At 41.8% G+C, this 126455-nt stretch overlaps 2 protein-coding genes across 3 annotated transcripts; one reads left to right on the forward strand and one right to left on the reverse strand.

The window, feature by feature from the left end:
- Positions 1–45754: 45754 nt before the first annotated feature.
- Positions 45755–104694, forward strand: LOC306792869 (glutamate receptor ionotropic, kainate 2-like; the record flags this gene model as incomplete). Of its 2 annotated transcripts, none has more annotated exons than XM_079290229.1 (16): positions 45755–45878; positions 67972–68139; positions 68620–68883; positions 71274–71455; positions 76207–76260; positions 77630–77803; positions 88469–88612; positions 90173–90280; positions 90427–90540; positions 90636–90842; positions 91559–91782; positions 95174–95292; positions 96259–96476; positions 98109–98334; positions 101604–101854; positions 104504–104694. In XM_079290229.1, 16 exons carry the CDS (start codon positions 45755–45757, stop codon positions 104666–104668), a joined length of 2742 nt encoding a protein of 913 aa, XP_079146355.1. In that variant the 3' UTR covers positions 104669–104694. The 2 variants fall into 2 exon arrangements, with proteins under 2 accessions (XP_079146355.1, XP_079146356.1); XM_079290230.1 differs by having other exon boundaries at positions 68620–68877.
- Positions 104695–118404: 13710 nt separating this feature from the next.
- lin28b (lin-28 homolog B (C. elegans)) lies at positions 118405–121407 on the reverse strand (the record flags this gene model as incomplete). The annotated part of the gene is made up of 3 exons (XM_079291169.1): positions 118405–118723; positions 120616–120803; positions 121396–121407. The coding sequence occupies 3 exons, from the start codon at positions 121405–121407 to the stop codon at positions 118405–118407; spliced, it is 519 nt and encodes a 172-aa protein (XP_079147295.1).
- Between the last annotated feature and the right edge of the window lie 5048 nt (positions 121408–126455).

The raw sequence follows: 126455 nt of genomic DNA on the forward strand, positions 1-126455 counted from the left end.
ATGGTCAAAATCAAATTGTCAAAATGCTATACACATTTGGACTACTCTATAATCAGCAATATCCACAGTCACAGTAAACTCTATTTTTCCGAAATTACCTCGAACAGAAATGGAAAAGGAGCCGACTCCTATCAACGTGCGTCATGCGCCCCAAGGTAAGAGATTGTTTTCAGTGGCAATCCTGATATTTAATGTACAGACCAAACCATTCATTGGTTCACCTGGTATAGAAAGGTCATTCATTGTTTTATTTTTGTATGACTCCATTCTCCGTGGCCTTGCTACTATCCCACCAATATTCATAAGGAGATTCCAAATTTTTGTTTTTTAAATTCATTTCATCTGTCTGGGTATCTTTCTTTTACTTTTGACCGATCACAACATGTGCAATTATTGAAAGATGTCAAATGTGTTGTTGGTAATTCGTCTACATTCCAAAACCAGTCGGACCAGTGAGTTCATCTTGCTGGACACAGTGGTTTGACAGAGATGACCCCAGTGGAAGTGGGGACTGGGAAACTCTGGGCAGTCTTCACATAGAGAACCCAGGAAAGATCTGCCCAAACCCACTAGCTATTCAGGTCCAAACTCTAAATGGGCTCACTGTGGCTCAAACAGGAGATGTGATTTATAGGTAAGTTCTGACCGAGTATATATAATGTCAATGTGTTGAATGCAATGATTCATATTGTGTTCTACTGAATGTGATGCATTAATGTTGCTCCATGATGTGTTTGTGAGGACAAATATATTTCCTTATTCTATTCTGTTCTATTGATCAGCCATGTACTTGTTAACCAATGAGCATCAGGAAGTGTCAGCATACGTAGAAAAACAATTTATCTATTTGTGCGGTGGTACAATATAAATATTTCTTATATTAAGAGAGTGACATTTAGTCATTGAGCAGTCACAATAAATGTGTTGAATATGTTTAAATTTAAAAAGATACATTAATAAACACGAATAAAACTAGGTTCCGTGAGACTGTAGGAACAGTGGTGGATTGAACTGAACTCTAACACAATGTCAAAAGTAACATGCTGATTATTAAGCAGGTATAACGTTTACAATGTTTAGTTGTTTACAATGTTTAGTTTAGCATGTTTGTTCACATGCTAACATTGGCTAAATCTCACTGAACATGTCGTACAGATGAGGCTGATAAGCATGTTATTAGTTTTGCCCTTCAAATTAAAAGTTTGACCTGATGATGATGATGATGATGATGATGGGACCACCAAAGTGATTTCACTTAATGAACGTGTTTAACAAATGTAATTGTTATCCATCCAATAGTTATCAAAACATTACACTCAACACCACAAATGTCAACTTTCTGGTTGCGCTGATGGAAGGCGGTCAGGGGATCACCAAAGTTGGGATGATTCATCCTCTGGGGACCAGGAATGTTTTTATTATGTTCCACTGTGTTTCTTTTTTTCAGAAGTGACACAACTACAGGATTCGTCTGCAGAAACAGAGACCAAAGGTGGTGGTGGTGGCACCCCTGTAATGATTACCGCGTTCGTTTCAGATGCCCTTTCCCTTACTGTGGTGGAGGAGGTGAAGCTACTAATGCAAAGAGGAGTTCCCCTTCTCTTTATCGTTTTTGGGCATATGTGTTCATTTTGAATGTTGCTTTTGTCCTGCAGTTTCCCACCAGTCATCATCTCTCTTTTTCTAATCCGTACAGTGTGCTGGACTAATTGGTATAACCGAGATAATCCTGGTGGAACAGGGGACTGGGAGCTTTTGGTTAACCTGAGGAGACAATACCCAGGACAAATTTGTAACAATCCTCTGCACATTCAGGCTGTTACCACTGACACAAATACCCCAGCCACCGCAACAGGGGATGTCATCCATATGTAAGTGGCCTCACAGGGAAATACTTTAAACTACATTCTCAAAGTCCTGATCCATTCAGTAATTGCAGAATTGCGGCAGTGTATGGTTGATTGCGTCTAGCGTAATGTCTCAGGGAGACATCGATTATTGTTTCAATGTATGTTTTAAATCTCCTTTACTTTTGCCTTTATGCTTTTAATGGTTTCATGTGAAGCACTTTGAATTACCTTGTTGTTGAAATGTGCGATACAAATAAACTTGCCTTGCCTTGCCTTGCCTTACCAACCACCAAATAATAAATCGATAATTCTGAAAATTAAAACTTCTTTCCCAAAGTATCCAAATCATCATGATGTATTGCCTGGAGCTGCTGCTTAAACAGTGAATAGAAACGTTGTAGATGCACATTTACATTTGATAAGATGACATTTTAATGAGCTCCACGAGGAAACTGGCTCATAGGCACATAATGTCTAAAGGTCTTAGCTGAGCCTTACTTTATTCTTGTGCTAACAGCTTTGTTTGAGATAAAATTATTTGTGGTCTGGAGAGTAAGAAACACTCATAATCCAATGTATTGGTCTTCCTTATTCATGATTACTTCATTTTAATTTTGTTGGCTATCTAAGATATTTTTTATTTTAAAAGAACCTACACCTGGCATCAGAAAAAAACGAGGAAAGATGATTAAAATATTAACATTTTAACATTTGTGTACAGTACTTTCATAAGCTGCATCATGTTTATATTAAAGATAAACAATAATGTACTGTATGTTTCAATATCGTACACCACTAAAATTAGGTTCTTGTTTAATTTCAATATGGTTTCCTTTCTTTAAATATTATATTGCCTAATCTTTGGAATCATATTTCAGCTCCAGTCCAACCCGTGGATTTGCTTGCCGCAATCGGGACCAGAGAACTCACCGGTGCCGTGACTACAAAGTCCGGCTTGAGTGCCCATGCTAAAAAACAACCCAGACTCCAAACACTGCGATGCATAAGAAGAGACAATGTTAAAATTTTGATCACTTGAATTTTTGTCAGATTTTTCGTTCATGTTATATTTTATCTCTTATTTTTCCAGGTGGAGGAAGTACATGTATAATAGGCCTTTTTTTACAGCAGACATTTGGACTTTTGACTTGTAGGAAAAGTGAAGATGAATCAATGATGGATCTGTTCTATAACAGGACCCTATGGATCCCAGCCATAGTTCATTCTATTATGATTCTGCTTTTACCATTCCAGAACGTTTTGTGGAAAAAGGCCCATTATGTGATTTATCAGTCTATTCTCTTTTCTTTATAGTGATTATGAAATCATTGTCTTGTATTGTAAGAAATCAATCAACAGTAAAAAGCAATAAAACTGCTAATCAACAGCAAATCCATTTTGTCATTAAGTTTTGTTTAACAGCTCTGCCCGTGTTATTAGGAATTTATCAGCAACTTATGATTTGGTGTGTTTAGAACAGATGGTGGGAGCAGTTATGAAATACAGACAGCAGGAGGTGCTGGATAGCAGTTCATCACTGATGTTAGATGTAAGAAAAACATTCAGTATGTCAGTGAATCTGTATTTCTTATCTACACACCCGTGCACTAATAGGCACAGTTATGACTGTAAATACTTTAAATATCATTAAATGAGGGGAGAACACATTTCCACCATCTGCTGTGTTAAAACCCTGTGTACTTTGGGTGTTTCGCTAATACTTGCACTGCATCGATATTTGTGCCGTTTAGTGGAATTCCGCTTAAAGTATGCTTGTCTGTCCTCCAGTAAGACCATGTTTCAGTCGGCAAAAAAAAGACACAGAGGAGGAGGGAAGGAGTAAACTGAATCTGGGGGAATTTCCCTCTTCACTCTTTTTTTTCGGAAAAAAAAGTGGAGAAGTAAAATTAAATCTGAACTGAACAGAAGTACAACCAAAGTGTTGAAGTTATGGTGTTCCATTACTCTCCCAATATTCCATGGCTGTGAAGGCTTATTTATAGACCAGGGGATGATTAAGTGGATTATGTGCCACACAGGGAACCAAGCTCATTTTGTCTAAAAATCCCGACCCAAATGGCAGTAATTGTCCCGGTTTCCCAAATGCCTTTCGGGTTAATATGTGCCATGTCGGGTGGGATTTTTGGCTTAAATCAGAGCCTAATCAAATGGACTCACAATGACACTTTTTGAGTTGTAATGAAACTGTCATTTCACCAAACAAATGTCCACAACCCTTTGGGCTAGGAAGCTGACATTTGGACTGTAATACCCCATCATCCCATAGATTAAATGGTATGAATATCAATGGGAAATTCCATACACTTTTCCCATAGTAATTTATAGCATTTTGACATTATTTGGCCTAAATACCCCAGAAAACAATGGGCTAGGAGGCTGAAATTTGGACTAAACTACATTCTCTAAGTCCTGATCCACTGGTATGAAAGAAGCAAAGGATTGGATAAAGTGCATTGTTTTGAATCATCAGAGTGTAATATGCCAGAAAATTCAAAGTCATCCAATTTGCTTGAAACTTTGCATACTTGGTGGACTGTACCCATGTATGCCCCCTCATAAGTTACAGCCTCCTAGCCCAAAGCAATTGGAGACATGTTTTTGGGAGGGGTGGGTGGCTTTTTTTGAGTTCCCTTATAACTCAAAACCTGCCATTTGCAGGACCTTTTTGTCCTGCAAATGGCAGTTCCGTAAATGCTAAAACTGCCATTTGAAGGACAAAAATGTCAGCGAAATGGCAGTTATAAGGGAATGCCAATTTTGAGTTATAGGGTAACGTGCAAAATAATTCATCAAATTGGTCAAACAGTCTGGGAATGTGTTATAATTGAAACGGGACACTACCCTTGATGACTTGAATGAACACATGGAGCAACAAGTCTGCAGACCCTCTGGAAAATTATCTCCTGTTAGCAGCATGCTAATGACTTGAATCCAATTGCACCTTGAAGAGGGTCCTCTTGTGTCCATCATATGTCAATTTTACAACAACAAGCCATTTACAAGTGTTTTATTGCACCCGAACAGAAATTATTACAACCCAAACAGCACAAATGTCCCCAAATTGCCGTAAGCTATTTTTCCCAGTCTTTTCTCTTGATATTTACACTTTACACTGGCCGGACTGCCAGACTGGGGAGACTGAGGGTCCGGAGGATGGAACTCTAGATACTGGGGGTCAGGGGGACGGAACTCTAGAGACTGGGGGTCAGGAGGACGGAACTCTAGAGCCTGGAGATCAGGGAGGCTGCACTCGATTTTTCCCAGTCTTTTCTCTTGATATTTACACTTTAAATCAAAGTAGAGATTTGAATCCTTGTCACCATTAAATACCTATAATCTGGACGTCGTAGCTGCATGTTAAGATCGCCAAAAGTAGCCCCAACGGGCTTAATTGATGCCGTGTTTGTCACGGGGCATGATGAGGACTCAAGCGCAGACAGTCAGGTGTAGTGAAAAAAGGGTTTTAATGAATAACAAAAAACAAACAGGGAATCCAAGGACAAGACAAGAGACGAGGGGGGAAATCCGGCAGGACAAGGCAGAGCAGGCAGATTGGGAAACCGGGAACAGGATGTGCAAACTCCTCCGAGGCCAAGAGTCAGAGTCCACAACCGGGTGGGTGGAGGGGGTCCGGAGGAGGGACGGCCGGACTGCCAGACTGGGGAGACTGAGGGTCCGGAGGATGGAACTCTAGATCCTGGGGGTCAGGGGGATGGAACTCTAGATCCTGGGGGTCAGGGGGACGGAACTCTAGAGACTGGAGGTCAGGGGGACAGAACTCGAGAGACTGGAGATCAGGGAGGCTGCACTCGAGAGACTGGAGATCAGGGAGGCTGCACTCAAGAGACTGAGGACCAGACGGGGAACAGGGCTCTGGGACCAGACGCGGAACATGGCTCTATAAGCTGGGGACCAGACAGGGAACAGGGCTCTAGAAGCTGGGGACCAGACGGGGAACAAGGCTCTAGAAGCTGGACCCCAGACGGGGAACAGGGCTCTAGAGACTGGCGAACAGACGGGGAACATGGCTCTAGAGACTGGAGATCAGACGGGGAACAGGGCTCTAGAGGCTGGAGATCCGACGGGGAACAGGTCTCTAGAGGCTGGAGATCCGACGGGGAACAGGTCTCTAGAGGCTGGAGATCAGACGGGGAACAGGGCTCTAGAGGCTGGAGATCCGACGGGGAACAGGTCTCTAGAGGCTGGAGATCCGACGGGGAACAGGGCTCTAGAGGCTGGAGATCCGACGGGGAACAGGTCTCTAGAGGCTGGAGATCAGACGGGGAACAGGGCTCTAGAGGCTGGAGATCTGACGGGGAACAAGTCTCTGACTCTCGGAGATGGGGCTCCGGGTAACAGGAAGTAACAGATGAAAGGAAAGAAGTAGAGGAAAGGGAAGCAGGGGCAGAGGAAGGTATATGGGGGAAAGTGTAGCAGGCAACAGTAAAGGGCCGACAGCTGAAGCTGACCCGAGTCAGGCTGCTGGTCCAGAGGTGAGTGGGAGGACTTGTGTTGTGGAGGAGGAGATGGAGTATGACTCTGACTCTGACAGTCTCTCTGTCACAAACTCACAGTCTCACAGTGGAGGTCGGTGCAAGCTGAAGGAAATCAATGAATTCCTGGATGAAACATTTGGAAAAACTGTCGAAGTTTTAGACTATTTTCCAGACGCAGACAAGTTTATTAAAAGTGTTTTGACATTACAGAGAGAGGTTGATGTGGATTCATTCGATGAAAAGAAACGTTTCCGTCTGAAGAATCTCGTGACGAGTCTCAGGAAGCTAAAGAAGAGAGATGAAGGGAAAGGTACCAAAAGGTTTAGCACCTAAGTGAGTCTATGGATGTGATTCACTTAATTTTTCTGTTACTGTTTCTTCTCTCTGTCTACATCACCGCTCTGTTTCTTTTCTCAGTGCACAAGGTGAGGTTTTGTTTTTTTAATGTTGATGAGGTGACAGGAATGTCTATTGGATGGGAATGGCTACCTCAGCTCTCCTACAGGGGGAGGGTCCTAACTGTCAATGACTTGGTTGCCTCGACCCTTTGGCACAGACTGTCCTATCTGTCCTATCTCCACCACAGGGCCCGATTAAAGAAATCCAGAGGGCAGTTGTGGACTTCTTCTGGTTAGGGCCTCACTGGCTGGGATCTGCGGTGCTGTACCTGCCGGTCCAGGAGGGAGGGCAGGGCCTGGTGGACATCACATCACCCATCATAGTCTTCAGACTGCAGACAGCTCGGAGACTGCTGTACAGCTTCGGCCTGCCTTGGACTGATACTGCCTGTGTACTGCTGAGGAGGGCCGGACGCTTAGCTTGTGACAAACACCTGTTACTTCAGCCCCAGCCAGTGGCTCTAACTGGTCTGATACCGTTCTACCAGTCCGTCTTACAGGCGTGGCAGGTTTTCACAGTCCCTCAGAGAGCTGTGACGACACCACTGATCAACATCTGGTCCAGCAGGCTGCTGCTCAGGCTGGTGGGGGAGGTCTGTGCCTCCCTGCCAGAGGGAAGAGACTGTATATTATCTGACCAATGGGACGATGTAGGAGTGAGGGTGTCGAGGTGGACCGAGTTGTTTGGCAGGGGATCCTCCCCAAGGGGCTGTTGGTGGTCCCTAAACCACCTGTGACTGACAAAGAACACTTGGGTTCTGAAAGACTTTTTGGTTTCAGTGAGAGACAAAGCTCTGGTTCTGACCTTATTTCTGTGTCTTTAATATTTAAATTTTGTTTTTTGCATGAATCAATTGTGTTGTAGCGTTTGATCAGCTGTAAACTGAACTCAACAAGAAATAAAGATCATTTTAAAATCTTTCTCTCTCTCTCTCTCTCTCAATTGGATTCAGTTCAGTTCCGTTCCATTCAAATCAATTGAAAGTGACTTTTTTGGCATTAAAGTTTCTGAAAACAATGTGGCCAATGCATCAAAACACAAAAGTACACAATAACATCAATATGAAAATGAACACAACAATAACACAACATTATGACTGTAATACAATAATGATGTATTTCTATAGAGGTCCTTGAGGGGTCGTTCAACTCTTTGAAATCTGGGATTACAGAGTTGAATAAGTCAAAATAAATGTTGCTATATTTCATTACATTTCAGGATCTCTCTCTCACTTTCTTTCTTTCTTTATCCCCCCCCCCCACCCACACACACACACTCGCACAGACACACACACACTCACAGACACACACACACACACACAAATGCAAGCACTTAAAAGCTTTTGTTCACATGTGGGCCTGTACAGCATGTTTAACCAGTTTGTGGATATGATCTCGTGCACCTCCCAACACATAGTCTATGCTCTATTGAGCTTCTCAGCTCTTCATACCGTAACAAAGTTGACATGCTGCAATCAGATCATTTCTAAATAGGATATTCATCGACCCATCAATCCATCTCTCTCTCTCTCTCTCTCTCTCTCTCAATTGAATTCAATTCAATACAAAGTGACTTTATTGGCATTACAGTTTGTAAAAACAATGTAGTCAATGCATCAAAACACAAAAGTACACAATAGTATCAATATAAAAATGACCACAACAATAACACAACATTACGACAGTAATATAATAATGATGTATTTCTATAGAGGTGTGACCAGAGAAGAATGGTGGAGTTGCACACCTTATATTCAAACATTGATTTGTCATTAATTTACTTTCTTCAGTCTCAACAAAAACAATGCAAACTGCCGTGCGCTCTCTCATGCTGCCCGGCTCCTCAAGCAGCCCAGCATCCGCAATACAGTCAGACTCTGACGGGCGGTTGTTACTGTCTCTATGTCCTTCGTTGTGTTTCACCTTGAGCACAGACCATGCCCACTACCACAATCTTGCTCAGTTTTTTTGAATGGGGCATTGTGTAATGCTTTCTGTGGGTGAGGTCTGCAGCACGTAATTCCAGTAAGCGTGAGGGTTTACCAGTCACAGTATTTAAATATCTTCCAAAACCATGTCTGATTGGAGGAACAGGAGAAACAGGAGAAACAGAAGAAATAGAAGAACAGGAGAAACAGGAGAGGCGTGTTAACCCACACTGAGGTTCTATAAAACCAAGCTGTTCAGCTGAGAGGTACTGTGGTGAAGACTCTTGTTTCTGCAGAGAAAGGTAACGTATTGTCTCTTCTGAACTTAAGTTTTAGATTGTGTTGTAATTTCACAGATACTCTGATTTAACAATGTGTCTTTATGAATCGTCTTTCATTTTAAATTGTGACTTCATGTTTAAATGAAAATGTATTTAAAATTGAGATGTTAAATATAAAGAGTAAACGTTTGAAACATTGTAAATGTCAATGAATGGTCATACTATTTCATCCACCTCTTATTTTGATAAAGCACAATTGTATTCATATTTCTAAATGCAAACAACTTTCCTTCCAGCTTTGAAGGTCCAATCATGATCAACTTGGTAATGTATTCTGTTTTTATTTTTTGTCAATGCAGATTTACATGTTCTGTATAGAGTATGCCATATTCTGTGATTGTAACCCTCTTGTTTTCTTCTGTAGTTAAGTGTTGCCATTTTGGCCGGATTCTTCTTCGGTAGGTCATTTTAATAACTTCAATGGTCAAGATTAAATGTACAAATTTTGACGATCTATAATCAGAAATGTACACAGTCACAGTAAACTCTATTGTTCCTCAATTAGCTTCAGCAACAAGCCAACAGCTGCCGACTCTTGGCCCCTTCATTCAAGGGACCGAAGGTAAGAGATTGCAGTATGCCATGTTCTGTGATTGTAACCCTCTTATTTTCTTCTGTAGTTAGTGTTGCCATTTTGGCCGGATTCTTCTTCGGTACAATCATCTCAATAACTGCAATGGTCAAGATCAAATGTACACATTTTGACTACTCTATAATCAGAAAAATACACAGTCACAGTAAACTCTATTTTTCCTAAATTAGCTTTAGCAACAATGGAAGAAGAGCAGACTCCTAACCTCTTGACTCCAGTGACCGAAGGTAAGAGATTGCAGCCATGTTCTGTGTTTGTAACCCTCTTGTTGTCTTTCATAGTTAAGTGTTGCCATTTTGGCTGGATTCTTCTTCGGTAGAATCATCTCAATAACTGCAATGGTCACAATCGAATGTACACATTTTGACTACTCTATAATCAGCAATATACACAGTCACAGTAAACTCTATTTTTCCTAAATTACCTTCAACAGAAATGGAAAAGGAGCCGACTCCTATCAACGTGCCTGAAGCGCACCGAGGTAGGAGATTATTTTCAGTGGCAATCCTGATATTTAAAGTACAGACCAAACCATTCATTGGTTCACCTGGTAGAGAAAGGTCATTCATTGTTGTTGTTTTTATAACTCCATTCTCCGTGGCCTTGCTAATACCACCAATATTCATAAGGAGATTCCACATTTTTGTTTTTTATATTTATTTCATCTGTCTGGGAATCATCTCAATAACTGCAATGGTCAAAATCAAATGGAGAAATTTTGACTACTCTATAATCAGCAATATCCACAGTCACAGTAAACTCTATTTTTCCGAAATTACCTTCAACAGGAATGGAACGGAACCCGTCTTCTGAACTCATGCATCATGCGCCCCAAGGTAAGAGATTGTTTTCAGTGGCAATCCTGATATTTAATGTACAGACCAAACCATTCATTGGTTCACCTGGTATAGAAAGGTCATTCATTGTTGTTGTTTTTTGTATGACTCCATTCTCCGTGGCCTTGCTAATACCACCAATATTCATAAGGAGATTCCACATTTTTGTTTTTGATATTCATTTCATCTATCTGGGAATCATCTCAATAACTGCAATGGTCAAAATCAAATGGAGAAATTTTGACTACTCTATAATCAGCAATATCCACAGTCACAGTAAACTCTATTTTTCCGAAATTACCTTCAACAGGAATGGAACGGAACCCGTCTTCTGAACTCATGCATCATGCGCCCCAAGGTAAGAGATTGTTTTCAGTGGCAATCCTGATATTTAATGTACAGACCAAACCATTCATTGGTTCACCTGGTATAGAAAGGTCATTCATTGTTGTTGTTTTTTGTATGACTCCATTCTCCGTGGCCTTGCTAATACCACCAATATTCATAAGGAGATTCCACATTTTTGTTTTTAATATTCATTTCATCTGTCTGGGTATCTTTCTTTTACTTTTGACCGATCACAGCATGTGCAATATTGAAAGATGTCAAATGTCTTGTTGGTAATTTGTCTAAATTCCAAAACCTTGGTCCAGCATGCTGGACACAGTGGTTTGACAGAGATGACCCCAGTGGAACTGGGGACTGGGAAACTCTGGGCAGTCTTCACATAGAGAACCCAGGAAAGATCTGCCCAAACCCACTAGCTATTCAGGTCCAAACTCTAAATGGGCTCACTGTGGCTCAAACAGGAGATGTGATTTATAGGTAAGTTCTGACCGAGTATATATAATGTCAATGTGTTGAATGCAATGATTCATATTGTGTTCTGCTGAATGTGATGCATTAATGTTGCTACATGATGTGTTTGTGAGACCAAACATATTTACACATTATATTCTGTTCTATTGATCAGTCATGTACTTGTTAACCAATGAGCATCAGGAAATGTCAGCCTACGTAGAAAAACAATTTATCTATTTGTGCGGTGGTACAATATAAATATTTCTTATGTTAAGAGAGTGACATTTAGTCATTGAGCAGTCACAATAAAATAGTACGTTTGACACTGAATATGTTTAAATTTAAAAAGATACATTAATAAACTAATAAAACAGGAAATTAGGTTCTGTGAGGCTGTATGAACAGTGGTGGATTGAACTGAACTCTAACACAATGTCAAAAGTAACATGCTGATTATTAAGCAGGTATAACGTTTACAATGTTTAGTTGTTTACAATGTTTAGTTTAGCATGTTTGTTCACATGCTAACATTGGCTAAATCTCACTGAACATGTCGTACAGATGAGGCTGATAGGAATGCCATTAGTTTTGCCCTTTAAATTAAAATTTTGACCTGATGATGATGATGATGATGATGATGATGATGATGATGATGATGATGATGGGAACACCAAAGTGATTTCACTTAATGAATGTGTTTACCAAATATAATTGTTATCCATCCAATAGTTATCAAAACATTGCACTCAACACCACACATGTCAACTTTCTGGTTGCGCTGATGGAAGGCGGTCAGGGGATCACCAAAGTTGGGAGGATTCATCCTCTGGGGACCAGGAATGTTTTTATTATGTTCCACTGTGTTTCTTTTTTTCAGAAGTGACACAACTACAGGATTCATCTGCAGAAACTTAGACCAAGGGTGGTGGTGGTGGCGCCGCTGTAATGATTATCGCGTTCGTTTCAGATGCCATCCCCCTTACTGTGGTGGAGGAGGTAAAGCTACTAATGCAAAGAGGAGTTCCCCTTCTCTTTATCCTTTTTTGTGCATAAGAGTTCATTTAGAATGTTGCCTTTGACCTGCAATTTCCCACCGGTCATCATCTCTCTTTTTTTGCTCCGTGCAGTGTGCTGGACACGGTGGTATGACCGAGATAATCCCAGTGGAACAGGGGACTGGGAGCTTTTGTATTACCTGAGGATGCAATACCCAGGACAAATTTGTAACAATCCTCTGCACATTCAGGCTGTTACCACTTACGGAAATATCCCAGCCGCCGCCACAGGGGATGTCATCTATATGTAAGTGGCCTCACAGGGAAATACTTTAAAATGTTGCTACCAACCACCAAATAATATATCTATACTTCTCAAAATTAAAACTTCTCTCCCAAAGTATTCAAATCATCATGATGTATTGCCTGGAGCTGCTGCTTAAACAGTGAATAGAAACATTGTAGATGCACATTTAGATTTGATAAGATGACATTTTAATGAGCTCCACGAGGAAACTGGCTCATAGGCACATAATGTCTAAAGGTCTTAGCTGAGCCTTACTTCATTCTTGTGCTAACAGCTTTGTTTGAGATAACATTATTTGTGGGCTGGAGAGTAAGAAACACTCATAACCCAATATATTGGTCTTCCTTATTCATGATTACTTTATTTTAATTTTGTTGGCTATCTAAGATATTTTTAATTGATTAATTAAGAACCTACACCTGGCATTAGAAAAAACGAGGAAAGATGATTAAAATATTAAAATTTTAACATTTGTGTACAGTACTTTCATAAGCTACATCATGTTTGTATTAAAGATAAACAATAACCGTTTCAATATTGTACACCACTAACATTAGGTTCTTGTTCAATTTCAATATGGTTTCCTTGCTATTAAATATTATATTGACTTCATGTTTGGAATCATATTTCAGCAACAATCCAATCCAGGGATTTGCTTGCCGTAATCGGGACCAGAGACATCGCTGGTGCCGTGACTACAAAGTCCGGTATGGGTGCCCATGCTGGAATGTCCTGGCCTGACTCCAAACACTGCGATGGATAAGAAGAGACGACGTTCAAATTTTGATCACTTGAATTTTTGTCAGATTTTTCTTTCATGTTACATTTTATCTCTTATTTTTCCAGGTGGAGGAAGTACATGTATAATAGGCCTTTTTTACAGCAGACATTTTGACTTTTGACTTGTAGGAAAAGTGAAGATGAATCAATGATGGAACTGTTCTATACCAGGATCCTATGGATCCCAGCCATAGTTCATTCTATTATGCTTCTGCTTTTACCATTCCAGAACGTTTTGTGGAAAAAGGCCCATTATGTGCTTTATCAGTCTATTCTCTTTTCTTTCTAGTGATTATGAAATCATTGTATTGTATTTTAAGAAATCAATCAACAGTAAAAAGCAATAAAACTGCTAATCAACAGCAAATCCATTTTGTCATTAAGTTTTGTTTAACAGCTCTGCCCGTGTTATTAGGAATTTATAAGCAACTTATGATTTGGTGTGTTTAGAAGAGATGGTGGGAGCAGTTATGAAATACAGACAGCAGGAGGTGCTGGATAGCAGTTCATCACTGATGTTAGATGTATTTGTTTTATTAATCTACCAATATTCCATGGCTGTGAAGGCCTATTTATAGACTGACAAACTGACATGCGTTCAAAGTCAGTGTTCACACCACCTACTTGATCCCTTGTAATTACTTTGTGTTTCCTTTATAGCTGATAATACAAGCACCCTCTTCACTATTAAATGCATTCGCTTCTATTTGTGAATTGGGATTTAAGAGATGTGGTAACGTATTATGGAGTAGCACTCCAATAAAAGAGCTGTGTAAGTATCCTTTGCCTATCCACACATTTACTTTTAATATCACTATTATGCAGTCTAATACACATAAAACACATCGGCATGTTAACAGCAATTTGATACTTTTAGAATATCTTTGTGACATCTGAAGAAATACATGTACCATACGTCTCAAAATGCATGGGAGCTTGACAGGAAGTTTTGGGGATAACAGAGAAACTACAGCCTGAAGTTCCCCACTTCTCCCGCCCCATTATTTCTCTCTGTCTCTTTCCCTCCAACCATCTCCATCTCCCTCATTTCTTTCTATCTGTATATTCATCTCCCTTCTCTCTCCCTCTCTCGCCCCCTCTCTCTCTCTTGGTGCGCGTTCACAACACTAACCTTGCCTCGGCGTCAGAGCCTGTGCAGCAGTGCAGTATAATGGGAGCGCAAGCAACCCAGAGCGCTTCATAGCAGGCTGTATATCGCTGCTGTATCCTATGCGTGGTGCTCTGTAGCCCCTCTCCAACCCTCTCCAGTACCTTACCTACAGCCCATGCTTGGGCTGCCCACTGGAGCCGTACTCCTCAACATGGATGTCCCGTCGTCCCTCGACCCGAAGGATTGTTGCTTCTTGGCGCAGTGAAGGATGAGAAGGAGAAGGGGAAGGAATCATGCCGGGACTGCTAATGGATTTCGGGAAAGCGCGAGTGACCATGCCTTGATCTTGCTCATCCAGGGCCATCGTCACCCTGCCTTGCCCAACAACCGTAAAATAATCACGGGGGAATCAAACCCGCGCACCGGGGGGATTAAACCACTGTGCATTTTGAAAAAGCAACATGAAGATTACCTCCCATCATCTGATGATAAGCAGTCTCATTTTCAGGTCCAACCTCAGGCTGATCCCGCTTCTGCTGCTGTTTCTTGGTCACTCTCGCGGGATGCCACACGTTTTAAGATTTGGTAAGAATCTGTTTGTTTATAATACGGTTTCATCTGTAACGATGTCTAGCCACACGCTGCCTGGATTGTCGACAGCGAATGCATGGATTCACGGAACACAAAAAGCAGATGTATCGAGACATTTCGTCCCACTCTTGCATTGTTTTATTTGACAAAACAATTTGACCAGCACTCTAAAGATTTACATTCGTTGATGAATAGTTTACAGTTGTTTCATTGTAATCTCATCATGTTTTGTAACGATATTTTGAAGGCATTTTACACCGTCAAGGATGTTACAGTAACTTTTAATGAAAATGATTGTGTAATGTTTTGTGTTCTAAGTGGTAAATGTTGAATTCATATTGATAGTTAGGACAGAGTTTAATGGTTGCAATGATTAAACATGGTTATATTATCAATTCCAACTGTTCCAGAATGTTCCTGCCATTTTCTAATTCAATAAAATATATATTAAATCATTATGGCGTTCATGTTTTTATGTTTTATGTAAAACAGGACATGATAATGTGTAAAGATGTTTTTCTCCAAAAACGAATGTTGTAAAACTTAAAAAAATACACTCTCCCTGCTCTATGAAACATGTATTAAGGATTAATCATACATATTTTCATGAGACATAGGCTATTTATACATTCTATATCTGTAGTTTAAAATTTGGTATAGATACTTACTATGAGGGAATTCTTGGTCTGGGTCAAAATTGACCCGGACCATACTGTGAAGGCATTAAATATGAACAGTAGGGTTAAGAGTCAGGCTGAGTCTGCGTCCGCTATGGTAACGGGATCTGCATGTCTTCCTACTGCATCACGATGAGCGATTTCACCGGGCGTCGATTCAGTCATCCATGGGGGAGGACCAAAGTCCCTGCACGGTAGCATTTTACACAAAACTTTCCATTCCGGCAAACAAGGAGTACATTCCCGGGAGACCGGATGTCGGGAAAAAATGATACGATATGTGTTACACCTCGGGGGGAATTTGGGTATTTGATATCACGGTAATTCGATGAAGTCAAACAGTATCAGATTAAATTCGGAGTCATTAGTTGACTGTACATCGCCCTACAAAATATATTACTGATATCTGAAACCCTTCAAGGCATCCGGCATCAGTGACACAACGGGAAAATAATCATGCAAGGCAAGTTTATTTGTTTAGCACATGCGGGATAAGAGGTGATCCATGTCACCATAAGATCAGAGGTAAATCATGCCTGATTGTGCCTGTGTTCTGGGGGCAGGAGTGGCTGAAACAAGTCTAAAAAGTGGCGGGTCTCTGTCCATGGTCCTGCTAGTGCGACCAAACAAGCCACTGAACCGCCAGATCAGGACCACGGACAGCGAACCTGGCAGCCTGCTGCCTGTTGCTGAACAAAAAAGCACAATTCTTATGCTTTTAAATAGACTATGATGTGTCGCTGGGTTTTTGAACAGCATGTACTCTGTCAGTCAAGTAGCAGCCACGTCTCATCTATCCGTTGTAAGATGGCTTAGTTTCGTGTAGTGTAATTAATTATCTTTAGAAAAGATGATGCGTATCTGTCTGTGTTTTCTCATGAAGGAGCTGAGTATCCAAAAGATAAAGATAAAGATAGACTCGTGTGTGCTTGATTTTTATTCAAAAAAGAAAATGCAAGTTGGTGCAAGTGGGTGTGTTTCAGTGTGTGTGATGTGCGAGAGAGAGGAGAAATACAAAAATGCCTTGAGAGTCAATGGAGCCCATTCATACGTTTTATATGCTTTTCCTGTCCTGCAGGATGTGCTTGCTCAGCAGACAATCCCAGCTGCTTGCAAGAGGCTGACTAAACGAGGGGGTCAGCGCCACTGGGTCTGGCTGTTCCTGCCCCATATTCCATTCTGCCCAGACGCTTCACATCGTACATATCGTCCTGTCAGGCGGAGACCTTTACACATGCACATATACACACACACACACACACACACACAATTTGAATTTGCAGGGTCAGCGAGGAAGACAGGAACTTGGCAGTAATGCCTACTTCCTGGAGGAGACGGCAGCAGCAGGAGGGCTCTGCCAATCATGCGTCAGCACAGATACGTTCTCGGATGCACGCTGTCACACATCAGAGATGAACAATAAAGCGTATAAGGTGAGTGAGAGGGCGCTCACAGGCAGTGGATGATTTCACTTGTTGAGGTGTGAGGCCTTTGATGGACAGATATACAGGTGTTAATATCCTGCAGAAAGGAAAGAGTTGTACGCCTTACTGACCTCCACCAAGCAGGTGGCCTTCCTCAGTTTGGGCACAATATTATTAATGCCTGATTCTCCTTCAGACGACATAGTAACGCTAGACAAACTGCTGGGGCAGTGTTGAATACATTTTCGTGGAACTATAAAATGGTGTGATGCTTTATACGTTTACAGCACAAAGCAGAAAAGCCACTGAAACACATCTTTGTTTATGTTCAACAGCATGGAGACCCTGAAGATCAGCCGAAGAACTATAGCGCCCTCTTGTGTTACATAGTGGACCAACTTTGTTTCCAGCACCTTGCTCAGGCTTTTAGGCAGCCTGAGCATACTGAGGGCTGAGAGACAGATTTAAGGTGACAGATACAGGCAAAAACAGAGGAGAGGAGAGTTTGGGCAATTGTGTCATCTTTTAGACGAGTGGAAAGAAAACCATTACAAAATACACATGGAGGGGTTTCTTTATACAGGTCTCTATTCACGTCTAAGTGAGCAACAAATAATGCCAAAACGAATGCATTGACTTTCAAAGAGCTGATAGCGGAATAATGTTGGTGCCCCATACAGCCAAGTATATCCTCTGATATACATGAATCCCTCTCTCCAACATCTATTTCAGTGATCTTAAACTTGCTTCACAGAATCACATATGATTCTTTTTCAGGTGTATTTGATTCTTTTTTTTTTACCTTTGTTGCTCTCTAAAAAGAGAGTTTCTGTGTGTTTTAAAGTCAGACACTGAATACCTGTCACTGTGATAAAGGTTGGTGGACCAGTGCCAACGATGGAAGTCCTGCCTTTATGACTCCATCCCTGACAAAGTCTGGTATCTGTATAATTATAAATTGCCCCCTAGCCTGGTGTTTAGGGCCAAATGCCTTGCAGCAACTGTTTGTGTTCCTTTCAAATATTTACAAGCAATCCAGTCAGACTCACATCATTAATTTTTTGTAAGTGCTGATATGCCATACTATACTTAATGTTCAAAATATAATAAAGCTAAAATGTTTCAAGCAATGACAAGAACAGTTCATTTACATGCAGTGACCAGAGCTGGATTCCTGTTGCACCAGTGGGGGCAGCATTTGTTCTGGTGAGCTTTGTCCTTCAATCACAGAACCAGGGTTCATTGAACGCTGCTGATTGTCCTTCGACCAGACCAGGGAAGTGTTTCTTTATTTAATCCTGACATCACACCACCCTGGAGGGTTGCAAACAAGATGAAACCTCCTTACTGGGATCAATAAAATACCGACAGATAAAAGAGAGAAGTACTGTACAGCAGCTGGTAACTGTTTTCACCACTAGGTGTCAGCTTAGTGTTACTGTACTGCAGAGGCACCGGCAACAGTTTGAAATGATTGCTTTAGAGTTCACAAAGAATTAATACACAGCTTTACATCAAGTGTGATGATACATTGGCATGAGGTGTTTGCTAATCCTATACAATAACACACCCTACATGACTACTTTTTAAATCTTCCTCTTTCCTCTCATGCACGGCCAATAACCCTCTAACACCAAAATATCCATATATTATAGATTATATTACACGATATTATATTACAAGATGTTATACTATCCATATATTACAGATTATAATTTTACAGTTTTAAATACACATTTTTGTCATTATTTACATATCATGTGTGACTGTCAATGTAAATCATCCATGCTGTACATACAGCACAGTTATCTTTACATGTACTTACTGCACATAATAATCCAGTCCATGTCTGTCCATTCGAATTTATTTCTTCACACTGTAGCTTTGTTGTCCTTGTCCCTAGTTGTTATTTCAATTTATGCACAAGTACTTTGAGAGAGATGCAAAAGGAGTCAAATAAATTCCTTGTATGTGCATGGAAAGGTGATTCTCCTTCTGATATAAATCAACATGTTTGTATTCATATAAATGTATTCATGAGATGCAGTTGCCTATATTTAGAGGCAGCAGGTAGCAATCAGTTGCCAAACAATCTTTCTTTTAATCAGTAACTATTTAGTTAATGGGCATGTAATCAGTACAGACAACACTTATCAAGACGTGATGATAAACACTGTCTATCAACCAGCAGTTTCCCAATCTTCTATAAATATAATTAACATGGGATATGCATGAAAGAATATTACACATAATCAATATTAAGGGGTGTGATATGAGCATGACAGATAGACACGTGATACTTATTTGTGCAGAATAAATGAACAGACTGTGTCTGACTGAGCTCTGTCATATGTTATTTTTGGAATTTGAGGCATGACCAGGGTATTAATATGGAAAATGACACATGATAGGTGATGTGTGTTCTAATTCTGGTTACTCTGCATACTTTTTAAAATACAACATAGCACGTGTTGAACTTCCACAATCACATCCTCATTCATAATTAAAGGAGGAGGACATGTTTCCTGTTGTCGTGTACCAGGCGCCTGTGTGTTCTGACTTCCCTCATCTCCCTCGGAGTCGATGCCCGTCAGACCGTTTTTAGGCAAAGAGGCCGCTAAGGAAGGGCTGTCAGCGGATATGGATGCTTCCAGAGCTCATTAAAAGGGCTGTCTGCGGCATGCCAGGCTCCGGGACACAGAGCCGGAGATAGAAAAGCAACTTCATAAAGGCATTCCATCCATCATGTTCCTCTGACATTAATATCTGTCACACACCTCTGACAAGGCAATACTGCACCCCTGGAGTGAGACATCTTTCTACAGATTTGCAACACAAGCCAAGAGGGATACTCGTGTGTGCGTGTGTGTGTGTGTGTGTGTGTGTGTGTGTGTGTGTGCGTGTGTGTAGAGGGAGGGTTCATGGATGTATTACTTCTCCTGCCTTGTTCCTATTATAAAACATTGACTGATATTGCTGCTGGTGTGTGCTTTTCCCCACCAGAATAGCATCAGTGGTGCTGCACAAAGGCAGAGCTTTCAACACACAAACTACCTCAGGCTGTTGTACCAAATCTGAAATTTGGAGCACCACTGCCTGATGTTTACAATGAAATGATTCATAATGTGAAGCAGCAACACCAGGGTGAAGCAGCAATATGAAGGTGAAAACACTGTACTCCGCACATCGTGGATTTAAATGTGAGTCCTTGCTAGGGGACATCCTGTCTCTTCACTGAGCTCTATGTGATGAAGCAGAAATGTCCTCAAAACAAATGTTGTTAAATCAGTTTTTTCACTGAGACATGCTTGATTCCCAGAGGACAGATTTACTTCCGAGTGACTTTCCAGCTCTGCTGCCTCCCAGGGATTCTGCGTCTTGCTTGAGGACACATCGGCAGCATAAACTTAAACTGGATGATGAGGGACTGTTTCGCTGTTTACTTCACCCTGCTCTCCGGTAGAACAGAAAAATATAGACAATCCAAACATGCATCACACTCTGTAAAATGTACATTTTAGTTGCATTTCAGCCATATTGACAGAAGTATTCTGATCATTTATTAAGATAATAGTTATGTGTAAATACTAAATTACAAGTGAAAATCATGCATTTAAAACATCTCACAACATCTTCTAAGATAATAAACTAAACATTGATGGTCTGTAAGCAAATTAAAGTTGTGCTGCTTCAGTAGAATATTCTGCCTCTGATCCCAGCCTCTTACTCTTCTGGTAATACTTCCCCGATTGAAATCAACCATAGAGGGCTACAGCTCAGATTATCGGATTATTACAGCCTTTTCCTCTCGTGCCAAAAAATGAAGTCTCCTTTTGAACCTTTGCTCATCACTGCACGTTCTGCATCTTTATCTTTGGCTTTTAGTGTGCTGTATGTTGCCCGCTGCATCCAGTCCATGAAATGTATCCATTTTTTTATTAATCTGTTTCAGGTACATCTTGAGTGTCAGCGTCTTGCGTTGACAGAAATTGATTGAATGTCTGTTGCAGGGAATGATCCTATGCAGTTTGTAGTGAACATTTTAGGGCTATAGTTTGTGAACATTCCCCCCCCCCCTCATTATCTCCAAAGATTCATGCAGCAGCACAATGCTGACTGGCTCTGACAGGACTCTCCTCCGGGCTATTTGTCAGCAGGCAAGCCCCGCCCAACAGAGCACAGATTGGCAGTCGGCTGCAACACAGATCGGAGCTGAGTAAACATGATCCTCTGGCGAAATGAATCCGGTCGTAGCACTTGCTTGACAACAGAGGCCTGTCGGGTATGAATAAAAACACTTGAAAAAATACTCTCCATGGTTAATATTTGATCAGTTATACACACCCTGCAGCCGCAAGAAACACAAAATGTGATGAACCAGCATCCATCTGAACGGTGACCATATGTTGTTCCACATTTATTGTGTGAGAGGCACGGCTTGTTTTTACAAGTCTCTTCTCCCAAGGTGATTCATCATAATTTCAGAGATAACACTGAAGTGAACAAACACACCTTACTTCTCCTGAGTGTTGTTTTGTTTGCTGTTCAGCACCCTTGAAACACCAGCAGCAAAAGACAATGTTTCATTTAACAGCCATTCTGCAGCAGGATACTAATCACAGCTGGTGTTAAAGCATGGGTGACGAGTGTTTCTACAGATGAGAATGGAGATGTGTGCTTCTAATTAGACCACTGGCTATCTCAGCGGACCTCCTGTCACTGGCGTTGCCCAAATGCTCGCTTTAAATACTCAAAGAGCAAAGAGGATGTCAAGTGAAAATAATAAGTAGGCTTCATGTAAGACTTGCTGGATGACTTCAGACTACAGCACTGGGAAGGATTCTTTCGACATGCAATCCATCACAAAGAGCTGAATGCAACTTTGAAATTGTAATTATTGTTGAAGCATAAAATGGTTTTACATTTAAATAAAGAATTTAAGCTGTTCGAGTGATTTTAATTTCATTTAATTTCATTTATTTTGATGTACGATGTCGATCAGCCAGTCGGTCTACCACTTTGATCCAGACTGAAATATCTCAACTATTGGATGGATGAAATCTCGTCGTTCTCGTAGATCTGGTTTCACCTGTTGCACCTGTTACCTGGTCCAACCCGGTCATCCAGCCGCCCCACAAATGATAGTGTTAGTGTCTCATTCCAGCTGAGCAAAATAAACCCAACAGCCCTTCTTAGGACCAACCATTTTCCTCTAAAGAGCAGTTTTCTCTCAGCCAATCTGCTTATACTCCAACTCAGCATTTTTTCAGCTTCCCCCTCACATGAGTAACAACTACTCGTTTAAAGTGTGCATTACTGACTTTCAACCACCTCCCACCCATCAGGCTGAGTTAGTAGTGATATCCCAGCACAACCTTTGACCTTTCAACAGACGCCACACAGACGTGCACGTTCCCGCTGACGGAGCACAGCCAGCTACCCATGTATACATGCATGTTAGGGTGAGTTTCAAGAAGCTACACGCTCCAGTTTGCCGGTCTGGCAGAGCTTCTGAGTAAGGAAGCGATCTCCCACGTCCCTCCTGGAGAGGACATCAAGTGGCCTTTTTCCCACGATTTTTTCACACCAAAGAAAACAGGTGGGCAGAGGCCGATTTTGGACCTGAATTTGTTCAACAGGCACATGCTAATAATTGGACATGTGTCGGAATGTTTGCGTTGGCCCAACTGGCTCATTTGCATCAATCTGAGAGACTCCTTTTTCCACATTCCTATTATTTCAAAGCAATGAAAGTTCCTGTATTTCTGGTTCCACAGAATAAAAAACCAGTGCAACCAGCTTCCATTCGGCTATTCTCTCCAAACTTTCTGTTGTTACGAGTTACCTGTTATACTGGAAAAAACCCATCTTTCATCTCTCTGCGGGTGCCATCCCCCCCCCCTCTTACTCCTTAAAATGTTGTTGGACAGGTTCAGGAAGGCAAAGGTGGATCTGTTCACCTGACGACAGAATGCACAATGTGCACTGTGATTCTCCATGAACACACAAGAATACACTCCACAAGGAGTAGATGTCTTCTTTCACAGACCATGGCCCCCCAGCTCCTCTGATTCATCACCTGTTAGCGTACATTCAAGAAGATAATTTAATGATCATTCTAGTGGCACCAGAATGCACAAGCGCATCATGGTTCCCCACCCTGGTGCAGCTGCTGGCGGAGAAACATCAGATTCTATGAGTATAGGAGTAGCCCTCTTAGCTGTGGGCCCCTCTGGCACCATCTATGGCAGCTAAAGGAATGCTGGTTTAAATTAGGAGCAGAACTACGTGAAGTGACCCATGCAGGGCACAAGCCACAAAAAAATCTTAACAACTGCGCGTGCGTGCAGAGATGAACCCAATAGTGAGGCCACACTCATGAAATCAAGAGTTACAGTATGTAACTGTTTTGAAAAACTTCTCTGGAGATTATCCACTCTGGAAAGTGGTGGGCTGGCAGCAGAAACCATGTATTCTGACACACCTGTGGCACATCACAATTACTGACAAGCCCACGAATCGTAAGTGAGAGAAGGAGACACTTATATTTCCCACAAGGGGGACAAACCAGAAAGAAAGAAACAGGGAGAGACAGATTAACAAACACAAAGTTGGTGTTTTTCAGGGTAAAAAAAACACAAGACAACACCGCATTCTTTGGCTTGTTGGTGGGCCGCACACACACACCTCCGTTGTTACCATGGTAACAGATGTCCCTGTGGAGAAGGGTTCCGGCATAATCCCGGAGGCCAGTGTTTGATTGAATGGTTGTCAGGATGCAAGATGAATGACGTATAAGAGCCCTACTGACAGCCACACTTCACACAGAGGCACAGTTAAAAGCAGTAAAAGGTTTGTGTGTGTGTGTGTGTGTGTGTGTGTGTGTGTGTGCACAAGTGCAGGCGAGTGTGTGTAGCCTACATCATGTATTGAAGATATTTTATGGCATTTACTCTCTCGGAATTAATTCATGCATCAATAAGATAAAACACCACCTCATGTACATGTATTAGATATTTACTGCAGTCCGTATTTGCATGTGCAGCATTACCAATAACACATTTTGTGCAAAGGTTCACAGAATACCATACCTGTCAGTTACAGCTTACACTCTGAATGGTTCTCCTGTTCCTTGCCAACTTCATGCTTGCACACACACACACACACACTAATAAAGCAATACCAATAAATAATCAACACGATATCGGGAGAAGAACATTTTGTGCAACCCGTGCATTTGCCAGACAGGGCGATGCATTTAAATGGCACATTATCAAAACCTGTGTCTCATAAGTGCCTTGTCCGTCGCCTTTATTTCATTTCCGGTGATAATTAAAGCCTTTCCAAATTTTCATCTCCTTACCTCTACTTTACATAATTATCCTCAGGCCACATTCTACTTTGAACAGCTGGATACTGAAGACAAAGCTTATTTCAAAGGATATAATGTGAACACAGAGAAAATAGACTTCAGTTCAAGGCTGTCATTACTGGCACGTCTAACCAGTATAGGCACATATGAACATTAATTATGGCACTCTGACCTTTGGCTTCAAATTAATTGATTATTACATGTCTTTATCCCAGTTTTTAGTCATGACGACTCTGGCTAATACCCAAAAAAACACTGTCACCAACCATTACAGGCAAAATGGAAAAACAAAAAGGGTTCAATTCAACAGATAATCCCCCTATCTTATACAGTTGCCAATTGCATGAGTGGTTCACTCATGATATGGTTCATTGTATGATCCCCGAAACAGCCTGTTACGTTACAAATGAGTGTGGAGCATTGGAAGGTCACATACAGTACTGTAGTAGTACTTTGGCAGAGACTTTGTATTTCAGAGTCACCGTGAGTGTAAAATAACACATTCACCACAATTATCCCAGTCATCACCATCAAGATGAAGATCGGTACACTTGTGCAAATCAGTGTAGATTACAAGAGTATACCCTCATCCTTCACTTGATCGACATCAACTTAATGACCATCACACTACTTCCTGTATTAATTGGTTCCATATGACCGCTTTGACGTTATGAGATTAATGCAGTCAATGGCACAGTGGAAAGCTCTCACAAAGATAGATGAACAAGAAAGTGTGTATGTATTCGAGTTGCTCCTAAAACAATTGTGTTTTTACAGAGCTCCATCCATACAAACTGATGGTCAACAGAAAGTCTGCAGTCAGCTCTTTCACCACAGGAGGATGGAGACACCAATGATTTCCATGGAGACGGGGAGAGAGAGAGAGAGAGACTGGGGTGGGGGTAGAGAGAGAGAGAGAGACTGGGGTGGGGGTAGAGAGAGAGAGAGAGACTGGGGTGGGGGTAGAGAGAGAGAGAAGAGTGTGTGTACATTTGGAGAGAGGGTGGAATGATAAATGAGTCCACACCATGCTGTCATTTGTACTTTGGCATCCAGTCCAAAGCACAATTCAGTGTCAAATATTACACTGGCCCCTTCAGATGACAAAGTTTAATGCTGATGTATGAATAGACATGAGACTATCCCCAGCTGCTATTGAACAGAGGGAGGTAGCTATTCTTCTCAAAGGGCAATTAATTAGTGTTCACACAAGCACTGCAGAGGGTGGATACTGAAATAGGACGGCAATGTGTTATGTGTGTAACAATGAAATGCACACAAGTCAATGTAGGGATCTGTGACTTGATGAGAATCACCTGAGAGAAACTAGGAGTCGAAATATGCTCTGCCGATGTGAAAATACTTGAGAACAGATGAAAAATAGCATTTTGACACAATGCATCCTATATTTATGACATGGGTAGAGGTTTTTGGATTTAGATGGTCTCTTCCCGAAAATAATGTTGTGAAATCATAAGAACAGTGTAAGTGCTGCACACTTTTCTCAGAATCACTCATTACTTTCTTTGTTCTTTTCAATTCCCTTCCAAGAGAAAGTTCCCAAGATAATTTCAATTGTTCTAAAGGGTACATACTTCACATTGTAAGAAGCAATCAAATTATTCTGAGAATACAAGTCCTTGTAGAAAAGCATTCATTAAATTTGTGCTAAATATGATTGCATTGATATATGCATATGTTTCATACATATCACTTTCTTAAAACTCAATAGAGAAATAAAAACTGTCAACACACTGTCTTCTTCATTCGCATTCAGAGACGTTTTGGTCCATCGATCTTCATCAGATGAACCAAAACGTTGTCACTAAATATCCCTGAATGCAAGTGAAGAAGACAGTGTGCAGGAGGTTTGTTCTATGTTGTCTACCCTTGGTATCCTCCTGCGCACCTGTGCAAAGGTTTGCTCTTTTAAAACGTATGTTAAATACATGAACATGTCATTGTTTGAAAGTAGAACCCAAGATCTTTACAAAACCAGTTTAGTTTAACCTCTCAAACGGAATGACTTTTGATGTACCCAGGCCTTCAAGACGTACTGTTACAAATGATCCACTTTATATAACCACAACACCTACACTTACTAAAAATAACTAATGCTGTTACTGCGCTATAAGCCCTTATTCCTATCAGCCGCTTGCACCCTTTTATAATTGCAGAGATGGCATGACAGCTGCAAGAGACACATTTCTGTCTGGATTATGGCATTCACTTTGCAATTTCAGCTGTCACCCACCGTTCTGTAAAGCACATCTGTCATCTATTCATCCATCCATCCATCTTCCTCTCTCTCAATTTAATTTAACTTCATTTGATTTGATTTGATTTAATTTAAGACTTTATTGGCAAGAAAGTTTCTAAAAACAACCTGGCCAATGCATCAAAACACAAAAATACACAATATAAATATGAACATTACGATTTTACTGTGATATTTTTGAGAGGTAATTGAAAGGTAATTGAACTCTTGGGTTATCAAAATAAATGTTCCTTAATTATTTAATTGACTGTTTTACATTTTAGGAGCTCTTTCTCCCTCTGTTATACCCCCCCCCCCACCCACCACCCCCCCCCCCCACACACACACACACACACACACACAAACGAACATAATGCAAGCAGTTAACAAAAGCTTTTGTTCGCATGTGGGCCTGTACAGCATGTTTAACCAGTTTGTGGATATGATCTCGTGCACCTCCCAACACATAGTCTATGTTCTATTGAGCTTCTCAGCTCTTTATACCGTAACAAAGTTGACATGCTGCAATCAGATCATTTTGAAAGAGGATATTCATCTACCCATCAATCCATCAATCCATCAATCCATCAATCCATCAATCCATCTCTCTCTCTCTCTCTCAATACAAAGTGACTTTATTGGCATTACAGTTTGTAAAAACAATGTGGTCAATGCATCAAAACACAAAAGTACACAATAACATCAACATGAAAATGACCACAACAATAACACAACATTACGACAGTAATATAACAATGATGTATTTCTATAGAGGTGTGACCAGAGAAGAATGGTGGAGTTGCACACCTTATATCCAAACATTGATTTGTCATTAATTTACTTTATTCAGTCTCAACAAAAACAATGCAAACTGCCGTGCGCTCTCTCATGCTGCCCGGCTCCTCAAGCAGCCCAGCGTCCACAATACAGTCAGACTCTGACGGGCTGTTGTCACTGTCTCTATGTCCTTCGTTGTGTTTCACAGCCACCAGAGCTCGAGCCTTCTACTGATTAACAGGACGAAAGATAATTAGCAACAATTTACAACTGTGCCAACCAATTAAACTCACCCTGGTACTGTTCCCCTGAACCACTCCCATACAGCTCTCCCCTGAGCACAGACCATGCCCACTACCACAATATTGCTCAGTTTTTTTGAATGGGGCATTGTGTAATGCTTTCTGTGGGTGAGGTCTGCAGCACGTAATTCCAGTAAGCGTGAGGGTTTACCAGTCACAGTATTTAAATATCTTCCAAAACCATGTCTGATTGGAGGAACAGGAGAAACAGAACAAACAGGAGAAACAGGAGAAACAGGAGAAGAAACAGAAGAAACAGGAGAAACAGGAGAAACAGAAGAAATAGAAGAACAGGAGAAACAGGAGAGGCTTGTTAACCCAGACTGAGGTTCTATAAAACCAAGCTGTTCAGCTGAGAGGTACTGTGGTGAAGACTCTTGTTTCTACAGAGAATGGTAACGTATTGTCTCTTCTGAACTTAAGTTTTAGATTGTGTTGTAATTTCACAGATACTCTTATTTAACAATGTATGTCTTCATAAAGTGTCTTTTTAAATTGTGACTTTATGTTAAAAGGAAAATGTATTTAAAATTGAGATGTTAAATACAGAGAGTAAACTTTTTAAACATTGTAAATGTCAATGAATATTCATACTATTTCATCCACCTCTTATTTTGATGAAGCACAATTGTATTCATATTTCTAAATGCAAACAACTTTCCTTCCAGGTTTGAAGGTCCAGTAACTATACAATCATGATCAACTTGGTAATGTATTCTGTTTTTCTTTTTTGTCAATGCAGATTTACATGTTCTGTATAGACTCTATACAGAACATGTAAATCTATACTATAGAGTATGCCATATTCTGTGATTGTAACCCTCTTGTTTTCTTATATAGTTAAGTGTTGCCATTTTGGCCGGATTCTTCTTCGGTAGGCTCATTTTAATAACTTCAATGGTCAAGATTAAATGTACACATTTTGACTACTCTATAATCAGAGCTATACACAGTCACAGTAAACTCTATTTTTCCCAAATTAGCTTTAGCAGCAAGCAATCATCACCAGACTCTTGGCCCCTTCACTCCAGGGACCGAAGGTAAGAGATTGCAGTATGCCATATTCTGTGATTGTAACCCTCTTGTTGTCTTTCATAGTTAAGTGTTGCCATTTTGGCCGGATTCTTCTTCGGTACAATCATCTCAATAACTGCAATGGTCAAGATCAAATGTACACATTTTGACTACTCTATAATCAGAAAAATACACAGTCACAGTAAACTCTATTTTTCCTAAATTAGCTTTAGCAACAACGGAAGAAGAGCAGACTCTTGACCTCTTGACTCCAGTGACCGAAGGTAAGAGATTGCAGTATGCCATATTCTGTGTTTGTAACCCTCTTGTTGTCTTTTATAGTTAAGTGTTGACATTTGGCCAGATTGTTCTTTGGTAGAATCATCTCAATAACTGCAATGGTCAAGATCAAATGTAGACATTTTGATGACTCTATAATCAGCAATATACACAGGCACAGTAAACTCTATTTTTCCGAAATTACCTTTAACAGAAATGGAAGGGAACCAGTCTTCTGAACTCATGCATAATGCGCCCCAAGGTAAGAGATTGTTTTCAGTGGCAATCCTGATATTTAAAGTACAGACCAAACCATTCATTGGTTCACCTGGTATAGAAAGGTTTGTTGTTGTTTTTGTATAACTCCATTCTCCGTGGCCTTGCTACTATCCCACCAATATTCATAAGGATATTCCACATTTTGTTTTTTATATTTATTTCATCTGTCTGGGAATCATCTCAATAAACTCCTAAATCACTCCTAAAGAAAGCTAGTTTAGACTCCGCAACGATGAAAAATGATGGGCCAATATCAAACCCCCCATTTTTAAGTAAAATAATTGAAAAAGCGGTTTTCCAACAGCTGACCGACTTCTTGGCCGTAAATAACTGCTTTGATGTTTTCCAGTCAGGCTTTCGACAGCACCACAGCACTGAAACTGCTCTTGTTAAGGTTTTCAACGACATCCACTTAAACATAGACAATGGCAGAAGTTCAGTCTTATGCTGCGTTCACACCGGTCGCGTTGATTTTTTGACGCGCGTCGAGATTACATACAAAGTCTATGCACAGACGCGATGAGACTGGCGCGCCTCGATTTTGCGATCCCGCGGCGCGTTGGACGCGTTATTGCAGTGCGGTGGACGCGGTGGACGCGTTGGACGCCGCAAAATCGCCAACGCGCGAGTTGAAATTTTTCAACTTCAGCGACATAATCGCGTGACGCTGTGGCGCGATAGCCTATCAGCGTTGAGTTGCTCCCCCTGTCATCACTGGCTTCCTGCCGTTGTTGAATCAGGAAATAAATCCTGTCGCCGTCTGTGTTCACCCAGAGCGCTACGATACCTCATATCAACAGAGACCGGACCAAACTATGTGTATGCATGTGTGTGTGTAAACCATACGGTACAAACAATAAATAGACGCTGCCGTATTTACGTCTACGTGACGTTATTGAGTGCTGGTGGAGCTGCTACGATGTTAGCATAGCCTAGCACCGATCCATCAGAGTTCCATTGAGAAGACCAGTAACCTACAAATCGGTATCATTACGTAGTTATTTCGGAGTCCCTTTTTGTCGGAGAAGACAAGTACAAATCGGCATCATTACGTAGTTATTTCGGAGTCCCTTTTTGTCGGTTTATTGCCGTTGAATCACAGCCAAATCAGTTTATTTTGTGTTCCTACAGCTGTAGTAAACAGCGACCGGTGGCTTGCTAGACACAGTGAATACAGCTCGATACAATCCACGGAGCTCCTCTGAACAATATTATGAACCAGACATGACGGCGTTTGGCATTCCGATGTTTGAACTTCCACAACACGTACAAAGCAGCAATTGTCCTTATTCCTGTCATGGTTGACGGCGGAAAACAATGGCGGCCAGATCGAGGCTTCCAGGACGATAAACCACGCCCCCTCTCCGGCGCTACGAGATTTTGCGGCGACCGGTGTGAACACGACCGGCGGCGCGTTGGACGCTTTTTTGCAGTGCGTTGGACGCTTTTTTGCAGTGCGTCAAAAAATCAACGCGACCGGTGTGAACGCAGCATTAGTGTTACTAGATCTCAGTGCTGCATTCGACACGGTCGACCATGCCATACTCCTAGAAAGACTAAAAATCTGGGTGGGACTCTCTGGCACAGCACTTAACTGGTTTGAATCCTACTTGAAGGGCCGAGAATACTTTATGTCTGTAGCTGATTACACATCAGAACTGACTAAAATGACATGTGGTGTTCCCCAAGGTTCAATACTGGGGCCTCCTCTGTTCAACATCTACATGCTTCCACGAGCTCAGATTATGGAAAACAACAAAGTGTGTTATCATAATTATGCAGACGACACACAAATCGACATAACTATGTCACCAGGGGACTATAATCCCATACAAGGGCTGGGTAACTGCATTGAACAAATCATCAACTGGATGTGCCAGAATTTTCTTCAATTAAACAAAGATAAAACAGAAGTAATTGTTTTTGGTACCAAGGACGAACAATTGAAAATCACCGCTCAGCTTCAGTCACTGATGTTAAAACCCACAAACCAAGCCAGAAATCTAGGTGTAGTTATGGATTCAGACCTCAACCTGAACAGCCATATCAAGACAATTACAAAATCAGCCTACTATCACCTGAAGAATATATCAAGGATTAGAGGATTTATGTCTCAACAGGATTTGGAAAAACTTGTCCACGCATTTATCTTCAGCAGACTGGACTACTGTAACGGTGTGTTTACAGGTCTCTGTAAAAAATCCGTCAGAAAGCTGCAGCTGATTCAGAACGCTGCAGCTCGAGTCCTCACTAAGACCAGGAGGGTGTACCACATCACTCCAGTTCTGAGGTCTTTGCACTGGCTTCCTGTCCAACAAAGAATTGACTTTAAAATCCTGCTGTTGGTTTACAAAGCACTGAATGGTTTGGGACCAAAATACATCTCCGATCTGCTGCTACCTTATGAACCATCCGACCCCTCAGGTCGTCTGGGACCGGTCTACAGAACTAAACATGGAGAAGCAGCGTTCAGTTTTTCTGCTCCACATATCTGGAACAAAGTCCCAGAAAGCTGCAGGTCTGCTGAGACCCTCAGCTCATTTAAATCAAGATTGAAGACCTTTCTGTTTGCTGCTGCCTTTAATTGAACCACGTTCAATTAATATATCAATCAATTTCCTGCATTTCTGCATTTTACGACTGCATTTTATTTCTTACACTGTTTTTTAATTGTTTTTGAAATCTCCTTTTCTTTTGCCTTGTGTTTTGATGCTTTTAATGGTTTTATGTGAAGCACTTTCAATTACCTTGTTGTTGAAATGTGCAACACAAATAAACTTGCCTTGCCTTGCCAATAACTGCAATGGTCAAAATCAAATGGAGACATTTTGACTACTCTATAATCAGCAATATCCACAGTCACAGTAAACTCTATTTTTCCGAAATTACCTTCAACAGGAATGGAACTGAACCAGTCTTCTGTACTCATGGATTTTGCGCCCCAAGGTAAGAGATTGTTTTCAGTGGCAATCCTGATATTTAATGTACAGACCAAACCATTCATTGGTTCACCTGGTATAGAAAGGTCATTCATTGTTTCCTTTTTTGTATAACTCCATTCTCCGTGGCCTTGCTACTATCCCACCAATATTCAGCAGGAGATTACACATTTTTGTTTTTAATATTCATTTCATCTGTCTGGGTATCTTTCTTTTACTTTTGACCGATCACAACATGTGCAATTGTTGAAAGATGTCAAATGTCTTGTTGGTAATTCGTCTAAATTCCAAAACCTTGATCCAGCATGTTGGACACAGTGGTTTGACAGAGATAACCCCAGTGGAAGTGGGGACTGGGAAACTCTCCGTAGTCTTCGCAGAGCAAACCCAGGAAAGATCTGCCGAAGACCAATAAGTATTCAAGTGCGAACTGTAGGTGGGCTCACTGTGGCTCAAACAGGAGATGTGATTTATAGGTAAGTTCTGACCGAGTATATATAATGTCAATGTGTTGAATGCAATGATTCATATTGTGTTCTACTGAATGTGATGCATTAATGTTGCTACATGATGTGTTTGTGAGACCAAACATATTTACACATTATATTCTGTTCTATTGATCAGCCATGTACTTGTTAACCAATGAGCATCAGGAAATGTCAGCATACGTAGAAAAACAATTTATCTATTTGTGCGGTTGTACAATATAAATATTTCTTATATGACGAGAGTGACATTTAGTCATTGAGCAGTCACAATAAAATAGTACATTTGACACTGAATATGTTTAAATTTAAAAAGATATATTCATTGTGTGTTATACCACACTAATGAAACAAGAAATTAGGTTATGTGAGGCTGTAGGAACAGTGGTGGATTGAACTGAACTCTAATACAATGTCAAAAGTAACATGCTGATTGTTAAGCAGGTATACCATTTACAAAATGCCTCGTCTTAGTTTAGCATGTTGGTCACATGCTAACATTGGCTAATTATCACTGAACATGTCGTACAGATGAGGCTGATAGGAATGTCATTAGTTTTGCCCTTTAAATTAAAATGTTGACCTGATGATGATGATGATGATGATGATGATGAGAACACCAAAGTGATTTCACTTAATGAATGTGTTTACCAAATGTAATTGTTATCCATCCAATAGTTATCAAAACATTACACTCAACACCACACATGTCAACTTTCTGGTTGCGCTGATGGAAGGCGGTCAGGGGATCACCAAAGTTGGGAGGATTCATCCTCTGGGGACCAGGAATGTTTTTATTCAGTGCCACTGCATTTCTTTTTTCAGAAGTGACACAACTAGAGGATTCATCTGCAGAAACAGAGACCAAAGGGGGAGGCGCCGCCGCTGTAATGATTATCGCGTTCGTTTCAGCTGCCGTCCCTCTTTCTGTGGTGCAGGAGGTACTGTGTGAGCACATTCATGTGCAGTGTAAAGCTACTAATGGAAAGATGATTTACCCTTCTCTTCATCGTTTTTCTGTATAAGCGTTTTTAGAATGTTGATTTTGCTCTGCAGTTTCCCACCAGTCATCATCTCTCTTTTATTGCTTCGTGCAGGGTGCTGGACTGACTGGTTTGACAGAGATAACCCCAGTGGAACTGGGGACTGGGAAACTCTCTTCCATCTTCGCAGAGCGAACCCAAGAAAGATCTGCCGAAGACCAAGTGGTATTCAGGTCCAAACTCTAACTGGGCTCACTGTGGCTCAAACAGGGGATGTGATTTACAGGTAAGTTCTGACCGAGTATAAATAATTTCAATGTGTTGAATGCAATGAATGCAATGATTCATCCTTTGTTCTACTGAATGTGATGCATTAATGTTGCTACATGATGTGTTTGTGAGACCAAACATATTTACACATTATATTCTGTTCTATTGATCAGCCATGTACTTGTTCACCAATGAGCATCAGGAAATATCAGCATCCGCAGAAAAACAATTTATCTATTTGTGCGGTGGTACAATATAAATATTTCTTATATTAAGAGAGTGACATTTAGTCATTGAGCAGTCACAATAAAATAGTAGGTTTGATACTTAATATGTTTAAATTTAAAAAGATATATTTATTGTGTGTTATACCACACTAATAAAACAAGAAATTAGGTTCTGTGAGGCTGTATGAACAGTGGTGGATTGAACTGAACTCTAACACAATGTCAAAAGTAACATGCTGAATATTAAGCAGGTATAACATTTACAATGTTTATCATCTTAGTTTGTTCACATGCTAACATTGGCTAATATTCACTGAACATGTCGTACAGATGAGGTAATATAAAGATACCTTTATATTAAAATGTTGACCTGATGATGATGATGATGGGAACACCAAAGTGATTTCACTTCGTGAATGTGTTTCCCAAATGTAATTGTTATCCATCCAATAGCTATCAAAACATAACACTCAACACCAGAAATGTCAACTTTCTGGTTGCGCTGATGGAAGGTGGTCAGGGGATCACCAAAGTTGGGAGGATTCATCCTCTGGGGACCAGGAATGTTTTTATTACGTTCGACTGTGTTTCTTTTTTTCAGAAGTGACACAACTAGAGGATTCATCTGCAGAAACAGAGACCAAAGGGGGAGGCGCCGCTGTCATGATTATCGCGTTCGTTTCAGATGCCGTCGCCCTTACTGTGGTGGAAGAGGTACTGTGTGAGCAGATTCATGTGCAGTGTAAAGCTACTAATGCAAAGAGGAGTTCTCCTTCTCTTTATCGTTTTTTGTGCATAAGAGTTCATTTAGAATGTTGCCTTTGACCTGCAATTTCCCACCAGTCATCATCTCTCTTTTTTTGCTCCGTGCAGTGTGCTGGACACGGTGGTATGACCGAGATAATCCCAGTGGAACTGGGGACTGGGAGCTTTTGGTTAACCTGAGGAGACAATACCCAGGACAAATTTGTAACAATCCTCGGCGCATGCAGGCTGTTACCACTGACACAAATACCCCATCCACCGCCACAGGGGATGTCATCTTTATGTAAGTGGCCTCGCAGGGAAATACTTTAAAATGTTGCTGCCAACCACCAAATAATAAATCTATACTTCTCAAAATTAAAACTTCTTTCCCAAAGTATCCAAATCATCATGATGTATTGCCTGGAGCTGCTGATTAAACAGTGAATAGAAACATTGTAGATGCACATTTACATTCGATAAGATGACATTTTAATGAGCTCCACGAGGAAACTGGCTCATAGGCACATAATGTCTAAAGGTCTTAGCTGAGCCTTACTTTATTCTTGTGCTAACAGCTTTGTTTGAGATAACATTATTTGTGGTCTGGAGAGTAAGAAACACTCATAACCCAATTTATTGGTCTTCCTTATTCATGATTACTTTATTTAAATTTTGTTGGCTATCTAAGATATTTTTAATTTTAAAAGAACCTACACCTGGCATCAAGAATAAAACCAGGAAATATGATTAAAATATTTTAATTTTAACATTTGTGTACAGTACTTTCATAAGCTGCATCATGTTTATATTAAAGATAAACAATAATGTACTGTATGTTTCAATATTGTACACCACTAAAATTAGGTTCTTGTTTAATTTCAATATGGTTTCCTTTCTTTAAATATTATATTGACCTGATGTTTGGAATCATATTTCAGCTCCAGTCCAACCCGTGGATTTGTTTGCCGCAATCGGGACCAGAGACATCGCTTGTGCCGTGACTACAAAGTCCGGTTTGAGTGCCCATGCTAAAAAACAGCCCAGACTCCAAACACTGCGATGGATAAGAAGAGACAATGTTCAAATTTTGATCACTTGAATTTTTGTCAGATTTTTCTTTCATGTTATATTTTATCTCTTATTTTTCCAGGTGGAGGAAGTACATGTATAATAGGCCTTTTTTACAGCAGACATTTTGACTTTTGACTTGTAGGAAAAGTGAAGATGAATCAATGATGGATCTGTTCTATACCAGGACCCTATGGATCCCAGCCATAGTTCATTCTATTATGCTTCTGCTTTTACCATTCCAGAACGTGTTGTGGAAAAAGGCCCATTATGTGCTTTATCAGTCTATTCTCTTTTCTTTCTAGTGATTATGAAATCATTGTCTTCTAAGTAATCAATCAACAGTAAAAAGCAATAAAAATTGTAATCAACAGCAAATCCATTTTGTCATTAAGTTTTGTTTAACAGCTCTGCCCGTGTTATTAGGAATTTATTAGCAACTTATGATTTGGTGTGTTTAGAACAGATGGTGGGAGCAGTTATGAAATACAGACAGCAGGAGGTGCTGCATAGCAGTTCATCACTGATGTTAGATGTAAGAAAAACATACAGTATGGCAGTGAATCTGTATTTCTTATCAACACACCCGTGCACTAATAGGCACAGTTATGACTGTAAATACTTTAAATATCATTCAATGAGGGGAGAAAACATTTCCACCATCTGCTGTGTTAAAACCCTGTGTACTTTGGGTGTTTCGCTAATACTTGCACTGCATCGATATTTGTGCCCTTTAGTGGAATTCCGCTGAAAGTATGCTTGTCTGTCCTCCAGTAAGACCATGTTTCAGTCGGCAAGAGAAAAGACACAGAGGAGGGAAGGAGTAAACTGAATCTCGGGGAATTTCCCTATTCACTCTTTTTTTTGGCAAAAAAAGTGGAGAAGTAGAATTAAATCTGAACTGAACAGAAGTACAACCAAAGTGTTGAAGTTCAGCACATTATGGTGTTCCATTAATCTATGGCTGTTTCCATATTATATATTCCATGGCTGTGAAGGCCTATTTATAGACCAGGGGATGATTAAGTGGATTATGTGCCACACAGGGAACCAAGCTCATTTTCTCTTCCCATTCTCTCTCTTACTCATTCCTCTTTCTTTCCCTCCCTCTGAGACTTTATCTTCTTTCTCACTGTCTTCTCTCTCTTCCTGTCAGTCCTCCTCTGAGCATATACACTGTTATACACCAACCTCATTTCACATAGTTTAGTTGCTATATGCAGTGAAATTATGTTAGACTCAAGGGGGTACGGATTAGTCCTTCAATTCCATTTTTTTCTGATTTAAGCATTTGACAAAAGGGTTTTGTGTTAATTGTGATCAGGCGACACAATGAAGACTGGCAGCCTTAACAAGAGAGGGTAAAGCCCAACCAGCATATATTCATCGCTAAGTCAAGCTGGATCAAATGGTGTCCATTGGAAATGCAGGAGGAAAATATGTGCAGAGATCCTTCTCATACCTGCTATTGCAAGGTGTCCTAGAGTGGAAGTAGAGCGCTGCACGGGAAGAAGGGTTAAGCTCATTTTCATGTGTACAGTCGTGATTAATAGGGGAGAGGGATGGGTGAGAGGAGAATAGAGGTGAGGAGAAGAGAGGACTGACCTCGCCAAGCTCAAGACCGGCCTCATTGTATCACCTCCAGAACAGTGAGGGCATAAATGAGATCAAACCCTTCTTTGTGTTTCCACACTGACGCTGGTCTCCATCCAGATTTTTCCCTGGGTTTTACAGAGGCTTAGGTGGCAACATTTTACTGCAGGGTGGATTTTGTACAGGGCTTACAGTAGATGCTGAGGACCTTTGTAACAAGTATTTGTCTATTAAAACCACTCCAAGGATTTGTGCATGGCAGAGAAACGACTGAAAGTAATTCAGAAGACTTGAGACTTGAATACGTTAAAATTACCATTTTGTCAGCCAGAAAAAGCAGGTGTCTGCATATAATTGAAAGTGGGATGTTTAGAATTCCATACTGAGTTTATGAAGCCATCCATCTCTTATGCAATGAATGTGTTTGTTTTTTATGAGCAAAAGAAAATTTGGGATTGAAAGTATATAAATATATTGTGACTAAACACATCTCACATGTCCTTAATCGCTTACATTTCTTTACAACCACCAAACAGCCATTGCCTGACAGATTTATCACACAATTAAGTATTTCCGTGTCTGTCCAATACATTTTTGTACCACTGATGTCTTGGCAGCTCATGAAAACACTTGAGCTGTAGAAGGCACAGTCTATGTACCTTGGGTTATTTTGGATAAATCCCTAACCAGGCAGTGTGATAATTCTCAAATCCATCCGTCAAATGCCATTTAATATAAAGACACACATTAATCACATTTATGATGATATAAATTTGATTCATGCTGCTTAATTTGTAAATGAATAGCTCCATAACCTCCATCACTAGTCTGTGGGTAGTGAAACTTTAAACTTTAAATCCCTCTTGCCAAATAAATATGAGCCTGAAAAGCTATTAGAACATGACTCCTGAGAGATGTACAAGACAAAAGCATTATGCCTGTACCTTTCCAGAAGGTGAGAACAATACCAGGCTATTGTCACTCTGACAATACATGTTCGTCGTGCCAGCTTTTGTCTGCCGGCAACTGCTGCGTGATCTCTGTCTGGGACATTTTGTTTCCAGTCACAGGAGCTGATCCCTTGATTGAAAACATTGAATGCTGAGAGGGTGTTATCCCTGTTTGGAGTTTGAGACGACTGCTGCCCTTTCATCCCCCTCCTGCAACAGTTGATCCCTGGATCTTTGTGGAAACAGAGTGGGTTGCATTACTGAGATGGAGGTTGGGGATGTGGCCTGCTGTAACTCATCCCCGACAAGACCTTTGCAGGTGGTTTCATGCATCAATTCACACATGTGTCAACACAGTTTTATAGAACATGTTGATCTGTTATTGTGTACATTTACAGGTTGTTTCCATGTCTCTTTTGTCAGTGGTCTGTGAAATGGTTAGTTTGAGATCAAACCCTAATTAGTTACTAATTGGCACCAAGAGATCCCAGTAACGAAGCCCCAGATGTATGAAAATCAACCGTGCATGTCCGCTCTTTGTTTACACTTCCATGTCTGGCTTGGAAAGGCCCTCTACTGTTCTTCATGGACACAACATATGGACATGTTTTTGCAGAATGAAAACTTCATAGGAGACTTTCCTGTATCAGAATGTTAAGTCTTGTGATCCTCTCTTATTCTCCATTCTGTCTCTGCAGGCAAACCCTTGGCAGCTAAAAGTCCAATGGGAAAAGTCACTTTTTGCAAGCATTGCCAAGATTTCTATTTGATGGCCAAAATATGTAGGCAGACTGATGCATCTGTCCACATTCTGTCTATTCCTCTCTTCCAAACGTTCTCTCTGGGGTATCTATCAGTCTCTCTCTCTCTCGCTCTCTCTCTCTCTCTCTCTCTCTCTCTCTCTCTCATACACACACACACAAACACACACAGTGGGCAGTTTCCTCATCGTTCACACTGAGAAATGCCCTATAAGGACGTCCTTATCCTGCAAACCAGACTCTGCTGGATGCCTTATAATAACAACTCCAGCCGTCCACCATCCAATCAGCCTAGTTTCATTGCTGTGTGTGTGTGTGTTGTTGTTGTTGTGGGTCTGTGTCTGTGAATATGTATGATTTCTTTCCTAAGATCTGAAACCACAAAGAACAGAAAGCATTTATTTTCCTGGCAAGAACAAAGACTGAAACAACATAAAAGGGGGACATTTCTTTATTTGGACTTTTTTATGTTGATATTATGTTTTGGGGGTTATTTTTTTGAAAATCTCAGCATCTTATATTTCTTTTATAAAAAATGCTGTTGACAGTGTCATGACTATAGATCACATGGGCAAAAAAAAAGTGGAGTATGCTGCTGGAGAAGTTTGAGAATTCTGAGATTCTGACTTTTTACACCAAAAAGCTTGGTCAGCTTTGCAATCCAGTGTGAATTGTTGTGAAACCAAACTGACTTTTCAGCCCCACCTCTCAAGCCTATGTGTTTTGTACTCAAAATGTAGGGTTTTCAGTATGCTTTAGCGGCATATAAGTAAGTATGTGTCAATAAATGCACCCAGGGTCATCATTTGTAAATGTTGGATAAACAGTCTGTTGGCTTTTATTTTGAGTGTGCAAACGTATAAGGGTATTTTAAGCCTATTAAGCATAATCTTTTATTCGTAGCCTTTTTCATCCTTGTCTGAAATTGCGATGCTGTCTTTAACTCAAACTAATCAAAAACTATGGATCCAGAGAGTGAAGTAGATATAATTTAAGATATATGGTGTGCCAATTTGAAGTCATCACAAACGGTCTTTGCACCCACACCTGTGTGGCTAATAACAGTGACGATGCCTCAGTTCCATCGTGTCCCAGTAAGCCATGACAGTGCACCAGCACGCACAATATATGCAAATCTAAATTGAATGCAGTTGTTTTTTATCATATAAATTAAACCAGTGCGTTTAGTGTAGCGAAATGTCAAAACGTTTGAAAAAACTACATATCTTTACAGATCTAGGCTAAAATTGTCAAAACAACCACCAGTACGGATTTTAATCATCAGGATACACTGCATTGCAGATGTACTGGACTACACCACAACAAACAAAGAACAACTCATGGAAGCAATGTCACACATGTATTGAAAATACCTCTATTCTTCCGAAATTACTGGTGTTACTATAATCAAATTGTTTGTAAACCCTTCGTCACAACTGGCCCGCGATACAAGTAACCTGATTGGACAGGTTCGAATCAGCCAATCTGTGAACAGCGTTTATCTTCCGGTTGAATAATTTCAAAACAATCAATTAGTAGGCCTAGGCACCGCACTCTGGCGCTAACGTCAATACTGTAGCTGAGGGTTTATGTTGCACCTATACTTTAGGATGATGCTAAAATAACAAATACGGGGCTCCGTATTCTGCGCCAAGATGGCATCAACTTTATTCCTTCTCACACACTTTGACACAGAACCTCTTTCCTCTCTTCCCCTTCCGTCTCCTCCTTCACAATAAAAACACATATACAGGAACCCTGCTTCTTAACATACTCAACATAATAGCTTACAATACGATGATCTTGGTAAGCAAGTTACGACTGTGACGACTGGTCCATTCTTGTTTTGAAAGGAACGGTAGCCCTGATCAGGACGTCGCAATACGCAGGCAACCAAATTGCGGAGGTATTTATCTTTGCATATGTTTAGTAAGATGACTTCATACTTTTGCACAGAAAAGACAGTTTTCCCTGTAGTTAAAAAAAAATAAAAAGTTGTGTTATGTTTTCTGTTAGCAGTTAGAGACAGAACTGTATGTCATATTGGCACATTGTATTCTTTGCACGAATTTCAACTCAGTGCGTATTAACTGCTGTAGTACTGCAGCATGTTAATTTAGTCACTGCAGTAATGATAAGGACTCTGGTAGATACCACATATAAGTTAAGTGGCACAGGTGATTTGGTCGCAATCATGATGGTATGATCATAGAGCTGGTTATATTACTTTACCATCATGCTACTGACTTTACTGTATTCCAATGACATTTTTTTGAAAGTATAACCATGGTAGACAGAAGTTGCACATGGCTGTCAACAGTGTGCAGCACCAGAAGAAAGTCTGCCTGACTGCAATTGCTGGAGGGGGGTGGGGATTTGCGGGCATCCGTCAGCACTAACTGGAAGTGACAGTTTGCAGAGAGGTCCTAATTACTGTCTCACTTGACTAATTGTCGTCTCTGAAGAATGTATTCCCACTGAGGTCCCTGGGATTTCATTGACAGCACTTCTCAAGACATATAGGCCAGTGCTGATAGGCCAGTGCTGACTTCAGCATGCTGTTTTGTTCAAAGGCATTCGCGAAAGCAAAGCCACAAGCCGGAAATGTAAATATGTTGAACTCAAAGCTGCCATGATTACAGACTCAGGTGGGCCACACATGGTGTGATGCATTTGCAAGGATGAACGCTGTTCTGTAGTAGCAAGAAAAGGAGCAGGTTTAAAGGTTCTGTATGTGGGAGTGCAAAAGGAGTAGCCCAAGTGTGTGTGTTTTTGTAGGGCCCTTCTTCAACTTGCCAAAGTGTTAAGACATCCTCAGCTACAGTTGTCCTGACACAATGGGCTGATGAAGTGAGACCATTGTTGGCTTTCTGGAGCCAACCGTGTTAGAATAAACTTGTAGCATTTAGAATAATGCAGCAGTGATGAGCCTTTAGCAGGGCGACTGAATTGAATGAATGTCTTCTCTTTCAGGGTCTTACCATTCAAAGTGCATCAGCTTCTCGTTTCCATGGTTTCCCTCCCTGTGCCAATGCTATCTTTCCACCAGTCTGCCTGGGCGAGAGAGTGAACAAGGGTAAAGAGAGAGAGAGAGAGAGAGAGAGAGAGAGAGAGAGAGCGAGAGAGAGAGAGAGAGAGAGAGAGAGAGAGAGAGAGAGAGAGAGACAGAGAGAGCATGACAGAAGGCTTTTAGCAGTGCATGGTTATCTCTCCTTTGCATAAAGTCCCCTTTGCATTACCCAGTGCATGAATGGCATCTGAATAAACACACCAGCCAGCTCATGTGGAAGCCTCCCTGGGTTACAAGCAAGTGGGTGTGTATAAAGTAATCTAATTTGTGGTCTCCTTTAAAAAACGACACGGTTTGATCAGAGATGAAAAAAGGAGTACATCTCCCAAATTAGTCACAACGAGCTAAAGGAGCAGGAGTCATTTTAACAGCATAATGAGGCCATTAGCTGTTCCTTTCACCTCCTCTTGTCCAACTGGTTTACACAGTTATGTTATGCTGACTAGCTTTGGGGAGGAAAAAGTGTGTTCAACTAAACTACAAACAAAAAATGAACTGAGGAGATTTAAAGGGGAACATTCTGTCATCCTTAAAAACCCTTTCGATTAAAATTATAAAATGAAGTCAGAATCATTTGTGACCGTCTTCATTCTATTCTGCAAATTAAATGTTGGGTGCATTGACTGTAGGGGCACCTGAGGGCATTTCCTGGTGCAATACCTTAGGATTTGGCCAGAGGGCGCTGTGACTTTAAGACGAAACCAATGAGCCTGTATGTTGTCTTCTTCCTGAGCTCAATGAGCATTCCTTTCATGCTGTGTGAAGTTCTGCTGACTTATATGGAAACCCTGATTTGTTTTCCATAATTATGCTAATGGTCCAGATGGTGGCATGATGAGTGTCATTCTCTTTGATATTCTCACGCTGCAGATTGCTGGTGTGCAGACCCACGCAAACTGACACGCGTTCAATGTCAGTGTTCACACCTACTTGATCCCATGTAATTACTTTGTTTCCTTTAGCTGATAATACAAGCACCCTCTTCACTATTAAATGCATTCGCTTCTATTTGGGAATTGGGATTTGACAGCTGTGATAACGTATTATGGAGTAGCACTCCAATAAAAGAGAGGTGTAAGTATCCTTTGCCGCCAAAAGTAAATCTACACATTTACTTTTAATATATTCTGTAGTCTAATAAATATACAACCCGGCATGTTAACAGCAATTAGATACTTTTAGAATATCTTTGTGACATCTGAAGAAATAAATGTACCCTAAAGTATCCCAAGATCACCCTGAGAATCTATTTGAATAAGGCCATACAGGAACGTTGCAGTCATTATATTTTTGAGTACAGTTCTACGCCATACACACATACAGGCAGGCACAGACCAGCCATTCACACTTCAGTGACACAATGACTGTGTTCATCCAGGCTTTGGACTCTGGTGGCGTCGATCAAAGACCTCCTTTCACTGTTCCGTTGCATTAAATAGCCCTGCACTCCTCTTGGGGCGGGGCGCCCCACTGTACCTATAGCTACAGCTGATGCAGTGGCCCATAAAGAGTTGCCCCTTGGGCTGATAAGGTGCATGTGTTAAATCAATAGCATGTAGACCCACACAAGAGCTGCATCCATATTGTCGGTGCATTGCATCCTATAGGGTACAGCCTCGTTTGAACTCCCTGATCAGATATAAACACGATAGGCCTATTCCCATCTCAAGAGTATGACGGTCCCCGTGAAATTTAGCGGAGCCTTTCTGTGTATGCCACATGCACCTTCACGTCGGAGGAGGGCTCGCACTCTAGAATTGCCTGTTGCTGTAAGGCTTTTAAAAGCCTTACAGCCTAATTAAGTCTAAAGTGGAGCAATTTCAGCAGCTTGTGTCGATATTACGGATTTGCTGTTCTGCCAATTTTGATCGTCCCACATTTCCGGAAAGATTGTGGAAATGGTTGAAAGGCTGTTGTTTGAAATCCCGTTGAAGAGGTTTAGAAAAGGGAAGTTGTGAATGACAGAACGCAAAGTGGGCTTCTTACTCGGATGCACGGGAGGAAATAAAAAGCAGTGCAATGTCCTGCAGACATGAGATTATATCGCTAGTGTGCAGAAGTTGGCCAGGTATTGTGTGCAGGGCAAATAGTTATTTCTGTATGTGCCTGTACAAGAACGTGCCTCTAGAATTAGCCAAAGATGAAAGAGTCTCCATGGGAACATCGACTAAATCATTACTGACTGTTTGAATCCTGAAAAAGACGCAGTCAAAGATTCCTATTTCTGTCAGACTCTCATTGCTTTGTGCGGCCGATATGCAGGTGTGCTGTGTCTCTGTCCATGGTGCTGAATACCTTGAACTAAAGCGAAACATATATATATATATTGTAAAATAGAGGTTTCTGTTGCCCACTATAACGGGCAACTTCATCACAAGTTGACCACATTTTAATGTCATCATCATTTACCCATCAACGATGCTTTGCTTTTGTAAATGGATCCGTATGTGGTCGGATTGGAAGGCTTGCAGGCTAAGGGTTCACGCTGAAGTTACTGTGTGCATCTGAAAGATTGCATCGTTACTGACACGTCTCAAAATGTATGGGAGCTTGACGGGAAGTTTTGGGGCTAACAGAGGAACTACAGCATGGGATGAAGTTTCCCACTTCTCCCGCCCCATTATTTCTCTCTGTCGCTTTCCCTCAATCCATCTCCCTCTCTCTATATCCTCACCCTTCCTCTTTTTCATTTATTTCTATCTGTATATTCATCTCCCTTCTCGCCCCCTCTCTCTCTCTCTCTCTCTCTCTCTCTCTCTCTCTCTCTCTCTCTCTTGGTGCGCGTTCACAACACTAACCTTGGCTCGACGTCAGAGCCTGTGCAGCAGTGCAGTATAATGGGAGCGCAAGCAACCCAGAGCGCTTCATAGCAGGCTGTATATCGCTGCTGTATCCTATGCGTGGTGTAGCCCCTCTCCAACCCTCTCCAGTACCTTACCTACAGCCCATGCTTGGGCTCCCCACTGCATCCGTACCCCTCGACATGGATGTCCCGCCGTCCCTCGACCCGAAGGATTGTTGCTTCTTGGCGCAGTGAAGGAGGAAAAGGAGAAGGGGAATGAATCATGCCGGGACTGCTAATGGATTTAGGGAAAGCGCGAGTGACCATGCCGTGATCTTGCGCATCCAGGGCCGCCGTCACCCTGCCTTGCCCAACGAGCGTAAAATAATTACGGGGGAATCAAACCCGCGCACCGGGGGGATTAAACCACTGTGCATTTTTTAAAAACAACATGAAGATTACCTCCCATCATCTGATGATAAGCAGTCTCGTTTTCAGGTCCAACCTCAGGCTGATCCCGCTTCTGCTGCTGTTTCTTGGTCACTCTCGCGGGATGCCACACGTTTTAAGATTTGGTAAGAATCTGTTTGTTTATAATACGGTTTCATCTGTTACGATGTCTGGCCACACGCTGCCTGGATTGTCGACAGCGAATGCATGGATTCACGGAACACAAAAAGCAGATGTATCGAGACATTTCGTCCCACTCTTGCATTGTTTTAGTTGACAAAACAATTTGACCAGCACTCTAAATATTTACATTCGTTGATGAATAGTTGACAGTTGTTTCATTATAATGTCATCATGTTTTGTAACGATATTTTGAAGGCATTTTACACTGTCAAGGATGTTACAGTAACTTTGAACGAAAATCCACTGCAGCTAAAAGAAGGAGCACACAGATGCAACAGTTCACGGACAGAAGAAGGGTATCTCTACCAGACTCGTTGCTCACGGAGTCTTGTATCTTCACAGCCTTTTAAACGGCTGACACCCCAACATGTCCTCTGCAGTAAATGTATACATGTAAACATTACACCCGGAGTGCAGATCAATCGCTCTGATCTGTCACAAGGGCCAATCGATATGCCGAGCAGTAGGCTAATTTACATCCTTAATCCCACTCAACTGCTATCCAATGGGATTCCCCGTGATTTGATTTTATTATACCGTTATTGGCAACGATCAAACTAACAGTCGCGGTTCTCATTGGTGATTGGCTGAGGCACGTTGGGAGCCAAATGTACCAAGAGTGAAATACACTTACAGAATAGAATACCTCATTCTGAGAGTATGTGCAGTTCATTAGCCTGAACATTGATTAGCCACGTCTCTTTAAATGAACACGCCATGGTGGCAGAATGATAATTAAGGATGAGGATTAAAGTAGTTCTTCAACAGTTACCACTACAGTGCATTGTTGCTGATTCATAACCTCAAAATGCTGCTATTAACATCTGTGTTCCCACCAAATCACAGCCTCCTGAGGTTTTGCCCGTTGCTTAATTAGATCCGTCTCAGGATGGTTGTGTTTTTGCTTTTTTGTTGAGAGCATCTTGGAGAGGGGAGCCCCCCCCCCCCACCACACACACCACCCCTTCCCCCCCCTGACAACGGATGTCATCAAGTGTTGACAACACATCCTTACAATCCCCAATTCCCCCAAGGGTCCTGTTTAAGAGTTAGGCGGCGCCCGCAGATGCCGGCGCTATGGTAACGGGATGTGCTTGTCTTCGTACTGCATCCTGCATCCCGATGAGCGATTTCCCGTCTCACACGTTGTCTGACAGTCGCCGGGCGTCTATTCTGTCATCCATGGGGGACGACAAAAGTCCCTGCATGGTAGCATTTCACACAGAACTTTCCATGCCGGAAAATAAGAAGTAGCCTATACATTCCTAGGAGAACCAATGTCGGGGAAAAATTAAACGATATTTGTTATACCTCGGGGGGAATTTGGGTAATTGATAACACGGTATTTGATAAAGTCAAACAGTATCAGATTCAATTCGGAGTCATTAGTTGACTGCACGTCGCCATACCAATATATTACTTATGCTCAAACCCTGCAAGGCATCCGGCATCACTGACACAACGGGAAAATAATCATGCAAGATAAGAGGTGTTCCATGTCACCGTAAGATCAGAGGTAAATCATCCCTGATTTTGCCTGTGTTCTGGGGGCAGGAGCGGCTGAAACTATAGGCTAAATAGGCGGGTCTCTGTCCATGGTCCTGCTAGCGACCAAACAAGCCACTGAACCGCCTGATCAGGACCACGGACAGCGAACCCAGCAGTGCGGCCTGCGGGCTCTTAACCTGGACTATCCGAAGGACTTAAGGTACACATTTTTGAAGTATTCAAAAGGTGTTCATGAACCTTGGTACCCAGTGCTCTACCCGTAATTTAATATTAATTTTAGTTTATTGTTGTTACTGCCACATAGCGCCATGCAGACACATATTTGCATTTCTTTTTGTTTTGACTGAGTATTAGGACGGAACTTTAGTCGGTGTCTTTGGGTTCAAAATGGCATGAAGTAGAGATTATAAGGATGTTGACCCCCTGCTGTCTACTATTAAAGTGTTGAAATTGAAAGACAATATTGGTTTGCAAGCAAATAACTTATTGTTATTAAACATTTTGTGTTTTACGATGTTTTTCTTTTCTTTTACGGTGTACATTTCTAATTAATTAAAAATGAAGGCTGTAAAAAAAGAAAAGTTGAGTATACTTAAAAATGTTAAGCAACCAGCTGCAAAGGCTTTTTTGAGTATACTCAACTAAGTTGTGTCAACTTAGGATAAGAAGTTAACTCAAAGTGCTATTTTACGTTTCTCAAACTTATTACTATTCAGACCTACTTATGTACTTAAATGAACAAAGCTGAACAATTCTTATGCTTTTAAATAGACTATGATGTGACGCTGGGTTTTTGAACAGCATGTACTCTGTCAGTCAAGTAGCAGCCACGTCTCATCTATCCGTTGTAAGATAGCTTAGTTTCGTGTAGTGTAATTAATTATCTTTAGAAAAGATGATCTGTCTTTTCTCATAAAGGAGCTGAGTTTCCAAAAGAGAAAGATAGACTCGTGTGTGCTTGATTTTTATTTTTTTTTTAAATGCACGTTGGTGCAAGTTGGTGTGTTCATGTGAGTGAGAGGAGAAATACAAAAATGCCTTGAGAGTCAGTGGACCCCATTGGTCCTTTTTGCGTGCACTTCCTGTCCTGCAGGATGTGCTTGCTCAGCAGATAATCCCAGCTGCTTGCAAGAGGCTGACTAAACGTGGGGGGTCAGCTCCACTGGGTCTGGCTGTTCCTGCCCCAAGTTCCATTCTGCCCAGCAGGTGCTTCACATTGTACAACCACTGTTCTCCTGTCAGGTGGAGACTTTTACACATGCACACACACACACACACACTGTAACAGCAAAACATAGTCAGCCCTTTGTATTCACAGCATCGGCCTCACCGTGTAGAGCGACAAGTGTCAGAGAAAGAAAAAAACGAAAGTGTTCTGGCCACCAGCTGCAGGCAAAAGTGCTGCGCTAATTTCCACACAGAAATGAATTATTGTGCTGAATGTTCCTCATTTATAAATCTTACAGGTAATTCATTTACTTTGATTCTGAAACGGGCCCGGTGCAGCCATACACGGCGTAATGCGATACGTTGGCGATAAGATTCTCTTTTTATAATAATTTCACACTCGCCTTTTGGGAGCACTGAAAGAGACTTTGTCGTTACTGATGCTGCTAAGGCTCTCCCAGAACAAAATCTCTTTTTTCAATTGCCACTTTGGTATTCTCTCCACATGCATTCGTACAATGTAGGCTGAAGAAAAAGCTGTAAAATGTCCACTTCAAACGTATAATGTAACAGCTTAGTTGCGTGGCATGAACAACTGAACTTAGTTTTGAATTTGCAAGCTGAGCTATGCTTGGCTAACATCATTTTTTCCCTTCAGTTACCGTTCACTAAGGTGGAAATGCAGGGTTGCATTATATTCTATATTAGCTCCGAAATAGAGCTAATTTTGCACTCTTCCATGGAAATGGCGCTGTACGTATATGCTCTTATTTAGCTGTCCCCGTTACAAATGCTCAGTCACTCAAGCAGTGAGTCATCACATCTGCCATTCCATCAATGCTAATTGAGTTTGCTAATTGTGTCTAATTCATACAACGTCCCAGGAAGAACTTCAACAGAGGGAAAATTAACAGTGAAATAGGGACAGTGTTTTAATTTTGTGAGACATTATCACTGCCATCTTTAGACCGCTCTGTCAGAAACAGATCCATTGGCTGCTGCTGAAAGTATTGTTGACTCCGAGATGCTCATTTTGTTTGTTTGTTATATGTTTATATTTTCCCCAATACAGACACGTGTGGGAATATTTACGACTAAACACAAACATTGTTTTTAATTTTGGAAAGGTAATCAAGCCATTTTTTTTTCAGTCCTCTGGCAAATTACAGCTTTATCTAACTACTTTCACAATGCGGAGGGATGAAGGATCAAGGCCTTTTATTGCATTTCTAATATTGAACACTCTTTCCATTCCATCAGCTGTGTTCATGGAGGAGACATTACAAGGTTGTCAAAGACAAGCAAGGGCAGAGGGAACAAATTCAAGGGGAGTTTGTCCTTAATTGACTTTATTTGCCTTTCCTTTCCACCAGCCTGAATTATCAGCATGGAGTTTAGTTTGGGATTGCAGGAATTAAGGATAACACCCTGCCCTGGCCCACTGCCAGCACGTTCACAGCAATACACATTTAAATAGGCACAAAGCTGCTTAAAATATTCACGTGTCACTTGGCCGCGCTGTAGCTTATAGAAATATGAAACCGTCTCCTCTCTACTGGCAAATGATTTCCACGGTTTAAAAATACCCACCGTGGGTTCCAAGAACAAAAAGGAGATCTGTCTTACATTATCATGCAGCACCACACATGGGCTTGAAGCAGAGAACGATCTCGATGGATTTCTTAAACATGTTTACATTCCTGAGACTTTGAAGGTCTTGCTGTCATGCCTCAGTTACAAAAGGCTCGATGGTGATGAATTCTTGGTACAGATTTCTTGGCATTTTGAAATGGAAAATATCTGTGAGGTATGAAATTAGTTTTCTTCTTTTGCTTAGTGTTTACTCATCTTTTTTTAGATTTACCAGCTTCATTTGGAAAAGATTATTCGCTTCAGAGAGGAGGCTTTAGATGATTGACCGTGTTTGCAGGGTAACACGTTCTAGCATAACTGCCTCCTCTGACATATTGTCTATTTTTATAAATCAAATACATCTGAGTCCTGTATTCTTCTACTGCCTTGTGGAAGGCTTGTCTACTGCATTGGCTTTTATTATTCACAGTCTATCACTCCTTGTCATTGCCACTCAGGCATTTCCCTGCGTATCAGAAGGGTTGGGGATTATATGTGCAATTGTTCTGTGAAACTGTCCCTTGAGAAGAGCCCTGCTGCAGCATGTCTTGCTGCCTGGTCGTCTGGCTCAGAGCTGACTCAAGGTCAAAGCTGAAAATGCTCACAAGGAATCTTTATTTTTTGTTTGAAGAAAGAAATAAAAAACTTTTTAACACATGTGGCGCTGTCCCCAAGCGATCCCACCAACGGAGATGGAAGAAAATCTAAAGTCAATGAGAGGTGTAAGAAAAACAATGTTTTTTAGAGAAGGAAAAACAGCGAGAGAGGGAGTCTGTGTAAAGTGAGAGCGAGTAGAAAAACAGTGAGTGTTGAGGCCAGCAGATACAAAGTAAAGATAGATTAGTTTGCCTCTGAGCAGTCCACTCTCAGTCGGGGTCTTTTATTACTGTTTTTTGATGGCTTCTGTGAGGAGACACAGAAAGGACAGTAGAGTGTGTTGTGGAAATATAGTGGGAGGCCAGGAGTCATGCACTGCAGCTCTGAATAAATGTCAGCAGGTATGGTATTAGCAAGGCGGGACTATAAGCATGAAATAGCTTTTACAGGACAGAAAAACGGTAACACACAAAACAAACACTGAAACTAAAAACTACGTGTGCTTTAAGACGGATGTGCGGGTTTGGATTAATAATGCATGTTACTGTGAATTAATGACGACTTTAAACAGCGACAAGCTGCAGGGACTTCTGGGAGCCAATTTGGTTTTTGATGTCAGCAATATGACATTTCTAACACAGATCTGACACGTTCCAAACTCAGTTGGAATATTTCATTTCCTCTCTGTGTGATAGACGTTCTGAAGTGGCTGCGCTTTAAATGGTATAATACTTCCACTTGCTGCAATATTGTTCCATGCTTTTGCGTCGTGTGTGGGAGTAGCATGAGACTTTTAACCTCATGTAGGAGCCTAGCTGTTGTAATTTACTAGACTATTTGTTTGCGTAATGGAGGAAAACAAACAAGGCTTGTCAATGGTTGATTATGGAAGCTGGTGATTGTGCTAATTGGGAGACGGGTTCAATGTTTACTGTGTATTTGCTGTAATTAGTTCATATATGCAGGAGGTCATTTGTTGGATGTGTTTGTTGATAGCACTAAGTGGCAAATATCCATAATTCCATCCATGCCGCGATATATACACATTTAAAACTGTGTCTTAATGTGTCCCGTAAACAGGAGCAATGCCATGTGAATCCCAAGCACACAGTAACGTAAATGAAAACACTGACGTCCAAACTACAAGAAGTCAATCGATTGCAGAAAGCCCTCCTGTGTTGGCTGTGATGTGAGGCCCCCGATCAGGTTAGGATGTGGTGATTCACCTTCATCTCCGGCCAGCTGAATAAAGGAGTAAGAGGAGGAGGGTTAGCGACTGACTGAAAGAGAGAAAGCAGAATACGTGCTCCCATCGACAGCACAGCTCTGTGTGAAGCAAGGACATGGGGGGGGGGGGGGGGGGGAAATGGGCTCTGTGGGAGGACGTATTGAGGCAGGCTTACCTAAAATCATGTTCTTTGAATCAGCATGACACTCTATTGTCCACGGCCCACTATGGCTATGAAACACGTCTCCTCCTGCTATGTTGAATCCCATTTTTTTGCTGTCCTTCCTTTCCTCTTGCTCAAAGGAGGTGTTTGTGTAGCTCTCTCTATATCAGTCATGCATTATTTTTGCTTTGAAGGTATTTGTGCCAGGAAAGGTGAGAGGAGAAATATGCCCATGGAAAGAAAGAATATGTGTCGGCTTTAGCTAATAGAAACAGAGACGGAAAGAATTTGTGTCAGCTTTAGCTAATGGACACAGACATGAGCACAAAAGTCAGTGTCTAGTTGATGAATTAAAACGAATCTCGTTTCGGTAATGAAGCTGTAATGCTAAAATTGCAATTTTATAAGCGGTTGTAGCTTTTTTTCAGGGATCTGATGTTATTTGCCCACACTTGAAACAACGCACATCCCCCATCCGTTTGGTACGACCCTCCAATCCGTTATCCACACGCCAAGCATTACGGCGGACTGAAACGCACTTGGATTCATTTCTCGTTGTGTGCAATCTGTTTTAAGATTTTCAGTTGACCTTTTGAAGCAAGTTGACTCCATTTCCCTCGCACGGCTACCGATGAGACATTCTCACACCAGTTCATTGCTTTATTGAACATGGCAAAAGACGCTGCATTGTCTAACCTGCAGGGTGTGAATACACATGAGGAATTGGGAAATAAACAGAAGACGGCAGATCACAAGAAAGATTAGGACTCTTGAAATCCTCAGAATTTCACCTCTATTGTCTTTTTACATTCATCCTCAACAGATATTTTGTCATTTTTTGATAAAAAAAAAATAAAAATGAACAAGCATATTTGAGGAGCTTCGGTAAGCCTCTGGCTATTTTCCTTTCCAAAGTCAGTGCACAGGTCTCTTTCATGTCCTTCCCTCTCTGCACACTGTGCAATTGCCTGTGTGTGTTTGTAGAACAAGCAAGAAAAATCGACACACCTTTGCAGCGAAGAGAGTTGCATATTGACATATTGATTTACCTGTAGCTCCGATTATCAGCGAGCTTGTATACGGCGGTGTCTGATGGGAGGCTGATGAACTCAAGCCAGGAGCTGACATTTTCCTGCCCTGTGGCTGAAGGAGAGGTGGGGGAAGGATGCAGGTGTCCGTTCAGGTCTAATGGGCTATCCATTCAGCCGTTTAATTGAGTGTCTTTTTATCTGCCTCCTGCGACCTCTTTTATTCTCCATTTCTCCCTCTTCATTTCCTTCACTCATCTATTGTTTTCTTGCCCCACCCCTTCTTCCTTTCTCCCACTACCTGTCTCTAAACTCTCCTCTCTTCGGTCGTGTGACAGCAGACTTTGCAATCTGCTTATGTCCCACAGCTCTGCCTTTAGAAATCATGGCCATCACCTGTTGTTTTCTAAACACATGGCTGCGAGGAGGTGCACTTTCAGCCTCAAATCAACATACAGAAATGAATAAAAGTCCATTTCCTTTTTCTCCATTTTTCCCCCTTTGTCCTCCGATGTCCTTCTATCCTTGTTGTTTTTGTCTCCCTTTGGCTCTCAGCTTGTCTCCTGGTCCTTCCCCTCTACTTTGTTCTCTTTCACTATCATCAAGCCCTGCTTCCTCTCTTCCCCTGGTCTCAGTGTCCTTGCACACAAAGGCACGAATCCTCATATGACATACACATTCCAAAACCTCTATTTCCTATTGTACCTTTTGAATTTCAAATCAAAGAATATCTTTTCAGTCTCATTGAACTTTTCCTGATCCTGGAATAGAACACTGTGATGTAGCTCTTATGACCAAGACTTTGTATACACAATACTCCTTTGTCTCTAGCTTAAAACCAACCCTTATATTGTCTTTCCATATTATTTTCTTGACAGAAATGTCATTTTATAAGACAGTATAGATACCGTATGGATTTATTGTGCTGAAGGAACACTATCTTAAATGCACTGCAAGCTACGAGAAATGACTCTGTTTGATTATAATTGAATTTGAATGTAGAACATCATTGCCCAATCTGTATAAAATCATATTTTACTTCATATATTTACAGCATATTATTTATCAGCTTCTGTGTCTATAACTATCTGAAAATAATATCCACCTTCTGCTCTAGTATCTCTAAATTATGAAGATTAAAAATTATAATAATCTGATTACTAAAACCCTGCTCTGAGCTTTAACAAGCCGACTGCTGAATTAATTCTTGACCTTTTGGCTCTGATGGAGATAGCATCTGCCCTTCTGCAAGAAAGAGTCTAATTTTACAGCCATTTTGCTCAAAATGACAATGGATATAGTGTAATACAGGGCCATTCTGATGAGCAGGAGAACAGTGAGAAGTGGAACGAGACCAGAGGAGGGAGCAAAGAGAACAATGGAGTCTTGTCCAATTTGCTGTGACCTAATTGCAACATTGTAAATTAAACTTCTCTTTTGTTCTATTGCAAGGTCGGCTGCGTGTGATACAAGTTAAATGCATGTTAGAGATGTTGTAATATAAGTTCACCCCCACTGCTTTACTTTTAGAGAGTTTGTTTTCAGACTCCGAGATTACTGGTTGTCAAGTTCTCATCTGTATTTATTTTGGTGAGCGATACAGCTTGAGGGCTGCAGTATTCAGGGAAGCTCCAGACACCTAGTCCGTCCGGCCTCGCACTTCTCAGCTGCAATGCCATAAATGAATGATAATGCTTTATATCACAACGGGGGAAAGCGGTGGCAAGCCAGAGACGCATGCATAGCAACAACGTTCTTGAGGCTGGACTCCTGCCTCTCTTAGCCTGCAGTGGATAAATAGCATCTCTCACACGTGCTTAGGCTTGATTAAAACTCAGTTTACAGTGAGCACTGCTGTGAGGTTGCCATCCGTCACCTGCCGAGGCCACCATGAGACGTACTCTAGTCAGTGGGAGTGAGGAACGCGGTGTGTATGCGTGTGGTTGTTTGATAAAGGACAGAAAAAAAAAATGGGGCACGGAAGGAAAAATGGCAGAGAAGGGTGAGGCATAAAGCATCGGAAAGCATACTGTTCAGTAAACCGGTCCCACTCACTCCCTATGGCCTGTTTATTAGAGCCGAATCACATATCTTCTGTGTTGGCAGGAAAAAGCTCCTGACTGCAGTTTTGGGATTTGTGTTATTTACATAAACTTCATAACCTTGTGACGGCAGTTTTGGGAATACTCGTGTTTACACTCGGAACTCGAAGGCTCATAAAACCCACAGTGTGTATAGAAGTCACTTTATTCTTCCCAAAATACCTGCATCAATCAAACGATAACGTTTTTATTCCTCACTAAAACACAGCTGCAATATACAGTACGTCATCACTGCCGCATGGTGTATATTTGTTATGTTGATGACAAACATTATTATTGAGTACATACAGTGTGCGATTGTGACAAGCATGATAACATTGGCAGTTATATACTAACAGGCATGTTTGCTTGCAAAGATCTCAAAACGCCTCGCCATCATTCTAAATGTTATGTTATAGTCTTTTGTTGTCTGTGGTCCTGCTTATTTGTGTGCATTAGAAACTTTAGATATGTTAATCTTTGCAAGCAAGGAGCTGGGCCATTCTACCGAATTCGTTCAAAGTGCGGTCCCCCAACAAGAAAAACTATTTAACAAAACAATTACGTATTCAGACATAGATATTTACTAAGAATGTGTTATGGTCTATTTAAAGCCAATGCATTAAATTAGATAGTGATAAGCTAAATATGTACAAAATCATCATTTATAGGGTACTTTCTATTGGGAAGTAGCTGTCCCCAACCCTGACATCTAAATTTCAATTTCTGTAAATAACACTTAAAACTATTTTTAAGATTTTGTTCAATGGTGTAATTTCAAAGATCTTTATGATTAAGTTTAAACAGAAGTTGTAAGATTTAGATTTATTTTGGGTTAAATTTTTTAATTAAAAAACGATCCCCAAAAAACCATGTCCCCAGTTTTCATGTCACTACTGAAACACAAGAGTTTTAGTCCATTGGCTGAGCCTGGTTTTTAGCCACACCCCTGCATTTTTGACCAGGCAGTGACACTGCATCCCTGTCCCTCATGGCTGAATGGTAACTAAATCCCATACTTTTGATATTAATGTGTTCCAAAGTCTGAAAATCTGCAAATTGAGTAAACATTTTGGGGTTTAATGCAAAGTATTATGTTTTTATGGGTGTACACCTCTTCAAATATGTGTATGCTAGCCATCCATTTGCTAGCATTCTTTAGTTATGCTCAAAGTTAGCTAGAATTGTCACTCCCGAAACAGTCACTACCGAAACATATGGTAAAGTCTCTCTTTCCATTCATTCTCACTTGGCCATCTTCCATTCTCATATTCCCATTCCCTTTGAATCAAACTTCATTTCATAGTCTTATAAGATTCCAATACAAGCAATACTTATCATACCTCGCCCAATGTCCTTTTATTTTACCCGTTATCTGTTCTTTTACTGAATCCACTTGGGTAATTTTCCATTGATAAGTAATGTTTGTACTTTAAATGGTTCTGGATGAACATTTGTTATGTCTTCAAAAATAAAATGATTCTATTGACCACGAAACATTTGTGTTTGTAATATTCCCAACCTAAGTCATGTTATGAGTTAAGATTAAGCAATAAGGTTGAGGAAATATGATACAACCTTGCAAACAAAATACTGTGGTCACAACCGAAACAGTGCAGTCATTGCCGAAACACTGGATGTTTTGTAAAAAAGTATATTGAGTTATCAACTGAAATGTTGTGATACTGATTGGTTTAGTGTATGTTCAATTGTATCAATCATCAACTCTGGAATCAATATGATCAGTATTATGCATTTTACAAAGAAATATTGCATTTAGATTTTGACGAATTGTATAAATTGAACTTAGAAATTTGGTACAAATCTCATTTTTATTGATTTAATTTTGAAAACCTTTAAGAAATATTTGTAAAAATACTCTTCAGAGAAGGGAAGGAAACACAATCTTAACAGGTTAATAATAATACCTTTTTACTATAGTGCATTACTATGTTTCGGTGGTGACAATTTTTGGTAGAGGAAAAACATTCCAACACAGTCTGAAAATACAATATCAAAATTGACGGTTCTTTTACTAGATATGTGTACTTTAGATATGGTACAATATATATACGCACAAAGTTTTGGGAATAAAACATAAAAAATTTTAAAATATTTCAAACCTGACTTTGAACCAATTCGGTAGAATGGCCCCTATATGTTGTGACTCCAGCCCTTTTAAGATTTGAATGGGGATGTCCGTTCTACTCCTATTCTATTTCTATGCTTTGACTCAAACAGCGCTGCGATATTCCTTGAAGGAGCTCATCTAATCTCAAGAGCTGGCGCATATTTTTGTGTGTGTGAATGAGCATCTGTGTATGTTTGTGTGTGTGTGTGAAAATGAGCGTGCGCACTTTGTGCTTCGACATCTCATTTTCATAGGAGTAAGTATTTCTTTACAGTTGTTTTCGCAATTTGAGAGCAGTGGAGAGGTTGGAAACTGCGTGCAGACAGAAGCCATTTGGGACTTCAGCAATTCAAGGCCTGTGAAAGTGTACTCACAGTTTGGCACGATTAGTACCAAAAGGGGTCCCTGCTTGACAAATTAGCACACAAAATGTCAGCCGGTAGTTTAGCACATCAACAATGAGCCCTTGCAAATTAGCACATATTTTGAGGAGGGAGCTGGCACATTATTATGAATAGAGGGAGCCGGGCAAATTAGCACATCTGTTGCCAGCGCTCAGAATTAATACATGTTTCATGATCACTGGCTTCCTGCTTGGAGCTGGGTCAGGGAGCGGTGGCACACATTTGTAATCGAAGATTAAATTGACCTGTTGGCAATGGTAGAGCTCATTTCTAGTGAAAATGAACTTCGGTATCTCTGAATGCCGCAGGCGTGGTGGGCATTCAATTCTCACATCAGTCACATTTTCTCCCACACTCAGTTGTGCCTTACCTGACAGGTTTGCTGACGCTCAATCTTAAGAGTGCGTGATTGTATGTGCTCACACGAGTATGCTGCAGTGTGTGAGTCAGCCTGAGGCTTAATGCGGAGCAGTGGCAGGTGACAGTCCAGTCTAGTGTCAAGAGGCTTTCGGGTGACAAGAGTGATTCCATCCTGGAGAAGAAACAAGCCAAACAAGTCAGATTACAACAGCTAAACTGTTGTTCACATAAGCTGCTTTCTTATGGTTTCATGTTCAGTTTGCATAACTCTAGAGTGATTCATTACGAATTGAATTGATTGATGACTGTGTTGGTCGACGTTTTTGTGCTTATTTGTGATTTTAACTCTTTTCTCTTGGGTTGTGGACGTTTTTATACCTTGGCATTTTATGCTGTACAACTCCTGAATTCCTATTCAGCAATAATAGTGTTTCCCTCCATTGATTTTACTCTTATATCTCTCATTTGATTTAAGCTCAAGTTGTGGCTTCTAAACAAGTTTACCAGACTCAAGCAAGATCTCTATCAAGTGTCAGCTTATAAAATGTACCTCTATTAACCAAGTTTAATGCTTTCCTTATCCTGCCTTTACAGCGGCAAGGCTCTGCAAGATATTATCTCTGAGACGAGGAGCGATGCAGCTGGTCAAACAGCATTATGTTTCACCTCTGCTACTAACAATATTAAAGAAGCGTGTACATGTAGAATGTAGAATACAATAAAATGTCAGTCCACAGCAAAAAAAAAAGAAAAGGTTTACGGATTAAAATTTTTTGGTTTAAATGATGTTGTAAACCGGGACTTAATTACCTTGAAATGATGGTTTGTTTGTGTGATATCGCACTACAGAACATCCTGCACAGTTGATGCATCCCTTGGCCTGGTCAGATTTCTGGGGATTTTCAGCGTGACAGAGAATTGGCCCTTGTGCAGTTTAGGAAGGTCAGTCTACCGCAAGGGGATCTTCAGATTAATGACAGGGGGCGGCGACTCTCTGCAGGCCTTCATGCATCATGTCCCATTCACCGCCAAACATGTCAGGGGCCGCTCCCATCGGGAATTTCAGGGATATTTATGGATATTTTTTCCGTCACTTTTGCCTCTTGCCGATTGGCTCCAAGCACCGGCTGAAAGACGGAAGGAGACAGAAACGGTCCAGGGTTTTGGGGGTGGGTGGAGGTCCTGCTTAACTGAGCTACTTCACGTTCATACCTGGGCCACTTGCCCTACCGACAGGGTTGCTTGCTGGTTACCATAGCACCCACCCTACAGCCCACCACTGTCCTGCAGCTGCACTGCTGGTCATTAGTCACAGAGACAGGCCGTCCTCTCTATCAAAACGCTCTTCCACCACCAATCAGCTGCCCAGATTCCAAAACTGCCGATGCCTATCAGCCATGAGCATATATGCATGAGTTGCCATGGCAACATATCTGATTGCGAGTGAACAACAGCATCCTTGAGCAGAGAGGGCTAATTGTATTTGCCTTCATGGTTTAGTTAGTACGTGTTTTTATTTTAGTACTGAATTCCCTTTCTCTGCTAATTACAGAGAACTGAAGTCACTGAGATATGGAGTACGTTTTAATTCTTGTTCAGAGCAGCATGTGGGCAGTATAATACATGTTACCATCAGTGATACATACTTTCATCACCTTTCCGCACATTGCACTTTCTGCTCAGGCTCTCTCTCACTCACACACACACACACACACACACACACACACACACACACACACACACACATATCAACAGGCCTGTTTTCTCGTCAGGGTGATTATCCAGCTCATAACTCACCAGAGCTTTTATTTGCACGATAATTCACACCAGTCCCAATGATGGCACCATAATTCATACATGCACACACGCACACACACACACACTGATTATCTCAGCTGTAACTCACACATCTGCAATCAGATAGACCACAACACCAACTAATAAGAGGATGAGTAGATGGTTTATACAAGATTTCTTGCAAGCTAAATTACAACCAGATTTCAGTTTGGGAAGGAATCTTAATGTTAAATTCATCATTCAGTTTAAACAACACTGAAGAAGTATTATCATGTGACATGCGACACTCCAAAGAGCATGAAATCAAACAAAAAACATTTCATTTTCTGCAACACAATGCTTAAAATCTCCTTGGAACTAGGACATGTAACCCTTTGTGGACTGAATTGTATTGTCCTGCTCTTCTGTGTTCTCAAAGGCACGCGGTTAGTTTCAAACCAGCATGTCCGAGCCATGGAGCATGCCAAAGAAATCCGATGAGCATAACTTAATATCCGTATGCTCATTTTCAAACTCGTTCAACAGACCAGTGGAGCTCGGTCTGTTCCCTCAGGGCAATATTGTAATTATTATCTATTAGGTCAGACAGACGCGATTCCAATCATCTTTAATGGTGATTCTCGGGTGTTCAGTCATTTTGAGATTAATGTGCAATTTCAGTGAAATGAAATGCCATGAATAGCAGCATGTTCACATCCCATTGCTGTATAGCAGGAGGAGCAACGCATGAGAACCTCATCATCATCACTCAATGACAGTGAAGCACAAAACATGTGCTAAAGTGCCTTTACAGGTTTACTCTGAATTCTCATCTTCCACTGCGACATCCGTCTCTCTTTTCCTCTCCATGTCCCCTTCTTCAATTCTCAACTGGACATTACACTTAAAAGAAAATGCTATAACATAAAGCAGGGAAGCATATGTGTGCCGTGGTGACAGTGATAAAACGCAAATTAATGACATCTTCTTTTCCCTCCTGCATTCCCTTTCTTTCCCTTCCCGCCATGGCCGGCCGCTATTTATAGCATGCTGTGTCTGTTACTGTACAGCTCTCGCTCTTTCTCCGCTCTTTAAAAAAATGCCTCACTCCCTCTGTCTTCTCCTCTTTCAGTCTCTTTTCCCTCCCGCTCTGTAATTGAATCAATAAACAGGCTTTAAACTTTTTTTCAGTTTGGATTTCTTCAAACCGACTCTCTGTCCTCCGAGAGGACGGGAGCCGTGGATGGACTGCTGAACTCAGCTCTTGACTCCAAGAGTTCTTCTCAGAGCCGCTCTCACGACCCCCTTTCGTCTTTCTTTTTTTTCCCCCTAACATCATACGTTCTCTTTTAAGTTTGATTTCTGTAAAGCTTTCTCAGGATTTTGTCCATCCTCAAAGGTGGACCAGCTTTTGTTGGTTCGCTTTTTTTTATTTTGAAAGTTTAAAGTAGTTAACTCTACAGCTGTTTCAGTTGTTTGACATACAAATTTTCTCTTTGACACTGTAACTCCGGCGTATTGCACCACCTACAACATGACAATACCTCTTCCTAATGCTGTATGTGTGAAAATACTCTCATCAGTATTCTTTACTGACCCCAATAACAACTTAGATAGTATGTCCTCGTTTGTATATTGGATGAATCGAAACAAAAAAATTATATATTTTGTTAAAAACAGAGCATGTCGTTATTTGGGCGGAGTCAGGTGATGCAGCGAAGCTAGGTAGACGCTGGCCCAGAGGCTCTTCAAACAAATCCAATTTAAAACACCCAAACTCAGTCCCAACCGGGTTGGACAGCTTTAATATGGTCCGCGGAACCAGATACAAACAACTAAAGTCAACTGTTGAGCAAACTCTGACATCTACTGATACAACAACTGCCGAGAATAGCGACGAAGAAGCTCATGTCATGGCGGCGGCAGCACAAGAACACCTGGGCGGTGTGAAAGACTCACTCATTCTTCAAGAGATACGAAACGGTAACCAAGCTCTCTCCAGTAAACTCGACTCTAAAACTTAAATTAACCAATCTATCTCTGGACTGAAAACAATGCTGGATACACTGAGCACCCGCATAACCGAAGCGGAAGACCGCATTGGCACAGCAGAGGACCAGCTGGTGAGCCTAGATTCACGCGTCCAAAAGCTAAGTAAAGAAAATGACTTTTTACTGGAGAAAGTCGACCAGCTGGAAAACTACAGCCGACGCAACAATATACGTGTCGTTAACCTGAAGGAGAACTGCGAGGGAAACGATCCTGTGAACTTTTTTACCAAATGGATTCCAGCCACTCTCGGACGAGAGCATTTCACTGGACCGCTGATCATAGAGCGAGACATTTATTGATACGCCTGTTTAAATATCAAGACCGGGAAAAAATCCTGCGCATCGCCACACAGAGGTCCAAAGAGAACAACGGCCCCGTCATGTACGAAGATAAGCCTGTGTTGTTTTTTCCTGACCTGAGCGCCAAGCTTGATGAAACGCAGAAAGGAGTTCGACCAAGTTAAGAGGGAGCTTCGATCCAAGGACATCCCGTTTGCCCTGCTTCATCCTGTAACACTGAGGATCACGCTTGCCGACGGAAGAAGAAAATTCTTCAAAACACCAAAAGAAGCGGCGGCATTCCTGCGCGACTCCCCGGGACAAACATAACGGACAGAACCAACAGGTGGATGAAACCCAGACACGTAGCGGCAGCTCTTAGGAGCTATCTATCTTTACCATCGGCGTCACTCTTTATGCTGTAGATGTTGAGATAAAGTAAGTGATGGCAGTAATTGAAGTTTAAGTTTACTTCTCATAGATTGGTTTCATGTTAATCCACCCTGTTTGCATCCTAATAATTTCAGAAAAGGGTGTTTTCAGCGTTTGTTATAATTTCTTGTTACACTTAAAATTGGATACTATACATATTGTAAAACTCTTTTTTTAGACAGAGCCTTGTGCTGGTTTGTTTGAACCAGCCAGACATGTCATACTTGACAAGTGCAAAGTGCACAACCCAGTTTGATAGGGAAGATAGTGTCAGATGTTTAGGATTCGGCACTTGGGGGGGAGAGGGGGGGTAAAGGGGATTGTTTTCTTTGTTAATGTTGGTGCTTTAGTTTATCAATTTGTGTTTGATCATAGGAGATACACTGGCTTTTGCACAGTGAATTCACAAAGAGGCTATGACACTCTGATGTCCACACTTAGCATCAATGAGTAGGGTAGTGAAATGTGTTAGCTTTAATGTGAATGGGCTAAATGGACCTGTTAAAAGGAAGAGAGTTTTGACACACCATAAAAAATTGCAAACAGATATCGCTTTTTTACAAGAGACCCATTTTACCACACAGGAGCATAAAAAGCTGAGAAGAGAATGGGTAGGACACGTGCTATCATCATCATTTAACTCTAAAGCCAGGGGGGTTGCTATTTTAATAAATAAAAACATTCCAGTGACAATTGGAGAAACTATAATTGATCCATCAGGCCGCTATGTCCTAGTTAATTGCCAAATCTACTCGGAACCCTGGACACTGTTAAACTTATACGCACCTAACTATGATGATGAATCCTTTATTCAAGATATTTGTATGAAGGTATATCAGGGGGACAACAAAACATACTTGTAGGAGGCGATTTTAATTTTTGGTTAGATCCTATATTAGATAAATCAGCCACAACAACATCCAAAACAAAAGCAGCTAAAACTACCTTATCATTCATGAAAGATCTAAACCTGACTGATGTGTGGCGACAGATGCACCCTCAAACTAGAGACTATTCCTTTTACTCCTGCCCACACAACTCTCACACCAGGATTGACCTATTCTTATTGTCAACACAGCTAATTCATAGAACACTAGAATCTGAATATTTATCTAGGATGCTGTCTGATCATTCACCTTTGACCCGATCTATTTTTATGCCAGAAAAAACAGCAAATCAATATAGATGGCGTCTGAACCCTACTCTCCTTTATAGACCAGACTTTTGCCAGTTTATTAGGGACCATAATTTTTTTGTGAGACAAACTGTGACTCCTCCCCCAATAGTTTCATATTATGGGACACGCTAAAAGCTTATCTTAGAGGACAAATAATATCTTATACAAAGGGTATCAAGAAGAAATATATGGCAGCGATAAATGAGCTAGAAGCAGATATTTTGAAATTGGAAAAGGAGTTTCAACAATCTGGGTCTAAAGAACTTTACCAACGGCTGGTGAACAAAAAATTTAAATACAATACATTACATACCTACAAAGTTGAAAAAAACATTTTACGAACCAAACATAATTATATTATGAATTGGGAGAGAAAGCTCACAAAATTATGTCCTGGCAATTGAGAGCAGAGGAAAGCTCAAGGTTAATTAATGCAATTCAAACTGAAACGGGTGCAATCTCGCACAACCCAACAGAAATTAACGACTCATTCAAACAGTTTTATACAAATCTATATACATCAGAATCACCAGAGGATCGATCTAAGATCGATGAATTTCTGTCCACTATTGAATTGCCGAAACTCGGCCACGAAGACCAACATAATCTTGATTTGCCCTTCACCCAGAAAGAAATTGAAAAGGCCTTATGTTCACTACAACCCAATAAATCACCAGGAGAGGACGGCTTCCCTCCTGAATTCTACAGAGAATGTAAGGACTTACTCACTCCCCTCATAATGGATGTGATTAACTTAGCATCCAAAACTCAAACTCTTCCTGAATCATTTTCCACAGCCATAATCACTGTGATTCACAAAAAAAATAGAGATCCATTAAAGTGTTCCTCTTTTCGACCCATTTCCTTGTTAAATTCAGATTATAAATTCATTTCCAAAGCACTGGCTAACAGGCTTGGCCAATAGTTTCCAAAATTAATAAACCCAGACCAGAGCGGCTTTATTTTGAAACACTCATCAGCCAATAACTTGTGCAGACTCTTTAATAGTATCCATCTAACTAAATCTAAAACTGAACCTAGTGTAGCTGTAGCATTAGATGCTGAAAAGGCCTTTGATCGGCTAGAGTGGCTGTATTTATTCAAATGTTTATTAAATATATATATATAAGGTCAATCTGGAAAAAAGTGAAATTATTCCACTCACAAACTTCGATCACACTGAATACCAACAAACAACCCCATTTAAGTGGCTCCCGAATATTAAATATCTAGGAATACTTACAGATAATGATCTTAAAAATTTGTACAAATTTAATTACCTCCCATTGCTGAGTAAAATCGAGGACGACCTACGCAGATGGATGAATCTACCCATTACTTTAATTGGTCGAATAAACTGTGTGAAAATGAATATTCTCCCGAGGTTGCAGTATCTTTTCCAGTCCTTACCCATTCCATTACCTCAAACCTTTTTTAAAACCCTCAACAAACACATTTGGCAGTTTTTATGGAACTGTTAAATGCCAAGGGTGTCAATGGAAAAATTAACATGGGATTATAGTCTGGGAGGTTTTCGACTACCTAATTTGAAGAAATATTATTTAGCAGCCCAGATGCGAAATATTTTGTCATTTTTTGACGGTGATGCTGCCCCCTCCTGGATACAAATTGCACTTCATCCTCTGAAAGAAGAAACCTCCAGTGATTTTATTTATAAATGGAACTCCAAAACCATATCCAAGAGGACAGACAATCCTATTTTGAAACATTTTATTAAAATATGGTATGAAGTTCACAAAACTCTTGGACTAAATATGAGACGATCACCAAAAACACCTCTAAGACAAAATTAACTTGTGCCCATGACTCTAAGTAACAAGATTCTGGAGACGTGGCATGACAGAGGAATCCAGTATCTGGAAGACTGCTTTGATAAAGGACTCCTCATGCCTTTTGAAGAACTGAAGAGAAAATATGATTTGCCCAGCAGAACTTTCTTTTGTTACCTCCAGTAAAGATCCTTTTTGAGAACCAACCTGGGCCCTGGAATGACTCTACCTGTGTTCACTAATGTGGAAAAATTGCTTCACCAGGGAAATGTGTACAAATTTATTTCTAAAATGTACTCTATGTTGCTGAATGAGGGCCCAAAACCAGGATTACACAGATCCAGGATGAGATGGGAATCAGACTTGAATATAACAATTGATGAAGAACTCTGGCCAGATTTGTGCCAGAACAGTTTGTCAGCAACAGTTAATGCCCGGTACAGACTTGTTCATTATAACTTTCTTCATCAGCTGTACCTCACCCCACAGAAGCTACATAAATCCAAACCTGAATTGTCAGAAATGTGTTTCAGATGTGGTATAGAGGTCGACTCCTTCCTACACTGTACCTGGCTTTGCACAAAGGTGAGGTCCTTTTGGTATGACTTTTGTCGTATAATAACTAAGATCACAGGGGTTACCTTTCCATTAGATCCTGAGCTATGTTTACTGGGAAACTTCACAACTCTCAACAGGTCTTTAACGAAGCCCCAAATTAAACTTGTATTCCTCTTGAAAAAATTACATATTGTCTCAGAAAAAAATATAATTTATTTTTGAAAATCTGGCAGCCTTATTTGGAGTCCATGGGTATAACACTAACAGCACCATAGGACTGTAATTATTTAGAGCTCAGATTTACAATATAGTTATTGCATTCGCCTTTGTGTTGTGTTACTTTATGCACCAACCTCATTCGTTTGGGTGGGGGGAATTATTTATTTATTTACTTTATTGACTTAATTTTATTTCATTTATTTGTGTTTAGTTTTTTTTCTCTTAACTTGTTATGTAGTTGTTTGTAATGTTTAATGTTTTGTGTTCTATATGCTCTCATGCATTGTTAAAATAAAATATTCAAAAAAAACAGAGCATGTCAATTTGATCATTGAACTTTGCAACATGTCCTTTTAAAGTAAGTGTCAAATTTATTGACATGCATTTTTGTTGATTGTCAAATGAAAGCAGGTAAAAAATGTCTTGTCCTAATTTTTAAATGAAACACATTTGTCGTCTGTTCAAACATTGCCTTCCTTTGTTTTTCGGATTCTGAACCACATTGATGGACCACCTGGAGCTTTATTCGTTTTTTTATTCGGTCTGAAAGTCTGAAAGGAGCTGTTTTAAGTTGACAACACCTTACTTTGCGGTGGTAATTATATTGTCTGGCTCATGCGGTGTGGTGAAACAGCGTGTATTGTTTATTTTTGTGTTGTAGGCTCTTACTTTGACAACTAATGAGCATCCCAAGGTGTGAAGCTCATACATCTAAAAGTTAACAAGACTTCTCAGGCAGGCACAGCACGAACCTCCCTTCAGGATGCTCTCCCATTAAAAATCAACAGTCAAATATGACGCAGAAATAATCATTTCAACCTCTGAGTCATTTTGTTTTTAATGAGTGTAATTAAAAGCTTCGGAGCTTTTCTGATTTGATTGGCCTTCTCCTTCACTTCGCCTGTCTTTCTGTTCTTTCTTTTTATTCCTCTTTACATATCTTACTGGTTCCTACCATGGCTCTGTTTTGCCTTTCCTCTACCTTTTTTTTTTGTCTTTTTGCCCTCATTTCTCTACTCCCTGTGCGCCCTTCTTTTTTTTGCTCTCCTCTCATTTGAGAATCGCTGAAATCAATGGGACATAGTGGAAGAGTGAACCTTTCTGCCAAGGCTGAGTGAGGGAGTTAAAGAAGGTCACTCACCCCTGAACTCACCTCCCAATGTAACTAATTGCCTATAATTACACTGACAACTGCCACAGAATGCAAATTAGCTGAGATCCAGCTTTATCTGCACTGTGAATCAGTTCCATGTGTGTCTGACTGAGCTGTGTAAAGCATTGAACACAATAGCACCGCTTTTAAAAATGACAGCACTGCTGGAGCTGTAATTGCCTGCATCATATCGACCATGTACTTGAATGTCAATTGTGTTAAGGAATCTTCTGTTCTTACAATAACTGGTTATTCAGAGGGCTTTTTCTCAGCTGTTACTTTTTTGTGCCTGACCCTCAGGAGGAATATTTGAATCCATTGAGAGCGGCCCTTCCGGAGCAGAGGAACTAGCCTTTAAATTTGCCTTGAACACAATCAACAGGAACCGCACCTTGCTCCAAAACACCACGCTGACCTATGACATCCAGAGAATAAACATCTTTGACAGCTTTGAAGCCTCCAGGAAAGGTGAGTCGGGGGATTTGCTATGAAATTGTTTTGCTGATTTTTGGTTGCAGCAACTTTTGTGTTGAAGAAATTAAGAAATAATCGTGTCGTCGTATGGCTCCCATGCCATTTGGGAAATGTACTCCTTACAGGGATGACTCGTAAAAGAGTACAAAACGTCCAAAACTCAGCATGTTTCTGCAAAAAAATGTCAAAATGTTTGCTCTTGAGCTGTGTAAATACCAAAGAGTGGCGACAAACACAGAAAATCAATTTAGACAATCATTGGCTGTGTCTGAGATCAAACTCAATGGTGCACTCGATTTACCGTCATTTTGAGTGTAAAATGTCTGCGCTATACTAGAATAGGAGTCTGACACCCAGTAAATGTTTTTTAGAACACCCGTTCTTGTAACTTCATGTTTGTTTGGTGTGACATATGTGGGCAAAATTGAAAGCATTAAGCTAACTTGTCGCTTCTTCCTCTTCTTACCCTACTAGCATGTGATCAGCTTTCCCTCGGGGTGGCGGCCATTTTTGGCCCCTCACACAGCTCATCGGCCAATGCAGTCCAATCCATCTGTAACGCTTTGGGAGTGCCCCACGTCCAGACCAAATGGAAGCATCAAGTGTCCGACAACAGGGACTCGTACTTTGTCAGCCTGTATCCCGACTTCTCCTCCCTCAGTAGAGCCATCCTCGACCTGGTGCACTTCTTCAAGTGGAGAACAGTCACTGTGGTGTATGACGACAGCACAGGTACAGGTACAGGTACAGTCAGTGTCTGCCTTCATCTTTCGGTGGTGCTTCTGTTTTGCCTGCTTAGTGTGACAGTGTACATAACCTTCAGCTTTTACACCGTACAATGTCCAGAAAAAACAGATTTCTGGGTGAACTACAAAAGAAAGCACTGCAGCTCAGAGTTCAGTGAGTGCTTCGTAACCTGTCAAGTTAATTCAGAAATCAATAGCTTACTGTTCTGCCTCAGTCCTGCAGGTGCTGCCCATGTCAGTCTTCCAGGAGAGTGAGCAGCAGCATCGAAAAAAAAGAGACCGGCATTACCCAGAATGACCCGGTGTCTCTTCAGATTAATGCAATGCAGAATTGTACGATGTGGGGGCTGACAACAGATGTTAATAACACACAGAGACACTTGATTTCTAAAGGGTGGCTATCAAATGTGTCTGTGAGCCACTTTGTCTGTCCCGTGACTTTGTGGAGAGGCTCATAATATGCATTTTAGAAGACGAGTCGTATTTTAGCTTGAGTGCAGTGATGTTTTTTCGAGCGTAATCGCTCCAGAGAAGATAACAATATCCAAATGCTCATTCGCAATTTATGAGCTATTTGGCGTGACGTGGTTGACAGCTTCATGTAGGTAAATTAGACTGAGTTGAGAGGAGGTTTAAATTTTGTATGCATAATGACTTCATTCCCTATAAATGAATATTGTCTTGGAGCTGACGTCCTAAATCGGGCCGCTAAATAGAAATTGACGACCTTTTTTTCAAGCAATGTGATAGTTTTACTGCTATTTTGCTTCCTCCATCATCTCTATAACAGGCAATCCTGCAGCATGCTAGTGCCCGTACGCTAACCTCAGACTATATATCCCAATGACTCGTCCCACTTGTCACATTATTCTGACTCATCTCTTTGACCTCTCTTCACTTCCTGCCTTGGAGCTCAGTATGCTAACACCCTCATTCTCCAGCAAACCGCCCCAGCGAGATGCCAAAAGGTGACCTCTCGCCTCCCTCAGTCAGATAGGAGCGGCTTGGGCGTCCTCTGCGGAGTGTTTCTGCTATAACACACCTGACGCCCTGAAAAGTGTGACTGCATGCATAGCCGCGTTGCTTTCCCCCACCGCTTCCACCTGGTCCCGGGCTGTAATCACACAGCTTCATGCTCCAGGGCCCCGCGCTGCTGATTGGAGCCTATCTGACGGCTGGCAGGAAAAACTATCGGAGGGGATAAAATATTCACACACAGCCGTTAGAAGATCCAGGGGGAAAGTCTGAAGGCATTAGCCAGAGCCCACAAACATCGACAATGACAGTGTTTCCCAAATGTTGAGCTCCCTTGACAGTTTTTTTTCTTTCTTGCTTAACACCTCCCAAAGTGTCGGCACGAACATAAACAGGGAGATGTGGACATGCCCTAGAGTAGGGATCTAGTGGGATTACCTGAGGAAAGCTCGAGGTGGTTCAGTATTCCTCCCTGCAATGGTACTTTTCACAGCAAGGCCTGCATGTTCCTATTTCACACCAATCCTATAGGCCTCAGGGAGACCCAGCCCTACTCACAGTAAGACCATTAAAATGCTCACACAGCACTTCATTTCAAAATAAAAAATAGGCTGAGCTATCTTAAAGTGGTTCTACAAAAAAAAAAAATCCTATCTCTCTTCAGTTCCCTCTCAAACGACCCTCACTGCTCCATCCATTTTTATACCCATGACAAGTAATCATCTCTCCCATCAATCCAGCCTCTTTCATCCCGCACTCTGAAGTTCTTTACCGAGGGAGAAACTCATTGTAATCTCATCGCAGTATCTCCCGGAGAGAGCTTTCTCCCCGAGTGTGTGGCCGAGAAATGAAAGGTGAAGATTGTAGCTCAATATGTGACGGTGCGACATCAGGCTCCCTAGGGGCAAGTACAAGATGGGCAAACAGAGCCTCTCTCATCAGAGCACATCTGAAGTGTGTGAGAGAGACACAGAGATTCGGGCTTTCTATCAAGATAAAATGTAACCTATTCCATACTCCTATTTGGTATCATGGATGACAAGAGCAAATTTACATTTTGGATGCTTCTATGGGGTTGGAAGTTTCTGTAGGAGGGTGCAGATTGAGGTTCTTTCCATTTCGTGCTTTTGGTATAAAAGGGTGCAATGTGCTGGGTTGGTGTTAATTCTCTTGATAGGTCTGTAGCAGTCTGTTTGCTTGCCAAGCATGAGTAGGAGGATCAATAGACTGTGGATTAGGAAGGCATGCATATGAGCCTTTTTCTGCTGAGAAAACCTGAATCCAGTTGTTTTTGTCTGGCCTCCTTAGCATCGGGGATACTTCAAAATGGCAGCAGATCAAACACACTATGTAATAGCTGCATCTTTAAAATTCCTTTTTCACGCTACGTGTCCTCTTTGTCTGCAGGTCTGATTCGACTGCAGGAGCTGATCAAGGCACCGTCACGATACAATATTCGTTTGAAGATTCGACAGCTGCCCACGGAGACCAAGGATGCCAAGCCACTTCTGAAGGAGATGAAGAAGGCAAAAGAGTTCCACGTCATCTTTGATTGTGGACATGAGATGGCTGCGTGGATCCTTAAACAGGTATGAGCCCAGCTTGATGAGCCAGGATGGGTTATTAAATTCAATGCAACAAAGACAAACCTGGGGACTATTTATGGCGCCCCAAAGTAATTAATATGAAATAAGTTAATGAATTAATTAATTAATCAGGATTCAATTAATAGTAATTTGAATAAATGTATGTTAAATATATATATACAAGAATTTATAAGAGGTCATTAAAAAGTATTTTTTATTTCACAATGTCAGATATCACATTCATATTGTCAAATTTCATAATGTCACTCTCCATGACAATGATGTTGTCACATACGATTTATATAAATATTTATATATTTTACACCATTTTTTAATATTATATATATCTATATTTCATAATGATGTCTTATTTATTAATTTAATATTGAACAGTTTGGGGATCCATGCTATTCACATTTAAGTTCAATATGTAAATAGAGCAGTTAAGTTAATGCATCAGTGTGCTACATTTATGAATAGGATGATTGATTGTATCACAGCGCTTCTTGAATTAAATTAAAACTGAATTGCCTGCACTCCCAAAATGTGCGTAATTTCACTTAATGGAAGAGTAGACTCAGTACTCAATACATAGACTCAAAGTACACTCATTATGTTGATGCTGGGAAACAATAAGTATAGTTTTCCCTTTATTACTCCTTCTCTCTTTAAGCACTGATGCAAGTGATTCAGATACCTACTCTCTGTTCTGTGCATCCTTAATCTCTTTCTAGAATATTATATCTCTACTACTGACCCGTCATAATGGAAGCGCCCCATTGCACAATAAAGGTTTTTTTAATTAGAAAGTCTAATTCCGCTCACAGGCATGAATTAATTTCACAAAGACACATTATTTATGAGAATGGTCGGGGTCCTTATTGAACTGAAGTCTTCTAAGAAGCGTATTGCACGTGTGAATTATCAATACAGCTGTGTGTCTATGGGAACCAACAAGAAGTATTTTTATTGATGGTGAATACTTTGTAGGCACAACAGAACATAAACTGACAACGACTTTCGACACACTCCTTACTATTTGTTATGATGTGGTGTGTTCATGGACCCGAATGCAGACTCAGACAGCAGAGTTCTATTTCGAAACCAAGATAGTTTATTTCTCTCAGTCAAGGGAAAAGACAGGAAATGGACAAAGTCAACAGGAGGCGTCACCACGCCTCCGCACGGTTCCAAGCCGGAAAGTGGCTAATCCTGCTGAGTGGCAGACGAAGCCGACAGGAAAACTGTCAAACAGCAATACGGAGGCGCGTCCTCTCGCTCCGCTCGGATCTCAGCCGGGAAGTGGCCGGTCCGCGTCCGCGGCTGGCAGGCAGGCTGGATCGTCTGTGTGACACCCGAGGCTCGACACAGGAACGCCAAGACTACACAGTTGATCTCCGAGGAACTAACTGGAAGGCTTCTTCGTACAGGTGAAAACCCGAGGCTCGACACTGTACGGCAGGCAAGTTGAAAAAACGAAATGCATCGTTAGTAGCGGATCTTCAGAGAGTGAACAAACGGACTACTCACGGGTCGGAATACCAGGTAGGTAAACGGACGGACTGACAACTGGAATGAGAGTGACAGGAGTATTTATGTCAGCTGGAGGCGATCACAGGAGATGAGGCACAGCTGTGCCTACGGAGAGAGGCGCGGCAGTGGGCGGGACTCGTAGGAGGACACTACTGAGGGAAATACAGCAGAGTTAGACATAAATCCTCACAGTAAACCCCCCCCCCCCCTCAACGGGAGCCTCCCGGCGAACCGCCAGGCTTATCGGGGTGCAGGCGATGGTATGTGCGGAGTAGCTCTGGATCCATAATCCGGGAGCGAGGAACCCAGCATCGTTCCTCCACACCATACCCCACCCAATCAACGAGGTATTGGTAACCCCTACCTCGTCGGCGGACATCGAGGAGACGGTCGACTGTGTAAACCGGACCGCCTTCGATGAGTCGGGGGGGTGGAGGGGGTTCGGCCGGAGGGTTCAGAGGACTGGAGTGAACGGGTTACACAGTGGAAGAGACACATGGAAAACAGGGTGGATCCTCATGGATTGCGGGAGCTTGAGCTTGACCGGGTTGATAACAGAGACGATGGGGAACGGGCCAATGAATCTGGGGGAGAGCTTCTTGGATTCAGTGCATAGGGGTATGTCCTTGGTGGAAAGCCAGACCTGTTGGCCGGGAAGATAGGTGGGGGCGGGTGTGCGGCGGCGATCAGCTAGACGCTTGTTTTGTTCGGAAGAACGAAGTAGGGTGGCACGAGTCTCTCTCCAGACTCTTCTGCATCTGCGATGGTTGATCTGGACAGACGGGACGGAAATCTCGACCTCTTGGCTGGGTAGAAGGGGAGGTTGGTAGCCAATCGAGGAGAGACCTGTTGCCGTGGAGGTATGGCTGTTGTGTGCTTACTCTATCCAGGCCAAGTGACGACTCCAGGAAGATGGATTTGCCGCCGCTACACATCGGAGCATGGCTTCTCGCTCCTGGTTAAGCCTCTCTGTCTGCCCATTGGTCTGGGGGTGAAAGCCGGAGGAGAGGCTAGCAGTGGCACCGAGGCAGAACGCCTTCCAAACTTGGGAGGAGAACTGAGGACCCCGATCAGAAACAATATCCATAGGGATGCCGTGGAGTCTAAAGACATGTTGAACCAACAAGTCTGCGGTCTCGTGGGCCGATGGGAGCTTGAGAAGGGGAATAAAGTGAACTGCCTTGGAAAACCGGTCCACAATGGTAAGGATGACCGTGTTGTTCTCGGAGGGAGGAAATCCGGTGACGAAGTCCAATGCCATATGCGACCAAGGCCTGTGGGGAACAGGCAGAGGTCGTAATAGTCCAACAGGGGGTCTGTGTGAGGCCTTGTTGCGCGCACAGATGGTACAGGCTGGGACGTACGCTCGGGTGTCATTGTCCAAGGATGGCCACCAGAAGGAGCGCCGGAGCCAGTTGATTGTACGTCTTATCCCAGGGTGGCCAGAGATTCGGGAGTCATGAGCCCATTGTAGGACCCGGGAACGGACGGAAAGGGGAACGAACAGGCGTCCAGGAGGACCACCTCCTGGGTCTGGCTGGGTCTGCTGAGCCTCCCGCACTGCAGACTCTATCGCCCAGGTGAGAACCCCTAGGACACAGGCGGGTGGAACAATCGTGTCCAGAGCTGGGTCAACCTCGTCTGGGGAAAACTGCAGAGAGAGGGCGTCGGGCTTGATGTTCTTACTTCCTGGGCGGTAGGTGATGGTGAAGTTGAAACGGGCAAAGAACAGAGCCCAACGGGCTTGGCGGGAGTTCAGTCGCCGGGCCGAATGGATGTATTCGAGATTTCGGTGGTCGGTCCACACAATGAACAGGTGGACTGACCCCTCCAACCAATGTCTCCATTCCTCCAGAGCCAGCTTGACGGCCAGTAAGTCCCGGTTGCCCACATCATAGTTCCGGAATTGCTGGAGCTTCTTCTGGTTAGAGGGGACCGGCCATTCGGTGACCGCTTTAACCTTCTCTGGGTCCTTCCGAATCTGACCCTCCTCAATGATGAAACCAAGAAACTGTACGGAGGTGACATGGAATTCACATTTCTCGGCTTTGATGAAGAGTTGGTTCTCCAGTAAGCGCTCAAGGACCTGACGGACATGGTGGCAATGTTCCTGTAGGTTTGAGGAGTAAATCAGAATGTCGTCGATGTAGATAAACACAAACCGGTTGAGAAAATCCCTGAGCACGTCGTCTGGAGCAGAAAACCTCTGCATCCTCTCATGTCTCCGTGGAAAGGTTCAGGAGACGGAACAAATGACTCACGGACCCGGGGATCTGCAGGTGGAAATCCTGCTGCGGCTGCTGGGTCCATAGTTAGGGTCAGTCCGTTCTGTTATGATGTGGTGTGTTCATGGACCCGAATGCAGACTCAGACAGCAGAGTTCTATTTCAAAACCAAGATAGTTTATTTCTCTCAGTCAAGGGAAAAGACAGGAAATGGACAAAGTCAATAGGAGGCATCACCACGCCTCCGCACGGTTCCAAGCCAGAAAGTGGCTAATCTTGCTGAGTGGCAGACGAAGCCGACAGGAAAACTGTCAAACAGCAATACGGAGGCGCGTCCTCGCGCTCCGCTCGGATCTCAGCCGGGAAGTGGCTGATCCGCGTCCGCGGCTGGCAGGCAGGCTGGATCGTCTGTGTGAGGCTTCTTCGTACTTCGGTGAAAACCAGAGGCTCGACACTGTACGGCAGGCAAGTTGGAAAAACGAAATGCATCGTTAGTAGCGGATCTTCAGAGAGTGAACAAACGGACTACTCACGGGTCGGAATACCAGGTAGGTAAACGGACGGACTGACAACTGGGATGAGAGTGGCAGGAGTATTTATGTCAGCTGGAGGCGACCACAGGAGATGAGGAGAGAGGCGAGGCAGTGGGCGGGACTCGTAGGAGGACACTACTGAGGGAAATACAGCAGAGTTAGACATAAATCCTCACACTATTGGCTTAAAGTTTATAGACGGTTCCTTTTTATCCAATAACTGCAATGCTTTCTTGTATTTGTTATGGCCACAAGTGTTGTGATAATTCAATGGTTCTGTTCAACTCAAAATGGTCTGGACACGCCTGTGGTCTCTTTTAATATAATTTCTCAGAGATGTTACTGTGTGACGATGCAAGTTGCAGACTAAATTAATCGTTCAAATTAAATGAGTAGTCACATGTTCATTAAGCTATGAATCTTAGATTTGTTGTTACTGCCCGATGTTCTTTTCTCCCCGTAGGCCCTGGCCATGGGTATGATGACAGAGTACTACCATTATATTTTTACTACCCTGGTGAGTACGCCAGCACGTCTGTTTTTATGTTGACAAAGGCAATTTTACACTGTGTTGTAATTTTTGTTTGTTGTTGTGTTTGTCTTTTGTCTGTTGTCAGGCAAAAATACATTGTCTGCCAAAGTGTCTGAAAGCAGTTTTCCTCTCTGACAATAACATTAAATATTCATCAACCGCAGGAGCCAGTCAGAGAAAAACATGCTATTATTTTCATTTTGTGTGAAGCATTATGAACCTTAACTACAACCTGAATTTGTGCTGTTAGAAATAGATAACCTTGACAAGCTGACTCATCGTCATGTATTTGATTGTAAAGATATCTTTGCATTTTTTAAGTATCAGTTCTGAAAGTAGAACTTCAGTTTATTTTCTCAATTCTTCACCAACCTTCTCACCGCATGTGGCTTTCCACAACCCTGAGTGTAGGAAAGCAGAACAGTTGGATATACTTTATTCTGACTCTGGCAGCGATTGAAGTTCTCCAAAGTTCTTTGATCTAGCCACTAGAAAGATTGCTTGCTACGTTGCAGATGAACAGCAGCACATCTTTACAGCCCAGAGAAGACTGAAAGCTCAGATAATAGCCCTGAGTATCCCATTTGGTCCATTATAGCTAACAAACAAACGGCATGCTGTGTTGTTTGGAGCATAATTGGGAGGTCTGAGGGAAAGATCAAAGAAAAGTGACCTAAAAAGACATTTACCAGTGCACAGGACATGCAATTATCCCTTGTGCAGCCGCATAAGGACCTGGATGAAAGGGGAGTGAGTGACAGCAAGTATGTCATTGGAAAAGAAAAGAGAATAATGATCATAAGCCTCTCTCAGCAGCATGCTGCCGCTTGTTGGGGTGGAAACATGCTTACGTTAACATCAGCCAGTGTTTGGCCAGTTGGATGGCCACTGTGCCGGCCAAAGCTGCTGTATACTGGTACAGAGCCATCCATTTGGATTTAGAAATAGGACAGCAAACATTGACCGTGGCAGCCTCATTCTGCGTCCATCACCTGCTGTTGTTCTGTCAACTGTGTTGTTGCATCCCAAAGACTGGTGAGATGCCAGACATGCTGTATGCAGGGCGATTGGGTTGTCCTTTCACTTCCACATGATAGATGGCAGTCCACCAAAAGCCTGCCTGTAACCTTGAAAACATTGACTTCATCAAGGCTGCTGCCTCAGCATGAGATAAAATTGCTCCTGAAATACCTTCAACCGCACTCTTCTGCAATCGTTTGTTAAAGCTGCCACTCAAATGTCTGATCTTGATTATTGAGGTGAGAGATGCACCGGTGTATACAAGCAAAGATAACAAATTAACTATTTTTTTGCAGCTCATAACACATTTAGACTTTCATCTTTATGCATCCAGGACCTTTTTGCCCTCGACATGGAGCCGTATCGTTACAGTGGAGTCAACATGACTGGGTTTCGCATCCTCAACACAGAAAACTCTCAGGTGTCGTCAATCATTGAGAAGTGGTCAATGGAGCGGCTACAAGCCCCACCCAAACCGGACTCGGGCCTGCTGGATGGATTCATGACGGTAGGCTCAAAATCTTCCATGCTGCTTGCGTAATGCAAATGTTATGCTGTGTATGCAAAAACATGTTTATAGCTGCAATTCATTCTTGTATGTCCAAATGACCAAATCGATATGAAACCATATGAACTGCAACAGCTCCTGTGGGGGTTTGATCCGCAAGCACTTGGGTGTATCGAATGTTTTTTATGAAACAATGCGACTGTACATTTAATAAGAAAAATAAATAAATAAACACCAGCTGTCCATCACAAGTCCCATGGTACAGGGCACCAGGGGGTGGGCACAGGAGCAGCATGAACGCCCTCTGCGTGGTGCTTTTGGGCTGGTACTCCTGGGTCTAAATGCTCCGTAATGAGGTGGTGTGAATGGTAATAGCCGTTTATCTGCCCTCCTGCCTCTCACAACTCTCCTCTGGGAGCGTGGCCAAAATATGACAATCTGTCAGTGTTCATGCAGAGAGGGAACAAATTGGATGGAAATAATGGCCTTGGATTTTTAGGATGGCGTCCAAGAAATCATGGGATAAGGTGATTTGAAAGTGAAAAAGGGAATGGGGCTCTTCATGGACATTCAAGGTCCCTCCCTGGGTATTGTTGCAAACAGTGAATTTACTCCGCCTCCCTCATAATGCCTTTCCTTGCAGAAAAACAACCTTTTCTTTCCTGCTTTCAGCCAGCTTTTCTTTCCTCTGGCCAGCTAATATCTGATATAAGTAATATGAGTAATGAAAACTTATTTTTTCCTCAGATGGAGGTGCCAGCCTATTCAGTCACAGTCTTAATTCACACTATATAGTTCACTACACTAAACATACAGTAGCAACAGCTGTAAATATAGAAATATCATATTTATTCCCCTCAAACATCGGTATGTGTTTTATTTTACTCATGCGTCAAACCCAAGCCAAGCGGTTACTGTATACAAAAAGATGAATGCAATGCACAAAGAGCTTAAATCACTCTATGTATTTTTTTCCTCCTCTGGAAATTATATTCGTGGCGAATGTTGAATTGATTCATTAGCATTGCATGAATCATTTTGTCAGATCCTATGCTACATATTGACATATCTCACTGGACTAGAACCGCCGTTAAATAATGAATAATGCGTCCAAAGGCTACTGCAAGTTTGATGAAGTACTTCATTAGAGTGCTCTTTTTTTATAAATCCCGGCTCTGATGTATTTTATTCTCGAGAGTGTTTTGCCCTAAGAGGATTCCGTAGAATGCGTCAATGAAGAAACAGCAGCACGAATATAAAAACATTGCCATTTTTATTGACATAATAAAGGATTAATGGAAAAACTGTTCTGCTGGTGAATTTGAAAAATAGCACATACCTACTATGTTATAAACGTATGGATTAGAATAATATTAGTTTTTTCTGCAACTCAAATGCATTTATTTAATTTACAGATCCTGATATTTATGCTACAGTGCTCATTACTGAAAAGCCACCTTGCAGAGTATCATTAGATTAAAGTGGCCTGCAGCAGCCAGTGGGTGACCTTCCCCCTCCTACAGCTTTTTATTTCTGGTCTCTCATACCTGCTTCTCATTCTCTCCAACACAGACGCCTCGCTGGGCTCCGGACTTGTTTGTACTCGGGGACCTAGGCAACAGTTTTGTAGCAATGGTTACCAAGACAACGCCATCCATGTCACCTTGTGATTTCATGAAGGATTGATTGACTGAGATAGGAGGAGGAGGAGGAGGAGGAGGAGGAGGAGGATGGGGGAGGAGGAGGAGGAGAGGAGGAGGAGGAGGAGGGGGATGGGGAGGGTGAGATGGCGGCCGCAGGAGGGGAGTTGATGAGGAGAACGGGCAGGAAAGATGGGGGTGGGGGTGTTACGAGCGTCGAGAGGTGCGTGTGATGTTTTATCACGCCACTTGGCTCGCTTTAATGCGGGGCAGTGTATAATCACTGTGACACTCTGAGCCTTGGGTGAGGCCGAGTGTTGCCTCTCAGGGTAGGATGCATAATGAGAAGCCCCTCCTCGGCCCAGTGCACGCTCGCAGCCACAAACGCACTCGGACGTGTGTGCGCGCGCGCGTGTGTGTGTGTGTGTGTGTGTGTGTGATCTCGCTGGTTTATGTCGACTCTTTAATCATATCCCTATCAATCTCTATATGTGAATTAACAGCAGTCTGCGACCTGCAACCTGTTTATTGATTGATAGATAGATAGATAGATAGATAGATAGATAGATAGATAGATAGATAGATAGATAGATAGATAGATAGATAGATAGATAGATAGATAATCTAATTATTATTTTGTCCCATCTGTGTATAATTATTGCCTGCAGCTAATGAGCTATTTGGTCTGAATGCTTCATTGTAATTTGCATTCTTTCAAATCCCCATTCACTGAGCTAAGTATATACTTGGATTTAATTGAGGAAAAGGGGGGGGGGGCAGTTTCCCAGTTGTACGCCTCACTGAGGCTTTAGGGCCAGATATTTTCATCATTTTATTAATGTCTACATTTCATTGAGCTATCATTACCACAACAGAGGGCAGGATGTTCTCCAGTGTCAACACTGCAATTCTGGTGTAATACCTCATAACAATGGCTCGCTTTTTAGTAGAGAGCGGTTATTTGGGTAATATGTTTAACATGATATTGCTGCTTCAGTTGGCATGGGACACTGTAAAAAGCATGTTAGCTTAACACGGACGCAATTAAATTGTTAACAGAACAGACCCATGAAGATACTCAAGATAAAGACAAACCAATAAAGAGAATCCGCAAGTGTGACCCTTTTTTATGTCCTTTCCATCAGCAGCTATTGCTGAGATATCCTTAGGCAAGGCCCTTTACTTCAAATCAGCACAAGAACATGCATGCTCAGCAAACCTTCCCAGGATACTGTATAGTAAATAATTGCTAATGACAATGAATTTGTCCCCAATGCAGAAAAGTAACTTGCCTTTTTTTCATTATAAAAACACTCTTTTACTGCATGTAGTAAAGCTTTTGGTGACCTCAAGATGATGAAAGAGGGAAGGGGAAAGACAGATGCATAGAAACGCCCAGGTGAAAATTTAGTGCAGTATATTTTCCATACTTATATGGTTATAGTCCTAACATTGTACATATGTGCACATATACATATAAACAGCATCATGATGCTGTTTATGGCCAGCATTCTTTCAGCAATAACTACTCAATGTATTTGCATTATGTAACTGCCTCCCTATATACTTGTTAATGGCAATCTGCCTTTCACCGATGGCACACGCAGCGCAGACCCACACACAAGGGATTGACAGGCAATGATGCATTTCACTGAATTTGCATCATAAGATAATTTCCTCTCCTGACACATTTCACCAATCAAAACAAACGATCTGCCTGTGATGCGTGGCTAAGTATTTGTGAAACCGTTTGCAATCTGCATATGAGCAGTGCCTGAAAATCACTTTTGAAAAACGGGCCCCTGCATGTATAGCTCTGAAGACAAAATTCGGAGCGTGCGTTTATTTTGCATGAAGGCAACATTCGATCATTAATTCAATGGATTTTCTCATCAGACTTGGATAAAAACAAGTCATCGGTGGTTGATATACGTCATTATGAACTGAACTCTGGGACCTGTATTATTAAATCACACTTGCTGGTACCAGATCAATAAAGACTGAAATCATATCCGCAGGGTTTAATGTAATGTTTTGTTCATATTGGGATGCTTATTGAGGACTATGTATGTTTTTTATTGCATTTGCATCCATCTCGAGTAAGTGGTACTGTGTACGCAGGAAGAGAAACAGGGAGGCAGCAGGGTTGCAGAGAAATGTACAGTGGGACTGAGCGAGAGCGAGACAAAGGGAGAGAAAAGAGACCTTGCTGCATTAACAAGCACTGCTGGGAATAGAGTCGGGGCCACCCACACAGTGCGGGACAGAGGAATCTGCTAGATGGCAGCTACGCTCTGGTTAGAAGGTGTTTTACCGCACGCATGTTTACATACAAGCGTGTGTTTGTTTTGTAAGTGTGAAGCACATTCTGTAAGATGTCTGATTCACTTCCCCACGTTTGGTGGAGACTTCGCTCAGGTTTGCTGTCGGGTAGCACACGGCTGGAATCTGACCATGGGAAGAAAATACCGACGCTTCTCCCATGTCAACTTCATTCATGCAGCATTTTTCACAAAATGAGGGTCCTCGGTGTGGATGTTGAGCCAAATTTTGAGTTCCCCCAGTCAATATGACATAGAATACAGAGGACACATTCTGTCATGTTGCCTGATGTGAATCGCTGCACAAATAAAGTGGACATTTTATTTCTTATTTTGGGATTCATTTTAATTATTCAAAACTGAGTTTTCACCATGCAGTTGAAATAATTCTACAGTACACTTGAAGTGCTGACATTAAATATTTACATCGCAGCAGCAGATTCATTTGATTCAGTGCCCAGCCGATGCATCAACATATCAGCCAATTCCATATGAACATATATATTATTATTATTATTTCATTTGTTTTGTGCATGTCTTGGCCACTGTTCATTCATCACCAAATTGAAGTTGTGTACCTGTGTTTAAAATCAAATGCATACATCATAGGTTTTTTTTCTTATATACATTTATTGGAATGTTTTACTCTCTAGTTAGGCGTTATTGCAACCTGCTCTCCAGTGCTTTAAAAAACACACATATTCGTTGCAGCTATGTCGCATAGCATGATGCTTTGATGTGTCATACAGAGCTAACAGACTGCACTCCACACAGCTTCACAGGTTGGTTGCATCCATTACAGGAATGTGATCTCCCTCCCTCTGGCACAGGAGAGGGCCTTTTAAAGACCGCAACTGTGGAGAGCAGACACTCGATGCCCTGTGCCGGGCACCACCAGCTGGGCTTGGCACAGCATCAACATTATTAGCACCGACGCTCCCTTGGTCCATAGAAGCCTTTTGTGAGCGAAAACCAGCAGCGGGAGAGAGATGAAGAGATGGAATTTAGAAAAAGAGATTTATTATCTTTTTTTGCTTGCTCTAACACATCTTACTTCAATGTCTCGTTTGTTTATTGTCTTAACATAATGAACTACACTGAAAGAAGAGGAAAAAAAAGAGAGAATCGGTACAATACAAATAAACAACCAAACACATCGCCAAGCACATCACCCAACAATATCCTTTGAATTGTAAAAGCTTTGTTTCTCTGGACATTTTGGGAAGTGTATGTAGCTGATGAAGTGAGGGGAGGAAAAATGTGCGAATTAGCTAAACATGATTAAATATGAGGAAAGACCATCATGTTAAACAGATACTTAATCAGATCGGTTAGGCAGCATGGTGCTGATTAGGGTGGACTCTGAAGTGGACATTGCTGTCAACAGCTTGCTGTTTCCTTAAAGGACACACTGCTCAGAGCATTCTCAGCCTCTTTGGTCAGACTGAATAAAATAGTTAGGCTCCTGTCATATTTCATGTTTATCGTCTGCACTTACAAAAGCAATCTGGTCAGGGTCTGAAATTAGCACTTGCCAAATGTGTGTAAATTGTTGGCAGTGGCCAAAAGAATCTTAAGGCCATGGGCCACAGAGAGAATGCCCAACACAGTTTAGTAAGGTTAGCGTATGATTGGATAGAGGTACACGCCCACTCGTTACGGTATCAACTTCACTGGCTACCGTGCGTGTCAATTGCCTATTATCTAAGCTTTTGCTTATTGCTTTTGCTTTCACAGAGAATTTAACCCATTGTTATAGGGATACAGCTGCTTTGCAAGAAAGTGTTTCTGGTAGCAGCATCACGGGTTTGTTTGGAACAAACAGAAGAGGCAGCACGAGCAGTCTGTGCATCTTTGAACTGGTTCTCCCATTTAGCTTTGTAAACAAAACCACTTCCTCTCTCTCTCTCTCTCTCCCCTTTGACTTTTTTCCAAGTTTAATTGTACTATTTATCGGCATTACAGGGTAAAAAAAACAAAAATTATTCTAGTTATTCATGAAACAAAAAGATCATGAAGATATTGATAAAAGTACAGTGTGACACCAAGGAGGAGATTTTGTCAATATTTAAATAGCTCTCGGTATTTGATAAGCTGAGCGTCCTTTAACTCCACCATTACTGAATACATGTATATATACATAGAGTTCAGCTCACTCTCTCACCACTCCCACTGGATCCTTTCTTTCAACAAAAAATCTCTGCAGTGTAGTCCTTTATATCCCCCTTTAAAGTGTGCTTAAATCTACAATAAAACCATGAATGTGCTTTCCCATAAATCCAGCACCATCAATGGATGCGTTGCCAAGGGATCCTCATCGGGAGAAGCCAGTCTTAGTTTCCTGCGGAAAAAAAAAGAAATCGTAAAAAAAAAAAAAATGCAACAAGGCTGCTCGGTTGCCTCAGCATGTGGAAATGCAATGTGAGAAAGGGATTAAACCTCCAACACAAAAAAAAGAGGAAGAATGACAGTGACTACTGGCAAAGCTCCCTATATATACCCACACTGAGCAACACTCACGCACAGCTCAGTGAAAGACTGTAGAGAGCAACCGGCGAAGGCAGAAATAAAGATGAAAGGTAGGGACTGAGGAGAGACAGGGGCAGAACATCGGCACCCAGAAGGAGAGAGACGGAGTGTAAAAGTTATGGACAGAAAAAGAGATGGCACCATTCTGAGCTGCAGTCACCCGAGGACTTTTCCCCCACCAAGATGATCTGACACTGCCTACTCTCCCTTCTCTGCTACGAGGCCTGAAACAGCCATAATATTCCCCATAAATCACATATGTCACATTTCAGTGTTTTTCAACTTTTGGTCTTCACAGTTTTGTCCTAGAAGTGAAAGTTTGCACAATTCTCAGTGCACGGACTATTTCATTATTCATTCATTTTCTTTTCATTGCCCAAGGTCTCACACGCCAGGAACACATGGTTACATCTTACATTAGAATTGAATCACTACAGTAATACTAAAAAGAGCAAAAACATAATAATATCCAGACAATTTTGCAGCATCAGAAGCATCTGTAAACTGTATGCTTCTTTGACTTCAAAGATGGAGGCCGTATTCCTTGCTAAAAGTGAAATGTATCCCTAATTATGTGCATGCAATTTCCCACCAGTGTCCATCCTCCTCATGAGAATGTCATCTTGGCAGATAAATCAAATGCAGTATCTCACTCAGTGAGGGCTTTGTGAGATTAGGGCTTGGCGTAGTTTTTAGAGAAAACTCGACTTGACAAGTGAAGATTTAATTGCTAAACACAATAAAGTTTAGAAAAGCAGTAATGTATCTGACAGCAGAAATTGGCACTCAAATACTGACACCGACTGTGCAGTGAAGCAGCACAAACGCATATAAACTATGGAATGAATAATTACCTCCTTCTTCTATCAAATCATCAAACCCCATGGGTCTGTCTGTGATCTGAGGGCAAAGTGACTTCGGCTCCAAGAAAACAATGAGCTTCTCTCTCTCTCCCGCTGACACTGTGACTCCGATGCTGATGGCAATGCTGCCGGTGTGTGTGTGAGTGTGTGTGTGTGGGTGTGTGTGTGTGTGTGTGTGTGCCTGTGTGTGCGTGTTGTCGGTCTGTGCCTAGCAACTGCAACCCAGTGATGCATGGTGAATAACAGGTCAGTGATAATCTCATTAGGGCTAATCAGATGTATATGATATGTATAAACAGTGGGGCTCTTCTGTACACAAGCAGCCGCATTACACATCTCCAGACAGGAAGTAAAATGTATGTGCGTGTTTAGAAGAATGCTGGGGAAAAGGCCGACTGACTGAGACGAGGCGAGAGGAGAAAGAGAGATGTCATTTTTCAGGGTGCAACATTATCAGAGGAATTATGGAATTATGCACAGGTGGAGAGCTGGTGTGAATTCTGATGCAGTGAAATGGAATATATTTGTGTAAACACACACATAGACATACACACAGCAGCAGAGTTTGCGGTCCACCTTTTCAAAATGAGGAAACTGCATGCAACTATGACAAATGAGGCACGCCTCAGGGAAGCTTTAGGTTTGTCACTATGCCGGATTGTGTTCCCGTTTTGTGTGTGTGTGTGTGTGTGTGTGTGGTGCACACGCATGTTGCTAATTAGTTTCTGCATATGTGTGTTAATACCTGCATGCGTCTCACGTGTCATGTTTCTAAGAGAGGGAACATGCAGAGATGAACACATCAAGGGCTGGAAGGGAAGTTGTGAGTCATTAAATGTCGGAAAAGGGTATCTGGGCCTGTACTTTTATTGAAGCAGAGGGAGACTGTGTGATTGCAGTGATCTGGGTGTTTGAGGGAGAGAGACAGAGAGAGAAAGACGAGGCAGGAAAGATTTTGGGCATCTTGTCTGAAACGCTGTCCCCTCTCTGTCTGGGTGTCCCAGGGGTTCGAGATTGGTTTCACTTAAAGCACTTAAAACACCCCGCAGGGCCATGTTTGGCTCTGAAATAAATATCAAGAACACTCTTTGATTGTTTTGAAATTGAATGCAATCTGCCAGAGCTGTGAGCCATCATTTCACTTTTTTCCTCCTCTGGATCTCTCCTTCCACTCGATGCCAGCCTCTCTTTGTTTCCATCACAAAGGGGCTTTTCAGGAATTGTGCTGCTCCAACGGAAAAAAAGGAAAAAGATGTTTGTCACATAAATCATTTGAGCCAGACAATATTTGATACATCACGGCAATCAAAAGTAAAAGATGGAGGAAATATTTCCAGGAATGATTGTTAAATCGAAGGAGAAGCTAATAATAAGAATAATAAACATAAATCCTATAAACTCCACAAACCGCCCTGATGGGGGGTTCTGTGGAGTATTTTGGACTTGGAGTGCAAACACAGCAGCATACACAACTGTGTTCACACTGTAAAACCCCTAATAAACGCCTATTCTCAAAATAACTGACATATCTGTTGGCCAAAATCAATATTTAGCTTACAAGAAACAAACTGCCGTCTCTTAGGTTGCCCAGATAAAAAAAACGCTTCGCACTGCTGCTGATGAAGAATCTTTATTTTAAAAACTCTATGAAATGTTAACTGTAGCATGTTTTAAGGCTTTTCCTTTATTGTGAAATAAGATACGGTATTATGCAGTATCTGATTTATCATAAAATATCTGTCATTTACAAAATTCTTGAGTTATCAGCCTTCAGTCACACATCAACGTGATGCTAAAATAACCCAGCTGGATTCAATATTAAGGCATTTAAAAAAAGAAAAGATCAGTTGAAGGCAGTACAGATTTGATTTAAATCGCATGAATTCAACTCATTCATCATGTAGTTGAGAACTGGACTGAAACTGAAACTGAAACTGAAAAGCAGAATGACACTCTTTTCCTCATCAGCATTTGCCATGACTAGCACACACACGCATCCACACACTGCCTGCACTGTGAGAGCAGATATGGCATTCGCTGTCCCCTTTCCCAGGGAGGCAGTGGGGATGAAAGAGGGCAGAGATGGGTCCCCCGTCCTCTGATCTGCTGCTGCCTTTGACATCAGCAGTCACCAACTCCAAAAGCACAGGAGAACTCAGGGACGAGCTAAAAACTGACAACCTGCCCACCATTGCAACCACACACCTCCTCGCAACCCCCCTCCTCGCTATCTTGAATTTCTCTTTTTCTTGCTCTTGGAAGTAAGATTGACTTCTTTAATTGACCTGCCACTATAAATATAGGTTGGATATATTATGTAGTAGCATTTCTGCCCCTCCCAGACCCTTCCTGCTCTCATTTCCTCTTGCACGGATAGTATGGACGCTCCACTGCACCTATAGAGACAACATAGGGAACTGATATGAGCTGAACAGCAGCTCGCGGGGTCTCCTGCGGTGCGACTTGCTGTGCCGAAGCTCCGCTCATTCTCTCTGACAGCGAGCACATACACAAAGACCCTATAGCTGCACATACTTTGTGCTCTCAAAGTCATTTTTCATACTCCCTCACAGGTTGGTCATCCAGGACTTGTCAAATAAGATCACCGCAGAGTATTTCAGACTGTGTGGGACCATGGAAAGAGGATAGAAGCTAAGCTGCAATGTGTTGACTTGGGTACATGTAGAGTGTCTCAAACCGTGAGGACAGACGATGTGAAAGGAGTTGATGTTTGCCAGGCAGAAAGTAAAGATAAACCTCAGCATCTCACAGTCACAGTGAAACAGTTTAGCTGGAGCATTTACTCCCTTTCATGACTTATTACTGGGGTTATGTGGATGGCAATCATAGGTGATTTTCAATGCAGTTCACCATGTATCCCAGCTATGCTTTGTGCATGTTACACCAAGTCTACCAGTCAGAGTTTTCCCGTATGCACTGGCGCCTGTTTTGCATTCCCTCTCTCTAGAAAACAGGCACACCCATCAGGAACCATTAGTCTTCACAGTGACAGGTCGGTCTTCCACTGAGAGACTCTCCCTGGCGGAGCTTTCTCATTGCCTCAAACAGTGCTCGGGTATTTCCACTAACAGGCTGAGACACAGTGTAATTTGTGTGGGGCATTTACTGCTGGCATTACATCTAATTTATGTCCTCTTGTCCTGACAAAAGAGTAAAGCGAGTCACCCGAGACTTCACACGGCTTCTTATATTCCTCCGCAGGTGAACAAATGGACAGATTAAAGGTCATGTGGACAGATGTATTGGCAGGTGTCATAAAAATGTCTAATTATATTACCTTCTTGTCCGCAGACGGATGCGGCGCTGATGTACGACGCTGTGCATGTGGTGGCGGTTGCGGTGCAGCAATCGCAGCAGATCACGGTCAGCTCTCTGCAGTGTAATCGCCACAAGCCGTGGCGCTTCGGGGGACGTTTCATCAGCCTCATCAAAGAGGTGCAAGGCCATCTGTGCTATCAACGTGCAGCCTGTCTTTGACCTCTGACCTGTGGAATGGGCATGTTATATTGATCAGTGCAATCGCATGTTTGCAAGCATGCCCTTTGTGAATCACTGGAGCGCTTCCTGTCAACTGAGCTGCACATTTTGCATTTTTGTCTTCCTGTTGCAATTACAATTATTATGATGAAACCCAAACAAACATACTTAATTAAAGGCATAGTGTGTAGCATTTTACTATGTATTCATGAGTGTATAATCGCCTGTAACAAAGAATCATCAGCTTTTGTTATGTTAGCTTGACATGGGCCCTTTATATCAACATTGGGAGCACGTCCTCTTCACAAAGTCCAATGTGTTGCACCACTAGCGCGAGCCTCCGCTGACGGCACACAAGCTCCGAGCATGAACGGAGGCATTTATGCTCTATGAGCCGTGCGCTGCATTATTCTCCGAAACGCCAGAGGTTGTACAAACAAAATGAACTGCGAGGAATCAAAAAGACAACGCGTGTAACCCATAGATACGCCCATGAACTGTAGGTGTAACTGGCAAAAATACTGAAACGAGGGGTTGTGAATATCTTTAAACGCATATCTCACATTAAGTACTTCATTAAAATCAAGTATTATATGCATTGGAAAGAAAAGAAGGTTAAATATCCTGTAAACAATTTGATTTGGCTGGAAAAATATCTACTCAAATGAAGATTTTTACCACCTCATGTTTCTAAAGCGACTCAAAACGAATTGGCCTATTTAGTATAATCCCTAAACATGGAAATTGTTTTTTTTATCAGTGAACTATTTGTGACAGGCACGTGAACGCGCGTGCCAAGTTACAAAAAATCAGAGATAATTACGTCATTTTCTGGCGCGCCTTGCGTCGGCTTCAATATGACAAGTATGAAATAAGCTCGAGATGCCAGCAAATCCACTGTCCCAAGTCTATTGCTTATTCTTAACACTTTAAATCATCTTCATAATGTAATCTGAATAACCATCGCATTATCCGCAGCAACTACATGTTTTTTTGTGATGTTTCACTCCCTGTCTCCCACTTTCTCTCCGTGCATATCTCCACCCGTGTTTATATCAAAGCCTTTGTGTGTCTCCTTAGCTGTAGTCCGGGTCAGCCATTTTGCTTTGTTCTGCAAAACTCTTTCATTCTGTGGATGGTATCATCGCAGGTCATTTTCAGATTGAGCCATTGTAGTAGCTGGCACGTCCTCCCCCTCCCATGTCTGCTAGCGCTCTCCATGCCCGTCTGTTTCTCCAACGGCTTTGAAGTGAAACTTCAATCACAATGAACCACATGCATAATGAACTCTTACCTGTCAAAACTGCTTTTATTCTGGCTGCTTTATTGGTTGGTTTTTTTGTTATGTTGTTGAGAGAGACAGTGAGGGGAGAGTCAGACAAAATTCATAATTGGGACAGAAAACGTTTTACAGGTAGCGGGTTAGATTGATGCTGATGAGACAGATGATAACTTAAGGATAATGGCATGACTGCGCTGAGGATTTTGAGTTATTATGATGTGCGCTTCTGTCCGCAGGCTCACTGGGACGGTTTGACAGGACGTGTTCTCTTCAACAAGACCAATGGACTGAGGACAGACTTCGACCTGGATGTCATCAGTCTGAAGGAGGATGGGCTGGAAAAGGTGTGTCAAACCTTGGTGTAGTTGATGATGTGTGAGTCTTAAAGGGGGGGGGGGGAAAGGAAATGTTGGGCTGAATGCTTTTCAAGCATTATTTTTCCTGTCGTTAGACGAGGTGATATAGATTTGACACTGAATTGTTTCAACAGATTGGAACATGGGATCCTCCCAGCGGTCTCAATATGACAGAGTCTCACAGAAGCAAGACATCCAACATCACAGATTCTCTGGCCAACAAATCCCTGCGTGTATCCACCATACTGGTAGACACAGGCAGCGCAAACTCACTCACCAAATACACACAGAAGATAAAGACGCACAGAAAAAAACCCCAGCTTGACTTCTTTTCCCTGTATAGGAGGAGCCATATGTGATGTTTAAGAAGTCAGACAAGCCTCTGTATGGGAACGACCGTTTTGAGGGCTACTGTATCGACATGCTGAGGGAGCTCTCTGGCATCCTCGGCTTCCACTATGAGCTGCGATTGGTGGAAGATGGGAAGTATGGAGCGCTGGATGAGTCCACGGGCCAATGGAACGGCATGGTGCGGGAGCTAATGGACCATGTGAGTCAATAATCGCCAGGAGTGCACATAGGGAGATGCAGAAAATGCAAACAAAAAATAAAAAAATGCAAATACATTACTGTAAATCTCTTAAAGCAGATTAACATATATTTTCTGCATTTTCAGTTTATTTACTGACAACAGCCAACAATGCAATGTCCCAAACATGCCTGAGACGTATAATTGATTGCTTCAATGAATGTTTCCATTTGCTACTCTACAACTGAGTCATAGTTTGTTAGTTGGCATGAACAGTAGAAAAAAGTAAGAGCAATATGCAAAATCGGAACAGAAACAGAAAGTCTTGCAAAGGAAACCAAAACTGGCACTGTAAGATGAAAAAAAGCATTTCTTGGAGGGGTTATGCAAAAGTAACACCGATGATGGCTAATCTTACATTTTAGGGGATTTAAGGATACTTTGTCACAGAATAATCTAATCCCAAAATTGTTGCCTTGGTGACTGACTTTTAACACCACATAAGAAGGATCAGACATATAACCTGTAATTTCCAGAGAAACTCAACCTACCTGCTAATCCCTCTGAATTTATGACCCCAGATGTTTCCTCTCCTCTCTCATGGCTCTTCCTCCTGTACATATTGACCAGACCAGCTGTTGACGGAAATCAGTGGTTAATTAAATTGTTTTTTATTGGTTGACTCCCCCCCCCCCACACACACACACACACACTCAACCACTATTATCTCATTGCAGAAAGCAGACCTGGCAGTGTCTCCTCTGGCCATCACCTACGTCAGGGAGAAGGTCATCGACTTCTCAAAGCCCTACATGACGCTGGGGATAAGTATCCTGTACCGCAAGCCCAACGGAACCAACCCTGGGGTCTTCTCCTTTCTCAACCCCCTCTCGCCCGATATCTGGATGTATATTCTGCTGGCTTGCTTGGGTGTCAGTTGTGTGCTGTTTGTCATAGCCAGGTAACATGTCAAGCCCCCCACCCCACCCCCCTTTCCCTTTCTTCTTCCTTCCTTCCTTCCTTCCTTCCTCCACGTCCTTCTTTCCTACCTGTTTGCACTAACACAGCAGTTGCTCCCTCCGGGCAACAAGCTTTGACTGGTGGCATAATTACTCCAGTAAGAGGCATTGCCTTAAAATACAACTGGAAGTGTACTGTGGATGCCAAAAAAGAAATCTCACATTTCCGAACCTCGCACCAGTACTTGAACTCACCACCCAGAACAGTTTTCATAACAATTGTTTTAACGTCATTATCAAACATTGATAATGACGCTAAAACTTGAAACTTAAAACTTTGATGAAAATAATTAAAAGGTCATTAAAAGGATCAAATGATTTCATGATCTGCAGTGCCTTACAGTAAATTAGCTAAAATGAGGAAAAACACTGGTGTCATTAAAAAATGCTGACACTATTTCGGGCATATTTGCCAAAGCATCAGCAACTGTTAAACCAGCTACTCGTTATATATCTCTGTAAGAAATGTACAAGTACAATTCTTACAGATATCTCGGCGAACCCACCCTCCTAAAACCCCAGATGCATGACCGATGTCGAAAGTTGTGTGTTAACCCCAGGGCTCCTCTTCTTCTGCTTTTATTCCGAGAGGTTTGGGTTTAATGCACATTGCATCTAATGTTACCGGCACAATGATCACATGAGAGGAAAGCAGCAACTGTCACCTAAGTTAGTTCAGAATATGCAAATTATCCCACGTAGCCCTTTGTTTCCACGGATGGTCAGGGTAAGTGATTAGCATGCAATTATATTGATCTTCTTCTGGTTGTAATGAAATGGCCTCAGTGCTCTTATTAAATTATAATGCTCTTGTCTGCATGCATGCGTTGTGCCATTTTTTTTTTTTGCACACCATGGCAAAAAATAGTGCTTGTTTTCACACTATGTGACCGAAAACATTCAGCAAAGTTCAAATCTGAAGTGCAGTGTTTTACTCTTCAGTGCGCTGAGCTAGTTCTCTCATAATTGTGGTATTGATTGCACGGCCACCGATTGATTGGTCAATCCCCCCCAATGCAGAGTATATTATTTCCTTTAATCCTCTGCAAATAGAGTGAGTTGAGTGAGCTTATGAAGTACTGGTGTTGCACAATAACACACTAAACACCTCAATCTCACCAGGGATTCACATCTTTGAACTGCTTCCCACACACACACACACACACACTTTCTGACTTAATAAACTTTCTCATTTCAAGCTCCAGAGAAATACATTTCACTCAGTGGTTCCTTCCAGCTCTGTTTGTGGTTGAATTGATTCCCCTCTTTATTAAGAAAATAAATGGTATTCCTTCAGACCGCAAAATCTTTTCTAGTATAGAAAATGTCCACCTGCCAAGAAGAATGGATGCTTTAAATTGCGTTATAAAAGTTTACATGTAATTACAGGATGTTGCAGTTTTGCAATCCAAGTCCCGGACACCTATGATTTTAACATCCCCAACACAGCCTCTTCACTTGGCCTGAGAAAAGAAAGGCAGCAGATCCATAATGCCAGTCAGAGTAATTGAATCCAACAGACAGTTATTGGAGGGAGCGTGTCGTGTTATTGAGGCCGGGGACGGACGAAGGAGGAGAGGAGCGGGAGAGAGGGATAATCTTTTTAGAATTCTGTGTGCAATACCACATGTCCCTCGTGCTCGGTGTGAGGAGGTGACCTTACGTTCCGCGTGTTCCACGTGTTCCCCTTCTTCCCGGTGATCGGTGTGCAGAACACGACCTGCAGGAATACGGGCCAGCTGCAGGCAAAGGTCACACAGAGGAGCCATCGGCGGGGGTGCATACAGAATACACATGTAGACATTGAGAAGGACAAACGCAATCCACTCATGAGCATGTTGAGATTTACACAGATTTAAACGACCTCACCTATGGCACATATCAGACGTCACCAACAATTGGCCTCGGGCTGCGGCTCAACATTATATGTAACGTCCGTAAACGGCAACATAAATAAATCATCGCAGAAAATATTTGACATTGAGATGGATTTGATTTAGCAAATGCAAATGCACACCCACACAGCTGAAGGCACATGCGCAAACATTCATTTGCCAGAGGCTTGATACACACAGGCATAAAACCACACACAAATACGAACACATGTGAGCGCACACGCAGCGTTCTGCAAAGCTCCATCAGGCCATTGTGCCATTTCGGTTGCCCGTGGTTCCAAGAAGACCAAGCTCATTGGCATTCCGGCAAATCCAACATCCTGATGGGGTTGACAGGAAGAATTATAGTGTGTCATCACAACCATGTCGACATAGATGCTTCTCAAGGGGACAGCATAGAAAATAGCTTCAAAGTAAGAGGAATATGAGTAATTAGGCAGCTGCAGCAACAAGGAGAGATCGAGTGACGTATCTGTATGCAGATCTACAGCAATCATGCAGTCTCTGTGGCAAATATCTGCTGCCATAAAACTGCCGTCAACTAATATTGGGTTTGGTAATGTGAAATGCTGCTCTGTGTCGTACACGGGAAATGCGGTATATTCATATATGCGTCTCTAAAAAGTGCAAATTGCATCACATTTCTGCGCAGCATCAACCTAAAAAACTCGGCCCACCGGCTTATTAGCATGTGGCATGTTGGGGGGGGGGGGGGAGTTGCTAAACAGCCTTACCTGATGCATGTGCAATATTCCCGCTATCACACACTTCAGCACAAACTCAATCAGTTCCTGATGCTTAAGACTAACCCAATCAACCTGCACTAATACCATGCCACTTCTGCTTAGGATAATAAATGAGAAATGTCCAGGGGGGGGGAGGGGGGGGGGTAAACGGGGGAGGTTCATAGGGGAAGCCAGGCAATTGGGGGGAAAGTGAGGTGTGGAATGGTGCAGGATGGGGAAAAGAGGTGAGGGGAGAGTGAGAAAAGAGGAAAAGCAGCTGTTGGGTGGAAGAACAGGGGCAGCATGTTGAGGACGTGGCATCTGCAGAGCAGCAGTGATTGCAGTTGATGGGGGAAACACATAAACGCTCCTGAGTCAGTGAATCCAAATGAGCTCAGAAGCTCATCGCGCACTAGGACATTATCATCAGTGACAGTGTTATTCCAGCCGATTGATCTGTTCTCACAATGAACTGATGGCATTTGAACATGCCAATACGTTGATCTCGGCGAAAGTCAGGATGCTTTGCTTTGGTCTCTGCAGAAGCTGTGACCCTGAGGCCACAATACAGGATTCCTATACATTTACATTCCCTTTGTTCTTGCTCACAATGTTTTAAATGGTATGTTTGATGTGCCCTTTAGTCTGCAACAGTGAACACACTGTTCTTTGCTTCATGCTAACATATGTCTCTGTGCTCTTTCTTTTTATAGGTTTAGCCCTTACGAGTGGTACAACCCGCATCCATGCAACCCAGACTCGGATGTAGTGGAAAACAATTTTACGCTGCTCAATAGTTTCTGGTTTGGAGTTGGGGCTCTCATGCAGCAAGGTAGTTGCCTCAGCCTGTGGCTGCTTTTGCTCTTTGGAGCCGGAGCTCTCTACATCCCACTGTCTCTGAGGGTTGGGCTTTTTGTCCAAGCTGGCGGCAACAAAGAGAGATCTCTGGGGTTCGACTGCTAGAAAGACAGAACTTAGAGTACATGTGCATGTAATGTTTTTATTTTGTTATTTAATCTATGTATCTCATAAGAGCATAGAATATATATTTAATATGAGAGGTATAGATTTGAAAACCATTTGAGTAGAATCAAATGACCCTTGTTTCAAAATCCTGAATTACAAATCAGATTACAATTTGAAGAAGAGTAACAGTATTTCTATTTTTTTTATCAACAGCAGCGCAACTTGCGTGCATTGTGAGATTTATTTCACGATCATACAGTCTAGGAATAGGTTCTTGATCATGATAATGATAGTACTGTAATACCCAGTGTCCTCTCCTCTTGCCCTTGGCCCATCAGCTCAGAGATCAGTGGGGTGTGGAGTCAGGATGTGAGGTCACCTTGGGTACATGACTCTCTGGCCCAAACAGCCTGTCACTTCTCCACGCTGCTCCGAACGATCGATATTGAATGTCTTTGATTTGATGGGATTGATTCATGCAAACACCTTTTTATGTGTGTGTGTGTGTGCGTGTGTGTGTGTGTGTAGGTGTGTGTGTGTGTGTGTGTGTGTGTGTGTGTGTGTGTGTGTGTGTGTGTGTTCCTGGCATTATTTAAAGAATTTACTTGCGACTGAGACAAGATAATTCCACTTGTTTGAAATCCAACAATCATCTTGTCTAGAGAGCTCTCTCAAATGATTTCCTCTTGAAGCGAGTGGTGCATCTGCCTGAGCTGAAAATTTGAAGAGAGTTCTTGAAACAAGTTTGACTGTTTTTAAATGAACTAATCTCATTTATTTTTTTTGCATGTTAAAAACTAACAAATGCCTCCTGCCACCTCCCTCACCCCAGGATCAGAGCTCATGCCCAAGGCCTTGTCGACACGAATAGTGGGAGGCATCTGGTGGTTCTTCACCCTCATCATTATTTCCTCATATACGGCCAACTTGGCTGCCTTCCTCACTGTGGAGAGGATGGAGTCGCCCATCGACTCAGCCGACGACCTGGCCAAGCAAACTAAAATCCTGTACGGGGTGGTGGAGGACGGTGCAACCATGACTTTTTTCAAGGTAGCTATAGGTCTGCCAGGGTGTTTACAGGGTATTTTTCTCGATGAAATATTCTTTTCTTACTTATCAAAGTTATAATTCTTAAGATTTCAGTCTACAGCTACTTTTAGCAGCTACTTTGTCATTAATACAACACAAGAGCAACTGTGCCAGTTTGCGAGGCAGTCAAACAAACTCACGTTGTTTTCGTAAAGATATCAGTCAATAATTATTGCAACAGCAATTTTCATTGATATAGCTCCCTGCTGTATTCAAAACTGTCCAAAAATGAGTGTGTCTGAGACTGTTTGAGACTGTGTTGAGCTGATATGTGCAGTTGCATTTAAAAAGTAGTGAAAGTCACATTCTATAATATAAAGTTAAAAATAAATAAGTAGTCCACATGGCAGATAGGCACTTAATTATGTTATGTGCCAAGCTTCAAATAAAGCCCATTATTCTCCTTCAGTTCCTTGTTCACCAGGCTGATCACGGCTTCCGGAATGAATTGCACCCAAGAGGAAGCCTCTAGAACTGGGGGTGGAGGACATAAGTACTATCCTCCATGATGTCATGGGCATTTGTTTTGAACTGCTGCTCATAGAATGAGACTACGGGGGGCAGTTGTGTAACAGGTGTTTATTATGGTTTAGAGAATACTCTCGATTAAGGAACTTTAGAAGATTTGTAGGATGGGTTTTGGACTTTCGATGTTTTAGTTTCCTGAGGAGCTATTGGCGTTAGTGTACTTTCTTCATTACGGCTTCTGCGTTTTGCTCAAACTTCTGTTATCAAATACTACATTATATTACTTACCGATTTTTTTGTGTGTGTGTTTTTTATGTGTATTTTGACGGATGGGAAAGAAAGCTTTTAAGTGTATGCATGACTGTGAAACCAAAGACAAATTTCCACAAGAGTCGACCCTTAAGATGTCTGTCAATATATGTATACTGGCCCACAACATATTACAACAACAATCACATTGTACAACCACTGGCTCTGTCCTAGGAGCCTCCCTCCTGAAATCAATAACAATCTCCTTCGTCCTGAGGGACATTCAACTCCAGCAGGGCGTTTTCCCACCACTCTACTAAATCATTGAGTTTGGGCCGATGTACCTGTACAGACCCTATAAGAGGAGGACCATGTCGCCCTTGAATTTGATGGCGTGATGGTTGGAATGGATGCTCTTACAGCCATTAGTGTAGAGAATGAACACGCATACACATGCATTGCATCCTGTGAATACCTTGAGTGAAGCTAGGCAATTTGAAATCAGCGCAGGAAAGGCGGACGCCACCATTGATTCAATTCAACACAATTTATTTTGTGAAGCCCAAAATCACAAATGAACAAATTTTGCCTCAGAGGGCTTTACAATCTGTACACATGCCACATGTCACATGCCTCACATCGGTACAGGACAAAAAAAAATCTGAGCTGTTATGTAAAAATGTATCATAAAATGTGTAGCTGGAAAAAAATGCAGACTGTAAATAATGTAAAGAATATTCAGTATTATAACTTCAACTTCCTTTTCTCTGACTTTGAAACAAAATGATTTTAACTGCAGAATTTAGGGTTGATCACCGTATTTATTCCTCATACGCCACCGATCTTATTCCACTTCTATTCTCTGGTATCTCGCAGAAAACCAAAATCTCCACCTACGACAAGATGTGGGAATTCATGAACAGCAGGAGGCAATCTGTGATGGTCAAGAACGTGGATGAGGGCATCCAGCGCGCCTTGACCTCAGACTACGCCTTCCTCATGGAGTCCACCACCATCGAGTTTGTCACCCAGCGCAACTGCAACCTCACACAGGTTGGAGGCCTCATAGACTCCAGAGCCTACGGAGTGGGAACACCGATGGGTAAATATCCTCAAACCTCTACAGTATAAGCCTCTGTGCTGCCTGGTGTGTTTGTGAACAGGTTTGAAACGCTTTCGGCCAGAGAGAGATGCTGCAGATGTACTGTGTGGCAGATAAAGGTACTGTACAGAGTGTGGATGATTGATAAACTCTGAGAACGAAAACGGTTGACCTTTATTGATGGGGTGACGGGTGTAATGGTTCAACAGTGCCAGGTGTAAAAGGTTTATCTTATTGAAAAGCGAATGGCTGAAGAGGTTGAATTTATGTTTAAGGTTAAATTGTGCCCGGGGCTCAAGAAACAGATGCCGTTTGGAGCTCTCCTATAGCAGGGTTGTATTTTTTTTTTCGACCCACAATGCATTGTCTCACAGGATTATTTACAGAGCAGGGAATCAAACCTTGGTTAAAAAATCACGATACTTTAACGGTGTGTTTCAGCCTACTTTGCAGTCACATAAGGCAGTGAGTGCAAGACCGTGAAACAATCAGAAACCAACCCGAAAGTCAATTTAGTCCAATTCCCTGTGACTTACGAGACGCCGTCTAAATTGTGAGCTTTAAACCACAACAACAAAGCACTCGTGGTGTGTGTTCGAGCACTCAGACATTTTCATCCCTGCTTATTTACCCTCTCTTGTCAAAAAATTGCATTCCGACATTTGAAGGCGCCGTCCTATGATGAGGCAGAAGTATCGAAACCACTTTCCACTTCCTGTAATATGTTAACAACTGTGTTGCATATCAAATAGTATTTTGTAGCTTACAACCCTGACGCTCCAGGACACCCTACACAGTAAAGGATGGTTCCAATCCTCGCGTTGCAGAGGTTAGAGTGGTCATGACGAGGCCACGGAGAGCACTTCGACCAGCTGTAATAGCCACATTATATCATGAGTGATATGAAGGCCGTGATTGTAACAAAGCTTCGGTGATGCTGTGAAATATAGTCCCACTGTGGTCCTTATAAGTGCGGAGGCACTAACTCTGATGCCCTTGAGATGGACACACAGACAGAGAATGTGGATCAGCTCTATTTCCATTAATGTGATGACATAGTGTATCAAATACTCTAAATGAGTACAAAATATACCCCAAATCAAATTTAATTCAGCAATAAGTGGGTTAGTCATTTAATGCATAAAAAAAAACATTAAAGATGTCAGCTTTTAAAGTTGTTACTGCCCTCTAAATCATTTCAATCTCTAATGCTGATGTTCATTGCTCAATATTTCAGAAACATGGTTGATCGCAGCCTCTCAAATGTGTCTTCTCTAATAGAAGACGTCTTGCGATAGTTACTTGCGTCATTAATTCAAAGTGAGTTCTGTTTTCATGCCACCAATCCTTTTGGAATAATAGGATTCTTATTTCAGACGGTGGCACTCCCCTTGTTTTCTGGTCCCAAAGAGACCTCAGCCTCCGTGTCAACCTCTGGCCTGTAACTTTTAACGCTGTTTTGCAGTGCATTCCCTGTAGGGCTGTTACAGCAATAAACCAGAGCAAGCTGTAAAATAGGTCTTATAACCTTTTAGTTCTTGGTGGTTTTCACACGTCCTTTTCCCAAAACGCAAATGCATCATCTCCGGCTATCGACTTAAACTGTGATCACATTAATACTTGAGGCCAGACAGTGTGGGAGTGATGGATGTCCTCCAGTGCTGAACATCTGTCAGGTAGTTGTGTATGCACAGCGCTTTTCCATTTGCCCGGGCCCCGCTCTCCATATCCTCCTCTCTAAGGACGCATCCTATTAGCATTTATCCAAGGCCTGCTTTGTTAGGCCATCATTAATCATTTGAAATATGAGGGGAGCCTGAATCGGGGGACTCGGATACTTGAACGATTTCTCATCTTCAAATGAAGTGAGCATTACGCTTTTCACATGCACGTGCACATGCATATACATGACTGCATAGTCAACGCTGTATGTACATGAACGGATTAATGTATCGCATGTACTTTATTGTCTCAAAGTGTGCACGTCACAGAGACATTTTGAGCACAGGCACACAAACAGAAATAGACTATTCGTGATCAACGACGCAAACACTGACATGCTGGTAAGAACTCAGTGGCACTTTGAGTCATTTTCTGTTTTTGTATTGTTGTTCACTTCGTCAGTCTAAATGCACAGAGAGGTGGAGATGAAAGGATGATGGATTGCAATCGGTAAATGATAGATGAGACAGAGGGAGCTAAAGGGGGCTGAGAGGTAAAACTGTGTGAGAGCAACAGACAAAATGATGCTGCCTGCTACCCGGGGCCATAATGAGTTCATTTCCCCCGGAGTTTGAGCACAAAATGTCCCTGTGTTATGTAAAATGATTTCAATTAGCCCACATCACAAAAATTTTACATTTTACCGCTCTTTCATCTCTTTTAAGTCACTAAATAAGCAGATGGAATGTACAACCAGGCCTCATTATGTTTGAGTTCTGTAATCATATAAATACACTTACACGCTTTTGAACCAGTTTATAAATGAAACATGAATGCTCACAGTAAGTATTAATCTTTCCTGGCCTGGTTTCGGGCAGAGAGTATGTGCGCTGCGCCTCGATCGGCCGTGTGTTGTGTGACACATGCTGTGGATGGGAGAGGAACACGACCCCACTCGGGTAGCCTGCAACGATTACTCCTCCTTTGATCAAACCAGCACCCGCTGCGCCTTAATGCCTCATCGCTAATTCTGGCGCCTTCCCACCGTCTGTGGATTTGGGTTCTTTTACTCATCATGACATTAGCATGCATAAAAAACACAGTGATAGAGCAACCCTATCTCAGATACACATATTTAATCCCAAACACTTTCACCCATGTAACGTAGACTCCAACTGGGCTTCTCTGTTCTTTTCCTGTTCATGTGCACCATTTTTAGCATGTGAAAGCGTGTGCAAACAGCAGCTCATTCAGTCACAATCAACAGCAGCTCTGCTACACAAAGCCGAGTCTTTGTTGCCAACTCCCTGTGCATTATAATTCACACACTGCAGAGAGGAGTGAGAATTTTGGAGTCACTCTGTGAATATAGGGATTAGTGGGATTTGAAGAAGGATTTACAGGAAGAAAAAAAACTGTCTCTAAGCAGCCAACAATAACATGAAGGGCTATATGATCACATGCAAGCCAGAGCGTGTTTCATACACCCACCACCGTATATATATATATACACACATACTCAACAATAACTTTGCAAGCCATAATCAGCTTTTATTGTATCCCACTATTATATCCATGCCCACTAATCTCATGCTGTGTCCTCGCAGGATCTCCGTACAGAGACAAGATCACGATCGCCATTCTGCAGCTCCAGGAGGAAGGGAAGCTGCACATGATGAAGGAGAAGTGGTGGAGAGGAAACGGCTGTCCCGAGGAGGAGAGCAAAGAGGCCAGCGCTCTGGGGGTGCAGAACATCGGCGGGATCTTCATCGTGCTGGCTGCAGGACTGGTGCTGTCCGTGTTTGTGGCAGTAGGGGAGGTGATTTACAAGTCTAACCAGAACGCCCAGCTGGAAAAGGTACTGGAGTATTTTCTGATGCATGTTGAGAATTAACTTGAATATATTTTTCCATATATTCTTTGTTTCAGAGATTTGTTGTTTCTATTTGGAGTTGTTGTTCTGTCTTCTTCTACGCACCTGTCAACCTACAGGTGTGCATTACTTCTGCTCTTTATCATGCTTTAGGTAAACTAAACTATACATTTAAGAAATGACACCAAATGATCGAATACAACACAGCATACACACTTGTAGTGTGTCTTTAGTTTGCATGCTTGTTCTCTTTTGCAGGTTTGGGAATGAGTTGGCCATGAAACAATACTCACGTGCCGATATGTACGTGAGTCCTTGGTCGCTGTAGTTTTCCCTCCTCTCCATACTGGCCGTGAAGAGATCCCTTGAACTGAAGCTCATATGAGGTTTCATCCTTCAAATCAAATGGGTATTTTAGTCGTATCGTCTCTTTAGCACAACATTCCTTCTTGTGTTTCCTTGCTGAGCTGCAGTGAAGGGATAACATTAAAGTGACATCATTCTGTACTTTTTACACTGTAACTTTGGTAGCTCCTACTTGTTATATGCTGCAATTTAAAATGCATTTTCGCTCGGACGGAGGACTGTGGATTTTGTCTCCCATCTCTTAATTTGAAGTCACATCAGGATGGTGATCTCTGCATGGCCGGTATGGACGAAAGGAATTATCACAGCGACCAAAAGCTGCATGCGAGTGTTGTTTATAAGACGGACTTGGAACAGAAGAATTGTGACCTGGTCCTTTCATTTTGTCTAAAAACGAAAACATTCACCATTCAGTGCAGCATATTTGCAGCCATTTCTTTCTTCCCCCCTCTGGTTATGTTTCTTTCTAGCAAGGAACTGAATATATTTTAGACTGTTCTATCGGTGCTCTATTTCAGTACTGAGTGCACATGATTCATCACACAGTGTGGAGTATGTCTTTTAGAGCTCTTTAACTCGCACAATGTTTCCAGATAATTGTGAAAGTCCTTTTCAGAGCGTGTTTTAATTAATTCCATCTCCAGAATTAGCACGGTGCAGCAGCGTGTTATTTCATTGCAACACTAATACATTTCTGGCTTTTTTGTTTTAAGGTTTGCATATGTTTCAGAGCACATCTCAGCTATCATTCATCATAAGCCGCAAGACTGGGTCACAATCTTCAGATCATTTGCAAATGCCACAATCTCGACGCTACCACGGTGCGAGTCATTTACATGCAGACAATCAGCCTCTCCTTCTCTATTTTCCTTCCCTACGAATCTCCTCCACCCGAACATCACCCCCTTCATTCTGCTTTTCTCCATCACTCTAATCCATATCCCGCCTCAATGTTTTTCACCGTTTCTTTTTCTCTCACCCTTTCTGCCCCTCACGGCTTCTGTAATCACTCATCTTCTTGAGTCTACAATTCATCTCATTCATGCGGCAGCAAAATATATGTAAAAATGTTGAGAAAAACAATAAAAATACCTGCTGTATAAGCCACCTACAGATATCCATCTCACACACCTACGCACATATACACAAACCGAAAGGTAATTGCTTTATACTTTACTGCTCTCCCTCCTCTTTCACATCTTCTCTCTTCCTACACCCTCGAAGAATTTAAATTAGATTTTGCATAATCAGAGAGTGAACGTATGGAAATTTGTCTTGGCAACGTTGATGCGCAAGCATATTGACATTTATAGGATTTCACACCACATACATATTGCAGGGACAACAGAGGCACATATTGTGAGAGGGTGATGGGTGTTTTAAAAGAAAGTACCAATATTTTTGTATTTTATCTGCTGAAGTGGATATGTTGTCCTTCATTCAATATTGTTATATTGTCTACTTGCGCGCCAAGTGTTGAATGTTTCTCTTTGTTCTTGGCAGGGTGCAAAAGGCTCTAAAATTGCATTTAGACCTTTTTGTAACAGTAGAGCTAAAAAGGAGAAATCTGGAATGAAGGCCTGATTTTTCAAAGATAATATTTCGACAAATTAAGATGTTGGACTATTACACGATTACAGCCTTAACTTATTTTCAAAAATGTCAATCAATCATTGATTGCTGCTACATCTATGTCCATCTTACCATCTAGCCAACCACATGTTCAGCTTGTTAATGATACTACTCAGTTAGCATTGTACGATGACCCATCATATTCTTCCTCTTCCAACCGTTGGGTACTTTTGGTTCTGGAACTGTTTGGTTTGTTTTTTCATGTTCAACATATGACGGTGATGTTTGGATGTCCACATACTTTTGGCCAGGTTTTGCTTCATGATATATACACAGAAACAATATGATAGAAATGGAGAGAAAACGAGGCTTTAAAACACACTATTTTCTTAAGAAAAGACACTTTGAAACAATAGAATTAGCCCAGTATGGACATGGATAGCCCCACCAAAATGTTACCAATTACTGCATACTGTATTTTGAAAAATACGTTTTCATCGGTCGGGTAGGCTAGAATCTCTTTCATATAATACCGATCATCAATGAACCTCTTGTCTTACCAATATTCAATATGTTCTTAAAAAGACAACATTGGCTAATGGTTGTATTATGCGCAGTTGCATTGCTTTGAGTAGAGTAGCGAACAGCATGGTGCCAGCTGTAACTTTTTCCTCTTTCTTGTTTTGCCTCCTGCAGCGATCTTTCTGCAGCGCCATGATGGATGAGCTGCGTGTGTCTCTGAAGTGCCAACGTCGTCTCAAACAGAAGCCTCAGCCGCCCGTCATTGTTAAGACAGAGGAGGTCATTAACATGCACACATTCAACGACCGCAGACTCCCAGGAAAGGAAACCATGGCATGAACGTTAAGCTTACCCTGAACACACACCATGATTAAAAACCATGGAGGGGAGACGGGGTCAAATTAACGCTGACTTAACCACAAACTGAGGTTAGCCGTCAAAACAGGATTCCTTTTTGAACCCACTTGCTTGTGTAGACAGATGTTTCCTGTGGAAATATAGATACCCGAGCAGTGTCACCTCACTGTGACGTTCACTTTTTGAAGGGAGCTGGAAAGGAACTTAAAAGTATGTAAATTGAAATTGGGATCAAAGCAGCTTTGGGTCAAAACGTAAGTCTGGTCCACACTAGAAGTGGACGTAAACATACATACATACACGTAACACATATATTCACACACACACACACACTCATCTGACACACTTTACACCTGTGCAGAAGGCAAAACTCTATTGTGACAGTAACACCAGATGTAGTTTTTCTGTTGATGTCAAAGCCCTTCTGTCTTACCTCCATGTGTGTTTGACCCGATTGTTTCCTCCCGTCAGTGGCTTGAGTTTCTTTCAAATGATTTAAACAAACACTAATCTCCCACCAACAAATGGAATGGTAGTCAGTGCCAAATGGTTTACTATGACCTGATGTAAAGAAAAAAAAGTGATATTTGGTTTGGAATCATCTATGCTGACCTTGTCGAACACTCATCGTTTTCTTCTGTATTGCCTTTCTTGTGCCAAAGTTCTGCCATCGTGAAGAACTATCTATCATGCCTAATATTATGTTCAAAGCCTCTACACGCAACGTATACTGTCAAAGTCCTTATTCATGTTCGTCCTTACATGCGGTCTGCAGTTTTCACTCTGTATCAGTTGTTGTTTAAAAATGCAGGATTTCTACAAAAATGTTTGTTTTTGTACAAGAACAAGACGTTTTGTAGTACTTTGTATCATGGTAGCCCCTCCTGTGGACAAAATATGTAGCAGATACCAACTCAGCCCTCAAATTCTGTCAACTGTTGGTTGTGGGGCTTCAAACTCTGCTGTGTAGGGTTCATTTCTCTCGTCGATCAGAGATTCAGTCTTTTGTCTGTCAGTGTCATGGGGCCAGCTGTACATACTGTGTGGGGACAATGTGGTGGTTTTTGGTGGGTAAGAACAATGAAACTGTAAAGTAGTGGTGCTGAAAGTAGGAAAGGTGGTGACTCATTCTGAAAATAGCAACGAAGCTTCTGTCAGCAAACCTCTGCGGAGAACAAGTGCGGTTAACTATCTGTAGCTCTGACGAGTCACTATAAAATACATAGTAAAACATGCAAAATGTTGCTTGTGTTAAAACATAACTGTCGTCACCGAGCTACAATTTTGTTAGCAGGCTACATTTCAGCCATAGTAGAGTGCAAACAATTCAAGTTTTTTCAAGGGATCTTTGACCGCATCAAGTCATGAGGCAAACTGCTGCACTAGAAGAGGAAAAACGTCACTTCATTTTTTTTTTTTAATGATTCAAACTAGTTGATTTGATTGAAGGAAAGGGTTGAAATAATCTCGTAGAACAGACAGTTTGTGTTTTGGACAAAAATACTTTGAAAACTCAATTTTTTGGCAAAAGACATATAGATCTTTGCAATTGTGACAGGCAGTAAAGATTAATAACTGGCTATAATGTCAACACAAGGTCCATTTGGTAGCTGTTCAGGAGCATTCAGTCATATATAATTTTCATCAGCTAATCAAATTTGCTCAGTTGCCATGTAAGCTTCTAATTGTATTTCTCAGTTGTTTTTTTTAAACCGTCCCAACTAGACAGCTCTTATCTGATCGAGCGATGTAATTGAAAGCTCTCGAGCAGCTACTACGTGTTGAACTTGTTTTCTCACCTGATGTTTCCATGGGCAGGAATGAATTTTGAACCTCAGTGACGGGCGACCTGTGAATGTATGTAACAGTACAACTGCAGTAAATGTGATGTGGAAATGATCAGCGGCTTCGAGGCACTTCCTGTATGTCTTTGGCTTGTTGCTTTACTTACGTTCCCTGAAGGGGTCTTGCAGCAGATCATTTATCCACTAATTGTCTCCAGATTCTTTTCACAAAGTGACACAATCACATTTGGCTCCACGACATTATCTTGTCTGTTAACTCTGTCCCATGTTGTTGAAATGATAAGCATGCTTGGTAGATTACTTCTTCACTGCCTCTGTCTTCTTACACTATTCAGTTCATCATTGGATCTGTTGTTCCAGGGATTTTTAGAGACTAAAAAAACACACACACACACACTGCCCAATGCAAGCGATGACATCTCTGCTGTACATGAATGGAATAAGTCAAATCCTTTAAAACATCTGCATATAAAGATTATAAAGATTGACAGGGAAGACATAATACCGAAACTCGTTGCCGCTTTACAAGTGCTGCTTGTCATTTTCCACGCAGCTAGATTCTAGTGGTGCGAGCTGAAGTGATTGAAAACCTGGAAACATTTATTTAAAAAAAACGCCTTCAAAGGCTTGGCTGTCCTTTCGAAAAAAAACAAATATGAGCTCATGGAATTTGACATTGATGCAAGGTTTTACAAATAATGTCATTAAAAATGTCATAATTGTAGTTGTGCCTCATATTATTCATTCATCTATTTTATTTTATTTTTTGGTGACAAATGAACTGAAGACAGGATATGCTTTGGTAACTTATTTCACTGATGCCATCAAGCACAATGACTTGCAATATATTCTGAAATGTCATCCTCTTCTAATTGATTGAAGGAGGACATTAGGTAATTGCTAAATTGTTAATCAAATCAAGATTGTAGGCATGTTGACCAACTCTTTTTCGGACTGGTCCATCTGTCCACCTGTCTCTCTGACCAAAGACTTTTTGAGATCCCAGAAATCCAGATGACTGTGAGTGCATAGAATACACAATGATACTCGGGAGACCGCACAGCCTGACGAAAAAGGTCCCGAGAATGTTCTCTGCCTCCTGACTTTCTGATCTTTCATTGTTTATTTTGATTTCCCTCCCACAGGCGGGCCATCAGACAGTTCTAGGGTTTCTGACAAGGCTTTCTGGGATTAATGATGAAAAGTGTTTCTGCAGCCCGAGCTCTCTCCTCACAACAGAAATGGCCTTCCCTGTCTGCCCTCCAGATTGACAGGGAAGGGCAGAGCATGCGTCAATGCGTTCAGCAGGGACCATTTAGTCTGTCACACTTATTTCCATCATATTAAGTCCTCTTCCTTCGTTTCCTAAGTGGTTATTGGAAAGGTATCCTTGAATAACATCTTGTTCATTCGCAATTAATGGCCAAGATTGCGTTGTGGACTGAGAATTGCTTTCTGAATGTGACTTTGGCTTGTCATGCAGATATTATAGGCCAAAAGCACCTGCCGAGAAAGATTCTGTGAAGGAGGAAATGTATTCCTCTGCTCATTTCCCGGTGCTTTAAATAATTCAGGGTACCACATTAATAATCATGTAAATCCACTTTTTTACCTTTTATTAGGTACGATTGATGCACTTAAAGTCATCACAGTAGGGGTGGGTGATTTAATGATGACATAAATTGCCAGAGATTTCCATACTGTTAATGGCAACGGTACACATGAATGAATAGGGCTGATTTATGTCAAAGTTTAATTGTTATATAGTTTTTGCACCAATTCATGACTTTTTCCGACAAAGTAAACTATTACATCTTTTTCGACAACCTATACTGTGACTTTTTTTTAACATTTACTATTACTCTTCTGTGACTTTTTTGACATATTATATTATCACATTTTTTTGTAATTTTCTTTGACATACTAAACTACGACTTTTGTCTGAAAAAATTTAAATAACAGTCATAGTATAGTATGTTGTGTGACGACCCCTCCCTTCCATAGGGGTCTGTGCCCTGTTTCCTGTCTGTTTGTCTTTCAGGATGTTCATCGGCCACTGGTGAGCGACACCTGAGCCTGGTTTGGTCCCAGCTATGAAGGCTGCCCCTCTTCTTTGGCTGGTCCTCACTTCCTCTTTGGCTGCTCTACTCTCCTGGGCTGACACGGATGCTGCTTCGATCGATGGATCGATCAATCAATCAATCGTTTGTTTAGTTTTAGTTTGGTTATTGGTTCGTTAAATAAATATCTATTTATTACTTGTATCACTCGTCTTGTCTCACTTATGTTGCAGCCTTGGAACCAGGTCGTAACAGTTGAAAAAAATACTCGTATAGTATGTTGAAAAAAAGGAATGAAAGAAGTAATAGTAATAAAAATATTTTTTAAAAAATACTCATAGTATAAGTTATATAGAATGTCGAAAAATGTTGTTTTATATTAAGTCTAAAAAAGCCATCGTATAGTGTCAGTTGTAGCCCATTTGTAACGCAACAAAGACATGACAAACAAAACATAAATAGTAGTGCATTTTTTAAATTAGCATCATAAGAAATGTAAACAGCAACCAAAATGATTCTCGAGGTAGATTACATTGCCGACATCTTCACATTAAATATTAAACATGAGAAAAAAACACATTGTCCATCAACGTTGACTGCGATTGAGCACGAAGCATCGTGATGTAAACACAGAATCCACCTCCTCTCGTCCCAACGGAGTCCTGCCCTCTGTCCTGCTGTCCGCCCGTCAAGTGCAGCTTGAGCCAACATGAACGATGAAGCCAGGTTAAAAAGTCATAAAAAAGCCATAATATAGTATATGTCAAAAAATATCATGAAAACTAACAGTATACTATGTCACAAAAAAATCAAAGTATGGAATCTAAAAAAAATGGTATCACAAAGTATATCATAAAAAAGTTGTAGTACTAAAAATGTCAGTGAAAAAAATCATAGTTTAGTATTTCATTAAAGTATGTGGTAAATGTTAAATGGCGCATTTTTTTTCGATCCAAAGTAGTTGTTTCCATCTTCAAACTCCACTGGACATACAAGTATGAAATTAGATGTATACCCAATGTTTCATCCATTTCACTCACCATACAGAATAACCACAATCTCACTCATCTCAACATCGATTATTCTTTTCTTTTGAACTTTCAAACATCTAATCAGCACATGTAAATGCATTTGTATAATGTGTAAATACCAAATACCAAATTGTTGCTTAAAATAGATTCCTTTTGTTTCAGGTAAAAGTGAATGTGCATTCTACAAAGGCACTCGTGGCTTTCAAACAAAGAGGCAAAGATTCAATAATTAGAAATAAGAAAATCACTGATTCCTGGCATGGTCTGTGTAAACAACTGAATGATTGGTTACTGTGTGGCTCAACAGTAGAAATGTTCGGTACAATATTCAGCTTGTGGTTTTGTAGATATTTCAGCTCTAGAAATGAGCTTTGAATCCTTTCTGTGGAGTTCAGCATGCATAGCATGAAATCTATAGGGGGAAATACAATAAAAGGGGAATATGAGTAACTGCCTGAGTTGGGCAGGTGTTGTTGGTTGAAAAGTGATGATTTGGTACACATTCGGATATTTTACCCAGCAGTGGCATGTGTCTGCCCAGAGATATCACAGGTGGGGTGCATTAGAAAAACCATTGCCCCCACACGAAGAACTCTAATAGTCCCTTAGAATAGTCAGTGTATTATCTGTGCGTGAGCATGTGCGCTCATATGCACAGTCTCCACCATTTGCCACCTGTATGTGGGTTTATATACACACACACACACACACACACACACACACACACACACTTGTGCCCATGGGGGACAAACCCTGTTTCGACTGCAAATGAATATCAATTGGAAGAAGTGATATTTTGTGTCACTTAGCAATTTGTTTGGATGCTGTTTTCTATCTGGATGTTGTTTTTTTTTCCCAGTGGCAGATGTGTAGTGGTGGGAGGCAGCTGCAAAATGGAGAAGCACAGCTTGCAAAGTGATTTGCCCCTGCTCCTGGCGTCTCCGTTACCCCATGAGTCTTTTCCCCCGACAACAATGTTTTCATTTCTATTTGCTTGATGCGTAACTAGGATGGTGAGCTCGATGCTTTGACAGCTCTGTCATGAAAAAGAATGACAGTGCTGGGCTTTCTCTTAGAGTAGAGGTGAGAGAAACTAATGGGACGTTTACAGGCGATTTCGTTTTCACGACACATTCTGCACTTGTCCCGTGAAATACAAGGTTGTGGCTGAATATGACAGTAAATCATGTCCTTCGACAGACATCTTGATGCTCCTCTGATGAAAATCCCCAGACTGTTCCTGCAAATGAGCTCGCTATCTCATGACATCTGCTGCATTTTTTTTTCTTTTTTTTATGTACACACCGGAAATAACAGTGTTGAACCAGTCACATCTCCTGACAGGGGAATCACTGTGTTGCTCACTGCTGTCAAATAGCACTCTCTTTCCTCACCAAAATCCCCCATTAGGTTCTCTCTCAAACAAATGTTCTCTCTGCCTTTGAGTCATCCATTCTGTTGATTCCACCTCTGGTACATCAGGCATAACGCCCTTTTCTTTCATCAAGGCAGCAGCTTTAAAGTCATTTCCCTCCTCTCACAGGGAGCCAAATGGAGACGAGAAGATGTCGATTCTCTCATCTCTTTGTCTGTCCCCTTTGATCTCTTTCAACATGAATTCCCAATGCAAAGAAAGTAAATGGGATTTTTTCTTTCTCTGGAGTATGGTTGATCATACAAAATTGACCACAAATGACTTCTAAAGACCCCCTTGTGTTTTGCTCCAAAAAAGTATACCCCAAAACATGCTCCTGGCTATCATTAGAGTGCATTTTAATGAAGGATGAATAATTCAGGGTGGTACTTGTACATGCAACAACCCAGTGATGCTGATGCTGAGTACGTCTTTATGGCCGCATTGGCCATCTGCGTGCATGTGTGTGTGTGTGTTTTTTTTGGAGGACGAGGAGGGTTTTGTGAGAAAGGACAGAGGTTTTAGCGGTGCCATCAGCATGCTAGTGTGTATTTCTGTCTGTCGCGTTAACAGGCAGCAGTTGTGATTTATCTTGTATTCCCAGTGCAGGGGCCCCCTCTATCTCACTGGAAAGGTTAACGCATACAGCCTGGAGGCGGTACTACAAAGGTCAACATGCAGTTTGGGAATGAGCAATGGGACGAGAAAGACGAAGAAGAAATGTACTCCTCTCCTCTCCTCTCCTCAGTCTGTGTTACCGCCTCTGACATCCTGAAAACACACACTGCATTGTTTGCATCCAAGGCCCAGCAACATTATCCTTTAGATCTCTCTCTATCCTTTCTCCCCTGTCTTCTCCTCCTCACCCCCTCCCCGTGATACCTCCAATATCACATGCCGTAAAAACAGCTGACCTTGACAAAAATCATCTCCAGAGATTGTATATAAAGGAGAGCTGTATAGGAAGATGATGGTGGGTAACAAAGGGAAACTGTAAACAAATAGCGTTCATTTAATAGAGCCCCCCCCCCCCCCAAGATTATAGCCAGCCGGTTATAAAACGCAAGGCGCTGGGCCATTAAAGAGGAGCAGGCAAATAGAGAGGGCTGTGAAGAAACACCATCTTCTTTGGTGAGTCAGATGTGTTGAAGTGATTAATCTGCACTAGCTGCGTCCTTCACGGGCCTGGGGGGGGGGGGGGGGGGGGGGGATTATATAGTGGCACTAGGTTGCCCCCTAGTGGAGAAGAAGGAAAAGTGAGTCAAGAAATCGATTTCAACTTTGAGTTGTCATCGCTTACTTTGAGTTGCAGCGACAGATGGGTGCTGTGATTGATGCATCTTACTGTGTCTGTTATTGAACTGGCTTCAGAAAGGACTTTAAGAAAAACAAGCAGTATAATGCAGCAGCTCACTTCAGTTTAAGTGATGAATTGCATTTTTAAGGGCTGAATTGAACAATTATTTTCATTTCAAACAAATCTATTGATTATTTTTGGTAATAAATCAATGGTTTCTTTTGTAAAATGCAAAAAAAAAAGGAAATGATCCTCACAAGGAGATGTGTGTCTGTCAGTTTATCTTTCACACGCTGTCCAGATAAAGGCCAACAATACATTTTAAATAATAGCTTGTTCGGTCATATCAATAGTCCAAAAATCCAAAGATATTTCTGTTTTCAGTGACATAAAACAGAGACATTTTGCAAATGCTCACATTTGAGAAGCTAAGGCCAGCAAACGTTTGCAGGTTATCAACATAGTTGATTTAGTGTTGCACTTACTTAAGGTTGGGTGACTTTAAAGAAAATGTGTTTCCTTAATTGTGGACATTCTGAATAATGCATGCTAACTGCACTTGCAGCCTCCATTGTAGACATTTGGGAAACAAAACAGCAATAACATCATGACTTAATGTTTCATGAATTACCATCTTGACGAATTCCAGGAGCCCAATGTCTATAAAAGTGAAACTTACAATCTGATTCACCATAGAGAACAATATACCACTGCAATCTCTAGTAGGACATTATACATACTTTAATGCCAATGTAATAGGTTTATTTTCCAATCAAGTAAAACATTGAAGACATATTTAAAAATCCAATCCAAGATTCACAGAAGTCAGAAAAAGAAAAAGGCAGTACACTTCTTACATCTTCCCCCAATCAAACGCAATCAGTGCTTGGCTCTCGACATACTCCAGAGAAGGAGAGCACAGAAGACTCGCTCTGGCCACGATGCAGAGAGTAAAAACACAAGCAAACGTGAACATGTGAGATTATTCCTCAACACAAGGAGGCATCTGCACTTTAAACTGCCTTGGTTGGATTGATAGGTCCTTTTGAGGTCTGATGTTTCAGCATGATTTCATGTACATGTGTGAATCTGACATAACAGTTCAGTTCATTAAAAAATAAAATAAACACAACTGATCTTACATTGTTTCTCCAGTAACAAGGCAGAGCACAGAGCAGCTGACAAAGGCAACGCCCCTCACAATCACACGAGGGAGCAGCGAGGCTGGCTGCTGAGGTTTCCCGTCGGGGACCATGGCACAGTACATCCTGTCTGTCTCCAAAGGCTGATGATGCATTGTTAAGGATAATTCATGTTGTCTTAAATATGGCCTAAATGTGATTTTCATATGATTTCTGGGGGGTTTTGGGGTCGTCTTTGGCCCAGGGTGCATGGTTTTATTTTAGCCATTGATCCGCCGAGCTGCTGAAGAATTTAGACTAGAGTTTAGAAATGTTTCCTTCAATTATACTATGAGGTATTGTTCTAACTGAATAAGGAGGCATTCATTCTCCAATGAAAACCTAAAAACCCAGTGAGTTTAAAAAGTGTTTAAATGCTCCCCTCAGGTTTAAGAAAAAGCCAATAAAACCCTGTCAAATTCAAATGGATTATCTTGAAAATTCAAAACAGAGTGAGCTTTCAGTCTCTGTGCTAAGTTAAGCTGAGGTAAGGCTAAAGCTGGCAGCAGCAGAATATTTTAACGGACCAAAGTGAGACTGATATCTAACAGCCCCAGTCCCTTACAAGCATGTCGGAGAACTACAGTGGCCTTCAGGTAACATAAAAACGCAAAAAGGCTCTCTAAAGCCAATCTGTGCGTCCCATACTGCCATAATATTGAATATGCAGGAAACAACGCCGTTATAAAAAACAGCCTCTCAACTGTATGTCTCGTGGCTCCCTTTATCTGTCATTGAAAAATGATCTCATGTCGTTGTTTATTCAAGGTCTATGTTTTTAGCGGCCTTTGATGGAGAACATGTCCCATAAGCCCAAAAGGAGGTCAAGAGTGAGTGAGGGGGGGGGGGGGGGGGGGCTAGCTCAGACATATCTGTAATTAATGCAGGACAGAGACGACCGATTCAGCCAAACGAAATCATGTGACTAAACAACCTGAATTACCCTTTGAACTCAACACAAGTCCAGTTCATGAAATAAAAGATAACACAACAAAGAATGCTTTTTTTTTTTTTATCCCGGTTTCGAAATAAATATCACAATCTTTGTCAACATGGTGTCATGTGAGTGATATAATCTCTATAATGCCTTTGAACACTGCATAGCTCCACGTAGCAGCTGTATCCCTCTTCATACCACATGTTCTTCATCAACACAGCTGCGGGGCAGAAAATGCACGCGAGTGGAAGAAGCTAGAATGTCGTCATTATAGGATCGGGGTCCAGAAAACGTGTGACCGCACTCTCGACTCTCGAGCGTTCTTGTTTGGACCTTCTGCTGAGATAGAACTGGTACATTCAAGTTGATGTTTGTCAATGTTATGTTATCTTCACAACAATGTGTTGTCCTGCGTGTAGCCGTGACAAACCTTTACAATAAGAGTTTTATTATTCCTACCATGAGGAGGTTATTCTCTTGAGGGTGTCTTGGCTGTGTTGAATACTGAGCAGGACAATTAACAAGAGCTCAATCAGTAGTTACATTGACTGGAGGAGAAGATAAAGCTACTAACAATAACAATATCACTATATTTTACCGCGGCTGTGTATTTTGTTCATAACTGGCATAAACAAGCATTCAGTTCCATATGTAGGCCCACTACAACATGACCTATAGGACCGCAGCCATATGCAAAATCAATCTTTGAGCTCATGAGTTCGTTTTTAAAAAGCACCTTTAATAACAATATTCATCTCCTGGAACTTTTTTTTTTTAAGAATGACGTCTCTGCAATGTCACCATTCGTACAAAATCGACTGATTTCATGCCGCTCTAAACTATAAATGTAGTTTGTAACAAAAAGGGGCGTCATCTCCAAACCACACAACTCCTGATTATCTGAGGCTGTAAAAATGGCTGGCAGAGGCCATCGCCATGGAGCCCAAAGACAGGAAGTATCTACTTGGATCAGAGAGGCACTCCGTGTGCGAAGTACAATCCTCTTCCTCTCCACCTCAAGTCCATCACATGAAGTGGTTCCTAAAACGGTTCAGATAAAATACTTACAAACTAAGAAACAACAATCCACATCTTTTCAAACTGTGTTCACATGGAAATGTTAAATATTTCATATTCAACACATCTAGCTAGCCCAACAAACTGAGGTTACCTCACTGGCTGTCTGCAGATAAGTGATGAGTGTACACTGACAGTATATAACACAGAGCCGGCAGAGAAACGTCACCCTGTGTGTTTGAGACGAGCACGGCCATTCTGATAACTGTAAAACCTCCGAAGGGGCTTTGATTGCGAGACGTATATTTGGAGTCACGAGTGACGAGCCATTGCAGCGCTGATCCGGTGACAATGCGGGGCGACTCTAGTGCGACAAGTGGCAATTTAACGACTAAGGAGGTAAGGAGTGTGTGGATGAACAGCTCATATGAGGTAGGCTTTTGCTGTCAACAAAAAAAAAACAAAAAGCTTAGCAGTAAAAGAAAAAAAGTTACTTATTAAATCTGGGAAGGAAGACCAGGGAGTCTGTGGCAACACGAGGGAACTTCTCACACAACACCTCAGGAAAATAGAGACCTACAGTTATTCATACAAGCTCGTCAAACATATACAAAACAAAAAGAAGTGAACAACTATGTACAACACAAGAGGTAGTTGCTAATATCAGGACATGAATCGGTTACATACGTCTCTTCGCCATTGCTTTAACAAGAGTGTTTTTTTGAGTCAGTCAGTGGATGATTCCCAAAAGAATAAAAGACACTTTTTTTTTTTTGGTTAATTCCCTGAGAACAGTTCATCATCCTGAGAGGAATTGTGTGTAAAAATGTACAAATACATCATACAAAAAAGATGTTTCCCGTAGAGATACGAGCATGGGCTGTGCTCCTAATGTGGTTTTGGTCATTCACTTTTTTTTCATGTCATTTTTTCCCGTCTGCATTGTTTGAGATTTGATTTGATTCTTTTTTTTTTAAACGCACGCAAACATTCAAAAAGCTGTACATTAAAAAAGAAAACCATTAACAACCGCAGTGCTGCGCTTTCAGCAATAACTCCCCTCTTATTGTGAAAGGTCGAGGATTGCGAGCACTTCAGCGAGTCTTTGCTTTAAATGCCTTCAAAAGAAATAAAGCCAAACTATTTGGCATAGAAATATACCAAAGAAAAGTTGGTTGTCTACTTCGAGCTTCATAGAAACACACAAGAGAGTTTGATTTCATCATACAAAGTTATTTTGATTTGTCAGAACATTAGGATATAACTCTGAAGCCACCCGACATGAACTTGGTGAGGAGTCGACTTCAGATAAGCTCTTTTCACATTCAATATGGTCAGAGAAGAGTCATTAGGTCACAAATAAGAGCCACTAAAGCCATGCTTGGGATTCAAGTTATACCAAAAGCAGCGCTCTCTCTCTCTCTCTCTCTCCCCCTCTCTCCCCCTCTCTCTCTCTCTCCAGTGAGTCTGAACCAGCAGCAGCGACGGCCTCTCACACTAACGAGGAGGCAGCATCACCTGGCTGGTGCCAACTAACAACTGGTATAGGCACAGATGTTGAAAAAGAACAGGTGGTTCGATCGAACGGCATCACAGCCGGGAGAGCAAACGGCTCGGCGTCATGTGACATTCGCGAGGTAATTAAGTAAGTCGAGCAGCTGTGGTGACACTAATGATCTGCACGTGTCATCAAACAAGGCGTGCCTTTGTGCCGGGTCAGAGGTGGTGGCGGACTCTTTCAAGGCGTGTAGTAAAATGTAGATGAAAACCGTGAAATAGAGAGAGAGAGCTACACGTTTCCACACAACAACAAAGTATCCCATGCAACACACAGGGCTGTGTCAGAGCTAGTTCCTCATGTATGCATGACTTAAAGTTAATAGAATTTCAATTATATCCTGTGACTTTACATATATATATATTAATTACTTATACTATGATTTATAAGCTGTAATGTTATTTTCATTTAATTCGGCAACAACCAAAATGGAAGTCTAATGATGGATCCATTACCCGGGATATAAACTATGATCTAGCGGGATTATACAATGTGTTATCTAAGCTGGTCGACGTCTAATAAACCCAAACGTTGGTAGCGTTCACTCACGACTGGAGAAGAGGCCGGTGAGACCATTGTGCTTTCTTTCTGAGCATGCAAACACACACCTTCTCGTTTCCTCTCCGAGTCCTGCACGCGCACGCACAAACACACATCGCTCACTCTGTGACAATCAGTTGGTCCGGTCTGTTTCATGTAAGAGAGAGGTTTGTAGCGAGTGTTTCAAGATGACGAGGATGTGTTTAGCAGCTCACCGTCTTTTAAAAAAAAAAAACACACAAACTTTCCCTAAAGATCTTCATGAGCCGAGCTAACAATCCTTACGGGTCTGTGTTATCGCTGAGAGGGTCTTGAGCTCTTAAAAGTCTTCTTCTAATCCTTCTTAAGATGAGCTACCGTGTGTGCCAAAAGGATGCAACATGATTTTTGGGAATGATTCGGCCTACGGGACAGAAATGTGTGGCTTTAAATCGACAACATCTGAAAGGGGGGGAAAAAAAGCATTCAAAATGGCCAACGTTTAGGTCCAAGGAGAGAGAGAGAGAGAAACAAAAACAGGAAAAACAAGATTCATAGCACGTTGTTTCACTCTTGAGCTGCACTGATTGAAACAAGAACAACAGTCAGAGTCCCTGCAGTCACTATTCCAGCAGTGGTTGCCATAGCTGCACCCGATGACTGCAAGTCACACACATTCACGCACGTCCGTACCCCGTTGATCGTTGCCATAGCTGCGCTGTTAGAAAAATAAAAATAAAAGTACAGAAATCAAGACCTCCCATTTTTTTTCACAGGCGTGAGGTAGCTGAGGGGGGGTGGTGGGGCGAGGGGGGGGGGGGGCTTCAGGTATCCTTGATTGAGGGGAGACATGAGGGTCAGGGGTTAACGGTGAAAGGTTCACCTCTACGGGGCCGTATTCAAGATTTCCTCCACCTCTGGATGCGGGGGCCGCGGTGTGGGTGTGGCTCCTCGGGGGAGGAGGAGGAGCCCTCGAGGGGAGACGAGCCGGAGCGCTCCTCCTCCTCCTCCGGGGGGCAGAGGAAGGGCCCGCTCCCCGGGCTGAGGGCCGAGGTAGACGACGCTTGTTGGTCCTGAGAGCCGTTGGCGGGCGCCAGCGCCTTGTGGGGACACTGAGCCACCATGTGCGTGATGCTCTGGCAGTAGTGGCATTTCTTTGGCTGGGGGGGCAGGTCACACTCCTTGGCATGGTGATCCAGACCTCCACAGTTATAACAGCTGCAGAGGAGGAGAGACAGGACATGCAGGATGATGACAAACGTACTCAAGAGCAACACAAAGTAGAAACCCTGATCACATTATTCCTTTGTGTCATGAAACAGAAGAAAGAGTTTATAGCTTTACATGATAACAATAATACAATAACTAAGATCAATGCATGACCCTACTCTAAAAAAGAGGAAAAACAGTGAAAAACACTGGAGTTGAAGTACTTGCTCCAACTAGGATCCAGCACTAGATGGCAGTATGCCACATGATATGGCTTGTGAGGAGAAGTCTGTGGCATGCCAAACTACACTGTGTGATCAAATTTGACAAGAAGCAATTGGGTGCTGAAAGAGAAAAGAACACAAAGAGAAACGGCAGTGGTGGCCAAGACTTCAGCCCGCTAGGATGCCACAAACTGTTTTGGCACCATCGTAAATCAAAAGGACAGCTTTTGCTTTTCAGGCGTCAGATGTTTGTATTCGAGGCTTGGGTGTCACTTTTCAGTTTGTTTTGTTCTGCAGCACAATGCGTCGCACTTCTCAGGTCACAGAATCTAGAACAGCGGACTCATTCGCTGGTTTTTTTTCATAGCACTGAAACACTTCACTGTGTGCGGTGATTTTAATTGAAGGATGTCGCCAAACTAAAGCATGTCGTCTTTCCCTGGAAACTGAAAGCTGATCATGAAACAATGGTTCACTGTTATGCTTTTAATTGTTTTATTTCATCCAGTTTGACAGTCAATCATCAAAAACAAGCATGGACACAGTAAACCAGCATGTTTGCTGAATATTTCAATCCGATTCTTACATCGAACACCTGAAACCCACAGAACACTGGAGGAAAGAAAGCACCAAACAATGGTTGGTTCTATAACAGAGTGACCAGCAGGGGTCGGAGCGTCGTAACTGCCACCGGAGCCGCTTGCACTGAGCGCGCTCAGAAAGACACAGATGACATCACAGAGACACCTACTTGCCATCTCTGAATCCAACACTGTCTTGCTGCCACCTTAGTAGAAAGACACTTGACCGAACACTGGATCAATCATCCCAAATTAACTGAATTATTCAGCTGTGTAAAACAAGCGGGGGAGCCTTCTTCTCTCCCCAGATTCGGTTTCCTCCTTTGTGACAAAAGCTTTTTTCTCTTCACACCTTAAAAAGGCGGGACATCACACGGTCGTTCCGCTGAGGCAGCTGTGATGCAGCAACATAAACAGCTGGACTTTACTGTAAATGTGGTCATGTGATGACATCCTATAAGATACATTGTTCTATGTCAACAGGAGGACATGCAAAACTTCCTGTTTAAGGAGCTCCGTATGGCTCCCTGTGACAGACGTTAGCAAAGCACGCTTTAGAATTATGCTGAGTGCAAAACAATTGATGGAGCTACTGGCACGTTGAGATGCATATAAGGCCAATCCATCCCTGTGCTAATGATGTCTCTAATGTAAAGGCTGGCAAATTGATTTCAAACAGCGGCATCGGCAGGCAAAGTGCCCTATTCAAGTCCTTATTACTGTGCACAATAACCATAGCAACAGACATGTACTCGGGCAGATTGAATAGATTTAATCTATAATCTCAGCCCACTCAGAAACAGCTCACTGCAGTGAGATGTACATATATAACATATGTCTCCTACTATGGACTATAACACTCCTGCTTTTCTGAAAGCCAGCAGCCAATGCTCACATACTTTCAGCTTTTGTTAGATAAAGCCGAGACTGGTGCATATGAATCGTTACATTCCTGCAGACACAAAAGCATTTTTCCTTCTTCGCCCTCTTATTTATTCATGTCACGGTTGCAGCTGACGCGGCATTTGTCTCTGTCCTTTTTAAAAAGGCCTTCACGTCTTTTATTCCCATGTTTCTTACATCCCATCATACTCACCGGTCTCCCTTTGGTTTGCGTTTCTGGAGCGGGACCTTCCCTTTGGGTCTCCTCTCGCTGCCTGCGCAGGGTCCCCCACCAGGTCCGGTCACCCGCAGGGACTCCAGGCCCTTGGAGGACTTCTTATAGGTGAACTCCACCTGCTCACCCTCCTTTAAGCTGCGGAAGCCCTCCATCACCAGCTTGCTCTGTTGGGAGAAAAGAAAAAGCAATTATCCATTTAAAAACTGGCAGGCACTTATAACTCAATGCACAAGGGTCTGCATTCAGTCATATACACTGGACTGTTAATGAAACGATTTTTGTAGCACATTTTAATATAACGCAGCAATGAGAAAATGTTTCCGAGTCACTCAAACCCACATGTCCTTGAATGTTATAGAATCATTTGGGAGCACTCTTCAATAAGTCATTTTAAAAGGTTTATATACACAGAGGTACTGAGATGTACTTCACATTGACAGCCTTCTACATGGGTATTCTTGGAACCTGGAATGATACAGTAAGCTGACAAAGACTGCATGCGTTACACACACACGGTTCTTGATAAGGTGAAAGGCAAAGTGCCTTTGTATTGTACAGCACACGACGTACACGGAAAGACATCATTCAAACAACGTGCATTGACTGTATGCGGTTGGCACCAACTGCCACGACGGTCTGTTCACAGAGGCACTTATCTCACACACAGCGTCCTTGCTTTGCTGCCTTTATCTACTTTTTCGCAGAGGCGCCACTTCCTATTCCTCCTGCAGAGAGAAGAAGACGAGTGCGTCACACCCATGCAATCATATTCTCGCAGCGCATCCACCGTGCATCGTATCTACATGATCGGCAGTATTGATTTTAGTTACTACATAACCACCGATGACAATGATTTATGTCTTGTTGAAGGCACAGAGCGGACGGCTGATAGGCACTGTATGTGCACCCACACACACACGAGCAGAGTGCAGAGCCAAACCTATACCGACTATACATCCGGGCCTATAAATAACACACGGGCTATCTTTCTAGTCACGGATCTGGAGGAGAAACAGGGAGCGAAACGGTCAAATGACCGGAGGGAATCAGATGCGCAAGTAAGGAGAGGAAATGTGCTCGGCAGCATTGTTTCCGTCCGTGTGCACGGCTGCAGTAACATGAAGGTATAGGTGCTCTATAGGTGCTCTGTTAGTCAATCTATATATGAACATGGAAGAGAGTGAAGAGGTGGGGGATGTGTGGATTGATTAAAAACAAAGAATAGAACCACTGCACTCTGACATACAAGACATGAGGATAAAAGTGTAAAACTGGGATCAATTAGTTTCATTATATGCTTTTAAAAAAAGAGGTTTGTTGAGAATCAGCTCGAGGAAACAAGATGTATTCATAAAAGTACTGTAAAATCCACATAAACGAATTCTGCAGATTTCAGAAGAATCGTACTGAAATATATTTTTTTAAACATTTTTAAACGTTCGGTAGAATGTAGTAATGTGGAAAAGGCCGAGACTTCCACGTAATGCGTGAAAAGCTTTTCAGGATATCCACATTAAATCTTTATAGGACAGTTTCATTCAAATCCATTTTAGAGACATTATTTTTGACAATAGGCAACTTAAATGTGTTTGTTTTCTTTTATATCAAACGTTTAACCTAAAAAGGGTCTTGTATGAAAGACAAATTAATTAAATTTAGACTAAAAAACATTTTGATTAAAGAGAAAATAGATGAATAGAATTTCTCCTCCCTGCTGTGAACTAAGAATACCAAAGAGGTTAATGAAGGTTTATAAAATATACAGCATGCACAGATACAGTTTAAATTATTTCATTCATTTTAATGAAATATGTATATTTTTCATTTTCATCTTTATCTTCAGGAATTCAGGAAGCAGCTACAAATGGAGTCAAACTCATTCGGCACTCCACAGATATCACAGAATCAAACAAAGACGCCACCAGGAGCCAGTTAGAAAGTGTCAACAGTACTTTGCCTCATGCAACTTCTTTGAAGCAAATTGTCCTCCTTATTTCCACACCTTTTTATTTCCTCAATTCATAAGAAAGGAAAATTTCTGGGGCTCATTACAAATAATGTGCCAAAGATGAGCTCGCTCTCTTTCCGTCTCAGATGTTCTCTCCCTGCAGTCCGTGAGGTTACAGCCAGCGCCACGCTGCTTCTAGTCGATTGCTAATGGGCGACTCGTCCATTTTGGGTATTCAGGTATATTGAATTTGGCTTTGGGAAAAAGGACGAGGATCAGGGAATGGAAATGAGATTTTATAGACCAGAAGAAAACAGAAGGGATGATGAGGGCGGTCAAAAACTGAGCTCGTGGCTTAATATAACCGATGAAGATCGATGGTTGCTGTGCTGCAAAAACAATGGATTCATTTATATTTATTGATAACGACATGCACACACAAAACCTGGCTTTCTATTTTTTTTATAAACAACTGATGGAAGCTCAAGCAGCCAGAAGAACCCTGCTCGTTCACATTAAAATTGATTCATGATTTCCATCATTAGACCTATCCAAACTGAAAGGCATTCCTGCAGCAGAAATCAGTAGGAAGCAAATACAAACATGCACCCATCCCCCACAAAACAAACGGATTCTGAATAATGATGAATAATCATTGACTCGTCTCTAGCCCTTCCTGTTTCTCTCCTGCCTTCAGTCCACCAGCAGCTCGTCTCTCCGGGTCAAAGTTGAGTGGTTCGTCTCAGCACCCTACCCCCTCTTCAACCCCGTCAATGCCCACAATGCACCAGTGAGGAAACCACACAACCCCTTTTGTTCTGCAGGAAAACACACACACACACACACACACACACACACACACGTGTCCTCCATATAAGACATCACACTCATGCCTCAGATGAGTAATATTTTTGAAGCAAGGCCTTGCAACAGCTCAGTCTCTCCGCAGTTGCATAATAAACGCAGCATGTGGATTTGTCTGTGTGTATGTGCTTCCGTGTTGGCGTGTGCATGTGTCTGTGTGAAGAAAAAAAATAATAAATACTTCACAAATCAGAACCTGTAACCCGAGTCCCCTCCTCTCGGGTGACCTGGCGGGTGTCCTGACCCGTTTCAGTTTACGCACCGAGGTCAGGAAAGGGCACGGCCGGGGAGAGGGAACGAGAGAACATCAGAGGGAGAAAGAGAGAGAGAGAGAGAGAACACAAAATGGAGGAGTGGCCTGGAGCAGGGGGGGGGGGGGTGGATGAGGGAGGGAGTTTGGAGGAGGAGGGGGCTCATGGAAATGCCTCCAGCGCATTCTGTTCAGCTCCAATGGAGGAGCAACTCCTGATCGGTGGCTGGACCTGGGGGGGGGGGGGGAGCCCAGGAACAAAACCCCCATTTGATCAGGAGCCCCCCACAGGTCAGCAGCAGAAATCCAGGGGTCAGTGGTATAACCGTCCCAGCACCAGCCCCTGCACTGACTGGCGGACCACACCAGCTCGCAGTGCTTTCACTCAACGCCACCAACAGACAGCAGCGGTCATCCTCAAAACTGATGAAACCGAGCCAACAAAATGGATACCAACACACTCTGAAATGGCTTGATTGTGCTTACACGCTTCCTGATATGTAATAAATATCTTCCTTTGGTTCTACGCGTGTGTGTATGTGTAGGAAGGAGCCAGCGATCAATACGGACTCTCAACATCCTGGATAGAAATAGCCCTCCTGTTCATCAGCCAGGCCCTCGTCATCACCAGACCCAGCAATCAATACAGGAAGCTGTGACGTGAGGGGATGGGGAAGCCGCCCCCCCCCCCCCCCCTCCCCAAGCCACTCTCCGTGGCGACCACCGGCTATGGAATGGGTAATTGCGGGACGCTTTAAATCAGAGGTGGCCCGCGCGGATCGTGCTCGTATTGAGAGGATAGGGGATGTGTAGGGGGTTGAGCGTGAGGGATTTGGCGGTCACCATGTGGCGTGGTGCCATGAAGTAGCTTTTTACACACAGGAAATGCTAAGTGGACAAAGCTGGGCCAGATCAGCTCGGATGGACACAACCCCAACAGGATGCATACAAAGCAAAAGGAGACAGAGGAGAGAGAGAAAAGGAGCGAGAAAGAAAAGAAACAGCACACGCACACATACGTGTCGATGGAAAGCACCAACAGAGCAGCTCTTATGACGCTGACACCCCAGCCCTCCTCAACACGTTGCCATTAGTGGCCCTGACCCTTGAACCCTGTCCAACCCCCATCAAACACTTAGAAGCCTTCATGTTTCCCCCTGCCTCAAATTAACAACATCCAACACCCCCCGATTATGACCGGGGCAAATATTTGATCTGAGGGAGGAAGCACTAGATCATCTTTCTACGTTCATCAGCGCGAGAGGGGAAATGAACCTCGCCGAGGTGGCCGGTGATAAAACACACGGCCAGCTCGTAACCGGAGGCATTCAGAGCAGAAAAACAAATGGGTTTTAGACACAAGTGCTTGTGTTCTTTCAAAAATCAAATATTAACTATTTGAGGAAGTGAAGTCTGCTCATAGGAAATGATTAATGTCAAAACATAATGATATACAGGTTGAGAAATAACATTTTTGATACTAAACCTTCACCATAATGGACAGCATTAACAAATATAAACGTCTTAGTTTCAGTTGTATGAGTGCGTAATGTTATTATTGAACATTGTTTCAATGTAAATCATTGTTCAACGGATTCATTTCGCAGCTGACTTCATTTGCAAAAGGCCAAAACAAGCAACTGTTTTTTTCTTCTGTATATTTTGGCGCTGACTTCAACCACACGCATCAGCATTATGCATGTCAAACACCATTGAAGTGGGATAATGCTTATTAGCCGATTTGCTGGCTTATGACATATAGATATTAAGAGATTAATATGATCAAAGTAGGTCTATCTATTCATTACAAGAAGAAGTAGCAGATCTGTGGTCTGATTTGGACACAGCATCTTCTTATCAGTCATATGCTATGCTTAATGACAACCGTGTTTTACATCTGGGAAAAATTATTATTAAATTATTAATATTATAATTATTACGCTGTTTAGACCAAAGAAATTAGACCAACACTAATCTCTAATCTCTTCTTTTATAGTATAGATGTTTCATAATCTTTTAGAGATTCAATTATTCGTAAAATAAACAATTAGTTGACTGACAGAAAACAACTATTTTCAAAATCAATCGTTTCAGTCATTTTTCAAGCAAAAATTGCCAAATATTCTTTAGTCCTCGCTTCTTAAATATGAGGATTTGATGCTTTTGATTTTCACATTAAATAATAAACTGAATATCTCTGGCTCTTGGTCAGATTTTAAAAAGCAATTTGAATCGGTCATTTTAAAGATTAAAAAAAAGATTAAAGATTAAAAAAAAAATAATGAAAATAATTGCTATATTGCAGCTCTATTACTTTGTTACATCTGATAAAAGTGTTGAATTAATTCTTTATTCTGCTAATAAATAAATTAAACAGAAGATCAAAGTGCAGAAAAAAAATACTGCAGTAGACATATTTGAATATCTTTGCATTTGTTTTATTAATGTGTTATTGTTGAATGTGGCGTTTAGGATTTTATTGAAATGAAATGAATACATGTGCGAGATGCAAACGTTCAGGTGAAGTGCGACTTGTTATTAGCCCGGCTCTGCTTTCTACTCCGCCACCTTTCCAATTACCAATCATCTCCGCCGTATGTGGCCAGCTCCTGAAAAGGAAGTCACATGACTATCGCCTTTCTTCTTCTTTTGCATTTCTTGATGTGCAGAAGAGAAGGGGGGGGGGGGGGGTGAGGGGGGGTAGTGTGGCTACAGGAGAGACAAAGCCTGATACTGGCTATCTGGAGGCAGAGA

This window comes from Melanostigma gelatinosum, assembly GCF_949748355.1.
Source record: "Melanostigma gelatinosum genome assembly, chromosome: 19".
Taxonomy (NCBI): Eukaryota; Metazoa; Chordata; class Actinopteri; order Perciformes; family Zoarcidae; genus Melanostigma; species Melanostigma gelatinosum.